Source organism: Eulemur rufifrons, chromosome 19 (assembly GCF_041146395.1).
Source record: "Eulemur rufifrons isolate Redbay chromosome 19, OSU_ERuf_1, whole genome shotgun sequence".
NCBI classification, from domain to species: Eukaryota; Metazoa; Chordata; class Mammalia; order Primates; family Lemuridae; genus Eulemur; species Eulemur rufifrons.
In genome coordinates, this window is record NC_091001.1 from 75537855 (window position 1) to 75682033 (window position 144179).

The following is a 144179-nucleotide window of genomic DNA, read 5'->3' on the forward strand; positions in this document are numbered from 1 at the left end:
TCTATCTATCCAGTGTCCTGAATCACTGAAAAAGCTGCTATCTTCCTGCTATAGATATACTTGTGATTTCTCCTTAAAGGAAGGGCTATCCCCTCAAATGACCACTGTTTCTGAACCAAAGTGAGTGCTCCATGGTGATTGACTAAAAGCGTCTCATTAAGAGTCAACACATCCCTGAATCACTTCCACTAATGTCATGTGAGTATCAGATACCTTTGTATCTCCCATAAGTTTTTGTATAGAGTTAATTCCAAGAAAACAACCATCCCCATCAGTGTTACTGAAGCTCTACATGATATTTGCTTTGTGCTCATAGCTTGCAAAGTCCCCAGGATAATACTCAAAATTTCCTTCTGCTGTGGCAGCCAAGCCAATTTCCCAAACAGTAAAGTATAAACAATGTTATTTTTTGATTAGACTTTCAAATGAGGTCAATCTCAAAACTTTAGCCAATAAAGCCAGTGTTTTTGAGGGGAAAAATAAATTCCAGTGAGTTTTGAAACCCCTCTCTCAATTCTTTTCCGGCAACCTCTAAGGCTTGAATCAGAATGGGTACAATGTACATTATCTGGGTGATGGTTACACTAAAAGCCTCAGACTTCAGAATTACACAATATATCCATGCAACAAACTTGCAAACTTGTACCCCTTAAATTTATACAAACAAACAAAAAGGAAATGATTGTTGTAGAACACCCAAAAACTGAAATTGTCTAAGAGTGCTTGGTGGGAATGACATATGGTGGGAAAGATTAGGATTAATAGTATATTTCCAGCATTAGCATGCACAATACAGATGGCCTTTCCGGTCTAGTGAGCATTTTTTTTTCAATCCCAGACAGGCTAAGTGTTCTACATAACTTGCTGATGATTACTCACCTTGGAAGGAAACAGCACTAAATCTTCCCCTTCACTGTTACCCACTAAATGTCTGCACAGGTGCATCTAGCAATAAAGTGGATGTATGTCCTATCTTTCTTATCATTCACTCAGTGATGCACTGGGTCATTGGGTTTATGTGACCAGTGTACAGTAGGCTCCACAAGAAAGAGGGGCTCTAAATGTCCTCTTTCTAAGGATTTTATCCACTTCAAATGAAGGTATGCGTGTTCTTCATTAACATCTTAACCATTAAAAGAGCATATTATCAATAGTGCACCTAGACTCAATTTTAAGGTCCCAATAAACAATTGTGAACTATACATCAAATTCTAAGATGTACACTTGCAAATAATAGAGGCCTTCTCCAGTCCAGGGGCTTCCCTAGCAGCACTCCTAGACAAGGCCTGACATACTATTCCTTCAGCTTCTATGAGAAAAGAGGAGCTTGTGATTCCTGACCATATTGCAAAGTGACTAGAAAACATGAATAGGGCTAGGATGAATCTTCAAAGTCACAAGCTGTGAGAACCTGTGCTAAATATATAGGGAGCTTGGGATCTGGATAAGATATTGTGTTTAACTTGAAAAACTAAAGGATGTTTAATCAAAGAGATAAATTCAAATAGTGGTCAAGGAAGGGATCCTGATATCAAAAATAAAAAACTATATATAAGGAATGGGCCTCATAAGACAAATAAAATTTTGAAGAGAATGCACAGGTGTAAACAAGCAAAAAGACATGAAGTCTGGGGGCAAAAAAGAAATTAATATAAAAATGGTCTGAATGCAGGAACCTGGACCTTGAACATGGAAGTATACTGGTGGTGGTTTGTGATGCTGAGTATCTGGAATAGGGATGCTGAGTGAAAGAAGCTACGCAGCTCTGACATATTCATTGCTCAGCTCCTGGGTTTTATTGTTTTCTTATTTACCTGGTGATTTATCAATTGACACTGATTATAGAGCTACTTTCTTTATTTCCTATGAAGGCCAGTTGTTTTAACACAGTGTTCTCAACTGATGGCATTTGGTTGTCACAAGAATGGAGCATCCTACTAGAATTTAGTGGGTAGAGGCCAGGGATGCTACTTAACAACCTATAATGCACAGGAAAGCCTTCTACAACAAAGTATTATCCATCCTAAAATGTCAACAGTGCTAAAGTGGAGAAACACTATCCTACAACAATAAATATGCTGATCTGTCTCTCTATGATCTTTATAGATATTTGAAAGCAGAAATAATAAATGGGAAAAAGTAGTTCCAATTATTGATAAGACATCAGAATTATATATGGTGGTGTTTAGAACCATGAATTTAAAGACTCTTCCTTAGACCTGCTGAATTAAAATTTTGGTGAATATATCTGTGTATTTTAGAGGACTAAACAGCTGCTTCTGTTAGGTACTCATGCTTGACAATAATTAAAGGTAATATCTCCATTCCTGGTCTAGTAGATAAAAAGAATTTTGTTTTCTTATTCACCTGGAGAGTCTTTATTGATCTCTTTATTAAATTCTGCCTCCAAGAATGCATGGACAAATAAAATAGAAAAATGTATTCTCCATCAAAATTTGGCATCTGTACACAGGAAATGAGGGATTAAAATAATGATTCAGATTATTTAAATAATAGATATCATAGGAATTGTTGACAGTTATAGAATGCTATTATAGTATAATAGGGTTTCATTCTATTTCCAAGGGGCTTACATTGATTGTAACAGAGATAAAATGTAAGAAATATATTTTCTCAACTTCTGTTAAAATTAAGCCTTATCTTTTCTGTCTCTGTTGCTTTTTTTAATTAAAATAGTACTCTAACTCAAGTAACTGAGTAAAAGTAACACAATACCTCCAGTATTTTTTGATAAACCTTTTTTAAAGACATAAATCCCATTGCTTTTCTCATTGTGATATATGTACTTATTTTTAAAAATAAGTAAGAAAATACATAAGACTATAAAGACAAAGTGAATAGTCACTAAATCACTTGATCTAGAGTAAATAATTGCAGCAATTAAAAAATCCTTCAATATTTCCTGTATGTGCAAAGAAATATATTAACAACATCTCATTAATTTAGAAAAGAATTCAAACAGCCTTCATCCTGGTCATTATAGAGTAGCAGATATTAAACTAATTTACTGCCAAAATCATTATAATGGATGAATAATTTAATAACTGTTAATGTAACTTAATCTGTATTCTAAATATTTTCAAAAGAGAAGTCAAGAGACAAGAAAGAAGGAAAGAAAGGAAAAAAAAATAAGGAAGGGAAGATATCCTACCCACAGATGACTTTATTGATGACCTCCTCCAAATATTAAACGGAGAAATAATACCAATGTTATAAAAATTTATTTAAAAAAATAAAAATGGGAGACCAATTTTCAATTCATTTTGTATGGCCAACAGAAATCTGATAGCAAAAGACCTAAGAAAGTAAAATTACAGCCAAATTTGCTCATAAACATATACATATAGTGATATAAAAATATGATAAAAACTATTACCAAATGAGATTTATTCCAAGAATGCAAGGTTGGTTTTATGTTTGGCAACCAGTAAAAGAAAATCACTGTCATATTAATAGAGGCATAAAGTTTATTGATACATTTTAACACTTGTAAATAAAACAACACACAGAAAAACTCCCAACTTTTAGCTTACTTAGAAAAGAACATCTACAATCTGAGTTATTTATTAAAAAGCCTACAACTAACATCATACTTAATGAAAAATTATTGAATGCTTTTCTTCTACCTTGGGCAAAAAACAAAGATGTTTACTATTATTGTTCTATTCAACATTTCACTAGAGGTATTGCCTAGTCCAATGAAGAAAAAAAAAAAGATCAAGACATATAAAAATTGAAAAGGAAAAAGTGGCACAATTATTTTCAGAATGTCATTATTACTTAAAAATTCTAGAAGATAAAAAAATTAGAATTAATAAGTGAATTCAGTAAAGTCAATGCACACAAAATTGATATGTGAAAAATTGTATCTTCATATACTAACAAATAAGCAAACTGCAAATTATATAAAATATTATCATTTTAAATTCTATCAAATAACATAATATACCTAGGATTTATAAAAGTAAACATGAGCAAGATATCTATACTGAAAACTCTAAGATATTGCTGTGATAAATTAAAGAAGACTTTAATAAATGCTCATGCCTGAGAAGACTGAATGTTAACATTGCTATTTTCCCTAAATTGATCTAATTGACCTAGAGATTTAATGAACACAAAATAATGTCCAAGCAAGATTTTGGAAATGGAAGGAGTATAGAAAACAATCTTTCAGAAAACAATCAAAATAGGAAGACTTATACAAACAGAATAAAGACATTTTAGGGAGTGACATTAGCAAGATGGCAGAATAGGAAGGTCTGTACTCTTCTTCACCCACAAACACACTGATTCAACAGCAAAACATGGATCAACACTCTGCAAAAAATCTAAAAACTTGTTGAGAGGCTCGGTGAGTACAAAATCAGCCAAAATAAAACTAGTAAAGAAAACAGAGATATCCCTTCCTCACATTCCTCATCCATGAAATAGTGCCATATTATTAGGGGGTAGCCCTAGTTCCAAGATTTTCCCTGCAGAATAATGAGTTGGACCATACATGTAGCATCCAAATTTTTGTGGGTTCTGCATAATGGACTGGCTTCTGTATCACCTGTCTCAAAGTGATGATGGGTCAGTTATATGCTAGCCCTTTGGAACCCTTGGAGGCATTCCAAATATCCATGGGAAACAGATCAATATGCTTTTCTTCAATCATTTTGTGAAATATTATACAGTCATTAGGAAAAATAGGCTCATGTGCCTGACATTGAAAAATCTGAAATCTAAGAAAAGCAAACTGTGTGATAAAACATGTACATTTATATAATTCTGTAAAATAACTATAATGTGTATTTATTTTTATGCAAGTCTAAATGCATAGTAAAAATGTCAGAATGTGTATACCAAGGATAACCATGGTAGAGTTACTCCTGGGAAATGAGCTAGGATAACACATTATGTGCCTCTGTGTGTGTGCATGTATGAGAATTCTTTAATCTATATTTTTCTGTATTGTTTGCTTGCTTTAATAGAAATGCATTTCTTTAATTTTTGTGTAATTGAAAATAAAATGATATAGATTTCAAAGAAAAGGAAACATACCTCAAAATAATAAAGACCATACATGACAAACATTCAGCAAACATCATACTGAATGGGGAAAATTGAGAGGAATCCCTGTAAGATTTGGAATAAGACAATGATGTCCACTTTTGCCACTCTTATTCAACACAGCACTGGAAGTCTTAGCCAGAGCAATCAGGCAAGAGAAAGAAATAAAAGACATCCACATAGGAAAAAAGCAAGTCAAATGATCTCTATTCACTACTGAAAAGTCTGGTGTTAGTTTAATGGATTTTCCATTATAAGTTACTTGGTACTTCAGTCTCACTGTCCATAGGATTTTCTCCTTTTCATTATATTTTGCTAGTCTGATGACTATATGCCTTGGTGATGTCATTTTTGCAATCAATCTCTGAGGTATTCTTTGATCTTTTTGTATCTGGATGTCTAAACCCCAAGATCAGGAAAGTTTTCCTTCATTATTCCTTCAAATAGGTTTTCCAAACATTTTTCTTTTTATTCTTCCTCCTCAAGGATACCTGTGATTCTTAAGTTTGAACATTTTACATAATCCCGTATTTCTTAAAGACTGTACTCATTTCTTTAAATTCTTTTTTCTTTGTCTTTGTTAATTTGAAAGACTTATCTACAAGTTCTGAAATTCTTTCTTCTGCTGGTCTAGTCTATTAGTCTATCATTAAACTTTCCACTGTTGCCCTGGCTAGAGTGCAGCGGCATCATGATAGCTTACTGCAACCTCAAACTCCTAGAGTCAAGCAATCCTCCTGCCTCAGCCTCCTGAGTAGCTGGAACTAGATTTCCATTTTTATTTAATACTCTTTAGCAAATTTTTCATTCATTTAACTTCATCGAAGTTATTATTATTATTATTATTTGGTTTCTTTGAGTTGGTTTTCCATTTTCTCTTGGATCTGGTTGAGCTTCATTACAATCCATATTTTAAATTCTCTATCTTTCATTTCAGTATTTTCATTTTGGCTGTGGTCCATTGCTAGAGAGCTGGTGGGATCCCTTGGGGGTGGTGGGCGGTGCTGTTATGCTCTGTTTTCATGCTGCCAGAGTTCTTGTGATGGTTCCTTCTCATCTGAAGAAACTGTCATTTCTTATTTTTTAATTTATGTTTAGATGGGATTTTTCTTTCTTCTTAAGGGTGTGACTATAGCATATGCTGGGTAAAGACCTTTGGCTTTTTTGTGGGTACTTTCAGGAGGGGCAGACTCTAAATGAATTCCTTGGTTATAGATAGCCTTAGTGTGGTGATTTTCTCAAATGCTAGTTATTTGTAGGCTGTGGTGATGGTATACTATGCATGTGGGCAAATTCCTTGCCTCCTGCCCAGAAGGGGAAATGGAGATCTCCAGAATCTTATCTTTTTCCCCAGCCCTGTGCACTTCTAACAGCATAGATTATATTAGGACATCCAGTTTACTCTCCAGGCCAATAGGTGGTGCTTGTGGGTAGGAGTCCACCAAACTTTGTAGAGTTGTATCATCCAATGTTGTAATGGGCTGTACAAGTTGACATCTCTGCCAGGAGGTGGTGCTTACAGGAGACAGCCAACTTCCAGTGGCGTTTGTGGCACCTATGTCTGGCCTTAGTCAATCAAGAGAAGCACTAAGATATCCAAGGGGAAGGGTGGGACCTTGGAACTCCCAGGAGCCCTTTCTTGTGCTCCCTCATCACTAAGGCAGATGGAGGCTTGTGGTTGGACAGGGCTGAGTTGGGCAAACCAGTGCCCAGGCACCCCAAAGGCAGGCATAAATGTTGTCCCAATGAAGGTTGGTTGGTTCCCAGGCTGCTAGGGGAAGCTTTCCTGGAGGAGTAAAGGCACCCCCACTATGCCAAAGAAACTTCTCTCGGGGGAGGGGCACTTCAGAATCCATAGTCCACCAGATGATAATGGAGTTCACTCGGCTCCCACTCCCCTGATCCAGTGAATCTCCCTCCTGTCCATCACTGGCAGCAGGCCAAACCAGCTAGGCCAGTCTAAAGGAAACTGTATTTAGGTAGGGAAGCTGTCCCAGGCTCTGAGCCTCCACTCCCAGTACAGAAAGCATGGCTTCCTTGGCCATTTCTTCGGAAGGAGGGGCACCCCACACATGTGCCACAACACTAACCCACACCACACTCTCCTTCCTCTCAGTTCTGCCCATAAGGGGTCCCTTACCACTCAAGATCAACTTGCAAATCTCCCCTTTGCCCCTTAATGGCATGACTGAGTCCTGGGGGTATGGGTCCAGGCCAGTGAACCTGTCCTCAGACCCCCTATGTTCAAGAGCTGACCATGATAGAGTCGGGCTGGTCCCGGGCTGCCCACAGAACACTCAAGCAGGTCACCTGCAATTACACTGCATTCTGGCCACCAGGAGGACCACATCTTTCACTATGGGAGCAGCAAGACCAGCAGACATGGGGCTCATGGTCCAAATACCCCTCAGTCCCACAGTGGTCCACAGCCGTACCAGCAAAACTTGACCTTGGGGCACAGGAGATCACCTGGGTTCCCGTCTCCCTCACTGGCCTGACAGTGGGACAGCAGCGACCCCAGAGCAGGGCTTAAAGCACTGAGGGAAGGGCTTCTGGATTGGTTATGGCCACAGGTGCCTGGAGTTCAGAGTACCTGAGCACCTGTGAGACTCCACATGAGTTAGAGCAGTAGAGCAGTGCCTCTGCATGATCTCCTGGCAGCTCCCAATGCCACTCTGGAAGCCTGCGGGGGTTGAGGAGCACTTCTGTACCCATAACTCGAATGTTTTGAGGTAGAAATGTGGAGCCCCAAGGGTCTCTTGCTTACTCCTTCCCTGGGTCCGGGTTCCAGGAATGCTCAAGACTCTCAGCAACCACAAAGGGGAAGTCTGGCTTCCTCCTTCATTCTCAGTGTCTCCTATTGTCTCTCTGTTATATTCCAGCATTCTTTCTCTGACAGTATATTCAAAGGATGGGTATTTAATGTATGTCCTGGAGAAGGGACGCATGCCAGCTGCCTCTAGCCAGCCATCTTGCCTCAGATCCTGTCTTTCTTTTAAATCTCAAACTATCTGATTTATTTATTTATTTATTTATTTTATTTGCATGGGCTTCCAACAGCATAACTTGTCCCTTTCATATTCTCTTTACTTTGTTTTCTGTTTCTAATATTGCTTTTTTTAAATGTAAGCTCTTGTTTTATGGTGTTTCTTTGACTTGCTTTCTCACCAGCCCTACTTTCTCCCCTAGATTTTGGAGTTTATAGAATCTGCTTTTGGAACTACTATAGTGATTGTCATATTTTTAAATAAATTACACATTTAAATTTATCAATTTCCAAATAATAAGGATTATACAGTGAATGAAGTCCCATAAAATATATATATGTAAATATCTGAATTTATACTTTTTCCACCTTCATTTACTACAGATATTTTGGTTTTTACTTTTGTTATAGATTGTGAGAATTTTCCTAGACCATTAATTAAAATTATTACATTGTACTATGTATAGTAATGAAAGTTACAATAATTATATTTACCAGAAATATTATAACAATTTTATGTTTATCTATATATAGTTACTACTAGACTTTTAAAATTAAAACTGTCTCATTTTAGTAGACAACTTGTTTCACTTCTAAAATGAGACTATCATATGAGTCTTTTACCCTTTTAAATTGTTTCCAGGAGCTAAATATGAGGTGCTTACATTCTGAGTGCTTGCATGTATAAAAATATCTTTTTCTGATGTTATTCATGGGGGTATTTTTTTTTTTTTTTTGTTGAGACAGAGTCTCACTTTGTTGCCCAGGCTAGAGTGAGTGCCGTGGCGTCAGCTTAGCTCACAGCAACCTCAGACTCAAGTGATCCTACTGCCTCAGCCTCCCGAGTAGCTGGGACTACAGGCATGCGCCACTATGCCCAGCTAATTTTTTCTACATAGATTTTTAGTTGTCCATATAATGTCTTTCTATTTTTAGTAGAGACGGGGTCTCGCTCTTGCTCAGGCTGGTCTCGAATTCCTGACCTCGAGCGATCCACCCGCCTCGGCCTCCCAGAGTGCTAGGATTACAGGCGCGAGCCACAGCGCCCGGCAGGGGGTATATTTTTTGAATGCATGCAGATTTGAAAATATTCTTGCTATGAAACAATAAGATTATGTGTTGTTGGGTCATGACCATTTTTAAACTAATTCTTTCTAAATTTTGATCCTTTGGTTTTTGAAATATAAAACTACAAGAAAACTAGTGACAATATTGTTTTTTATTAATCAAAACTCATACATATCTCCTCTCTAAATACCTAAAGAGTATTTTACCTAAGTTTTAAGTTTAAAAAATACTGAAAATTATACTTAACTTTGTTGCTATTAAGTGATTTTTTTTCAATATAAAACTTCAGATCTTCATTTACTGCCTATTTTCTATTATATTTTATAGCTTTATTCTATTTGTTTTTTTTTTATTTAGGAACACTCAGCTAGCTCTCATTCATATCTACTCTCTTATCTATTATATTATTGAAAGTATTGTCTTCTTCATTTTGTGTAAAAATTACAAAGCCTCTAACATCTTGGAATTACAAAATTTACTGCTATTGCGCTTTGTCCTTTCTTTCATTTTTTAAACTTGCTTTTGCTTTCAACCTTTATCTCTTTATTCTAGGGAATGTTAATCATTTTTTAAAATTCTTATATTTATATCCCACACAAAAAAAGTTTTTAAAAAATGAAGAAAGCTTATACTCATAAAATCTATTATTTGTGTTCAAATAGCAGTGTCTTTGTCAGATATATCCATCTGTATGGATTAGTTGAATAAACTATGATAGTTCCAGTTAAAGGAGAGTAAAAACTCAGTGTAAAAACTATGAGGAAGATAACTAAATATGAATATGAGCCTATTCTATGGTTATATGATTACAGGGGGTCCAGGAGAATGTATGAAACAGTGCTCATTATATGCCATATAATATAAAAAGTGGGAGAAGTAAATATATGTATCTTTGTACATATTCACCTATATTTTAAAAAATGGAAAATAAGAGAATAAGTCCACAACTTATTTAGGAAGAAAAGGTATGAGGAAGAAAATAGAAGGGATAGTGATGGGAATTAGAGTTCTCTTAATAAACTGTCTCCTAATAAACATGTTTTATGATGTTGAATTTGAAATTAAATAGTATTTTATTTAATAATAATAAATAACTAAAAGAAATTCCAAAAAGTTGAAAGCAAACTGAAATAAACATTTTAAATATACATCAATTAAAAGGCATAACAGAGAATTATTATTTCAAATAATCCTAACGTTCAATACATAAAATGTATATTCTGGATGAGATGCATGAAAAAGATTAAAACCATCCCAAATTGCACCCAGTACACTTACAATTCAAAATGTGATTGCTAAAACTATTTCCATTAAGGTAATTATGATTCCTTAGAGAAACAGCCACTTCCAGATAGAATGAAGTGTACTGAGTAAGCCTGAGACAGGTAGATGTGACATAAAGTACAGAGTGGCCATCAAATGCTAGTAAGGTAATGTCACAAGAAAACAAGAGCTAACTGAAAAGTCTTTCACTGATCAGAGTTGAACCATCTAATGAGGGCAATAGACCAAAACTTTTTAAACATATAAAAATACGAGTTCATAATGATAGCAAAATCTATTTATTAGTCAACTATGGGGGGTTTATAAAGCAGCACCATGTATTTTTTTCCTCAAAATTAATAGTCATGGGAAAGATGTTATGGAATAATTTCTGCAGCATTGGTACCAGCTCTTCTTTTTATGTCTGGTTTAAAATTTTGCTGGGAATTCATTTGGTCTAGGACCTTTTGTTGTTGCTGTTGTTGTGGTTGAAGGTTTCTTTTTTATTTTATTTTATTACTGCTTTAATCCCATTGCTCATTATTGGTCTGTTCAGGAATGTTATTTCCTCCTGATTGAGTCTTGGGAGGTTGTGTGTTTCCAGGAATTTGCATTGACTAGGGATTTTCACAGTATTAACAAATGATATTTTGTATTTTTGTGGTATCAGTTGTAATATGTCCTTTATCATTTCTGATTGAGATTATTTGGGTTCTTTCTCTTCTAATCCTGGTTAATCTAGCAAGAGGTTTATGTTGTTTATCTTTTCAAAGAACCAACTTTTTGTTTCATTGATCCTTTATATTATGTTTTTCTAATTCATTTAGTTAGGCTTTGACCATAGTTATTTCTTTTCTTCTGTTGGCTTTGGGTTTGGTTTGCTCTTCCTTTTCTAGTTCCTTGAGACATATCATTTGATTGTTGATTTGTAATCTTTCTGTCAAGAAGGAGGAAATCCTCCCCAACTCATTCATGATTCCACTATCACCTTGATACAAAAGCCAGGAAAGGAGACAACAAAAAAAGAAAACTACTGACCAATATCCCTTATGAAAATAGATGCAAAAATCCTCAGTAAATACTAGCTAGCCAAATTTAATAGCACATCAAAAAAAAAAAATCTACCACAATCAAGTGGGCTTCATCTCAGGGATGCAAGGATGGTTCAACATACCAAAATCAATAAATATAATTCACCAGCTAAACAAAGCAAAAACAAAGACCATATGATCATCTCAATAGATGGAGAAAAAACATTGTACAAAACTCAGCACTCTTTCATGATAAAAATCCTCAACAAACTAAGCACAAAAGGAACATGTCTCAAAATTATAAAAGCCATATGTGACAAACACATAGCCCACATCATACTGCATGGTGAAAAATTGAAAGCATTCCGATTAAGAACTGGAACTACACAAGGGTGCCAACTACCACTACTTCTATTCAACGTAGTGCTGGTAGTTTTAGCCAGAGCAATCAGGCAAGAGAAAGAAATAAAGAATACCCAAATTAGGAAACAGGAGTTCAAACTATTGCTTTTTGATGGTGATATGATCTTACATCTAGAATATGCCAAAGACTCCACCAAGAGCTCCCTGGAATTGATAAATAAATTCAGCAAAGTCTCAAGTTAAAAAATCAATGTACACAAATCAGTAGCATTCCTAGACATCAAAAATAGTCAAGCTGAGAGTCAAATCAAAGACTCAATACCATTGACAATAGCCATAAAGAAAATAAAACACCTAGGAATATATTTAACTGAGGAAGTAAAAGACTTCTACAAAGAGAACTATGAAACACTAAGAAAAGAATTTGCAGATAACACAAACAAATGCAAAAATATCTCATGCCCATGGTTCGGTAGAATCAGTATTGTTAAAATGTCTATACTGCCCTAAGTGATTTACAGGTTCAATGCAATCTCTATCATTTTACCAAAGTCATATTTCACAGATCTAGAAAAAATAATTCTATGCTTCATTTGGAACCAGAAAGGGCCTGAATACCCAATGGAATCTTAAGCAAAAAGAACACAGCTGGACACATCACATTACCAGACTTCAAACTATACTATAGGACTATAGTAACAAAGCCAGCATGGTATTGGCACAAAAATAGAGACATAGACCAATGGAACAGAAAAAAGAACCCAGATATAAAAAAAACATACACATATTGCTAACTGATATTTGACAAAACCAACAACAATATTCACTGGGGCAAAGAATCCCTATTCAATAAATGATTCTGGGAGAATTGTATGGCCATATGCAGAAGAATTAAACAGGATACATATCTCTCATGACTGACAAAAATTAATTTGAGATGAATAAAATACTTAAACGTAAGACATGGAGCCATAAGAATGCTAGAAGAAAATGTTGGAAAAACTCATCCAGATATCAGTCTAAAGGATTTATGAAGAAGACCCCAATGGCAATCACAGCAACAACAGAAATGTATAAATGAGACTTGATTAAATTAACATGCTCCTGCCCAACTCAGGAAATAATCAATAAATAGACAACCTACAGAATGGAAGAAAATGTTCACAAACTATGCATCCAATAAAGGGCTAATAACCAGAATCTACAAAGAGCTCAAGCAAGTCAGCAAGAAAAACACAAACGACCCCATTAAAAATTGGGCAAAAGGCATGAACATAAGCTTTTCAAAATAAGATAGACAAATGTCTAATAAATATATGAAAAGTGCTCAACATCACTAATCATCAGGGAAATGCATATTAAAACCACAATTAGATATCATCTTACCATAGTGACGATGGCTTTTATTAAAAAGTCCAAAAACAATAAATGCTGGTGTCGATGCAGAGAGAAAGGAAATGCTTATACACTGTTGGTGGGACTGCAAAATTAGTACAACCTTTATGGAAAACAGTATGGAGATACCTCAAAGAACTAAAAGTAGACCTACCATTTGATCCAGCAATTCCACTACTTGGTATTTACCCAAAGGAAAATAAGTCATTTTATCAAAAAGACACCTACACTTGAATGTTCATTGCAGCACAATTTGCAGTTGCAAAGATGTGGAATCAACCTAAATGCCCATAAATTCATGAGTGGATTAACAACATGTGGCATATGTATACTATGGAATAGTACTCAGCCACGAAGAAACATGAGTTAAGGCCTTTTGTAACAATTTGGATGGAACTGGAGACCATTATCCTAAGACGAATATCTAAAAAATGGAAAAACAAACATCACATGTACTCACTATTAAATTGTAGCTTCTCTAGGATCACACATGTGCACAGAGAGAAGTAAAACTCAGTGGAAATCAAGCAGGTGTGATTGAGGAGAGGGGATGGGCAACAAACCTACCTAACAGGTACTGTGAACACTATTTGGGTGACAGGAAGGCTTATAACCCTGATTCATGCATAACAAAAGCAATTAACATAACCCAAAACATTTGTACCTCCATAATATTTTGAAGTAATAATAATAAAAAGGACACCACAATAATGAAAGTAATAATTTTTTTTTTTTTTTTTTTTTTTTTTTTTTTTTTTGTTGAGACAGAGTCTCACTTTGTTGCCCAGGCTAGAGTGAGTGCCGTGGCGTCAGCTTAGCTCACAGCAACCTCAGACTCCTCGGCTTAAGCGATCCTACTGCCTCAGCCTCCCGAGTAGCTGGGACTACAGGCATGCGCCACTATGCCCGGCTAATTTTTTTTTTTTCTATATAGATTTTTAGTTGTCCATATAATGTCTTTCTATTTTTAGTAGAGACGGGGTCTCCCTCAGGCTGGTCTCGAACTCCTGACCTTGAGCAATCCACCCGCCTCGGCCTCCCAGAGTGCTAGGATTACAGGCGTGAGCCACCGCGCCCGGCCTGAAAGTAATAATAATTGCCATCTTTTACCTCATAGAATTGTGAAAATTCATATAACATATATGAACATATATAAAAAAATTTGTGTGTGTGTGTGTGTGTTTTAAAAAGATGTCCCTCATAAATATACTTTCCTGATATCATCTCATCCTCTGGTTGTAACTGTCTTATGTTTTGAATATGGCATCATGCTAATTCTAGTGGAAACATTGTAGTGCTGGGATAAATAATGGTGCCTTTATAGTAAGATGTTTTCTTTGAGTTAGAGTCTGAGTGATAGAGTGGTTTAACAAGGACTTTAGCAACAAATAGACCTGAGTTTCAATAACAGTCTCACCATTTAACAGCTATATATTCTTGGATATGTAATTTAAACTCCTAAGATTATTCCCATTTCCCTATCTGAAAAATGATCATAATATTGTTACCTTGCCTACTAAATTTTTCTAAGGAAATAGAAGAGATAGTATATGAAAAGTGAACAATATGATGTGTGTCTTAGAAAACTGCTCAATCAATATTAATTAATATTTTTTAAAATGAGAAATAATTAAGCATTTAATTATCCTCTTTTCTGATCAAGCTATTTCAGGGTATCCTGATATTTGATGAAGAAAAGTCATCTCTTGCCTCTTATTGAATAATTGCAGCTAACAGATGCAAATGGAATGATAAAATTAGAAAATTACTATTTTGAAACTCCTTATAAATAATAGATTGAGGCAATGATCATCAATGGATGCTAAAACCATCAGGTGAAAGGTTAATGGGAAACTTCATAATGGTTGGATCAGACTAAAAACATTTGAACCTACTAATTAACTTCTCAATGATAGGTACAAACAGACATTTTCAACATCCTGATATGATTCAAAAATAAATACATCACCTATAAAGAAATTTTGCCACTGCTAAAAGGCACATGAGTTCTATCAGTTGAAAAAATGAGGACGCAATCAGGAAATTCCATAGGTCAAATGACCCAGTTTAAAGTGACAGTTTTGTTTTTAATTAAAAGTATGTAAAAGATACGTCAAGCAAACCTATATGTGGACCTTGTCTGCAACCCAAATTAAACAAAGTATAAAAATACACTTTGAGATAATTGAATATGGGCTGTAATACATATTACTGAGGGATTATTATAAATTTGGTGACATGTGATCATGGGATTTTGACTATGATTTAAACACTCCTTATCCATTATATATACTGAATTATTTATGGGTAAAATGATATACCTGGAATTTGCATTTCAATACTCAAACACCAGCAAAAATAAAAGTGATAGAGGCAATAGGGATAAAACAGGACTGCCTGAATGAGGATAATTCTTGAAGCTTGATGATGGAAATGTGAGCATTCAGTATACTATTCCTTATTCTCATCTATATTCCACAATTTTTATTAAGTAGTTGAAATTGTCATTTTGTGTATTTAGCATTATTTCTGAAGGTATTATTTTGAAAAAGAAAAACAATTGCTTTTGTTTTATTTAATGAATTCTGAAACTGAGAATTTTATTTTCTGTAATGTTTTAGTTCTCAAAGGAGTTAGCTACTGACTTAAATTCCCTTTAAAAATGTTGTTTCTAGTTTGTCTAGGATAAATTAAATTGAAAACTTAAAGATTTCCCTAGAGAATAGAAACTTATTGAGGGAGGGAGGGAGAGAGAGTTATCATAGACTACTTTTCTTTTGTTAAGTAATTAGTATATGCTCCACAATGGAAAATATTCATTGGAAAATTTGCCTTGAGAAGTACATTTGTAAAAGAAATTGAATTATTATTAATCAACATACTTATTTACTCTTGATGAAAGGGTGAACATAAAAACAAAATAAAACAAAACAAAAACAATGTGATGACAACAGCCCAAGAATTAGCCTTTGTTTATACATCTACAATTAATGTTTTCTGTCTCTATTGAGTTCATTTAGTTCCTTCAATAATGTACTGAATCTTCTCAGATTTCAAGAACATTCTATCACGGAAGAAGAACCTGATGTGTTAAGTGTATACATGAAGAATTAAGTTAGTTTCTTGAAGATTAAATTCTGGACAATGTTACATAGGAATATCATAGCAATATGTATGGTTTTGTTTTGTGAGAGTATTTTAAGGAACCAAATATATGTTGGAAACTAAACATATAAAATAGTGAAATCAGAGCAAAAGATAGACTGCAATTGATTACTTTTTATACTTCTTTTAAAAACAAGACGTGATGAGAACTTGTATTTAAACACACTTAGGCAGTGCTACCTTCGGCAAAGTTCTCAGATTGAAGGTTCTTATACAAAGCTCTTGTTTACAGCTCTGCAAAAATTGACTTCATTTTCTTAGGAGAGTTACATACTCTCTGCCTCAGTTTACCCTCACATCAGTGATAATAATCCCCATACGTAAAATTCAAATACCACGTAAGAAAAATTAGAAAATCATTTTGGCCTTTTAGAATAAAGGTATTTGGTAAAATGCCAATTGTTTGTAAATCATTTCACAATTATTTATATGAATATTTGACATTAAACTTCTAAAAATATATATGCAAAAAAATTTCATTTATTCATGCTTTTTTTTTTTTTTTTTGAGACAGAGTCTCACTCTGTTGCCCAGGCTAGAGTGAGTGCCGTGGCGTCAGCCTAGCTCACAGCAACCTCAAACTCCTGAACTCAAGCGATCCTCCTGTCTCAGCCTCCCGAGTAGCTGGGATTACAGGCATGCTCCACCATGCCCGGCTAATTTTTTCTATATATATTTTTAGCTGTCCATATAATTTCTTTCTATTTTTAGTAGAGATGGGGTCTCGCTCTTGCTCAGGCTGGTCTCGAACTCCTGAGCTCAAACGATCCGCCCACCTCGGCCTCCCAGAGTGCTAGGATTACAGGCGTGAGCCACCGCGCCCGGCCTATTCATGCTTTGAGTTGAATTATATATGAACCCATCTCTTAGTCACCAGTGTAACGAAAGACTTTACTTCAAAAAATAATTAAATATATAACCAATTTGTATTTGACATATAACAAATACTGAATGAAAATTTAAGTACATCTGTATTTTCCTTGCTTGGTTTTTAGAGACTTATGACAAATAAGCTTACCAGGATTGAGGTGCTCACCAAATATTGTCTACATTAAGAAAGGTCAAATGGGAAAATAAGTTCGATGAGCAACAAAGTTTTAATAATATTTTATGAGATATACGTTATCAAACTTCTCTAAAACTTTCCATTTAGTGAGAGTGAGACCTTAATGAGCCATCCAAATGTAATGGCCCCTGTCTGTCAACCTAAATAATTAAGATCTGCTTAAAAAAATATAATGTTGTCATGTTCTGAGCATCTTCTAGAATTGACATACTTACTGTACTCTGAGATACTTTGGAAAGGACACTGTCAAGGATTTAAAATACCAGGGATAGCAACTACTGTTTACATGCCTTGATAATTCACTCAACTTCTTTGATCCTCTCTCAATTCCCTTTTTGATGAAATGGCAATTTACTAAACCTTCTTCATAGAGTTGTGAGGATTTTTGAGATGTATGTGGAAGTCCTTCAAAAATCATTATCCTAGTATACTGCAAGGAATGGTTATTGCATTTTCTATTGTAGTTTAGCAGTACTATTTTGAAGAATTTATTTTGGAAGCACATTTTTTCTGTATTATCAAAATAACATTTTTACTTTTTATGGGAATCCTGTGGCTAACTTTCTGAGATGAGTATCATAAAGAGGCCACGCTGTATTTATTGAACATGTTATAGCCTATTATAAGGAATAATGATAATTGTGTGTTTACTTAAAGATGCTTCATTTTTTTCTCAAAAAAATAGCTAATTAAAATGAATTAGAAGGAGTTACTTACAAATGAATTAAATAAAAGCATAATGCAGCTATTAAATCAATGCTTGTAGACAAATTTCTACTGGCCAGGGTAGGATATATGCATACTCTGCCTACATTTTTATTTTTCTTTTTTTTTTTTTTTTTTTTTTTTTTTGAGACAGAGTCTCACTTTGTTGCCCAGTCTAGAGTGAGTGCCGTGGCGTCAGCTTGGCTCACAGCAACCTCAGACTCCTGAGCTCAAGCGATCCTCCTGCCTCAGCCTCCCGAGTAGCTGGGACTACAGGCATGTGCCACCATGCCCGGCTAATTTTTTTTCTATATATATTTTTAGCTGTCCATATAATTTCTTTCTATTTTTTAGTAGAGATGGGGTCTCGCTCTTGCTCAGGCTGGTCTCGAACTCCTGAGCTCAAACGATCCGCCCACCTCGGCCTCCCAGAGTGCTAGGATTACAGGCGTGAGCCACCGCGCCCGGCCACATTTTTATTTTTCTAACAAATATGCACCAAGTGTAGCAAATTGTTAGAATTTTCCAGGGCAATAATAGAATAGAAATAATAATAGAATGATAACAAAAATTAGAATAATAGAATAATAACAGAAACATTGATTATATCATTCTCTATATTTTCTATACATTTAAAATATTAATTAAGAAATAAATTTAAACATTTGTACAGTGAGAATATACTTGATGTGAACAGAAAACCAACTGTCCTATGAAATAAAGATAATTTGTTATTACACATATCACGAATTCCAAAGACATCTTGATTCCAGAATTAAATTAACAAAGACATCAAGCACCTTTCTTTTCACCTTTCCTCTCTGTCATCCACAAGGCATTAGCTTACCATTAAGCTGACTCTTTTTATAGTTATGAGACGTTTATAGAAGTTATAGACATTATATTCAGAAATGTTGATATCTGCAGAAAGGAAAAGAAGTACTACTTTCTTCTAAACATCTCTCTCTCTCTCTGCCTCTCTTTAAAAAAGGAAACATAAGCTACTCCTCCCCGCCCCCAGCAAATATTGCTGATATCTTTTTGGTTAGACAAGGTCACATACCCATGTATAAACCAATCACTGGCAAATAGGGGACAACTCTGATTGGCTCAGGTTAGAGTTTGTCTCGGAGTTATGTGATCGAGAGACAGATTGCAACAATATCATGGCTCTGTCCACAAAGATCGTGACTATGGGTGACCAGTTTTGTCTGCCATAACATGAGCTATTGAAGATAATTAAAGTTTTATTTCCACTCAAGAAGTTAGAAAAATAACAAAATAAATTATTTAATTAAATAAAATGAATCATTTAATAAATAAAAATAATGAACTTGAAATCAAACAATATGGTATAGTTTAATAATATAAAGTAAAACTTTTTTGAAAAGTCTAACTCAATATGTAAACTTTTTGGCTGGCTGATCAAGAAATAAGTTGAAAAGGGAGAGATCACAGGAAAATATAGGGCACAGAAATACAGATTAAGAGATTGGAAAGAAGTCAGACACAAAAAAGTACATTATATAAGATTCTATTTATATAAAATCCTAAATGAGGCAAAATTAATCCTAAAAGAAGAAAAACTAAAACTATAATGAAGGAAGTAAGATTCCTTTGGAGTACATTATATAAGATTCCATTTACATAAAATCCTAAAAGAGGCAAAATTAATCCTAAAACAGGCAAAACTAAAACCATAATGAAAGAAGCCAGGTAACTGTGTTATCCTTTTGTAAAAAAGAGTGGAGGAAGTGATTGTGAGGCCAAACGGGGTGGGGGAAGGGGCTTCTGGGTCCCGGTAATATTCTAATTCTTTATAAAAATGATGGAAACATGGGTATACTCACTCTGTAAAAATTTATTGATTTGTGCATTCTTCTGTATATGTTTTATTTCAATTTAAGTTGAAAATTGAATGGATGTCCATATCTATGCCAGATGTAGGAGGAAATTATCAATGTTAAAACAACATAAATTCTGCCCAAGTGAATCTAACCATTCAATCATTCCTAACTTGCTTTCCAAGGATTTTTGGACCAATTTAAAATTTCAACATCTATGCATTAGACCATTTATCACCCTCTTTTAAACATTGGAATTTATCTTTTAAATTATTATTTCCTATTTGTTAAATTTAAAAAAGGCATTTCAATATTTAAATTTAATTTGGATTGTTGAAATTAGTTTCTTTCTCTTCTTGATAGAATAAATGAAACTTTTATAAAAATATAGATGTGTTGTTATAAAAACTTTAAAAAAATTTACCATCCAAATGTAATCACTTAAAGTTTTATGAATAATGTTCCAGGTATATCTCCTTGAGCATATATAACTATTATGTATTATAATTTTAATTAATAACATTTAACATGTAGTCATAATGTGATAGTAATAATGATAGAATTAACGATACATTTGCCAGGCCAAACAATATATGTGTTTTAAGAATTCTACATATATTAGGTCATTTATCTTCATGAAATCCAGATAATAAAGCCATTATTATTTTGTTTATTTTGTAAATGAGAAGCCTGATTCACAATTAGGTTAAATAACTCACCTAAGTTCACAGCTACTAAGTAAAGTAGCTGAGAAACAAATCCAGACCATTTGGCTTTGCAGTTTAAGTTCTCTCAACTACTGTGTAACACAGAGACAAATAGACAGTGAACAGATAGGGAGATCTGTAGATGATGGATAGACTGATGACACATATATACATACATTAAAAAGTAACGATATTACAAAATTATTTGTAAAAATTATAAAAACTTATGTCTAATGCTATATTTTATAATTAATATAAATGCTAACTTTTCTAAGACTTTAATAGAATAAACACCAATGGAAAATTGAGAGAATTGATTCATGAAATTTTATAAAAAAACATCTTTTGTTAAAATATTCTTGCATTTTGAAAATAATCACTTAAATTAATTTGGTCAGTTATTTTATTAGCTGTTGTGCATAATTTGATAGCATTCCATGTAGAATTTTTCCTGTCCCTATAAGTTCATTATGCAGTTCATAAGTGTGACTGCCCGTGTGTGCACTTTCTTTTGTAAGTTTTATAAATCATAATTCTTCACTTTTTCTCTTCATTTGACCCATGATTATGTGAGAGTTCATTGTAAATGTAGGTGAAAGGGCTTAGAAAATGTAGTAATTTTCATAGGCCCAGTGCTCTTTGCTTCATTGAAGGTTACAGAGTACACTTTTCTTCACTTTAGTTTGACCTAATGTCTGAGGCCATGCTTTTTCTTCGTGTTAAAGGGTGAAGAATTCTTGATGCAGTTCTCTGCATCTGTGTTAGTCAGAGATTTTACAGTTAGCTGCTTCTTGCCATGCTAGGCTGTGATTCTTCTTTGACCTGCATCTATTTTCAAAGAGGACTGTTTTCCCCTTCTAATGACACAGCTGTCCTGGTACTTCTGGTTTGTGAAATCGTCCTCTCTGCACCAAGATTTGTTTGCCCTCCTGTGGCGCCAGGGATCAAGGATCTACCTATGACAATGTCTTTTCTGCCTGTGGAATATATAGATAAGTAGAAGGAACTAGAAATGGCTTGTGTATATTCTGGTGTTTTAACCACATTTTATTTACTTACTGTCTCTGAGTTTTTCTATGTCTGTTTGTGCCAGCAACATACCAAACTGACAGTGTTTAATTGGTGACCTGTGACAGGTTTTGTCACCTGGGAATATTAATACAACAGCATCTGCTCTTGATTATTGCAAGTCATATGGGATCTGGATGAATATCATTGGTAGCCTAGGAATTTAAAAATTATTTCCAGGCCGGGCGCGGTGGTTCACGCCTGTAATCCTAGCACTCTGGGAGGCCAAGGCGGGTGGATCGCTCAAGGTCAGGAGTTCCAGAGACCAGCCTGAGCAAGAGCGAGACCCCATCGCTACTAAAAAAAAAAAAAAAAAATAGAAAGAAATTATCTGGCCAACTAAAATATACATAGCAAAAAAATTAGCCGGTCATGGTGGCGCATGCCTGTAGTCCCAGCTACTCGGGAGGCTGAGGTGGTAGGATTGCTTAAGCCCAGGAGTTTGAGGTTGCTGTGAGCTAGGCTGACGCCACGGCACTCACTCTAGCCTGGGCAACAAAGCGAGACTCTGTCTCCAAAAAAAAAAAAAAAAAAATTATTTCCTACTATTATACCCAAAACATGTTGATCAAATATTTTCTTAATTCTTCTACTTAAAATAAGAATTTATTTCTGTGTGATTTGCCTCATAATCTTTATGCTTCTTATTTTAATTAGAAAACATATATTTCATCAACATGATTTATTTTTTACAAAGGGAAATTCTTTTCTTTCACCTAATTTTTATTCTTCTGGTTATGGCATTTTCTTTGGCTTTTTCATTGACTTTTCTAAGTCAGTTTTTGCAGGAGGACCACATATAAACTTTTTCATTTATTAAAATAAAATGTACAAACAGTGAAATGCACAGATCTTAAGCATGCAATTGAAAAGTTGTAGTAATTATGTACATCTATCTGACCATCTTCCTAAGGATATAGATGATTTCTCTACCCATAGAATGCTCATGTGTTCCCCTTCCAATTACTCACCACCTCCCATGGACTACCAATGTCTTGATTTTTTATCTTGATTTTTTAAATAGGTGTTTTCCTATATGATATAAATAGAATCTTATAGTGCATAGGCTTTTACTTCTTTCACTCAACATGTTTTTGAGATTAATCCAGGTTGTGTATATCATTAATTCATTCTTTGTTATTGCCTGATAGAATTACATTTTGTGAATACTTTACATCCTTTTATCCATTCTTCTGTTGATGAACATAGTGGTTGTTCTAAATTGAATTTTTTCACTTTCTAATCATTTGCCACTAGTATATAAACAGGCATTGATTGTTTTATAATATTGACTTTCCTTCCACCTTGAGAAATTGCTAAATTCACCTATTAGTTCTTGTTTTTAAGATTCCTTAGAATTTTCTGGTTAAAAATTTATGTGATCTGCAAATAAGGAAATTTTATTCCTTTCTTTCTTACTTTTTGTCTTTTTATTTCTCTTGATAGCCTTGATTGCACTGGTTAGGACTTCAGATACAAAGTCAAATATAAATGATGTGAATGGACATGTTTGGCTTATTCCTGAAATGAGTGGAAGTCTGGGGAAAATATTTTATCATTAATTATGTTATTAGTTTTAGGTTTATTTTTATGCCCTTCTCTGGTTGAGAATGTGCCCTTGTATTTGCACTGAGCGTTTTTGTCACACATGAGTGCTAAATTTTTTTATGTGCTTGGTCTGCATCCACTGAGAAGATCGTTACGGTTTTCTATGATTGATTTTCCAATGTGAATCTAAACTTGCATTCCTGGAATAAATCCCACATGGTCACCATGCACTTATATATTGATGAATTTCGTTTTCTGATATTTTGCTAAGGATTTTTACATCCATATTCATGAGAGATGTTTGTCTGTGAATTATTTCTTATAATGTCAAGTCAGGTTTTGATGTCAGGGTTTTGCTGCCCTTATAAAAATATTTGAGTTCTTACTAATGCCCAGGGTGAAGTAGGCTTCAAATTTTAACCAATTACTAATATGAATCTTTATCTTCCCCAGTGTTCTCAAAATGTTAGGTAGATAATGAGGGATTCCAGGTCTCTTAGGGACAAAACTGCGTGCTGTTGTCCCCATCTTGGTCCTGCGGGGGAGGAAATACCCTACAAATCTGCCAATCAGAACTTGGTGCGCCAGCCAAGAATGAGCCCACAGGCCAAGGAGCATGGGTACCATAAAGTCCGGAAAGTGACCCAGAACCCACATGCGTAGTTAAGGCTCAGGTCATGTGACTCCCAACTGTCCAATCAAAGTGGTTTCATGGTGACCTCTGAACCATGAGGGAGGTCCCTATCCAGGCACTATAAAATAAGGCCCAGACCACAGCCAAGTTCTCTCTTTGCATCCTTCCTTTGGCTCTCACTTTGCTGAAATAATGCGTCTGGTAGTCATCCGTGGCATATGCACCATGCTCTGTAAAACTATGTCTTGCTCTTGCCCTGTAATCCTGTCTTTCTCTCCTCAATAAACCTCATTTTCGTTCTTGCCTAACCTCGGTGTGTCTGGTCATTCTTCGGCCATGAGCGCACCAAGAACCGACAGTTTTGAGACTCAAACCTGACAAAACCAGCATCCAATCTCTCTTATCTTAGTGGCCAAAATCATTGAAGAATTGTTCTACCATCAATTTTTCTACTACCACGTATGGACCTCTCATTCACTACCGTGTCCTTTGCAACCCATTTACTTTCACTAGCATGCTACTAAAATCTGTCATTGACTTTCTATAAATACGACGCCCTTATAATTAGTAAATGAGTTATTTCCCTATAAAATTCAGTACTGTTGATATTAGTTATTATATAGTTGGGGCTCAGAAAACAATACCCCAAAGTATGGTATGTCAGCATTCTGAGCACTTTGAAATAAAGAAAATTAAAAGGTTTTAGGAGCAGCCTGAGAACCAAGGATTTTCTGAGCTTCTCGTGTTTCTCCCCCCAAGCACAGGGTGGAACTTTCTCTGAAATTTCCTTATTTGAAGGTCTTCAAAAGGAACACAATTGCTTTTGATATCCTCCCTGAAATTTTATTAAACAGGGAGAATTAAATTTATACTGCAAGAATGAAGGCTGAGTAATGGCACCACATTTAGACAGACTTTGCCACAAGCTATTGTCTGTTCTTCAGTTTCCATTTAGTTTCCAAAGAGAGTAATTTACAAACTGTTGGCTGTTTTTGGAGGCCCATTCAATTCCCGTGAAAATCATTTGCTACCCCTCAAAATTGTCCACATTCCCCATCTCTCTCTCCCCTATGAAGAGGGTGATATTTAAACTTTAGCCATCTGGTCTCTCTTTGAGTCTCATATTTTGTATGGCTCCCATGTACACTTGTGTATTAATAAATTCGTGTGTTTTTTCTTCTGTTAATCTATTGTCAGTTTATGTCAGTGAACCTTGAGAGGGCAGAGGGAAGCTTTTCCTTGGCCTCGACAGAGTCATCCTATTTTTCTGCCTATTTCATTGATTCTTCTCAGTCTGTTTACTTTTCCTTAACCCTAGTCATCTCTTCTTTAATGTTCTTACTTTATATTCTCCTTTTGTACAATATCACTATTTCCTATGGTTATAGCCAAACAAATTATCCACAATATTCATTTCAAACTTGAGTTCCAGGAACATATTTCTGTTTTCAGGCCACTACAGTAGTCTCCCCTTATCCACAGAGAATATGTTCTAAGACTTCCAATGGATGCCTGAAACCACAGATAGTGCTGAACCCTATATATACGATGTTTTTTCCTATACATGCATACATAAAATAAAGTTTAATTTATAAATTAGGCATGGTAAGAAATTGACCAAAATAACTAGTAATAAAATAAAACAATTATAACAATATGTTGTAATAAAAGTTACGTGAATGTGATCTCTTTCTCTCACTCGCTCTCTTTCTCTCAAAACACCTTATTATACCATACTCACCTATTTTCAGACCATGGTTGACCTCAGGTAGCTGAAACCACAGGAAGAGAAACCACAGATATAGCAATGATGGATAAGAGGGGCCTATTGTACCATCAAAATATTTATGACTATTTCATGCCAAATACTTTTAAAGCTGAACACATCATAATACCTCCAAGTTTACTCCTTCTCTGAACTCTCAATATCTTGCAATGCAACAGTATCATGCTCATTACCTAAACTGAAAACCATAGATTTATTTATGACTCTGGTTTCTGATACTTGCTACAGATAGTCAGTTGATAGTGACCACCAATTCTAGCCCGGCAATTCTTGTCATATTCAGACTCTTCTCTAAGTGTCATTGTTTGGGTCTTTCTTGCAGCTTTCCCAGACTACTATATATAAATTGGCTTTTTAACTGGTCTCAGATGACATCCTCATCCAACCCATCTTAAACACTGCTATGAATTTTATCTTCTGAATGCATATGTCAGATCTCACTATTTTCTTTCTCAAAAAATGTATTTATCTTACCAAGTGAAAAATAATCCCACATCCTGAAGTTTTTATTCAAGAAAGTCTTATTTTAACCCTCTTTAATAATTTCAACATATTCTTTTTATGTTCTTGTCCAGTAAAAAAAACAAAATAACTTATTGTTTCTTGTATACTACATATATATTTATACATTTCTGTGCTAATTTTAATTTCCTAATCTGGATCTTTTCTCCTTCTTACCATATAAACTATAAGATAGTGGTTAATAATAAAAGCTTTGAAGCAAGTCTGTGTTGATTCAAATCTGTCTCCAATATTTTCCACCTCTGTGAGCTTAAAAGTTTCTCAACCTTTAGTGCAGTGTAAAATGAGGATTAAAATAATACCTACCTAACTTGGTTTTATTAGGATTCAGTGAGTTAATAAATAAAAAAATAAAATAAAAGAATACCTTGCAAACAGTAAACAGTATTTGCTATTACTGCTATAATGTAAATATATGTCCAGTTAAAAGAGCATCGCTTTAAAACAACTTATTTTGATCACATATTATGTTTCCTATCAGATTATACAATTTAAAGTGTAGAGTCCAAGATCGATTTTTTACTGTTATCCCAAAATACACCACAGATAATCTTGCTCATGGTAAAACTCTAATCAATATTTGCTGAATGAATGATTTAGTTTCCTCTGTCTTACTTTTCTTTTTAAATAGTCATTTGTACCCACTTTAAAGTGATGGATTAACTTAGCCATCTTGAACTTGATCTCAACCATTAAACTGTGTTCTTGACTAAGAAATAAAGAGAAATATTTTAAGGACATAATGTGTTTGAATGTGGGGAAATACTACATTTTAAAATTATTTAGTAATCAAAGTCACATCACATCTTTGTCCATCTTGAATCTCATGAAGAGATTTAAGTTAATGTCCTTGGTTCCCATTACGTCTTCACTCTTGTAATTTTACTGAAATTATGTAAAAATGTTATCATTTCTCTGTTGATCCTCAGTTAAAAGTGAAGATCTTCAAATTGTTTATAGATCTTTTACCTTAGTTAAAATGAATTATAAAATTTATTAGTTAATTTTAATTTATTAAGTTTATTTCGGTTAAAATAAATAAGTAAATTCATTTAGAATCAAAAGATGCCTTTCTATCCTATGATATGGAAAATAACAAGATTTAACGGAAAACTCAGTAGCTTTCTTAAGGGCTCCGGTTTGTTAGCTGGACATGGGAATGGCAAACTGGCATAACAATTCTCAGAGTGGTGGAGGAGCTTTTTGTGAGCACATGTGGGACTTTCCTTGTTGCTACCCCAAAGCACTGACAATTCTTCTCACAGGAGTCTAAGGTCCTGTGTGAACAATTGAGGCATACAAGTCAGAAATATGCATATTTCTGTTATTATTGTTAATATGATCTCATTAATACCTACACATTACTAATGACAGAGAAAATTGTTACACTACAGGTTCCTGTCTTTCATGCCATTTGGTACATCTATTACTTAATCATTTCCTTCTAAAATGTATTGAAATCAAGAGCTATAAATCAATGCTTAATCCAGAGCTCCTTTTTTTTTTTTTTACCGTACTAAACCATATGTGATCAATAGATGTCTTTTATTCTCCTATAATCATACATCGTGATGAATTCTTTCTCCATTCTTATGAGGACAGAATTACATTACATCTTTTAAAATGTTATCTGCTTACAATAATATTCCTTGGTATGTTTACTCTTTCAAATGAATATTTCAAGGCCGGGCGCGGTGGCTCACGCCTGTAATCTTAGCACTCTGGGAGGCCGAGGCGGGTGGATTGCTCAAGGTCAGGAGTTTGAGACCAGCCTGAGCGAGACCCCGTCTCTACTAAAAATAGAAAGACATTATATGGACACCTAAAAATCTATATAGAAAAAATTAGCCGGGCATAGTGGCGCATGCCTGTAGTCCCAGCTACTCGGGAGGCTGAGGCAGTAGGATCGCTTAAGCCCAGGAGTTTGAGGTTGCTGTGAGCTAGGCTGACGCCACGGCACTCACTCTAGCCTGGGCAACAAAGTGAGACTCTGTCTCAACAAAAAAAAAAAAAAAAAAAAAATGAATATTTCAATACTCTTCACCTACCAAATCTTGGGAATGTAGTCAATTATTATGGATACGTAGATGGCTTAAACTTTAAATTAAATGATCCATAAAAGAGCAAGTCTCAATTTTTTTCAATATTGGCAAGTTATTGTCTGCTGATGATATGTCAAAAATACCATGCTATGCCATTTTTACCTAGAACTTTGTCAGCATATATATATATATATATATAAATAGATATAGACTTATCTATCTATATATCTATATCTACATCTGCATTTATCTATCGTGTGTGTGTGTGTGTGTGTGTGTGTGCATGTGTGTTTGTATGTTATGTAAGGTGATTTAATATAACCTAAAACTGCTGGTGATTTTTGGTATGTTATCTCCAAGAGTATATAGTTTGGATACAAGCACTTGGTTAATTGACTATTTAAAGCCTTAGAGGATAAATTTACAATGGTGAGATTCAGAATAGGAATGCATTATAATTATTTGAAAATATACACAGCAACTTCAAAGATTAAGAGAGTTATAAATCTCTTGTATTTTGGATATAAATTATACTAACAAATAGTTTGACTGATCTGGGCATAATCTACCTTCCTGTCCATTTAGCTCCCAAATTCCATTCATGTTTCAATGTATGGTTTCTTGTCTAGGAGCAGGTAAATCTACCCTGCAAAAATGGGAAGATGTCTTACATTAGCCACATTTCTCAACTATTTTTTCAGTCTGAAAAACAAAATTGATTTGACAACACCCATGAAAGCATAATGATGGGTTACTGATTTTTATTTTTCACACATTTTTCCTAAAGCTTTCAGATTCAGATTTTATGTGAATCACTCTATATTTGTAAACCAAACATTTTTGGTTTCAGTGTTTCAGCTGCTCTAGCAAATGGTTCCAGGTCTTTGCTGAAGTCATCCGTGAATATAAGGAATGACATTTTGCTAGCAATGCACTTTATATCACAGTAACAAGCCTGAGTTTCTCTTTTGTGGAATGACCCTGAAATGGGTACAACAGGGCGTGATGGGGATCTATCAAGGTGAATGAATACTATTTTATTAGGTGAAGCAAAACATTTGCTCTGTCAACCTACCTTTTTGCTTCAGTGATAATGGGGACTTTTAGAAACTCAAATGGTCTCTCACATACCATACCTGATAAATTTCCATTTGTTACATCTACACACAGACACACTGCATTTTCTTTAGCTGGCTTTTCTTTCTACAGAAGTTTTTGAAATTCAAATTCTTCATTGAATTCTTCACACTATACCTGGACTGTTTCCCTTGTTAAGGTTGCCAATGCAGCTCTGAGTTTTAGTTCAACATAAAAACAATTGGTATTTATAAATGCAGATAAAACAATATAATGGACTCTTGTACAGACTTTTGCTCTAGGGTGTGGTTGCAGCCACTGTTTCTGGAACCTAATCTCAGTTTTAAATTTGATCATCGATATTAATTCCTGGCCACCAACCACACTCCCTTCCTTCTAATAATATTATTTATAATTTGCAGAATATCGTTTTGTTGGCTTACTCTTTAATGCTGGTATTCAATTGCTCTTTTTATCTCCAATGTTGTGATTTTATAATCATTTGTAGAATTTATTCTACATACACTGCGTGCTGCTTTCTATTCAACAAGCAGAAACATTTCATGTTTTATAAAACTCCATTTTATTTCAAAGGAGGCTGAATGAGTTTGTGTCATCGTAGCCTTGAAATGTTAACTCTTTCCAGTATAGAAAAGTGACCTATTTTGCCAGATAAGCCACTACCAAATCTAGTCAAGAAGCTATATGTGAAGCTTACAGTAGTGTTTAAGCTCAAGTGAATTCAAATAGGAAGAATAAATTAAAAGAATTCTTGCCACTCCTTTAGTCTGAAATACTATATAATCCTATATACTAATACCGGGTGTTCCTAAGAGCCAAAGATTTAGAATCTGATAATCCTAATTCACAATCCTTTCTTTATCACTCTCTCAACCATTATAACTTTAAGCATTATAATATATAAGTGAAATAATTATATATTTTATAATTTATATCAATTATATTATTGCTATATATGACAATATATCACATATGTATATCAGAATTATTACAGGTATACTTTGGAGATATTGTGGGTTCAGTTCCAGACCATCACAATAAAGTGAATATTTTAATAAATGACATGAATTTTATGGTTTCCCAGGGCATATGAAAGTTAAGTTTATGTTGTACTATAGTCTGTGTGTAATATTGTATATAAAAAAATGTGCACACCTTAATTAAAAATTATCTTATTGCTAAAACATATGAATGATTATCTGAGCCTTCAGCTAATTATAGTCTTTTTGCTGGTGGAGGGCTTTGCGTCAATGTTGATGATCAGGGTGGTGGTTGCTGAAGATTGAGGTGGCTGTGGAAGTTTCTTAAAATAAGACATAAATGAAGTTTGCTGCAATGATTGAATCTTCCTTTCATGAAAGATTTCTCCATACCATGTGTTGCTGTTTCATAGTATTTCACCCGTGGTAGAACTTCTTTGGAAATTGGAGTCAGTCCTGTCAAACCCTGCCACTGCTTTATCAACTAAGTTTATGCAATACTCTAAATCCTTTGTTCTCATTTCAACAAGGTTAACAGTATCTTCACTAGGACTAGATTCCATCTCAAGAAACCACTTTCTTTGTTCATCCACGAGAAGCAACTCCTCATCTGTGAAAATTTCAACATGAGATTGCAGCAGTTCAGGCACATCTTGAGGCCCCACTTTTAATTCTAGTTCTCTTGCTGTGTCTATCACATCTGCAGTTTCCTCCTCCACTGAAGTCTTGACTCTCTCAAAGCTATCCATGAGGGTTGGAATCAACTTCTTCCAAACTCCTGGTAATATTGTGACCTCTTCCTATGAATCATGAATGTTTTCAATGACATCTAGAATGGTGAATCCTTTCTAGAAGGTTTTCAATTGAGTTTGGCCCAAACAGAGGAATTATCATCCATAGAACCTACCGCCTTATAAGATGTATTTCTTATATAATAAAACTTAAAAGTTAAAATTATTCCTTGATCCATGGGCTGAAGAATAGATGTTGTTAGAAGTCATGAAAACAACAGTAATCTCCTTGTACATCTCCATAAGAGCTCTTGGGTGACTAGGTGCATTGTCAACAAGCAGTAATATTTTGAAAGGAATATTTTTTTTTTCCTGAGCAATAGGTTTGAACAGTGAGCTTAACATATTCAATAACCCATACTATAAACAGATGTGCTGTCATCTAGGCTTTGTTGTTTCATTTATAGAATACAAGCGGAATAGATTTAGCATAATTCTTAAGGGCCCTATGATTTTCAGAATGATAAATATTCATTGGCTTCAACTTAAAGTCTCCAGCTGCATTAGCCCCTAAAAAGAGAGTCAGATTGTCCTTTGAAGCTTTGAAGCCAGGCATTGACTTCTCCTTTCTAGCTATGAAAGTCCTAGATTACATCTTCTAACATAAGGATATTTCATCTACATTGAAAATCTCCTGTGTTGTGTGTCCATCTTCATCTATGATTTTAGCTTGATCTTCTGGATACCTTGCTATAGCTTCTCCATCAGCACTTGCCCCTTCACCTTGCATTTTTAGGTTATGGGGACAGTTTTTTTCCATAAACCTCATGAACCAATCTCTTCTAGCTTCAAACTTTTCTCCTGTAGCTTCCTCACCTCTCTCAGCCTTCACAGAATTGAAGACAGTAGGGATTAGGGATTGGATTGTTCTGGATTGGGCTTTGGCTTAGGGAACATTGAGGTTGGTTTGATATTCTCTATTCAGACCACTAAAACTTACTCCATATTAGCAATAAGGCTGTTTTGCTTTCTTATCATTTGTGTTCACCAGAGTAGCACTTCTAATTTCCTTGAAGAACTTTTCCTTTGCATTCACAACTTGGCTAACTAGTGCAAACGTCCGAGCTCTCAGCCTATCTCAGCGTTTAACATGCCTTTTCACTAAACTTTAATAATTTCTAGGTGTTTTTTTTTTTTTCAGACAGAGTCTCACTCTGTTGCCTGGGCTAGAGTGCCATGGTGTCAGCCTAGCTCACAGCAACCTCAAACTCCTGGGCTTAAGCAATCCTTCTGCCTCAGCCTCCCAAGTAGCTGGGACTACAGGCATGTGCCACCATGCCCGGCTAATTTATTTCTCTATATATTTTTAGCTGTCCAGATCATTTCTTTCTATTTTTAGTAAAGACAGGGTCTCGCTCTTGCTCAGGCTGGTCTCGATCTCCTGACCTCGAGCAATCCTCCCGCCTCGGCCTCCCAGAGTGCTAGGATTACAGGCGTGAGACACCGTGCCCGGCCAATAATTTCTAGTTTTTGATTTAAAGTGAGTGACATGCAACTTTTCCTTTTACTTGAACAATTAGAGAGGCCATTGTAGGGCCATTATTATTAATTGGCCTAATTTCAATATTTTTGTGCTTCAGGGAATAGGGAGGCTTGAAGGGAGGGCCAGTTGGTGAAGCAATCAGAACACATACAACATTTACCTATTGAGTTCACCAGGTTATATGAGTACAGTTCATGGTGTCTCAAAACAATTACAGTACTAACATCAAAGATCACTAATTACAGATAACCATAAGAGATATAATAATTTAAAAGTTTGATATGTTGTGAGAATTACCACAATATGACACAGAAACAGGAAGTGAGCACATGCTGGTGGAAAAATGGTATCCTTAGACTTGCTCTACTTAGGGTGGTGACAAACATTCAATTTGTGAAAAAACACAATTTCTGTGAAGCACAATAAAACAGGCACAGTAAAATGAGGTATGCCTATTTTTTCCTACACTGAATGAATATAATAAATATAAAGTATATTTCATAATTAGTTGAATGATTTATTTATTTAATATCCATGAATATTTAAATTTCTCCTGTTATTAGTAATTGTTTATTGAACATTTGTATACTTGAAAGTTTCAAATATGTGAAAAGGTAATTTCATAAGGACAGATCCCCTGAATAAGCATGGGAATGCATTTTCTGGCTCTTAATAAATATTGCAAAATTGTTCAACAAGGTGGTCTCAACAATTTAATCAGAAATGCATGTGTACTTTCTAGCTATGCATTTTGAAATGACTTTAGTTATCCCATAGTTGGAGAATGTTCATCAGCATGTCAAGTCTTTGAGATTCAAAGTCCTGTGATATTTCCATTTGATATTGCTGGTTGAATAAAATAAAAAAGAACTTAGCTTATCCAGAGGGCTTCTGTTTTTGGTCATCAGTTAGCACACACTTGATTAGAGATCTGAACACCTTCAGTATCCACGGGAGAAGTTCTTGACTTGGTCCTGCTTTATGTTCTTCATCTAATTTCAACATTTTTATATTGGGCTAGACTTAACATAGGCAATACATACATATACAGAAGTCTGTGGCAGGATGATTGAAACAGAAACAAATACATTCTTTAGGCTGGTTCCATGCTATACAAAGTGTAGTTCAAGGACATCACCTGGGATCTTGTTAAAAATGTAGACTCTCATGTCCTACTCCTACTATTAAGACCTACTGTGTTAGAAACTGCATTTTAATGTTACCCTTTGACTCATATGCCCATTAACTTTTGAGAATCAGTCATTTAGGTAATTATGAAGTCACACTGAAAAATACTTTTCTCTGTCCCTCATTGTTTAACAGTTGCTATCAGTTCTGCACATGACAGTCACAACCAAGTGCAGAGAGCAATCCCTTTTCTTTTCGTGTATCTGTGCTTTATTTAATTCTTTTTTTCTTTTTTTATTGATACATAATAATTGCACATATTCATGGAGTACATGTTATATTTTGATACAAGCATATAACATATAATGACCAAATCAGGGTAATTGGGACATGATTCATCTGAAACATTTATTATTGCTTTATGTTGGGAACATTTGAAAACTTCTAGCTATTATGAAATATAATAAATTATTGTTAACTATAGTTGCCCTATTGCACTATTGAACACTAGAACTTTTTCCTTCTATTTAGTAGTATTACCCATTAACCAACACCTCTTCATTACCCCTCCCCACCGCCCTTACCAACCTCTAGTAGCCACCATTCTATTCACTACCTCCATGAGATCAATTTTTTTTTAGGTCCTATATATGAGTGTGAAAATGCAATATTTGTCTTTCTGTGTCTGGTTTATTTCACTTAAAATAATGTCCTCCAGTTCCATCCATGTTTCTGCAAATGACAAAATTTCCTTCTTTTTCATGTCTAAATAATATTCCTTTGCATACATATACCACATCTTCTTTATCCATTCGTTCCTTGATAAACACTTAAGCTGATTTCACATTTTAGCCATTGTGAATAATGATGCAAGATTATTGTCATGTGTGACATTCTTATGATTTGACCTTTTAAATGTTCTGCCTCAGCCAATACTTTTTTTTAAGAGTCTCGCTCTATTGCCCAGGCTGGAGTGCAGTGGTAAAATCATAGCTCACTGTGTGATCCTCCTGCCTTAGTCTCGCCAGTAGGTAGGACTACAGGTATGTTCCCCTAAAGCTGGCTGATTATTTTATTTAATTTTAATTTTATATTATTGAGATGGGGTCTCACTAGTTGCCGAGGCTGGTCTTGAACTCCGGTGCTCAAGCTCTCTTCCCTCCAAGTCCTTCCAAAGCACTAGGATTATACACAAGAGCCACCATACCCAGTCTCAGCCAGTATTTTCAAAAATCTATTTGAGTTATCATCCTCTACTATTCCAAACAGATTACCTTTCTTATGTTAACAGCATTGCAAAATTTTGCTATTGTTCTCCACACAGAGTGTGTAGACATTTCCAGTCATTTACTCAGATTTTTGTTTTTTAATTTTCATGGGGACTTAATGGCAAAATACATAAAACAAGTGGTTTTACTGTTTTAACATGTGCATGTACCACAAAGAAATAGTCAGAGAAAATTCACTCAAGTGTGATTTCCAGGGAATAATGTGCTAAAATTCTCTCATTCATCCAACAAATATTTAATAAGCATCTACAATTTGCCAGATCTGAGTGATAGGAATTTCACAATGAAGACAAGGGGAAAAAAGTCTGTATTCTCAGGAGGCTTACACTGCAGAAACAGAGGATATATAATAGGGAAGTAAAGAAGTAACTACAAGAATTTCAAATATTGAGGATTACTATAGAGAAAATAAAAGAGGAAGAGGACAGTGAGCCAGAGGAGCAGAGAGGGTAGTGAAAGAGCCATGGCCCCACTGCTGTCTGGAACAACACTAGTTTACATGTAGAAAATTTTGGCTCTTTGGATCTTACTCTGGTGTCAATTTGGAATTTTTTTGTGTGGATATTTATGCTATTGTTCCCACTAAGTGTCAGTCCCATTACTCTTGGATCAAAGGCCAGGATTAAAATAATAGGGTTTTATAAGGAAATTCTTGCAATATCCAGGATGTAAGATACAATGAGAGTAAGACAAAGAGAAAGGAAAACCTGGTCGCTTTGTAAAATACAAATAAGGTCATATACTAAACCTTAGGTTTTCCTCATTATTTTAATATGACTTGTTTATCTTTATATTCTTGTTTAGAGTAAAATTCATCTTTTTAAGTCGAAGCCCAGAGAGGTTAAATAACCTGCTGTGGCTCACATATCACCTAAGTAAACCAACAAACAAAACACAGACTGCAATTCAAGCAAGGATTTGTGACTCTGCAGTGCAAACAGTTTCTTCCATATCTGACCTTTTTAACCATAGGTTGGTGCAAAGGTAATGCAGTTTTGGAACATGATTTTTAAATCTTTATAACTAGGCTCAAACATATCTTTATTAATCAAAATAGGAACCATTGCAATCAACACATTTTTTCCAATGAGAAATAAGTTTGTTTATTCTTGTAGCATAAAAATCCATGCTTCAAGATTCTACAAACCCTTGGAAAGCATTTTCTGTGTCCTTCTGGTCATGGAAGCATTTTCCCTACAAAAAGTTGTTGAGATACTTGAAGAAGTGGTAGTCAGTTGGCGAGAGGTCAGGTGAATATGGTAGATGAGGCAAAACTTCATAGCCCAATTCATTCAACCTTTGAAGTGTTGGCTGTGCTATGTGCAGTCAGGTCTTGTTGTGGAGAAGAATTGGGCCTTTTCTGTTGACCAATGCCGGCTGTAGGCACTACAGTTTTCAGTGCATCTCATCGATTTGTTGAGCATATTTCTCAGATGTAATGTTTTTGCCAAGATTCAGAAAGCTGTAGTGGATCAGACTGACAGCAGACCACCAAACAGTGATCATGACATTTTCTTGGTGCAAGTCTGGTTTGGAATGTGCTTTGGAGCTTCTTCTTGGTCAACCACTAAGCTGGTCATAGCCAGTTGTCCTATAAAATTCAGTTTTGTTGTTGCAGGTCACAATCCAATCAAGAAATCATTCGTTGTTTTTGTGCACAATAAGAGAAGATGACACTTCAAAATGACAATTTTTTTTTTTTTATTTTCGGTCAGCTCATGAGGCACCCACTTATTGAGCTTTTTTACCTTTCCAGTTTGCTTCAAATGCCGAACAAACATAGAATGGTCTACCTTGAGTTGTTCAGCAACTTCTGCTGTAGTTGTAAGAGGATCAGCTTCCATGATTGCTCTCAGTTGGTTGTTGTCAACTTCCAATGGCCGGCCACTGCACTCCTCACCTTCAAGGCTCTTGTCTCCTTTGCAAAATTTCTTGAACCACTACTGCACTGTACTTTCATTAGCAGTTCCTGGGCCAAATGTGTTGTTGATGTTGCAAGTTGTCTATACTGCTTTATGACCCATTTTGAACTCGAATAAGAAAATCACTTGAATTTACTTTTTGTCTAACATCATTTCCATAGGCTAAAAATAATAAAAACAGCAAGTAATAAGTCATTAGCAAAAAAAAAAAAAAACCCAAAAAACAAAAAACCAGGAAATGCACACCAAAATGATTTATAAGATAACCACATTTATTTAAGAATGTATTCCAATATCAAACAGCAAATTTCAACAATGCTAAAACTGCAATTACTTTTGCACCAAACTAATATGCAAAGAAATCAAGTAGAGAAAAGATGGAAAAGGTTCTATAAAAAAAATTTGCTTAGGAGAAGCAACATTTGAAAGTAAGAAAAACAATGGGACAAAGAGCACAAATCTAATGGAAACTTTTTAGGCATTAGGGATGCAAGGCTGTCCAAAACATCTAAAAGGGAGGCCTAAAAAATGCAAGGTTGTGCACATGGAGCTTCTTCCTGACTCATTACATCTTTACCCTGATGAGATAGGAAGCAAGCTCGGAAACAAGAGTAGACATAGCTATACCATGTATCACATATCACATACTATATACCAAATGCTATATAGCTATTCCAAATATGTGGCTAGGAGGATGAAACAAAGGGAGTTTCAGCTGGGAAAATATATTCATTCCTTTATATACTTGAGAAAAATCTAAAAAATATTTAATGTAGATGGTGAATATTCAAACATAATACCCAAAAATTGTACTGGAGAAGTACTGATAGCTCTTTATCTTTTCTCTCTTTTTCCCAACTTTCTTTCTTTGCTAATGCTAATGCTAATGATGATGATGGTGGTAATAATAAAATAATAAAACATAGAAAAATGTAAGAAAATGACAATATATAAAAGGATATTTATCTTGTGAAGTAAAATATTATAAAAATACTAAGAAGGAGTACAATTTGGATAGATGTAGATGTGTACATTTAATAAAATTTCAGAGAGTACAGAATATGAATCAGGAGATGAACAATTAGATTCTATGTCAAGAAACTGTGAGAACTGGAAGAAATAAAATTAATCTAAGGATAAAAACATAAATTACAAATGTAAAAACTTCGATATTATCAGTAATAGAAGAGTAAATGGATAACTGTGATAAAGGATAAATGAGAACTCTGAAAATGCAGAGTCAAAAATGCAGAAGCACACGTGATGACGGAAGTGAATAAATATGGAGGACAGAAAATACATATGCAACATGCTGATGCCTGATGATTGACAGTTCAAGAACAATATCACAGTATCTTTCCTTGGTTGAAGAAAAATGAGATTTATAGACTATAAAAGGCACCAAATTAAAATTCAAGACAGAGGAAAATTTAAAAAAACCTTAACATAGCCTGGTAAAATTACAAATTTTATGAGCTAAGAAAACAATTCTAAAAATGAAAAGACAAGGGAACATTAAACAAAAAATGAATCAAAAGTCACAACGAGTTGCAAATACAGAAAGAGAAATAAGACTGGTTTCAGCTTCCTCTACTGAAATTCTAAACTCCATAAGACAGTGGCACAAAGTAAACAGAGGGAAACAGGAGTTTTATGGCAGGGCTAATAAAGATTATGAGACAATAATGTTTTGTTCAGTCAACTTATTGTTAGTGCAGAAATGCACAGAGGAAAAAAAATAAAAACAGACTTACAAGGACCAGTGAAATAAACTTTTGGATTCTAGTCCTAGAAGAAAATAAAATGAAGGTATGATCAAACCATGAAGAGTCAAAATAAAGAAAAATAGAACTTCAGATTTAGAAAAATGTGATCAATAGATAGCACTGACCACAGAAATCTGTAAATGGAATTACTTCTAAATACATGGAAATAATATTACAAAATGGAATGCAAACTTCATTAATAATTCTTAAAATAGAGCATGCCAAAAATATCAAAATGATTTAATCATAAATCTGGGGATTTAAGAACTTATAAATTTAACCACGATAAATAACAACAAGTATTGAGAAGGTGAGAGGCAGGAGCAAATAAACATAAACAACTTTGCTAAAAATGTTTTTTATCTCACATGAGAGAAATTTAATTAATTTTTTATCACTTCTGTTTAAAACACAGAAGTTCTCATGCTTTGAGACGTGTATGCTCTCTATTTTTTAAGAAAAATTTCTAAAAACTTTTTTTTTTTTTTTCTTTAAACAATAGTAATTTCCTGGGCAGGATTTTTATTCATAAGAAAAGTAAGTTAAGCTTAATATAATATAATTTTTTAAAAAGATAAGGGATTTAAAGATGGCAGTGGATCAAATGCTATCAAAATTCATAAAGACATGAAAAATTAGATGTCACAAGCTTTAGGCATAGGGTCTTGATTAAAAGTAATAATATGAAACCCTTGAAAGCATTATATAGGAAAGCATAATATAGAAATAGTTTCTTGAGAAAAAGTTATTGTGGCAAAATGCCTGGTGAGCAAGGAATGTTAAAAACATGGTATTTAATTTTTTATAAAGACTATCCATGAAGAAAATAAGATGTATAGGCTACATGGAAATAGAGCCAAGCACAAAGTGCTCTACAGATTCTGTGCAATCCCTATTAAACTACCAATATCATTTTTCACAGATGTAGAGAAAATAATTATACACTTTGTATGGAATCAGAGAAGACCCTGTATAGCAAAAGCAATTTTAAGCAATAAAAACAAAATGGGAGGTATTAATTTGCCAGACTTCAAACTATACTACAAGGCTGTGGTTCTTAAAACAGCCTGGTACTGGCACAAGTGCAGGAACACAGACCAGTGGAACACAACAGAAAATCCAAATATAAAACCATCCTTATATAGACACCTAATCTTTGACAAAGCAGGCAAGAACATACTCTGGGGACAAGAATCCCTATTCAATAAATGGTGCTGGGAACATTCTAAAGTTTTTAATAGCTGATGACAACCTGTATGAAAACTTGTCTTTAAAAATGTACCTAAACACATAATACTTTATTTATATTACCAGTAGCTTGAACAAACCTTAAATGTAATGGTTATCACATTTTCAAATGATGATTCTGGAAGGTATTGAAATGCAAGAATCCATATGCTGTCTAGAGATGGAAACTTTTAAAAGCATAGATCACTTAGGAAAACATGTAATTTACAGAAAAAAGGCTGTAATTTTATCCAGAAGGTAAACTAACACATCTGAAATTCTCTCAGTACAAATACATAACTATTTTGGATAAAATACAACACAGAATATTTTTAAATAACTAGCCTAGCTTTAGAAAAAAGAAATGAAATATTTTAAGTGATACATAAAAACTTCTTGGCCGGTCGCGGTGGCTCACGCCTGTAATCCTAGCACTCTGGGAGGCCGAGGCGGGTGGATCGCTCGAGGTCAGGAGTTTGAGACCAGCCTGAGCAAGAGTGAGACCCCGTCTCTACTAAAAATAGAAAGAAATTATATGGACAACTAAAATATATATATACAAAAAATTAGCCGGGCATGGTGGTGCATGCCTGTAGTCCCAGCTACTCGGGAGGCTGAGGCAGTAGGATCGCTTAAGCCCAGGAGTTTGAGGTTGCTGTGAGCTAGACTGACGCCACGGCACTCACTCTAGCCTGGGCAACAGAGTGAGACTCTGTCTCAAAAAAAAAAAAAAAAAAAAAACTTCTTAATACTCACAACAACTTTATTCATAATGGCCCAAAGGTGGACACAATCCAAATGTCTATCAATAGGTGAATAGATTATTTAACTGTGGAACATTCATTGAATGGAATATTACTCAGCAATGAAAAAAGAATGAACTGTTGATCTATGTACCAACATGGATGAATCTCTAAAATAGTATACTGAGTGGAAAAAAGGCATAAAATATTATAGGTATGATTTCATTTATATGAAGTTATATAACAGGCAAAAATAAGCTAAAGTGATAAAAACAAAAACATTGGTTGCCTAGGATCTGGGAGATAGGCTATAAGGTGCCAGGAGAAAATTTATCAAGGTAATAAAATAGTTCCATATCTTAATCGGGGCATTGGTTATACCATTTAATTGTACATTAAAATCTGGGCATTGTATGATGTGTAAATACTAACTTGACAATCCCCTGGGTGATGTGATTCTCATAGGTATCTATGGTGAAATAAAATAAGACTAATCCCCTGCTCCCCACATCTCCTGCTATAGTCTTACCTAACTCTGTCCCTTTAAACTATTTGCACATCTCTGTTTCCATTTCCTCATATTTTGTCAATTTTAATGCCCAATCATTCTATCAAAATAATTACCACTAAGGTCACCCTCTGAATTTATATTCATAAAACTATCTGACACTGATGATTTTTTGTTCCATCATAAACGCTCCCTTCCCTTGATTTTTGGAACATATAAATTATGTGTTCATCCTTCTTTCTTTTTTTGTCTCTTCTCTCAGGCTTAGTCATCACCATTAGCCACATTAATGTTTAAATTGTTAAAGTCATGTTCTAGGTCCTTTTTTCTATTTACTTTCTACTTTCCCCCTAAATAATTTCATCTATGTCATGGCTGATCTATGTCATTAGGTATGTTACCAAAACTCAGAAAAATATGACCAGACTTAAGGTGGTATGAGAATATCATCAAGAGAGGGAGCAATTCAAAGCAAGGGCTGTAATAATTGGGGATTTTGAGATTCGGCAGCAATGGGATAGAGAATAAAGGGAGACAAAGAAAACTGGCAAGCACTTGTATGGTACCTTGTCAGTGTTGTGGCTATGGTGGTTGTAAATTTCGACTTGTCTTAAAAGGACAGGTCAGTTTAAACCCATGAGAGTTATCACCATAGAACTGGGATGAGTTTTTGCTTGATGGTATAGTAAAAACATGAAATAATTCCACCATGTATTAAAGTTACACTGAGTCATTTGTTATAGTTGAAATTATCTTTAGCAATACCATACTGAGCTTGGGATATTAAAACATACTTTTCTGAGGTTAGAGATCAGGGCTAACCAAATTTTGTTAGTTTTGTAAACTGGCTCGTCTTCTTACACAACTAGTTATCAGTCAGTACTCACATATTGAACTTGTTTTTCAGTATTCTGGTTTGCTTCCTGCTTTTCAGAGAGATTACAGTCCTATACCAGTGGGACTGACTGAAGCCAGGGCAGTAGGTCCATCACAAGTTTGACACATTCCATGCAACAGAGTTTGCCCTTTCCTTAGCAGATGTTTTAGCTGTCAGCTATTTCTCTAAAATGCAAATCTGATAATCTAACTCCTGTCCTTGGAGTTAGGCTCTATTTTTTAATGGTGCCATATTGCCTACATATTAAAATTAAAACTCTACACATTGAGTCAAAAGCAGTTCATAATTTGATCCTTACCTATATTAATCTTGTAGTTTTAGAGTCTGACCCCTTTACCAAAAATTCCCATTTCCTCTTGGGTCAGAAAATTTGTATCTCAGGTAGGTAAACTTCTCTATCTGGGCCTAGAGAGCTGGTCATGAATTAAGTATCTCCTCTGTACTCTGTTACAATCTATCTTTTCTGTTCCCAGTAACAATGACCATTCAGACTTCCATTACCAAATACCAATTTTGCTTTATTTGATGGTGACCCATCTAGAGTGTGAATCCTCCTTGTATCTCCAGAGGTGAGTTCTGTGCCTAATGCATATTAAATGCTTAACGAATGACTAAGTAATTGAAAAATAAATGAATGATAGAATAAATTAAAGAAATTGGCTCTGGGTCATTGGACTGGGTTACATAAAGAGATACGGCAGGCCAGGTACAGTGGCTCACGCCTGTAATCCTAGCACTCTGGGAGGCTGAGGCAGGAAGATCACTTGAGCTCAGGAGTTTGAGACCAGCCTGCGCAAGAGCGAGACCTCATCTCTACTAAAAATAGAACAATTATCAGGGTGTTGTGGCACATACCTGTAGTCCCAGCTACTCGGGAGGCTGAGGTAGGAGGATTGCTTGAGCCCAGGAGTTTGAGGTTGTTGTGAGCTAGGCTGACGCCATGGTACTCTAGCTTGGGCAACAGAGCAAGACTCTGTCTCAAAAAAAAAAAAAAAAAAGGGAGAGAGAGCAAACATATATTAAACTTAAAAATGACTTCCATTCAAGTATTTATTCTGTTTTATTAAACTCACTTATCATATGTTTGTTAATGAATAATAAATTACAAATTACTGTCACTTAAAATTTGTAAATAAATCTGTATACATTTGTAGGAGAAGAATCCTTGGCAAGCTTCTCCTATCTACGGGTGGGCTTCTTGCTGCGGCCTATTAGCATGAATTGGAAGTAGTACACTGTATCATTAGTGTAGAACTTTCAAATGTTGCAGATCTAGTTTGTGGGCCAGTTTTAAGTACTTAAATTTTCTTTAAACCAAAATAACAATGAATTTGAGATGAAAAATCTTTTTCCAAATATGACATATCTTTAGTATAAAGGCAGCATAATTAAAATTTTTTTCAGTATACTGTGTTATATAAAGAAATAGCTCATCTTATATATAACCAAGATATAGTACATCTCTCTCTCTCTCTCTCTTATACACACACAATAAGAAACACTTGTATTAGTAATTTAAAAAGGGATAAATTAGATTAGTTTATAATTTGTTTTTTAAATATTTTTCATCTATTCTAAGTCAACTTTATTCTATCTAATCCTACATAATGGATATTACACGTTTCTAACAGTCAATTTTTCTTTATACCCCACACAACTTAGTATATAATAGTTTAGTAATACCTTTATTCAGCAAAGATTTGTCAAGAGAGAAAAGCATTGGCTGTCCAATGGTTAAATGGCAGATGTAGTGCCTTTCTGAGGCAGTTTACCATCCAGTGGACACAATGGAAAAAAACTGGGTATGTATGTATGCTTTTTTCCTTAGTTTAGTTATCATACATTATGTTTTAATAAGTAAATAAGGTACCAATGTCAGACTAAAATGAGGTAATTATCTTGAAACTTTATTAGGCTTTGGTTTCCCAAATTTTTAAAATTTTGTTTTCTAGACATAGTAATTTCAATAAGGTCTGTATAGTATATTTTAAGCCTGTTTGTGTCTCTATTTTGGCTGTTTGGAATCTACAGTACATATACCATACCAACATACTAACCAATGAACAATAAAAAAAAAGCTGTGCCTTGAGAAAGCCAGAGAAAGGAGTCCAGGGCCACTAATTCCAGATCTGCAATCTCCAATAAACACAAATTTTCTAGTCTATAACTGAAATATTGTAGAATTTCAGGACAGCTAATCAGGTACTTTTCAAAAGCATTTAATTATTATTTTAATTTGTAATTAAGGGAGTTCAGAGACACTATTTTGGCTAACTTTAATATTCTTGTAAGGCAACCTCCTCATTAAAAGTTTTGGACTTTGGCCGGGCGTGGTGGCTCACGCCTGTAGTCCTAGCACTCTGGGAGGCCCAGGCGGGAGGATAGCTTGAGCTCAGCAGTTAGAGACCAGCCTGAGCAAGACTGAGACCTCTTCTCTATCTAAAAAAAAAAATAAAAAAATTGTTTTGGACTTAAAGGCCTCATCAACTTGGTTAATTTAATGTTGACTATGAAACATTATTTCCTCTTTCACTGCATCATCTGGGAAATTGATTGTTTTGTTAGTCTCTACTCTGCCTCATCTGTATTGTTCTAAAAGAGTATTAAATAGCCTTTTTTAGAGCTTGAAAATCAGAGAAACATAAGCTAATCTACTCCCCACTCACACATGCACACACTAGATACAGATATGAACAACCTGATGTTGGAACAAGAAGTTCAACATGCCTAAAATGCCTCTCTAGATTATTGTCAATACAAAACAGAAATTTAGCCCTGTATGAATACAATGCTTGTTAAAAATTGTTTACATCAAAGTCATTGTTATATACATAATACTTTATACATGCACACACATTGTATGGAGACATGAGTGGAGTTTATTATTATTATTATTGCATAGTGCTAATGTTTTCAAATCTTCATTAAGCTGATTTTATAATAAATGAACAAATTATGAGATAGATATCAGATGCAAATTTATAAATATCAGAAACCATCATTGTCATATAGTCCTTTGAGCACTTTAGCATTCATAATTGCTTAGTCTCTTTCCTCTAAGTGAAATATAAATCCTCAAAATTTTATCAGAGAACACCAGGTTAATAACCAGATCCTTCTTGAAACCATTCTGATTATTCCCAGTGGAAATGGGAGAGCCCTAATTTGACCACCTTTGGTTTCATTTGTAACTCTCTAACTCTCTATTGTCTTGATTAATTTTTTTTTCAGTCCATAAATCTATCTCAAAGCATTCTTTAGGTCAGTCATCCTCACTTAAAAAATAAACATCTCTAATCATCATGGAAATGCAAATCAAAACCACAATGAGATATCACTTGTCTCCAGTAAGAATGGCCTTTATCAGATAATAAATGCTGGTGTGGATGCGGAGAGATAGGAACACTCATACACTGCTGGTGGGACTGAAAACTAATGCAACCTCTGTGGAAAGCAATATGGAGATACCTTAAACAGATACAAGTAGACCTCCCATTTGATCCAGCAATCCCATTATTGGGCATCTACCCAAAAGAACAAAAGACATTCTATAAAAAAGACATGTGCACCTGCATGTTTATAGCAGCACAATTCACAATTGCAAAGATGTGGAAACAACCAAAGTGCCCATCAATACATGAGTGGATTAATAAAATGTGGTATATGTATAACATGGAGTACTACTCAGCTATAAGAAACAATGGTGGTATATAGCACCTCTTGTATTTTTCTGGATAGAGCTGGAACCCATTCTACTAAGTGAAGTATCCCAAGATTGGAAAAATAAGCACCACACGTACTCACCATCAAATTGGTTTCACTGATAACAGCTAAGAGCACATATAGGAATAACATGAATTGGGTGTCAGGCAGATGGTGGTGGGGGGGGTGGGAGGGCAGGGGCGGATGGGTGTATACATACAAAATGAGTGCAATGTGCAAAATGAGGATGGACATACTTGAAATTCTTCCTGGGTGGGGGGGCCAAGGACAATATTCATAACCTAAACTTTTGTACCCCCATAATATGCTGAAACAAAAAAAAAATTTGTAGAAGTATTTACACATGAGGTTAGGGATACTAAAATGAATAAAACACAATCTTTACTTCTATGAAACATACTGTTTTGAGGGGGAGATAGACATATAAACAAATAAATTTAAGGTATGCTATGTTTCTTAATATTGGGAGTTCAGACAAGCTTTTATTGAATGAAGTAACTTTTTGACTGAGTAGTGAGAATAGGTGTGGCTTCCCCAAGTGCACGGGTGGGTATGATCTCTCATAAGACTGAAACAGTGTGGTGTATTTTTGGAAAGTTGTGATGCTTGTTTATCCTAGAATGTGATGGAAAAGGAGGCGTTGATGCTGGAGAGTTCAGGGGTCCGTCCAAGAGTGCCTTGTGGACTTTACTGAGAATTTTAGCCAGTGCAAAACTGAATTAATACATGTCCTTGCCCCTTCTCCTATACTGCCTATCTTGGCTAATGGAATATCCTTCATTTTTTCATTCCCAGGAGAAATTTGAGAAATATCCAGATCCGTATCTTTCTCATATCATGACATTTAGGTGGGTAGTAACTTTTAAATACATATCTAAACCATACCCTCTCTCTTTCTCCTACATCACCATCCTCATTATCTTTTTCTTGGATTATTGCAATAGCCCTATATGTGTTTTATCTGCCTAGAATTCCACCTTCCCATCTATTCAGCATGATGCTTTATAAGTGATCTCTTAAAAAATAAAGTTTAATAATGTTGATGGCCTGCTTAATGGAACTTACTACCTCACTTACATGTGAAATGCTTTTTTCTTTTCTAATGCATTGTCACCTGCTGGAGGGCAGACATGATTAAGCATCTTTGGGTTCCCAAGAGCAGCTATACTGTAACACTAACTAATAGTAATATTTAATACATAATCAGTTAAATGAATAAATAAGTAAACATTCTTGAATTTTACTAATTCCTTCAAATTGTCCATCTTAAAAAAAAAAAAAAGTTAAAAAGCGTTTATTTCACTCTTCCCATTTCTTCCCAAACTCATACATTAATTTTAATCTTTGGGTTCTTTATCTTTACTTCTTTTTAGATATTTTTTGCTCCAAAGCAAAAAGATAAAAAGTTAATCAAATTCCTTGTGTCTTATTATCTTGATACTTAGTCTGCATAAATATCAACTTTCTAAATAATTAAATACACTATCTTGGGATCCTTTGTGATTGCATACATTATTCTACACCACATGTGGAGTATAGTTGTCCTTGCAACCATCAGTAATAATTAATTGATGCTCAGTAAAAATGTGTAGCCTATATGTATGATAACTTTTTCTTTTATTTGCTCTTTTCATAATCCTATATTTTAATTTTTCATTACAGTTCTATAGAATAATTAATTCAACATGTATATGCTATGTGAATATCAAGGCACTTCATAAGGTGCCACTAATGGCAAAAATAATTTTTATGCACACATTATTTTGAAAGTTTAACCTTATTTAGGAAGAGAAAATATATACAATCAAAAACTGAAGATTATATACATAATACCATAGAACTGTATGGGAGCGCTAATGACCAACAAAAGGAATAATGAACACACAGTTAGGTTACTTAGAGAGCAGACTGTGGTGGAATGGTGAATCATCTCTTTTGTGTTTCAAAAGAGAAGATTCAGCTTTCTTGTCATTGTTGAAAATTTATTATATAAGAATGAAACAGACCATCTCATACCAAGAACACACACACACACACACACACACACATGTGCATGCACACGCATACACAGTAATGAAATCTCTGTAACAGAAAACAACTTGGGCTTTCAGAGAGATGAAAGGCTCCAGATGAATATTGAGTTATGTATAGACAGTTTACCTTCCTTTCTGCTCTAGGATGTATGAACCCTACTGAGCATGAATGTGGTGGAAAAAATGCTATGTGTTTACCATATCCAGTTTCATATTCTTCTTTTCTGGACTTATGGAAAATTATACTTCCTATACCCTCTTGTTGTGTGCATGGCCATGTGGCTAGTTCTGGCTAAAGAAATATATGCAAAAATGATATGTGCTACTTTCAAGCTCCTGCACGATTTTTCAGTCAATCCCTTCCTTTATCTAAGTGCGGCCCCTCGACCAAATCCAAACTTCACAGAACGAATCCCTTGATTAAAAGGATTTGTTCTGTAAAATGTGGGGTCAATCAAAAGGCCTCACCCAAGGATCCAGAAGGCCACATGTGGCCCTAAGGCTGCAGGTTCCCCACCCCTCCTTGGCCTTGATAACTTTATGGAGGACAGCCGCCCTAGAAAGTTTCCTACCTACAACACATTTTATGAGAGCAAGAAATACCATATTGTTATGTGAAGCCACGAGAGTGGAGGTTCCCCTGACTGCTTTCTCCCTCTTGTCCTCCTCTTTCTTTTTACTGAAGCATTGCATTTCCTAATATGAATAATACACTACATTTCCCTGTAAGTTCCCTTTTCTTTATTTGAAATCTATCTTGTCTGTAAAATGTGTACCTTTTCTCTGTTAGAAGTCTCTTCTCCAAATCATTAGCACTGTAGAGTTAAAGCAATTTGAAATTGCAAAATTTTGTCTGAATTGAGAAAAAAAAAATTTTTTTTTTTGGCCTTAATACTCTCAGGGTCATTTGTTTTCTGCACACAATGTGCACATTCCTTATAAAGGCACTTTTTTCCACTCCTATTTTCATTTGAATATATGTTGAGAAATCACTGTGTATACATTTCTCTTTTTCCAGAGTATACCTATTTAGCAACACTGGAAATAACTATAGGCTTATCTGACAGGTTACCTATCACTGAATTTAAGTAATAAAGAGGCCAACTGGTCTTTTTTTTTATGGTGCAGATTTGTGGGCAAAAGCATATAACTGCTATGCCATCATCAGATTGATGACTGGTATTTTTGCTATTGGCTTAAATTAACTGTTATAATTAATGACATTCATGGTATTTAGCCTAAGGCTACTAAGTCTTCAAATAAAACAACAGCATACACCTAATGGAACACTTAGGGATCCAGACAGCAACTTGTTATTAGCAAGCTCACAAAATCAATTTCACAATAAAAAACAAAATGATCATTCATATTTTTCTAGCTTCTTAGCTTGGACAATCCATGCTGATATGAAGTTGTGACTTCATTTATCACCACTCACCACCCTTCAGCCACAGGCAAAAGAAATATTAAAATGTTTCTCCGAACTTGAAGTAACATCAAAATGCAAAGACCCAGAGAATTTTGGACTAAAGTAAGTCAGAAAATTTGTATCAGGAAATCTGAAAGACAGAATTTTTGTATTGTTTTCAAAAGTATTTATACAATGTATATTTCATCTACAGGGGATGTTGAGTGTGAGTCCATTTGCACACATTAATAGAATGAACACTTTAAAGGCAGTAGCTAATATGTGGAAATTTAGGTGCAAGCACCCGTGAAAGTATAATACCTGTCAAAAATCTTCTGAGTCATGTATAGAGTAAAAAGGGACATAGAAAATCAATACACTTCAAACACACACACCTTTTATTATGTTTTGCCTCTGATAGGGCCAATTTGGAAATGTAGTGAAGTTTGATGCATAGAGACGCGATTCAGATGATTATTTAACTATTTTGAATAAAATTTTCATGAATTCCTACAATGTAAAGGTCATTGTACAAACTTCAGCAGTCACAGAAATATATTAACAAAAGGTTACTAAAGATTATTGGACCACTTTTCATCTTTAATAGATGGAAATCTATTTTTCAACTCCCTGTTTTAATTTTAGAGAATGGTATTTGATGTCTCCTTAAAATAATTAGATAAATAGAATCTTCTGCTTCCCTCTGTTCTCCCTCACCCTCCAATTTTTGTAAGTTACATTGTTATTTATACATTGTCGAAGTTCATAAAATTCATTTTCTGTTTTACAACCTTCATTTCCAGAGATGTTTGGTAATTATTCTATTTTTAAATGTATTCAGTGTTTTCAGTCAGTACTTTTATGACAGGTTTTCCATTTCAGATTTTATTTTGTTTTGCTTTATCACTTCGTTGACTGGAGTTATTTATCAAGTTTGCTTTTTTCCCCTTCAAAAATGGCCCATAAATACTATATTCCCTGAGTTTCTGCATGCTTGAAAATAACGTATTTTGTATTGTTTTGTCCTGTTTTATTGTACTTGAAGGACAATTTGGCTATGTGTGAAATCTTGGCTCAGGTTTTTATTTTCCCTTAGAACTTTGTAGCTATTGCACCATTATATTTTGGCTTTTAATGTTGCTGTGGAGAAATCCAAGGAAAGACTGAACTTTTATTTTTCTGCTATAGGTACCTTGATTTTTCTGCCTAATTACCTGAAGAATGTTTTCTTTATATTTGAAGTTCAATGCATTAATCATGTAACACTGCCAATTGCCTGTTAACAACTTTTCTTTTCTGAAATATATCCTAATGTATTTTTAATTTTACCTTTATTTCTTCCTATTGTACCTCCTAATGGTAGATTCTGCTTCACTGTTAAGATTCTACTTCAAGGACAAAAATTATTTTGGATCATCTCTGTCTGATATTTAAAATTATCACTTCATTTTTGTTGCTTTGATCTTGTCATTTTATCCTGAATTCAGTATGATTTTCTCGAATCCCTCCTTCTGTTCATAATTTGATTTTAATCTACCCCTTTGTAGTCTCTTGATGTTTCTAAATTATTCATTGTTCTATAATGGGTGTTATTTTGTTTTTACTTTATTTCCTATCTCTACAGTATCACTTTTTGCAATATTTTATTTTCATATCATCTCATCTTTGAATTTTGTTTTAAATGATTCATGATATTTATTAAGTTTTCATGAGTAAAGGAAGATATTTTGTTCCTAGGGCCATATTTTTATCTGAGGTAGTTTCATTGTAATTTTTTAAAAATAGCTACTTATTTTGTTCTTGCAATATGTGTGCAAAAGTGTCATGCCCTTTTCTTTACTATTGATAATGCTAATGCTTGCAGCTCAGTCTAGGTTTTCACATTCCATAGGGTCAGTTAAATTTCCTTTACTTGGCAGTATAATCTATAATTGTTTTTTTCATTACATAGTGGATGGAGGATTTAGGTCTTTTATTCTAGTCTCTTCTTTGTGGCCTGATGACAGGTTGGTGGGTGACGCACAGGAGAATCATTCTCCTTGCACCAATTCAAATATTTTCCCCATTTTAGTAAAATTTTGGATCCCATATTTCTACCAGGAAGAATCAGTTTCTATTGCAGCCATCCTTCATTTTACTTATTTCTCCCCAGCACAGCTTTCGATTCTTACTTCTCACTACACATACCATCCTCCTGCCAGTAGAAAGACAAGATAGACATAATCCCTCCCTCCACTTCTCTCTAAATGAGAGTGTGTGTGAGGATTCTCAGGATTCATGTTCACCCACAAACTATTCTGAAGTGGGGTAAAGTTAAAGCCACACTGTGACAGAATCTTCTGCTTGGTTCCTTGCTTGCCGCTTCTTAAATTTGTCAGCATGAAGCCATCCCACTTTCTTCATGTGGTTGTTGGTGTCTGTCTGTCTGTTGTTGTATGTCTGCCTTTATTATGTTTGTCTAGACTTTATTCTCTCATTGTTACTCAGAAATCCCCATTTACTTATTTTTTCTCTTCATCTTTTATGAACCTATTTAACATTAGCCACTGCTAATCTTTGTTTTTTTTTTTTTTTGTCAGCAATGTGAAGGGAAAGAGAAAATAAAAACATAAGCATCAAGATCTAGTCCTGAATATGCTCCTCTCCTAATTTAGGGTTAAAGAAAATGGCTCAGGTGGTAAGAAGTGAAGAGAAAATGAAGAAGGTGGGAATAAATTTGGCATAGATACATTAGAACTTTCTGTACTGTACTGTCTTTTCTGTAAGGAATAACTGAGTTGGTGCTAAGGATTAAGAATGGTCTGCTAGTAAGAAGAGAGGATGGAAGAAAAAGAACCAAAGGAGTCTATGTTTGGACATGAATTGTTGGGATATTTAAAAAAAAGTCATACGAAGTATTCTTGTAAGGGGAAACAAGTATAGGTCATAAAAACTCAAGGCTTTACTAAAATAGGTGGATAGAGTTGGAAGAGAAAATATTACCATAATGAAAATATGTATCCAATTTATTAACAGGCTGGACTTTGGGTGTAGAAACAGAACATGTCTCTTTTTGTCACTTACATTGCATTCAAACATGCTTTATTAAAGATGTTCTTTGCCCTCAGCAGATCTCATGGTTTATAGTCATATTTAGTTATGGGAAAAGACAAATTTTAATCCTGAGACTCAATTTTAGTATTAAAGAATTCAGTCTAGCTTAAATGAAAAATTCAATCACACATTCAGTTTAAAGATTCTCCTCTCCCCTTTCTTTAGCCCTGACACAGAGTTTCGGGGCCTTTCAGTGGAGAAGATGAATGCATTCTCATTTTTACTCTTTCTTCACCTCTTTTTCCCCCTCCTCTGATTCTTCTAGGATGTGGTCAGCAGGAAGAGGAATTGTGACTATTTCTCAGAGCCTGACCAAGGCAGTCCACCTCATGCTTTGTTACTGCTGAGATCCTCCAAATATTATAGCCACCGTCTTGGGCATAGCCTTGTGAATATTGTGCAACATATTTTCCTTATCTGGAATATTTTTGTCCCAAGGGAAACTCACAGATCTTTTCCATGCCAAACATGGGTAGTGCAGGCTGCTGCCACTGCTGTTCTCTTCTGTGGGTCTTGCTACTATAAGCTGTTTGAGCTGGCTTCCTACCTTCTCAAGTTGCAGATAAAAGTAGGCATGAGTCTCCCTGTTTACACACTCCTTTAACTCTGTGTGACATCTATCAGATGTTCCTCCATTGTGTTCTTTTTAATTGTGTGTAGACAACTGCAGTTCATCAATCTTAGATCTGGGGAGTACAAGGCAATCTCTTCTTCTTTCAAACACTTCTATATTCATCTACATTTCCCTTTCTATATTTGACTTGCGAAGAGAAAATGGCACACTTTTCCAGTTTAAAGGAAGAATAAATATCATTACCACTCTGCACTGGGATTACTTCATTCATGACTTACCCACTAACAAACCCTAGTCTTCTTGTAGGTTTAGTTTTGCTACATTTTAGTAGATCCTAGAAGGTATATGTAGCAGTTCTCATTAATATGGAAAAAGTTTCTATTTACCACAGCGTTTTGGTAAATATATTCGTAGTGTTTTAGGATTTAATAGAAATTCTGAACTTCTAAGATAATGAATAAAGTCATACTCAAGATCTTCTAATATTCTAGCTGTTTAATATTATACTTTAGAAAATGAAGAAATAACATATTCAGGTTTTTTTCCTAGATAATAAAAATGGAAAATGTATGCTACATTGTTGCCCCAAATTTTAACTTAATGTATATTTTTTAATATTTTATTTAAAAATTCACAAATATTTTCTCAATCTGCATGAAAGTCTTCTTGAAGTAGTCAAAATCAATATATTTTTTCCTTTTAAAGGTGATGCTGCAGAAACTCAAAGAGGTTAACTTAGTCACACAGTAAGTGCTATGATTATGAATTATAACTTTAGTCTTCTGTTCTTTAATCTTTTTTAGTGCTGTTAAATGACCTTTATATAACCTAGAGAATTTAATGATTGATTTTGGTTTATGTAAGTAACATAACATAATGTTTTATTACTGCATTATTAATATGCTATTTTAGGTTATGAATTAAGTCTATCCTTACATCCTTGGGGCTCATTTTCTTACGATAGGGGAAGATGGGGAGTAGAAAAGAGTTAAAATGATTACATACAGTAAAAAATAGTTTACTTTTTTGGGAAAATTATTAGTTTTTTCTAATCAGATTATTGCAACATCAATAGACAACTATAGAGATCAAAGTCTGTAACAGGCAAATGTTTATTAGACAACATAATTAAAGATACTAAAATAATTTTACTAGTATTTCTAGTTATTTAAGTACTAGTTCAATTGTTGCTCAACATTTGAGAGCACTTACATATCTTCCGAGTTTTGTGTGATAGTGGTAAACTTCCATTCCTCTTTCTGACATTTTCATGTGGAAGGACATCAGTCAGTGTTCCATTCTTGGCTTTCCTGCCCTGGAGAGAAGGAGTGACTTATCTGATAGGTGAGTATGGGACAGGACACAGGTATGTTGAAATCAGTCTCTGCTTTCTCTTTTTTGGATATGACTGTAAAGCATAGGTATTTAAGTCTTTTGCCAGGTGGTAAAATAGCTATCTTTGCAACTGATGGTGATCAGAGAGGAGGCTATAGGTCTGAGATAAATTCAATTAAAGGGAGTATTAGGTATTGGTATATTGGGCTACAAACTTGGAAAATAAACAGGAGTGGAATTTGGATGCAAAATCATACTTTAAGTTTGAAGCCTTTGGTGTATCCAGGCATGCTTACTTTTACCTTGATAGTGTGCTGCAGCCTGTCAGAGCAACTGAAAACCTAAGGCAACATGATATTTTGACCCTCATGTGCCTCAGTAGCTCCTGGCGGCTTTCTCCATTTGGGAGTGTCTATTTATACACATTTGAAGCTAAGTATGCCATAGCCAGACACCAGGAAAGGTCTCAGCATGTAGGTAGACGGCGAGAGGCATGTAACCTACAGGTGGGGGAGTGGTGAGTGTCACAGTTACAGCATTCATCAGATACAAGTTACAATGGTCTGTCCTTGAATTACACAGGTGCAGAACGGCCTGGAGTTACAAAGAAAACTGAGACTGACTAAATCTAGTTAGGCACTAGGGGTAGAATGTTTCCTCTTTTTTTTTAGCTGAGTCTGTAAGCAGCTACTTTAAATTGCTTATCAGTAAAATATCCTTATGTGCCTGGTTGTCTGGGATGTTCCCCATTTATGTTGTTGGCCTCGTCTTCCACCTTCTTTAACACATGTTGCCTGGATGATAAATTATACAGTCACCCTCTCTATTGAACACTAAGGTATGAACTTTAAATTATTAATGAGAGGCCTAGGTATGCAATTATCAATAAGCTCCCCTAAATGCTGTTCCTTTTGAACAGCATTTAGGGAACTCTACAAGGAGAGGATAGTCACTTGGATTCATGTGGCTTACACACTGTGTCTTTACAAATTAATGTTCTATAATTGAAGTTTTCACATACACAAAAATAGAGACAACAGCAAAATAAAACTTCTCTGACTCAATTTCAACAATGATTGTTTTATTTAACCCCTCAACCCCAGCCTCACACTTTTTTAAAGTATTATAAAGCAACTCCTAAGAATCCAATTATGCCAAATAAAAATATATTAGTATTTCTAACACATGAAAGTGTTGGAAGAGTTTGACGAAGAAACATGTTTCTGAGCAGGCACTGAGAATAAGTTATTGGAGCATGTTTTCTTTCTCCTTTGGACCCTAATAGTCCTAGTAGAGAAATCCAGCAATAAAAAACAAATATAAAGATAACAAATTTTTTTAAACTTAACAAAAACACTATAAACACACACAATGTTAATTAATCATTAATTAATTATTTTAAAGAAATAGATGGCTACTTATGTACCATTTAATTATCTAATTATTAATTGCTAATAAAATTTCTTATTAGCACCAAATATACAGTTCACATTCAACTTTGCTCCCAAATTTTCCAAAAATTGTTCATTTTAATAAGGGTCCAACCAAGGTCACACATTGAATTGGATTGATATTCTCTGAGATCTCTTTTTATCTGGAGCAGTTCCCTCTTCCACTTTTTTTCTCCATTTATGTGTTGTAGAAACTGGGTCATCTCTCTAGTGTAATTTTTCACATCGTGTGTAAAATGTAATATTACTTAACATCTTCCCCTATCTCCCGAATATCTCCTAAGTTGGAGGAGGGGTGGATCTAAAGATACAGTTAGATTCAGGTACAAAACTTTTAATAAATTTAAATAGTTGTAAGTATTTCCATTTGCATACTTTTTGTAAAGATTGAAGCATAGGTTCAAGTGGTGTCAGCCTGACACCTCTATTTTAAAGATCCAGTCATCCGGTACCTCATGGATTAGCAGACATTGATTGCCATTACTTTGATTCACTACATTTCATTTGAATTGTATCATTCATTCCTCTTGAATTTGTTAGGTGTCATTCTTATACAAAAGGGAATTTTCTATCATCAGTTATTTGATTTGTTTAAAAATAGTCCTTATAGGGCAGTCCAGACAGATGTTTACTCCTTTACCTGTATTTACCTCAGCTGAGATCATGGCTAGCCTGCTTTACACTGTGGTTAACAAAAAGGAGGGCGGGAGATGATTCAAGTATGGGACTATTCAACTCAGCTGTGAAGGAGATCAGGAATTTAGTATGGATACTTTTGGCCAACTCAGAATTCATTGATCTCATATAGCCCACCATAGGAAAATTTACAGCACAAAATTTAGAGTTGTATTAGGAAAACAAATATACCAGAAAGGAAGAAAAAGAACAAGGAAAAAATACAGTTAAATCTAGCAACTGAAACTAGTTATACATATGATAAGGAAGAGAAAGCATAGGAAACAGATTGGTATGTTAAAAACTTATCCAAGTTTGCTAAGGGTACTTATCAAGACTCTCAAAAATATGGGAGAGACAGAGCATTTTTCTTTGGCTTAAACATTTTCCTAGCAAGAGACCATGGCAAGAACACAAATGCCACAAAGAGAGTACAGAAACCATGTTCCTAAACAAAACCACACTCAATGCAGCATTCAGTAGTAAAGAACTCAGAGTTCAAATCAAAACCAAAATAAGAATTTTGAATATCCACGAAGTCTTAGGACATGAACACAATTCTGCCAAGTTCTTTGCCATTTCATAACAGAGATAACATATACTCCAGTTTCTAATAAGATTTTCTCTTTTCATCTGAAATCTCATCAGAATAGCCTTTACTATCCATATTTCTACTAACATTCTGATCATGACCACTTAAATAATCTCTAAGAAAATTCAGACTTTCTCTATATTCTGTAGCTATTCTTTTCTTCTGAGCTCTTACCAGGACTACCCTTAATGCTCTATTCACAGCAATATAGGATTTTTTCTACATACTCTTAAAAAGTCTTCCAGCTTCTAATCATTACCCAGTTTCAAAGCTGCTCCCACATTTTCAGTTATTTGTTATAGCAGCAGCCCCACTTCTCAGTACCAATTTTCTGTCTTAGTTTTCTGCTGCTGTAATGGAATACCACAGACTGGCAATTTATAAATAATAAAAGTTTATTTGGTTCATGGTTCTGGAGGCTGAGAAGTCCAAGAGTACAGTGCCAGCATCTGGCCAGGGTTACCCCCAGAGGAAGGTAGAAGGCAGAAGGCAAAAGCAAACACTCAAAGCAGAGGAAATCAGGCTGAACTCATCCTTTTATCAGAGCTCATTCTAGCAATAACTAAACCACAGTAATGACATTAGTCTATTCATGAGGGCAGAGCCCTTATGACCTAATGACCAATTAAAAGCCCTATCTCCCAATATTGCTACAGTGGCAATTAAATTTGAACAGGAGCTTTGGAGGAGATATCCAAATGATAGCTATTGGCAACAAAATCAGTTTAAAAAGATTATAGGTACATCTTAAATATATACAAATTTATTGGTCAATTATACCTCAATAAAATGGAAAAGAGAAAATTTAAAGAAATAGGAATAACTTGAATTTCCTCTAATTCCTTAGACTAAATATACACATGGATTTTTTGCCTCACTGAGTTATATTCTAAAATTTAGCATATTGCTTTGTATTCAATTGTATTTGTAAAAAGTATTCTTTCAGAAGTGAATAACTGTTTTCCATTGTCATACCTCACTCTATAAAAATCAAGTTGTAAAGGAAAATTTCTTTTGTTAGAGAAGAAAATTTCCTTTCTTCCATTATCCCTCTTCCCTTCCTTCCTTTCTTCCTTTTTACATGAGTTTTAGATAGAATATTCAAGTTTTAGTATTTAGTTATTAGTACTATATTGAACAACATGATGTAATAGTTAAGATCATAGTTTTTTTGGTTAGGCGGTTGTGACTTTGAGCTTCCTGTGAAGATACCAGAAGTAGCAAGAGTAGAAGCAGCAAGAGGACTGCCAGGATTTAAATCCACTTAATCAGTTACTAATTGTATGACTTTGGGCTATTTACTAAAATTTCTGAGCCTCTTTTTTTTTTTTTTTTCTATTAAAAGGAATAAAAATAGTACCTTCTCCAATGTGTTTTTTCAAGATCTAAACATGTAATCCATGTAAACTGTTTGGTACAGTTTCTGGAAGGTACTAAATGCCTGACATGTGTTTGATGATAGTCAAGGTAATTGAAATAGTACCAGCCATAGAAGTTGTCACTGTAGTTAAAATTGTAGTCATACCGGTGGTAGCAGCAATAAATTTCTGCTACACCTCAGTGTTGTGTCAAATCACCTTGGTTGAGAGTCAATCGATTCCTTGGAATATAGTCCCCCATGGCAGAAAATTTGCTGAAAATGATCCCTGAGAACCTGAAATATCTGCACTGGTTTTATGCTGGTCTCTTTAAATCTGATATTCACAGTTTTGCTTTCTATTATTATTATCATTATTATTTAGACATTGGAGCACTTTAAATGCAAAAGGCCAAAAGTGGCCAGTATGAGGGAACAGATGGAGGTTGCAAGGCTGACAGACTGTGAGATGTGGGTGGGGACATGCACACACGAGGCTGGCTCTCCTCATGCCAGACTGCACAGTTGAAAGTCCAGGAGGATATGTGTCCTAGATGCTCCTTGATGCTAGTAGAACAGATTGCCTATCAGAAGAAACCTTCATTCATTGGCTCTGCCTGAGTAAATCTAGAGAAAGGAGCATGGATGATAAAAAGTGCAGTCAGAATCCATCGAAATTATAGCCCAGTAGCAATGCTAGGATATGGAGGATTTATATTAAGCCTCAATGAAGTGGAAATTTCTACCAGGAAAAAAATGTTAGAGATTTTAAAAGTTCTTCTGAAGCTCCTTTTATTTATTTATTTTTATTTTTTATTTTTTGGTGAAATAAGAACTCTGCCTATAAAAATTGCCTAAGGCAATTATCTTCATCCACCCAAAAAGTTAATTAGCATACATATTTTAAAGCTCTCTCCATATTTGGTCAGTACCATAAACTCCTTGAACCTTGGTAATCTGTTCCATAAAACAAGAATGGTAATAATTAGGCATAGGTTTATTTGGGATTCAAATGAATGGTGTTTGAAAAACATCTGGCCCTGAGCAGACCCTCCATGAATCTAAATACGTACTCTTCTTTTTCTATATGGTGACAGAGCCAAGGACTTTTTCACTGGTAAATTAAAAGAAGCAATTACATAATTTTGTCTTCAAGGTATTATCACTCATATTTCCAATTCTTGGCCCTCCAAGGCTGAACATAGCCCGATGTATAGTCTGTAAATATGGCACTACCAGCTCAGCTCATCTTTGTACAATTAGTTCAGGTGGTTAGACAGCAGTGTTACTATAATAACTCCAGGGCACAATTTTAATTTCAGTAAGTGTCACTTGGATTACAACAGAAAAACAAACAAAATTCTGTTTGGATGCCAATAGTACACCCCTAACCATTTTAAACCAGCTCATTATAATGTGTCAAAAGAAATAGTTCTGGTAACACAACAAAAGGAGCTGGACAGTTTATTGCTACAGGTAAAAGTAATCTCAAGTTAAGTGAATAACATCATAATTATGTGTCCAAGATGGCATTAGTATTTCTCCCCAGTCTGAACAAACCCAAACAGAAATTAGAGCTATCTTTAGAATAGGCAGGAATCCACTAACAGCAAATGAAGCCAGTCAAGCTATATATATAAAAAATAGTCAGAATGGAAAATGGTAGATGACATCAATGTATTTAGGACTACTTTGAAAATGTGTCCTAGAAAGTGTTGATTAGTGGATCGATATTTCCCAATTGTATGTCATAGGCCTGTGCTCTCAACTTGTTTTCATATCAGTAGTATGAATGTGGGTACATACAATTTGCTTACAAATGTGAAAGTAAAATGACACTAGCAGTGGTCCCTAACCTTTTTGGCAAATACACATGAAGCTTCCTTTGCTTTTCCAGGGCTGCTCACCTCCTGCTGTGCAGTTCCCACCCCCACTTCCTAAGTTTCATGGAAGACCATTTTTCCATGCAAGGGGAGAGGGGAGGCACAGCAGAGCTCTGCAGCTATAATGGGCAGATCATTAATATATCAGGCAGAATAATTTAAACCATTCAAAAGTATACAACAATGGACATATTTTTATTTTAAATAACTGAACTGAGAACATATACTTTCCAAAAACAAAATACGTCTCAAGACAGGATGGGTAAGATATGAATTAATCAGTGAGAAAGAGATGTACTGTGTGAGTTGTCTGCAAGGAAAATAAATAAAGGAATAATGCAAACTTGGGTTACGTTATTAAGAGAAGAGCACTGTGAACACAGGATTTTATTATAAGGTGAAATATGATGTGAGATAAGAATTTCCCTAGCTTTGTGGGAGAGTCAGACAAAATTTGAAATCCTGAATGGGTGACCCGTAGCAAGTTTAAACTTTTACACCTCTATTTTCTCGTATCTGAATTGTACAAAATAATATTAATTTATTTGTGAGGTGTTGGAGGTTAAATACGTCTGTATTTATAAAGTTTATAGCACACTACTTGCCATTTGATAAGAACTCAATAAATTACTATTGGCATTATTGTTACAAGTGTAGTTTTAATCCTACTTCATGTCTGGAGCCTTTTCTTTGCTTGTCACTTGCCTGTAAGAATTCAGATATCCTAAGGAGGGTAAGTAGGGACAATATTCCTACTTTTATCCCCTACAGTGGGTGTCATGTTATTCAAAATAATATTTCTCAAACAGCCTCTTTCCATTAAGTTGGTCATGATTAACTTTAAGTCCTCTTTAGACTCATTCTGAATTAGAGAAAGTGCTGCCCAGCTAATGTTTTCGCTTCCAGGATTTCGTTTATCTCCATTTACTCAGGAATCCCTGCCATATTCATCTGTCCAAAAACCATTTCTAAAATACCACTGCTGTGTTCCAAAACATACAATGGCAGCAACCCACTCTCAGAATAACACACAGCTCCTAGAGGTTATTTTGACACTGCTCCTTCAGGGTCTTCCATGTTATCCCAGCAGCCTAGACTGTCCCCACTCTCTTCCAGGAGTCTGCACTTCATCTCACTGACCCTGTAGTCCCTTTGCTCCAAGTGAGCACCTTTTTTCTACCATCACCATTTTTGTCTCTGCTGATGCTATGTCTACCAGTTTAAATTACTCTTAAATCTTTTCTTGTTACGCAAGCCTACATTGATTCCACTGTCCCATACCTATCAACCAACATTTAACAATGCAATTCTTGGTTATGCCAAGTTATTATTAAGTCTAGTTTTGGAAGTTTACTTGTTATACATATCCTAGTTTCCCTAGCTAGGTAATAAGAAACATATATGCCATCTTTTTTTTTTTTTTTTTTTTTAACTCATATCTGCAGTACACAGCAATATAAGATACTCGAATCCACAAAGCAGGTACATGGTAAGTGATATTAAACGAATTAACAAAGCTGCTAATTAATCAATTCCCTCAACATTGAATCCATACTATCTCCCAGGGTCATATAAATCCAAAAAGATATAAAATAATGCAGGTCTGTCAAGCACACCCCAGAGATAAGAATCAAACTATATGGCAGGGGAAAATTTTTCTCTTATCCCCAAAGATTTCTCATACCAATGCCATGCTAATGTTTTATTCACATGTATACTCCACATACAGAATTGCTTCTTTTTGTCGCTGTTGACTTCACCAAAGATGCCTGCTTTGCTAGAACAAAGGCCTGGGTCTCCCTATGATGCTCCATCATTACTCAGTATACCATGGAGCAGAGTCACAGCTAGCAATCGCCAGAATTTCCTATTTCAGCATGCAAACCTTTGTAAAGCTTGTTCTCAAAAATGAAGGAAAAAGTATCCACTGGACTTTCCTATATTCTTCCCTGAGGCTTACATTGAACAATGAGCCCAATACAGTGCTGTACATCATACAGCTGAGCTGGCAGAAGAATTCAAACCTTGCTAAGCACAAGAGTCGGGAGAGCTATTAGTATGTTTCTAAGTCCAGAGCTTAACATTCCGGATGAGACTAGTGCCACAGGTTTCTTTGGCATGTGATTTTTCTTGATTCTTTTCCATTCCGATGTGTGAAAGCATGAGGGAGGCTGAAGCAGCTGGAGAGGGAGGGAGAGCATGTCTAGAGTGATGACACATTTAAAAATATCATCCCAAGGAGCCCTGAGCTCTCTAGCTAGGGATTCTAAATGTAGCGATGCCTACAGGAGAGGTGCGCACCAGTTGGGCTCTCAGAAAGCTGCTCCGGCACCAGGTAAAGATGACTCACGGGGGGGTGGGGGTGGGGGAGTCAGGCTGCGTGTGATTTGCCTTTCAGCATTTTCTTACCCCTTCCCAGAAAGCCACACTCTCCTCAGAGAATAGAAGAGTAATTGCACATCAATACTGAATTCCTAACCTTAGATCATTGTTAATTCCCTCAAAAACACATTTTTGTTGCAAAAAAGCTTTCTAGGTAATAACTCTTATTGGCAAAGGAAAAATACAAAAAATATATAGTGGGTATTATTTTATCTCCTGCATATGTTGGTTTGAATATTTGGTGGGTTTTTTTTTTTTCTTTTTTCCCCACCTCATTATGTTGATTTTTTTTGTAAGAGAACCTAAAACTAGTGCTGCATTAAACATATTATTTACAGCAGAAACAAGAAGTTGGAGAGAATCATTAAGAAGGAAAAATCTTTACTTACTACACAATATGTGGGCTTTTTTCCAATAGAATACACACATGCAAATACATAATTTGAACACAATATTCCCGAAAACTTCATTTAAATGGAGCCTATTTAGGCCTATTGTTAAAGGTGAGTGTGAAGTTATCTATTATATTTCCTGCCCACTGCTATTTGTTGTACAGAGATTTATTTAATGGCTACATGTTCATAAGTTGATTCTCAACCAGGTCTATTTAAAAACCTCCAGTGATGAGCTAACTATAACAAACTTGCCATCTGTATCTCTTAGGAAGCAGGAGTTTTAAATTTAGTCAACTCTTGTTGCCATTCTATTTTTCAGTCCAATCTCTTCTGTAAATTCCTTTTTACCCATGCTTAATTCTGGAGGTAGGGAGGGCGAATAGACCAGGCTGATTTGTTAGCAAGAGTAGAAAACAGAAGAAATCTCTGGACTATGACTTCATTTAGTGGTGACGAGTTAGTATTCTAACCCCAGCTCCTGCTTTCATTTCCTGACCCCCCTTCAGAACAACATGTTGAGGTGCTACAACACCAGGGGGAGAGAAGTGTTGAAGGGAGAGTCACTCCTGGGAATCGGCAGCAGAAGGTGCATGATTTCATCAATCTCCTGCAGTCTGATTCATTCAGTGGTTTCTAATGCCTGAACTTGGTCATGAGGTATGCAGGGCAGGTAGCTAGGCCTTTGAAACTCACTTCCTTTCTTTCCTTTGAGTCTGAAGATGTTCGCCTTATCTTGATGTAATGAAAAATGTCTTCTCCTGATTTTTGTTTCCAATGCTTTTGAAATTTTTATTTATCCTTTTGTTTCTTTTCTTACCTCTTTTCTACTTTGGCTATTTTTATTCTTGTCCCCCCCTCAAAAAATATTTCAAGAAGAAAAATGAAATTAAAAAAATGCAAATCTTTTCTCCCTTACTTTTTCACAAAATTCATCTTTTTTAATTTGGTGCTTTTGATGTTACCATCAAAATCCAACTGTAGAACATTATCAATTTTTATTAATTCTCTCTACAACTCTATATATGCAGAGACACTTAAAATGATTTGAGAAAAACAAATGGGTAATAAACTTCAGTGAATTTTAGGATTTCTCATCTATTTATCAATTAAACTGAACAAGTCCCCCATAAATGTCAATTAGCTACAATGAAGAATTTTATTTTAGTAATATGTGTCATGCTTTTTTTCCTCCAAATTGTCATGCTTTACAAACTCCAGACTCAAAATAGTACTAAACACCAGAAAGAATTCTTTATTCCAAAAGAGGATCTATTAATTAAAACTAGGAAAACGGAGAGTCTGAGTTAAAAGTCTTGAGTTAAATCAGTACTTAAAACTATGTCCTGCCCAGGATAACTAGTAGAAAAATATTTAAATGCATATATTTAAAAGTTAACTATGAAGACAAATTAACCTGTGCCTGTTACTCATGAATGATATGAACTTAAAGAACAAAAGCAAATATAGATTATGACCCTTAGTTTTTAGTCGAATACACTTTGAAGTTCTAGACACTGAATTCTGCCATAGAAGTACTTTGACATTGTCCGATACATACCAATTCATAAATCTAATTACTTTGAATCATGGTTATTATAAATTGTCTTTTCACATACCTAGAGCTAACTTTCCAAACATTTTGCTTTCTTTCACCTATGTTTATATTTCATTGAAGTATAAAATATAGAAGCTGTCCTTTGGGACAGATCTAAACTGAAGACAAGCAGTTTGATAAAAAGTGACTTCAGCCAGGCACAATGGCACTTGTAGTCCCTGTTTCTTGGGAAGCTGAGGCAAGAGGATCACTTCAGCCCTGGAGTTTGAGACCAGCTGGGAAAACACAGGGAAACCCTGTGTCAAATATAATAGTTACTTCAGGGTGTTAAACGGAAGGGAATGGGAAAGAGCGGGCAAGGAGAGAGAGGGGAGTGTCTCAGACTGAGCACTCTTAGCACTCTTGAAGCCCCACCAGAGTCTTAATGTTATGCCCAGTGGAGCCTCAGGCATGGCCTGCCTCAGCCCCATTCTGAGTTCAGTTACATTTTCTTACCCAAGAATCTTTTTATACTCCAAGGACTCATCTTATTCTAGCTTTCACAGTTTAACTTACCTCTGATTCCTAGAACAATTACTCACTCTGGAGACAAGAAGAAAAGATACAGATGAGGAAATTTCTCTTCCCTTAGTTTTGATCAATTCTAAAGTTTGGACAATTGGTCCAATTCTCAAGTTTGGGCAATTGATCAAGTTTCACTCTGGTTGCTTGCTTTTGATCTTGGCAATATGAAATTACATTAAAAAAGAATAATAATCTATACAACTCTTATTAATATCTGTTAGCATTAAATAAGCAAACTTCTTTTCTCTTATGACCCTTAATGCTGAGGAACCAGGTATGAAATTATGGTTGTAAAAAAAGTAAAAAATATTTCCTTTTATACATTTTCTTGGAGTTTCCTTCTTTGGACATCCATCTATTTGGGATTAATGGATTTTCAAAAATCATTTTTAAAAGATATTCCTGGAAACATAAAGTATTAATGTCACTGTGCTTTAAACATATTGGGTTAATATTAAACATAACTTAAAAAATCTTTTCAGGTCCTCTAAACAATAGGGTAGTCTAGCAAAAAGAGAACTGGTTTTGGAATCAGGAGACTGATCTCCTTTATTGCCTTGATCATTAACCTTGGATAAATCACTTAATTTTCCTTCAGTGAGTCCTCACTTGTAAGCTGGTACTGATTGTTTTAAATCGTTGTGGTAAGAATAGACAGTGGCTGAATTTTTAATAAATGCTCATTTTCCTTGGTTTTCTACATCTTTCTCTACTGAGAAAGATTTTGTGCTTTCTCAGGAAAAGTAGAGGTTACTTCTCTCTTTAGGTTTAGGAGGGGACTTTATTAGTTTTATTCATCACTGTGACCCCAGGACCTAGAACACAGTGGACATTCAACAAATATGGGTTGAATGAATGAATTACTATGTTCTGGGACATACATTTTTCTTTAAGAATTCTGTCATCTAAGAGGCTCTTTCAATGCTATCAGCAGGAAAGAACTCTCTTCAGCTCTTGTGTTCCCATTTCATTACATCTGTGCCAGCATTTTTTTTATCTTTTTGATAATAGCCATTCTAACAGATGTAAGGTGATGACATCTCATTGTGATTTTAACCTGCATTTGCCTGATGATCAGTGATGTTAGGTATTTTTTCAAATACCTTTTGAACATTCATATGTCTTCGTTTGAAAAATGTCTACTCAATTTCTTTGGCCAGTTTTTAGTTGGGTTGTTTTCTTGCTGCTGAGTTTGAATTCTTTACATATTTTGTATCTTATCCTCTTGCCTCTTTTTAATCCCTCCTTCTCCCTCTTCCTGCACCCACTGTTATCTCTAGGCAACCACTGATAAGCTTTCTGTCAATACAGATTAGTTTGTAATTACTAGAATATTATATAAATGAAATCATATAATATGTTCTTTTTTGGCTGGATTCATTCACTCAGCATACTTCTTTTCAATTACAGCCATGTTGTAGCTTCTCTCTCTCTATCTCTCTCTCTCTCTCTACATATATATATATATTTTATATATATATGTATATATTTCTTTTTTGTTTTTGAGTAGCATTTCATTTCATGGATGTACTACAGTTTCACTTGTTAATAGACATTTAAATTGTTTCCAAGGTAATTATAAATAAAACTGTTATAAACATTTGCAAACAGATACTTTTGTAAACATAACTTTTCATTTCTGTGGGAAAAAAGCATCTAGATATGGAATATCTTGATCATATGGAATGTGTATGTTTACCTTTTTAAGGAGGTGCCAAACTATTTTCCAAATTGGTTGTTCCATTTTGCAGTCTAGGCAACAGTGTATGAGTTTCAGTTGTTTCACACTCTTGTCAAAAGTTGATATAGTCAGTCTCCCTAATTTTAGCCATTTTAATAGATGTGTAGTCATAGTAGTTTGTATCTCACACTGGTTGTCCTTTGCCTTGACCTAATGACTAATGTTGGTGAATGTCTTTTCAAGTGTTTATTTGCTATCAGTATGTGTCTTCTCTGGTAATGTGTCTGTTCAATCCTTGCCATGTCCTTTAATTGGGTTGTCAGTTTACTATCACTGAGTTTTGAGAGTTCCATACCTTTTGTGGATATTACTCCTTTACCACATGTATGCAGTGGAAATAGTTTTTCCCCCTCTGTGACTTTCCTTTTATTCTTTTAACTCTCAGAGTAAGTCTTAAATTTTATTGAAGAGCAATTTAGCAATTTGTTCTTTTATGAATCACACTTATGTTATGGTATCAAAAACATTTCTTATTTTAAGGTTGTAGAGGTTTTTTTATGTTTTCTTCTGGACATTTTGTAATTTTATGTTTCAAATTTAGCTCTATGTTCCAATGTAGTTAATTTTAATCAATAGTATGAGTTATTTTTATTTTTATGCCCGTGGATAAACAATTGATCTTGGAATTATTTTTTGAAAATAAAATTCAATCTCCACTGAATTGTTTTTGCATCTGTGTTATAAATCAGTCATCTATATATGTATGGATCTATTTCTAAACTGTATTCTGTTCTATTGATCTATTTGTCTATCTTTATGCCAATACTATGCTGATTTAAGACTTTTCCTTATCTATTCTATTGGTTTTACTGCTATAGATATAACCCTAAGTAATGATCTAGTGCTATTCAAAAAATTTTGACATGTTGTATTTTCATATTTAGTGAAAAATAGTTTATAATTTAAGTTTTGATTTTTGTCTTTGACATATAGGATATTTAAAAGTTTGTTATTTAGCTTGAAAATATCTAGAGATCTTCCAGACATTTTTCTCTTATTGATTTTTAATTATTTTATGTCATTTGAATCTTTTAAAATTTTTGTAGACTTTTTTTATGTTTAAGAAGATGTTCCTTATTGACAAATGTCATGTAGGCAGTTGAAAAGAATGTGAAGATACTCTGTATTCTATTCTCCTTGGGTGGCATCTTCTATAAATATAAAATAGCCATGTTATTTGAAAGCATTGATTAAATTGTCTACTATTAATATCTCACTGATTTTCTGTCTGCATGTACTATTGTATATTAAGAGAAGATTATTGAAATCTCTGCTTGCAATTTTGAGATGTTTATTTCTCTTGTCAATTCCAACACTTTTTGCTTCATATGTATTAAAGTTCTATTATTAGATACATAAATATTTAGAATTTTTATGCCTTTTTGGTGAATGGGCCATTTTATATTTGTGAAATGATATTCTCTATCCCTGGTAATATTTTTTCCCTAAAACCAAGTTTCTGACATTAATATAACTATTCAAATTTACTTTTGATTAGTTTAGCATGGTATATATTTTTACTTTTTTTTATTATTTTAGTTAAACTTTTTATTTTGAGGTAATTGTAAAATTCAAATTAAATGGTAGGAATTAATACAGTGATTCCATGTACCCTTTGATCATTTTCCACATACCCTTTAATCATTTTAATACTAATTAAATTTAATCTTAATGGCAACACCGTGCAAAACTGTAGAGTAATATCACAATTAGGATAGACATCAATGCAGTCAAGGTGCAGAACATTTCCATCAAAACCAGCATCCCAAGGCAGGAGGACAGTTTGAGGTCAGGAGTTGGAGACCAGCCAGAGCAAGAGTGAGATCCCCATGTCACTTATGTCTACCCACCCTTAAGATGCACAAGAAATCTTTTCTTGATATTAAGGCTCAATTATAAAAATTAAAGTATTTCCCAAATTTAGAATTCCAACACAAAATTCTTACCTTGAAACTTCCTACCAAATTTTTTAACCAAAAAAAAAAAAAAATCCAATTAATTAATCTTCAACTCAGGAATATAGCCTTGCATCACTGACCTGTCAAGATATGGGGTCTCAATATTAAGTTCTTCTCTATTGCAGAGAATTTACATGGTTTTCCAAAGACCATGTCTTGACAAATGTACTGACCTCTTTGAAGAAAGTTTGGTTTTTTGGAGAGAAATATCTTACAACTACTTGACAGAGTTTGCATGGTTTGACCTCCATTTGATTAATTCTGAATATATAAATTTAGTATATTCTATGATTCCAGACCTTTTTATTGTCATTATAGGTATGGCTGAAAAATACTGACCTATTTGGGGCAATTAAATAAGGATGTATCTTGGAAGTGTACAATATATGAGCATTCCAAAAGTACAGAAGAAATGCTTCTGCAGACTGAGAATGGAAAAACTGTGTCAATTTTTTCTGATGGACAATATTTTAAGACAATGTGGAATGTTTTTTAACATTACTTCTTTCTAATGAACTTACATTTTGAATATTAATTTATAACAATTTTCTTGCTAATAAAGGACAACAATCATAATTCCGGCATTGACAAAGATGACCTACTGATAGGAAAGGAAATAATAAAGCCTGAAATCAACAAAAAAACTGTGGTAATACATTTGAACATTTTCAATTAAAAACATTTTGGGGGTAAGCATGAGTTTGTCTCACTAGTTTAAATCAGTTTGCAGGATCGTAAAAATGCGCCAAACACTTTTTAAAACATAGGTGGTACAAGGAAGATTGGGATCCAGAGGGTATGTTGGTTGAAGGGAAAAATACAGTTAGATATTTGGAATAGCTGGGCATAAGAATAGGGCCTGGAAAAAAATGAATGATAGTTGAAGAGAGAGAGGAAAGAAGAGAATGAAAAACAAGAAGGTATAATAGATGAGAAGACAATTTTGAGGGCAAAAATTTTTTTCCTATCTTTCTTCTGAATCCTCCATAGCCTAATGCAGGACCGACTTAGCACAAAGTTAGTTTTCAGTAAATACTTGTGTATATATTAGTTGATACAAGATATTTCCAAAAATATTTTACATCAACTTGATCATTTTCTCTTTTTAGGGAAACTCTACAGGTAAATATATAAAATAACATACAGCAAACAAATGACAGGGGGTAGGCAGTAAAGAGCATCAATTGGGGAGTCCTGCTTACCAAACACAAAATTAACAAGATAAATTGTCAATCCTTTCTTTATGAAGGGTTACTATATATACATACATACATATATGTGTGTATGTGTGTGTGTATATGCATGCATGTGTTCGTGTGTGTGTAAATATAATCAAAGGATATAACCAGAGAAGCCAGCTGATTTTCACATTGGTACCCCAGGTTGGCTGTACCTTGATGTAGGTACCATGTAAAAGATTTTTATTCTAATGTAGGAAGGCTTAAAAATGTGATTCCTGACTTGTAAGTGAGCAGCCTCTGGGGATTGACTAACATTAACCAAAGTCACAAGAGACTCATCTATTACACCCTAAATAATTCTGATTTTATGATACACACAAATTTCAAGAAGTTCAGATATGTTTTCATCAGCACACCAAGATAGAAGGGAAGCAGAATTTCTATTTGAATATGGCAGAGTGTTTTTTTACGTTTTGATTGTAAAGTGTGTTATGAATGGGCTAGGAAACATCAATCTACATTAGGTCCTCTGATGATTGATGCCTATTACAAAGAAACATTGAATTGTAAGGCTTTATAATCATTTGCTCTACCTTCTGACTGATTTCTGAATCATTTTAGATTGGACTTGGAAAAAAAGTTCAATCACCTTACAGAATGCTTAAGCTCATAGAGAAGCTGTTCAGCATTACCGTTCAATATGCTATAGATTCATTTCCTCTTACTCAGTATTTTACCCAGCCATTATACATACTTACTACAGTGAGCTATTCTGGTGGTAGGAAGAAGGATGGTTAGCAAAACCTACACAAACACAGAAAACTGGAATAAACTGAGACTGGATAGAGAAATGCCTGATTTTTTTTCAATGGAATTGCCAATGCCAAGTAGTACAAGTTACTTTGTCTTTTATTGATAAATGACAAACTGACAACTACACGTTACTTTTTTCTTTCAGGTTACTTTCTCTAGTACCCTATATGGAAGAACTCTGTCTAAATGAGGAACTGCAATCTATTAATCATACCAACTTTTCACTACCCCTTGGCTATTGTGCCTTCATTTCCATCCTTATTCGGTTTAGTCTGTTATTATATCAATAATTGCATGAATACTCAAATTTCTTGTCAATCCATTCTTTTGTAATAATATGAATGGTGAAAAAAATCCACTGTATTTAATATACTCCTTGACCTACTCTGAGTCTGCACCTGGACAGCTGAATATAACTACAGAGAAACACACACCTACCTGCCCTATTTTTCCTCTTTTTTGGACAGCGAATTACATCTCTATCCTTATACCTTCAATATCTTCTCACCCATACTCACTTTTAATAATGACTTTACTTGCTTCCTATTTCAATGATAAAATAGAAGAAATTCAAAACACAACTTTCAGGTAGTATATTAATCAACTTACCTTCATCTTTACCCTTAGATTCTGCTTTACTTTATGCTACAACACATTAGCTTTCAGAACCTTTATCCAAAACCAATTCTTCCCTGGGTCATTAGAGTCTATCCCTTCATGTCTACTAAACAACCGTCTCCTTTCTCTTCTTCTCCTTTTGCCCCTGTCAACCAGCTTCTCCAATAGGCTCCATGGTGTCAGTAAACAGTTAGGATATTCTCCCAGTGTCTCAGGGCTAAACGTAAACTTGGAGTCCCTCTTGACTCATCTCTTCTCTCACACCTCATGTAATTCATCAGCACATCATAGATTCATAGTTCAAACAAAGCTCATACCTTAAATACTATCAAATTCAGGCCACTATAGTCGCGTGACTAGATTAAATTTGTTACCTCCAAACTGACCTCCTTACTTTCTTCCTTGGTTGCCTCAGTTTATTGTTAAATGTGTTGTCCGAATGATGATTTTCAACACAAATTAGGCCATGTTTCTCTTCTGTTCAAAACCCTCCAGAGCCTTCCCATCTCATTCAGCTCCAAAGCCAAATGACCGATCAATTTCACTCCTCCCATTCTAGTCTTCACTTGCCCTGGCCTCGCACACCCATGCTGCTTCTTGAACACATTAAGCACAAATCCACCTCTACATTTTTCCCACTGTCTGAATCATTTTCTTCTAGGTATGTCCTTGATTCCTTCAGGTTTGCAATGAAATGTCCCTTTTTTCAGTGTGACCTTCTATGACCACAACCATAATAATAAATATACTAAATAAATATTCTAAATAACCATTTCCTTCATCCTTGTTGCATTCCATTCTTACCTATTGTATCTCATTTTTTGTTTTGTCCATATAGCAATTAGAATTACCTAACTGGTTATTCTAACTCTGGCATTTACTAGCTGTGTGACTGGGCAAATTACTTAGCAGAATACCTCAGTTTCTATATTTAAAAAATGAAAATACTATTAGTAATTGCTTCATAGTATGGGCAAGAGGATTAATAATTTGATATATGTAACATTCTTAGACTAGTGACAGGTAAATAGATAAAGTTACCATTTTGTTATTATTATTGTTATTATACCATCACTATATTTAGTCATGTATCTTACCTACTTTATGGAATACTTCATGAGAATTGGAACTTTTTATTTCCACTATTTTATCCTAATACCTTAATCAGAATGTGGTACATAATAGTTGATTAATATCATATTATTTGAATGAAACATGACTCACATATTAGAAGATAGCCAGTGAGTTTTTGGTTTTGCCAGTCAAAATTAATCAGTCCTTTTTAAACATTAATCACCACCTAGAACTTTTATTTTTTACACAGTCTTCCCTATTAAGTTGATTGATCCTTAAAAAAAAGGCTTCTGCTATATTTATTTTTGTACTTTTTAAAACTTTTAACTCCATTACTATTGCTTTCTGGGGTTACTTTTAAATTCTGCTTTATATTTCTAAATACATTGGAAAACTAAGTCAGTTCTATCCAGGAGCCAAGTAATAAGAGTTTCTTCCTTATAATGCAATAAAGCAAGAAAGGCTTAACTAAATCATCAAAATATCAATATGCCAATTTTCTACCAGTCTATTTCTAAGGAACAATTCTTATTCATTATACTCTTGTGAATTATTAACCAACTTTCTGTAGGGGAGTATAACTTCAAGTACATCAATGGTTGCTAATAGATTGAAGTGCTTTTTAATAATGAATTCTAGACTATAAAGTCTAGGTAGATGAAAAAAACATTAAATTTTCTAATTCATGAAAATCTCTACTGATACATTCATTCAAATAAAATAACTTCCTCAAAATAGAAAATAAATTAATTTTAAGAAGAAATATTCTTCTGTAATGATTTCTGCAGTTTACAATTTAATAAAATTAGATATAAATTTGGGATAAAAGTTTCTAATAAAATTAGTGTAAACTTGTACTTATGTAAACCAAATGATCCACTTAAAAACTTACACAACAGATCCATTTTCTCTTCCAAGTATTTGAGATTTTACTTCTTAAGCTATTCAGAAAGGGTATTGTAATAAAAACCCAAAATCTGTGAGTTCATTAATTCTGTATATTTATTTGCCAGACACTACTAAAGGTATGAAAAGAGGATTGTAGCAAATGTCAAGTTGACAATTTTGACAGTCTTTCCTACGGGATATTTTAAGAGGAAAAATGCAGCAGGTGAACTACATATAGATATTAGTATTCTGGTATCATCTCAAACTATCTCTGTTTAACAACAATAACATGTAATTTCACATAGAAAGCAATTAAAATATAAAATAATACTTTTTTAGTCTTTGAGCTAGGAAATGAAATTACATTTGAGCTTTATGTGTTTGCACTTGAGGTCACTGTTCCTTGAGTAGTAGTGAGATCATTATAGAGCATGAATCATTGTGAGACACCAAAAATTTTCATGACAAGTTGGGGAAAACTATTTTCTATACAGGAGGAGTGACCAACAGAGTAACAGGGCAAGTCTGTAGATGGATATTTGTCATTTCACTTTTGACTGCCGCCATTTTGGAAAAACAACACTTATGTCTTTGATAAATGACAAAAACTTCCCTACTTATCCCTACTTTATTAACTTTTTAGAACTTCTGAAATGTTTTGAGCCACATTAAAGTTTATTATTATGCTATTAAGTGTGAAATGTCTGATTTCCTTAAGTACTAAGTTTGACAGTTGATATCATTTTCACTTTGACACTTCTTGATTTATGTTTATTGTGAAGGTACATCCTCAGTCTTGCAAATGCATGTTTTAGCTTGTGATTATCTTTCAAAAATAATTTTAGAGCCATTTTTGTGAAACCATGGATAAGTCAAAAATTTGTGTTATTTTCTAATATGAGTTCTGTCATGGAACCAATGCAGCATAGACACTTTGAAATATCAAAACAGTGTTTGGGAAGGATGTGGCTAATGAACACACCATACACCCACAGTTTGAAAAAGTCTGCTCTGTGATTTTAATCTTGAAAATGAGCCACATAGGTGACCTGAGACCAAGTTGAAAACTGTAGGAGAAGCGAATCCATCTCAAGGTATGCACAAATTAGCAGCAAGATTTGGTGTTACTATTTCAACAATACTGGTCAATTGGAAACAAAGTGGCAAGGTAAGAAGCTGTATAGATGTGTTCCACATGAATTAAACAAATGTCAGGGGAGAAATCATCTGGAAGCTTGCCTTTCTTTGCTGTCACAACATTAAGGCAAACCATTTCTACACCATATTGTTAAGTGTGATGAAACATGGATTCTTTTTGACAATTGCAAGCATTTGGCACAATGCTTGGATGAAGATTAAGTGCTGAAACACAATCCAAAACCGAATATTCATCAACAAAAGCTAATGGTGTCTGTATGGTGGTCCAGTGCTGGTATTATCCACTACAGCTTCATGAAACCTGGTCAATCCATTGCAGTAGATGTCTCCTACAACCAATTGGATGAAATGATGAGGATGCTTGTGATTAAGCAGCTACAATTGGTCAATAGAGACAGGCCAATCCTCTCACAAGACAATAAATGCTCAACTACGTGTTGCACAAAGAATACTGCTCAAACTACAGAAGCTGGACTTGGAAACTCCCTATCATCTTCCATATTCAGCAGACCTTGCACCAACTGACTATCGCTTCTTGCAGGTTTTGGACCACTTCCTGAAAGGAAAAATATTCAATTCTCAACAAGCTGTGGAAAACACCTTTTGCCATTTCATGGCCATTCACTCTGTAGACTTCTTTGCTGCTGGCATAAATAAGCTACTGTTAAGATGGAAAAACTGTGTCAATAGTTTCGGCACATACTTTGACTAATTGTACTCCTTCTTGTGTGAGATATAATAAACTACACTTTTGATTTGAAATTGCACATTTCATATTTAATGACCTGTGGCACTCGAAACACTGTAATATTCTAGAGTTCCACCTTCACATTCTAAATATAGAAAATTCTCTTTTTAGATAATTTGTGTTTACATGAGGCTTAATATTCAGACTGATTCAAGTGAAGTTTTTGCTTTTGTTTGAGGATGCTGATGTTTCATTCTGAATGAGAGGAATATGTAAAAAGAAGAAAACGAGAAGATGAGAAAGGACCTAGAATCTTATTGTTCTTTGTTATTCATATTCTTCCCTGAACAATTAGACATACATTATGCCTCTTTCTTTTCCTACAATTCTTATTTCTTATTCTTATTTCTCTTATTTCTTTTTCTTCTAACTTACCTCAGAACTCCAGTTAACCTTGTTGTAGAACAGGTTTTTGTAACAGAATTGGCCTCTAATTACATCACACAGTTAGTTCACTTGGCCCTCGTAATGAATTCAGGACAAGTGATAAATATGAAAAGTATTTATTTATTTACTATTTATTAAATATTTGCTTATTTTAATAAGGAAAAGCTAGCAATGCGATATACAAATATGTGCTGTTGCAAAGAACATTTTATCTATGTTTTGCATGCATAGTCTAGGTTCAAATGATTTTTTACATTGGAGTGAACAACTAATAATAATTACATTGACATGTTTTATGGCAATTAGCCTGTCTTGCTTGTGTTAACAACTATTGAAGTAATCTTCCTTCTTATAAATTATTAGTAATGTGTAGTATAATACATACTTCACTGTTTGATAATTTTATTATTCTGTAAATAGATTTCCATAAAATAAATCCTGGAAACAAATGCATGCAGCAACAAATTTCTAAATTTATTACTTCATTAAATTAAACATCAGTAGGGCTACTGAAGTAAAGCTAATATCAGGAGTCACTATATTGGATTGGCATTTCTAGATTTTTCTAATCATAAGAATTGATCTTAGAAATATCCTCAGCTGTCTAGTGTGGGTAATTATCAATATAGTCATTCCCTATAAAGTCTTTGATTTTAAAAAAATCTCATTTCTAATTACTAATGAAAAGTTGCAATAAAAATATTGAAACTCAAGAAATATCAAACAGGTCTTATGAAACTGGTGTTATTGCTATTTAGGAAATGATTCATATTTATTTATAAAAATCTTTCCTCTCACATTGTTGCACTTGAAGTCACAAGCTAGACATTAAAACCAATACAATTCATCATATTCAATTAAAGGCACTGGAGAACCATTCTTTATTTATAGTTTTAATTCATCTATTAAACATTATATACTGGCAAGTTTATAAATTTAAACATTGTTCAGCCATGAAATGTGTAAATATATAACAAAACTAGAAAATGATTACAGTTATTTGAGATTTATTATAGGTTTATTTGTTCATTTGTTTTTCCAGTTCATAATATTTATTGGGTAAAACTGGATGTTTTCTGTGATTCAGTTATTCATGTGTATATTTTACATTAGATGAATTTTATATATATGTTACCTTTTGCTGTTCTGTATAAGAAAATGAGCTTATGTATGCCTGAATCTGTTCCTGTATCATTAAAAAGGAACCTTAAAGAAAATATAAAATATTTGCATTGCATATTTTAACATATGCTTTTAACATATCCATTTTGCACAAATATGTGCAATGTGTATTTACCTGTAATATGCTTCAGTTTCAGTGTAAATTATCACTTAATTCCAAACTTCAAATGTTGTAACTTTCTTTATAACTGCTAGGACAACAATGCAGTGAGACCATGAATAAACATCAAAAAGTAAGCGTGATGAATGCTGTGAATTTGACTTTTTTTTTTTTCAATTTCAGTTCAATGTTAAGATGTTGATTGGAATGTTCTAAAGTCTATTTGCTTTAAAATTATTAATCATTTTTCTGCATGACAGCCTCCTAAAAACCCTATGGCATGTGGTTTTGAATTTCTCAGATTAAATCTATATAAGAAGTCCTAATGTTGCTGAGGCACAAAATCATCAAAACTTACAGATGTTTGAGAGTTTTCCAAGAGTGAGAATAAGGGAAATATCATGATAAAACATGAAAAAAATATGTAGAAAATACCATCGAGTTAGGAAAGTAATGGAAAACCCCCCAAATTAAATTAATAATACAATTAAAGATCCTGAACTATAACACAGCAGTTTTTTAAGTTACATATGGAAAACATGTCATTGTCCCATAACAGATTTGTGTTTCTAAAAGAATAGAAACATATTTAAGGAAAAATTTCTGCTAATGTAAACATTATTTTTGCAATCATACATCAACATTTTCTTCATAAAAGTCCATACTGTTTCAGAAAGACAGGACAGAGAGCATTGGATTTGAAAGACAAGGAGTCTGATTTGATTCTAAAGTCTACCTGAACAGCCTATTCAAAAGATCACTCTCAAAACTAATGTGTTATCTATCATTATATTCAAATAAGTACTTGAACCTGCTACACTACTTTAATGCTTTAAAAAATGATAGCATTAGTTATACAGTTTTTTCCAATAGAAATCTGAAAACTGAATGATGTGTATCCAAATACTTATCTATGCAGTTGAACTATTATTTTTGTTTTGAAGTTCAACAGTGTCTTAGTATCATAAGCAATACCCCTCTAACAGGCTTAGTAATTTTATAAAAATAAATTCTGCTGAACACTTTAATATTTTATTATCTAAAGTCAGATACTTAACTCTGATTACTAGCTTTTTAAATATCCAGTTATCATTTTTTACTTTTCATAAAAGGTCCATAGACAGAATAAAAGAGGAATCTTTGTATAGCTTCCTATGTTTTAATATTTCAAATCTCACTGTCCTTCATGGAATAACAAGGCTATTCTAAGCTTGACTCACTAGCATTTTCTGGCAAACCATTCAGATCATTTCATGGGAAAACTGACTTAACTGATATACTGAATACCACCTTTTACTGTTATTTGCTACTGAAAATATGAACTAGCTTTGTGGTCTAGAGCAAATCACTATGTCTCCATAACTCAATTTCCTCAACTATAAAATTTAAAATGATGAACAATGTATAACTCATAGGATTAAACACTACAATATTAGGCACATGGTAAATGTGCTATAGGTGTTTGCTCTCGGAAGCATTATTCCTACCCATCTATGGCTTTCAGTTAGTTATTTTATTCTACTAATGCTCTATCTAAATGAATAGACCTAGGAGGAATGTGGCATCTTCCTTCCATTTTTTATTTCCCTATTTTGGCCTAAATATTACCTCAGATAATATAATAATGGTATGTTATTGTAGATAACAGTACAATAGTGGGCTTCATTACTAAATTGAATTACTATTGATTATTCCATATTCAAGTAGGATGGTTATTTCTACCATAAAGAATATATGTGTGTCACTAGCCTCTGAGTGGAGGTTTTGTTCCAAATTCTTGGTGTTCATTGCAGAAAAGAATTTCAGGACACATCATGTAAGCCAAGCAGGTGAAAGCTTTACTGAAAGTGAAAGTACATTCTCAGGGGAGAGTGAGCAGGCTGTCCTGAGAGGTGGTCTTAGATCTTTTGTAGTTGTGCTAATTGAAGGGAGAAATATTCAAGGCCAAGGGTTTGGCTTTTACCAAAAATCTGTGTAGTAATTCCTAGAATTGGGTTCCTCACTATTTTTATACTTTATATGGTTGTTTTGGAATTATCATGGTGATTTCATGGGCAGAGAAATTTTAAAACCATAATGTAAATAATATTGTAGTTAGCCAAAATTCATCTGAGGTGGCAGAGATAACTGACAGGCCAGTCTGGACTGATTCTTTTATTTTTTATTTTTATTATTTTTGTTGAGACAGAGTCTCACTCTGTTTCCTGGGCTAGAGTGCTGTGGCATCAGCCTAGCTCACAGCAACCTCAAACTCCTGGGCTCAAGCAATCCTCCTGCCTCAGCCTCCCGAGTAGCTGGGACTACAGGCATGCACCACCATGCCCGGCTAATTTTTTATATATATTTTTTTAGTTGTCCAGATAATTTCTTTCTATTTTTAGTAGAGATGGGATCTTGCTCTTGCTCAGGCTGGTCTCAAACACCTGAGCTCAAATGATCCACCTGCCTTGGTCTCCCAGAGTGCTAGGATTACAGGCGTGAGCCACTGTGCCCAGCCTGGACTGGTTCTTATCTGTGGTTATCAGCCCCTCTATTTAACTTCTGCTTAAGAGTTGTTTATTTTAATACCTGCACCTGATCTTTAAGCCCCTGCATCCAGTCTCAAACCTGTGTCCAAGTCTCCTACTCTAACATATGGAAGAACAAGAAAAGCACTACTACAGAAATCAGTAAGTGGAATTCTAATCCCCAGTTTACTTTGTCACTTTGGCTAATCCAGTTAATTCTTTCTGTATCACCATTCTTCATCTATAAAACTGGCCCAGTATGTCTTCATTTATGTCAAAGGGTTGCTATGAGGATAAAAACAGGTATGTTTGCAAAATTTCTTTGAAAAATAGAAAACACTGTAATATGATAACCAGTATTAGTATCAGGAATTGGATGGAAAGCCTTTTGTTGTATATAAAGAGTAGAGAAATTATGTTAGTGAATATTAGTCTTTGAACTTGTAGAATTTCAAAACAACTTTATTTGCAAAATAAATGCCAGGGCAGATTCATTCTTATGATGGTTGAATCTTACGATTCATTATCCATTTTTAAAAACAAAATCTCATTTTTCTTAAAAAACCAGCTATTAATCATGAAGTTAATATCTTATGTTGATAAGAATATATCAACTTCTTTGAGGGCTTGGATCTATTAAGAGTTAATATGCCATCTCAGCCTATGGAAGGACATTTTGACTTATGGTGTTTCTTATTAAAGGGCATAAGATATCTGTATAACAATGTTCTTCTCTCATAGGTCAAGGACTAAGATAAAATAAATACATCACTCAAACAACACAAAACAACTAAAGGAAATAAATCTATTTTGAGAGAGATATTAGTCTTTAAGAAGCATTGTTTATAATACCACACTTGGGGCTTTTTAGTTTACATTTACTTTACCCTAATCTCCTTAGTATATATTCTCAATGGTTTTTCTTTATTTACTTTTTCTACTATCTTAATCTACTATATTAAAGGACAGAGGAGCTGATATATGCTTACAGAATTTTGTCTACTCTCTGTTGTTGGAAAAATCCCTTTAGAAGTTTGACAAAAACATGCCTTTCTTTATTGATTTCTTCTCTTCTCTTCCATTTGAAAAATATTGATTTTTGTGTGTGTGCATTTGCAACACAATTCTATTTTGTTTAATTCTCTATGAGTCAGCATTGCTGACAACAGAAGCTGAAACATCTAGAACTAGAAGGAATGCCTTTGACTGAGTAGTTGTCCTAGAGCCAGAGATGAGAATACAAAGAAACAAAATGGGACTTCTCAGGAAGCTCCATAAAATTCATGCAAGTAATCTTTGTTTTATAAACTAGAAATCAAAAATAGTCTGTTCAGACTAACATGGGATCTTGGAAATGCTTAGAAATTGTCAATATTTATCAAGTGTTTTACTTGATGTTTCACTGGAGTTTTCAATTATTGCCTGAAGAAAACCTTTTTTATCTTCTTAAAAAGACTGGCAAAGAAATAGTCAGTGTTGACCTAGGAAGAAAGGTTCTGTAATACATAACATTGTCTCCTCTCTAAGCTCTCTTATTGGGTCAAGAGTAGTCACCTGCTGTAAGAAAAATCAGCTTTCAGTGGACTGCTGACCTGTAACTAATGGAACAGAACAATAACAACAATAAAAGAGTGAGATTAATCAGTTTTTCCTTCTAGGAATTTGAAATAGGAAATTAACTGTGTCAGATAAAAGTGATATGGAAGAACCAGAGAAGTCATGGTCACCATGTAAAAGTATTATTGATACAGCAAAGATAAATAAACAGAGAATGTATACTGCTATGGGAAAGATGCAAGTATAAGCACACAAATTGGAGTTTCATTATATTCATGAAGAATAGTGGAATTAAGATTCATTCTTCTGGGTACTGAAATTCATGGAATATACTTAAATTCAGAACTTTCCTAAAACTCCAAACTTTGTCTTTAGATATCTCCAGATCCCTCCTCTTGAGGAGTTCACTTACTAATGAAATAAATATTTTTATTACCAGTTAATAGAAGTATGCCTAAACCCAATGGGTATGGAGAAAGGGAAAGAAGAGTGACTAACTCTCTGCCAGGAAGTCTGGAAAGACTTTAGTAGGAATAATCACTATTTTTCATTGAAGAGATCAAATTCACTGGATGCTGGAGAGTAGGTAGGAGAAAATTTAGTAACAAATTTTCCAAAACTTAAAAGTTGTCATTTGGCAAACTGATGTCCACTAATTTATTTTCTATATTACAGCCCAGGACAGAAATCAGGGAAAATGTAAATAGGTAAGTAGAATGTGTGTGTCAAAAATCAGAGAAAAGTTTAATTACACTACAATATGGATGTATTGGGTTGAAAAGTGTCCCCAAGCAAAATATGTCTATGTCCTCAGTCCTAGAAACTGTTAGTGTGACCTAATTTAGAAAAGGAGTCTTTGCTCGATGTACTTAAGGTTCTCAAGATGAGATCATCCTGAATTATCTGGCTGGGCTCTAAATCCAATGGCATGTGTCCTTAGATGCACAGAGGAGAAGCACAAGGAGAAGAGGAGAGATCATTGTGAAGACACGGGCAGAGATCAGAGCTATGCTGCCACAAGCCAAGAAACGCCTAGAGCACTAGAAGGTGAAAGAGGCAAGGAAGAACTCTCCCCCAGAGCCTTCAAAGGAAGCACAGCCATACTGACACCACGATTTCAGAATACTGGCCTCGAGAACTTGCAGACAAAATTCCTGTTGTTTAAAGCCACCAAGTTTGTGGTAATTTGTTGCAGGAGCCCTAGGAAACTAATACAATCGATGAAACCTGACAACATTCTAAGTGAAGGAAGCCAGTCACAAAAGACCACATATTGAATGATTCCATTTATATGAAATATCCAGAACAGGCAAATATATCAAGACAGGAAGTAGAGTAGTAGTTGCCTAAGACTGGGGGATTGGAAGGAAGTGGAGAGTGATTGCTAACGGGTAAGGGCTCCTTTTTGGGGGTGATGAAAATGGCCTAAAATTGATTGTGGTGATAGTTGTATAATTCTGTGAATATACTAAACATGCTGAATCACACAATTTAAATGAGTGAATTATATTTAAATTAGATTTCAATAAAACGGTTTTAAAAAGTTTAAGAAAGAAATAAACTTAATAAATGAGGTGAGGGGGTATTTATTGATATCTACATAAAACATTCAGTTCAAAAATACATTTAATTTTAAACATAATTTCAACAAACATCTGGAATTTTCAATTTATTGAAAATTGTAGAAAACTGCACTTTTGTTTGATATTGATGATGTTATTATTAATATGTCTTTCTAATTCTAACTTCAATGCTTTTTATAGCCTGGGCTTAAGATTTTTCACATTGTGTTTATCCATTTTTTAAAAACAAAGTTTTAAAAATTTTGTTTCATAAATTATTAATGCCATTGGTTTGAAACGTTTAACAAGCTTTTCTCTGAATTCAATTGTTCTTATAAACCACTTACAAGTGACATATGAATATAATGGATACATCTATTTACTGGATAGCCCATCTATCTTTCATGCTTTTTCAACTGAATCTCAACATTTCTCAAGTTTCCTTTGTGATTTTTAATTCTTACAACTAACAGCCACCTATATTATTTTTTAAAATTTAGGTATATTTTTTTAACATTAGTAATCACATTATATAAATATCAGATTGCCCTAGAAAAGAATTGTTAATATTTTACCTGTATTACTGCAAGTCATATGTGTATGTGTATGTGTGTGTGTATGAATAAATAGTCCTTCAAAATAATGGATTATCATTTTTTAAAAATGTACTCTTGAACAGTGTGAAGAGAGATTTTAAATGTCCTTATCTTGATTTAGCCATTCCATAATGTATATGTTATGAAAACATCATGTTGTATAACATAAATATATATAATCTTTTACTTGTCTATTTAAGAAAAGTAAAAAATAAAAAGTGGATTATATAATTAATGTTTAAATTCTGATTTTTTTTTTTTTTTGCCTAAAAGTATGTCTTATATACCTTTTCATATCAGTAAATATGGCTGTATGTCATTCTTTTTTAGGGAATATTAAAAAAATGTAGTCTATCTAGGTATATATAAATACAAGTATATTGTATATAACACAGAATGTTAGATCCTTCCTGTTTCATTCATAGTATAGTACTTAAGTAAGTGTGAAGCACACCTGAATTTCAGTAGTAACTAGATAAATCTATTTTGTACTTTTTAAAACCCCTCATCACTTAGAAGATAAAATGTTAAAGAAAGCAAAAGAGAAGAGGTTGGTAAAGATATTTATTTAGGGAGAAGTGCTGCTCTGCTGAGTCTCATTGCATTTCCTTCCTGTGGGCACAGCAATTCTTATCTTGGAGGCAATTTTGTTCCCCATGGAACATTTGGCAATGTTTGGAGATATTTTTGGTTGTTACAACTGAGGGTGTGCTTCTGGAATCTAGTAAGGAGAGACTAGGAGTACTGCTCCTATCCTGTATAATAGGATACTGTTGTATTATATTGTTGTATAATGTATTATACTGTTGTATCCTATTATACAACATAAAGGACAGGCCATGACAGCAAAGAATTAGTCAGCCAAAATGTCAATGATGCTGAGACTAAAAAGCCCCAATCTCACTTGAAATCAGTAGAAAGCTTTGAAATGTAGTCCATGTAACTGGGAAACACAGAGGATTGGATTGGTACCAGATCCGTGCCTAAGATAGCTAAAATAGACAGTGAACAGTGGACAGGGAAGGGGTAACTATCTGTAGTAATGGTATTACTACTTGGGGCTCTGAAAGTTTGTGAAATCAAGAGATGCATGATTTTCTTTACTGGGCACCAGATGTAAACTGTAGAAAAGAGGCCTCGAGGGGCCATTTTGGGTCTCCAGTTGGGCTATCAAAGGGGCAAGGAGCTCTTAGACAAGAAAGTCAGAGGTTGGAGATGTGTTATCAGATACCCAGGGCTTAAGAAATTAGCTTCAGGGCACCATCTATAATAATGATGCCTTTGCTTGGTCAAGGGAACATCCAAGTACCTGTGAAAACCCCGTGAGACAGAGTCAGTCTGCTAGCAGCTGACAAGAGAGAGAGAGGGAATTGAGAGGAGAAAACATCCCCTATCTCCACCTTTCCCACTACAGAATTCCATTCTAAATCAAGCTCCAGCTGGTGCTGTACATTCTAATTAGATTGACACTTTACTCTCAATCACAATATATGAGTAAGGCTTGGCATTTACCATGCACCAAAATATATGTAACCAATTCTGTATTTATTCACTATTGATGGATATTTAAGTAGCTTCCAGTTTCTTGTTACTGTAATAAATGGTACAATGAACATCAGATTTCTTTTCTTCCTTTCTTCCCTCCTCCCTCACACACACACACATTCTCTCTCTCTCTCTCTCTCTCTTTCTTTTGGAAATTAAAGATGAACATGATTCAGATAAAATGGAAAGGCATTAAAAGTATACCCCTGTCTTACATAACAATTAATATTTTTTAACAGTCTCATGTCACATCAGAAATCATGGAAGTAATCCTTTCCCCTATTTTGTTTGATTCTTTGTCATGAGATCAGGTTACAGAAGGGGCAGCCATCTTTATATTCGTATTTTACTTACTCATTTGCTAACAATAGGAGTAACAAATAATTAGAGAGAGAACTTGTTAAAAAATATTTTTTTACTGGGTTGCACAGAATTAACATTACATTCATGTTTCTAATTCTGAAAACAATCCATGCAGGGTGATATTATTATTAAGGGCCAGAGGAATTAATGGACTTGCTTGCCCGTGGCCTCACTGCTAGTATGTTATGGTGTCAAGATTTCAATCCAGATCAATCTTACTCCATACTGACTCCCTACATTTAGTTATTCTCTTTCATGGATTCTGAAATGAACTCATTTGAACACAAGCTCAATTTCCTAATAATAGATATATTTATATAGTACTTTCTTATATAATTCTCATGCCAACCCTATGAAATAAATAAAAGGTATTATCCTTACCCTACAGATAGAAAATTGAGGCAATAGAAATTAAATAATTTATTCAAGTTTACAAAGCCAATAAATAATTTAAAAATACATTTGAATCTAGGCAGTTTGACTCAATGCTTTTAGCATTGTGCTCTACTATCTCTTTATAGAGGAAAGTTTAAAATTTAGGCATAGTGACTATTTACTACAATCATTCATTGCCTTTCTTATATATCTAAAGATATTTTCTTAAGCAATCTTTTAAGAAGAGTCTATCTACTCCAGCTAAATCTATTCATTTTGCTTATGACATCATAAGCAAAAACTCATAATTATAATGATAAACCCAAATGTGATTGAATTCACAGATGGTTCAAACAGGTGAAGATGAGCTCAGGTGAGAAGGAAGAATGAAGATGATTATATCCTAAGGAACAATAATTTATTTTTTCAGCAGACTTAGCAGTTGAATTTTTTTTAAAAAAGAAAAGTAATTAGAAAGAACAGCTGGATGAACAGAATCATTTTCAACCAGCTGGTCAACAAAATTAAAATCTTAAAAAGTAAATGAATAATGAAAAATGAAAACATTGAGGGACGATTGTACAAGGGACATTTTAAAAAGAGACTAATGGAGTCTTTATTGCAAAATATCAATTTCATTTCAGAGGAAATTTAATAATTAATCTGGCAAATAAATCAATTAGAAGATATTCTGGGAGATGGAAGCCCAAACATATGTCTGATACTCTGTACTATTTTTAATCTAATTTCCTTTTCTGGGTGCAACATAGGTGGGCAGTTTGGAAGACAAGGTCTAGAGAGTTTTTGTTAATTTTAATAATCTGTCCGAAGCAACAAGGATAGACCATGTATCATACTTCCACCAACTTAGCCTGATCATAATTAGGAGACCAGTTCCAAAGAAAAACAACCTTCTCTGTGGAGAGCTTGCCTTTCAAGACCCATGTACATGGAAAAGGAGAGGTAGAATGAATTGAATCTCTCTTGTTTGGGAGGAGCCTTGATAAAGGTACACAGGTGAACTGAATATTTTCCTATCCCTCAGATCTAATAACATTAATTGCTGTCATGAAGAACACCAGCAAATTGGTTTCCCTGATCATCACCTAAATGCACATTTGGGAATAACACCAATTGGGTGTCGGGCAGATGTGGTGGGTGGAGGGAGGGGATGGTGTATATACCTACATAATGAGTGTGATGCGCACTGTATGGGGAATGGACACGCTTGAAGCTCTGACTGGGGTGGGGGGGCCATGGGCAATATACATAACCTAAACTTTTGTACCTCCATAATAAGCTGAAATAAAAAGAAAAGAAAAAGAACCCTGCATGCACAAAGGCTTCCATTGTTGTTTCATTAGCAAAGAGACATATTGGCATTGTATATAAAGAACTTTAAGAACTAAAAGCCACTTAATCTACCACAACTGGTAGAATTGCTGCTTGAAGGATTTTAAAAGCCTTACTGTTAAAGTGTTATTACATTCTTTGTGATACAGAGCCACAGGCTAGCAAAGGAATTTGAATATCACAAGAATGGAAAAACAAGCACCACATGTACTCACCATCAAATTGTTATTAATTGATCAACACATATGTGCACATATGGTAGTAACATTCATCAGGCGTTGGGCAGGTGGGAGGGGGTAAGAGGGGATGGATATATTCACACCTAATGGGTATGGTGCCCACTGTCTGGGGGATGGGCACGCTTGTAGCTCTGACTCAGGTGTGGCAAAGGCAACATATGTAACCTAAACTTTTGTAGCTCCGTAATATTCTGAAATTTAAAAAAATTATTAAAAAAACAAAACCCAAAATACCCTTAGGAGAATTCAGAAATCAGAGATTAAAAATAGGCACATAATCTAGAACAGCACACTTCTACAGAACTCAGGCTATCAGAAAAGGTGGATCTCAACTCACAACAAAACATACGAGAAAAAGGAAAAACGAAGTGCCAACACAAATCATATTTTCTGAAATCAAAATCCATGATTTCAGTGTTTAAAAGTCTGAGTCTTCTTGTCAAACAATTTTGTGGACTAAATGCCCAGAAAAATATTCCTGAAAGAGAACAACTAAAAGTGTTGTATAAATAAACACTTTAAAAATATTAAAGTTACAGCAGACTTGACAATAAAGTACAGAAAATCTTCAGAAACCAGAAATATTTCTTTTATAAAGAGCACAAATTCATCACCACAATGCTGCCTTTTTCCTTACAGATCCATTAAAACCAGATAAAAATATTTAAAAATTGTTTAATTATATTAAAAAGAGAGTATTGAAATTCTGTTAAAACAAAAGATCCTACAAAAAGTCTAAAAATCTTGAAACAAAATGAAACACCACTTCTGGAAATGAAAAATAAAGTTAAGTCCAAATAGAAACTTAAGAGACAGATAGAATGTCAGATTAAACATGCTTGAAGAGAAAATTATTCAACTAGATGATAAGTCTGAAGGCATTATTCCAGAGAGATAAAGAAATTAAAAATATGAAGTTGAATATAGGAAGATAGATCACTCTTTATACAAAAACAAACAAACAAACAAACAAACACAACCCAAAATCAATGGAAAGGGAGTTTTAGAGAGCCAGAACCACACAGTGAAATGGGGAGAGGTGTTATTTGAAGACATTTTGTCTGAGACCTAACCAGAATTGATGAAAGACATCATTCAAAAAATGATGTCATAAAGCCAATACATACAAAAAAAATCCCATTCGTGATGAATAAAAAAGAATGTTTTCCTCAGTGTTTCCTAGTTCTCTTTGTGAGATATTTTACCTCCTTTGTTAAGTGTATTCCTAGGTATTTTGTTTTCTTTGTAACTATTATGAATGGCATTGAGTCTTTAATTTCACTCTTAGTTCAATTGTTATTGGTATATAGAAATGCTACTGATTTGTATACATTGATTTTGTAACCTGAGACTTTGCCAAATTTAATTATCAATTCTGGGAATCTCTTGGTGGACACAAATAAATGGAAAAACATATCATGCTGTTGCTGTGATTGCCTTAGGGGCCTTCTTCATAAATTCTTTGCCTAGGCCAATGTCTGTAAGAGTCTTTCCTACGTTTTCTTCTAGAATTCTAATAGTTTCCGGCCTAAGATTTAAGTCTGTTATCCACCGTGATTTGATTTTTGTGAGAGGTGAAAGCTGTGTGTCCTGTTTTAGCCTTCTACATGTGGCTATCCAGTTTTCCCAGCACCATTTATTAAATAAGGAATCTTTTCCCCCAGAGTATGTTTTTGTCTGCTTTGTCAAAGATGAGATGGCTATATGAGGATGGTTTTATATTTGGATTTTCTGTTCTGTTCCACTGGTCTGTGTCCCTGCACTTGTGCCAATACCAAGCAATTTTTATAATCACAGCCTTGTAGTATAGTTTGAAGTCTGGCAAATTTATACCTCCCATTTTGTGTTTGTTACTTAAAATTGCTTTTGCTAAACGGGGTCTTCTCTGGTTCCATACAAAGCGTAAAATTATTTTTTCTATATCTGTGAAAAATGATGCTGGTAATTTAATAGGGATTGCATTGAATCTGTAGATAACTTTGGGCAGTATAGACATTTTAACATTGCTGATTCTACCTATTCATGAATGGATTAGCAAAATGTGGTATATGTATACCATGGAATATTACTCGGCTATTAGAAATAATGGTGATATGGCATCTCTTTGGTTCTCCTGGAGAGAGTTGGAACCCATTCTATTAAGTGAAGTATCCCAAGAATGGAAAAATAAGCACCACATGTACTCACCAGCAAACTGGTTTCCCTGAGTGCACATTTGGGAATAACACCAATTGGGTATCGGACAGAGGTGGGGTCTGGGGGGAAAGGATGGGTGTATACCTAGTTGATGAGTGCGATGCGCACTGCCTGGGGAATGGACACGCTTGAAGTTCTGACTGGGGGAGATGGGGGTAGGGGGAGGGGATGGGTGCATACCTACATGATGAGTGCAATGTGCACTGTCTAGGGAATGGACACACTTGAAGCTCAGACTCGGGAGGATGGGGAGGCATGGGCAATATATATAACCTGAACTTTTGTACCCCCATAATGAGCTGAAATAAAAATAAAAATAATAAAAACTACGAATAACCCTTAAAAAAAAACATATCATGCTCATGAATCGGTACATTAAACATGGTTAAAATGTCCATAGTACCCAAATTGATTTACAGATTCAATGAAATCCCCATCAAAATATCAACATCACATTTCACACTATCTAGAAAAAATAATTCTATGCTTTGTTTGCGATCTGAAAATAGACTGAATAGCCAATCTTAAGCAAAAATAACAAATCTGGAGGCATCACACTACCAGACTTCAAACTATATGACAGGGATATAGTAACCGAAACAGCATAGCATTGGCACAAAATCAGAGATATAAACCAATAGAACACAACAGAGAACTGAGTTATAAAACCATCCACATATAGCCAACTGATCTTTCACAAAGCAGAGAAAAATATACGCTGGGCAAAAGAAGCCCTATTCAATAAATGGTGCAGGGAGAATTGTATAGCCACATGCAGAAGAATAAAAAAGGACCCATATCTCTCACCACTCACAAAAATTAATTCAAGATGGATAAAAGACTTAAATGTAAGGCATTAAACCATAAAAATTCTAGTAAAAATGTATGGAAAACTCTTCTAGATATTGGTCTAAAGGATTTATGACTAAGATCCCAATGGCAATTACAGCAACAACAAAAATAAATAAATGAAACTTGATTAAATTAAAAAGCTTCCACACAGCTAAGAAAATAATCAAGAAAGCAAATAGACACCTTACAGAATGGGAGAAGATATTTGCAAGCTATACATCGGATAAAGGGCTAATAACCAGAATCCATAAAGAACTCAAGCAAATCAGCAAGAAAAAAATCAACAATCTTATAAAAAATCAGGCAAAAGACATGAATAGATGCTTGTCAAAAGAAGATAAACAAATGGCCAATAAACATATGTGAAAATGCTCAACATCACTAATCATCAGAGAAACGCAAATTAAAACCACAATGGGATATCACCTTAGCCCAGTTAGAATGGCTTTTATTAAAAAGTACAAAAACAATAATTGCTTAAATGGATGCGGAGAGAAAGGAATGCTTATACACTGTTGGTGGGACTGCAAATTAGTACAAACTCTATGGAAAACAGTATGGAGTCCACCAAGAACTAAAAGTAGACCTGCCATTCAACCCAGCAATCCCACTACTGTGTATGTACCCAAAGAAAAAGAAGTCATTTAATCAAAAAGACAGCTGCACTGGACCATTTATTGCAGCACAACTTACAATTGCAAAGATGTGGAATCAACCTAAGTGTCCATCAATTCATGAGTGGATTAATTATCTGAAGAATGGAAAAACAAACACCGCATGTACTCACTATTAAATTGGAACTAACTGATGAGTATACATGTGAACAGAAGGAAGTAAAACTCAGTGGAAATCAAGCAAGGGGGAGAAGGGAAGAAGAAATGGGAGAAAAACATACCTAACAGGTACAATGAACACTATATGGGTGATGGGCACACTTATGGCCCTGATTCAAACATTACAAAAGCAATCCATGTAACCAAAAATATGTGTACTCCCATAATATTTTGAAATTAAAAAAAGAATCCTTAGCACATAATAACATGGAACGTCAATAAAACATAATATTTACAACAAAGTAATAGTAATAAATCTGTTAAAATATGTGAAAGACCTTTCTGGGAATGTATTTAGAACATTATTAAAACATATAAGGGAAGTTTTAAATAAGTAGAGTGATATATAATATTTATGTCTTATTACTGCCAGTCTTCCATATCTGTGGGTTCTACAGCCATGTATTTGACCAATTGTGGATAGAAAATATTTGAAAAAAATAAAAAGAAAAAGAAATAAAACAATAAAAATTAATGCGATGATTTAAAATGTACAAGAGGATGAGCTTAGGTTATATGCAAATACTACATTTTTTATATAGGGGACTTCTGTGGATTTTGGTTATCCATGGGTGAGAATGGGGGTGAGGGAGAGGCCAGAACCAATCTCTTGTGGATACTGAGGGAAAACTTTATCTTAAAAGGCCAAAATTTTACTCAAATTGATTTATATTTCATGTAATTTCACTGAAAATCTGAAGTGAGTTTAGTGCAATTAACAAAATGAAACTAAAATTTATATGAAAAAAATTAAGATTTGTCCATACCATCATTAAGAATAGGCATGGAAATTTGTTCTCTTAGATACCACATTTATATAGAAGCCAAGGTAATAGATATCATGTACTGGAGTAGGCAAAGGGAACAAAAGGTGAAGTCCAAAAATAGATGCATGTGTATCCAGGTATTTGATATAAGACTGATATTTCCTTGCATACCAGTGATAATTCACAGATTTTTCAACATTGTCATGAGAATTTTGCATATTTCTATATAAGGAAAATAAAATTATATTTCTAAATGACATCATGCAAAAACATCAAATTCACTGCTATCAATAACCACCCAGTCATTGCCAGTGGGAATAAGGAGAAAGGGCATTCATGTATATTGCTTCAAGAATGTGAAATGTTATAGATTTTTAATGAAAATATTCTGACAGTTTTATATTTTAAAAAATATCCTTCAAACCAATAGTCCCATTCCTGGGGCTCTACTCCATCAAAATAAAATCACCTAATTCAGTACCTAAGAATATTTGTAGAAGTTGCTAAGTGCCACATTTTTATGGTGCAAATAAAATAAGTGTAAATCAATAGTGGAATTTTAGAAGAACATGAATTATCATAAAATTTCATTTAATCATTATGAAGAGTTAGTTATAACTATTCCAGTTGACTCAGAGAGATTCCTCTTATATTTGTTAGATGAGAAATCAAAAACACATTGAAGTATAAAAACTTGTGATCTCAGTTCTATAAAAAAAAAAAAACAATATGAATTCTAAAAATGTTAAAGTATGTTTAAAATTTGATATAAAGAAATTAAAGTGTAGCAAGATATCACAAAACTCCTTAATGTTGGCCATTGGAAATGGGAAATGTGAAAATAGAAAAACAGAAGGGAAACAAAAAGTTAAGTAAGAAAAGGAAGAAAAACTTTTTAAAAATTGTGCTCACTTTTGTAATTATTACCACTTATGTAAAAATGGTATATAAGTGCATATATCTATGCATAGATAGTGTTACGCCAGATATCACTAACATATTTTCATTGGTTGTCTTTCAGTGCAAGTGTTCAGGTGATTGTCCTAATATTATTTTGTATCTTTTTATGATTATCATATATTAATATAAGCAGGAAAAAGGGTATCTTCATGTTTGAAGAAATAAGAATTATGCTACTAAAAGGATATGTACTGCCAGAAAGATCAGACATATAAAAAGTTTGAAATATTTGATTATATGCATTAAAGAAATCTTGGCCCCAGATTCTAGTCTTGCCATGCAATTAGTAAATGAAAGAGAAACTCATCTCTTGGATTAAAATCCCAATGGGAGATTATAAATCATACTTCTGACATTCAAAAGGTACAGATTTGATGAGAGTAAATGATTTTATCTGGAGAATTTTCCAAAAGTAGTGGTTACTGCTTTAAAATAATAAGAAAAGTGGGAAGAAGTTTGAATTGGAAGTAACAGAAAACTGAGTCTAGATTATATTTCTGAAAGTTAAACAAAATGTATTACTATTTAAAAGAATTACATATCTCAATTAATCTTTTTAAAAATAATAAGCATTCAACTAGTGAGAAGAAATACAATCAATTTATTTTGCCTAATATTCTAATGGCCTAATTTAATTATGGGAATGCTTAGGAACATTCTACACTTCAAAAAACTGTTACATCAAAACTTCTTTCCCTTCCAACTGAAAAAACATCTGTATCGTAAATCATTTTTTCTCAAAAAGCTTGATAAGTCTAGTAGCATATTAAGGAAATATTACTGTGAATTTCTCCAAGGAAAATTATATACTGGTACCTTCTTCATAGGAAAATTTTTCATGATTGATTTAAAAATGTATTCGCTTTAGTGTGTGTTAACTTAATTTCATTATTTCCATTTAACATAGGCCAGTTTAATATTGTTACTTATCAGTATTGTCTCTTGAAAAGAGGTAGTTGGCATAGTCTGTTTTGGGAATCATCTACTCTTGTTGTACTTTGGATTAATGTAAAAACAAGTATTTTCTCTATATAACCCCGATATTTGCCCACAGAATGATAATAAGCTTACTGATAGTGTTGCATGGTAACCATGGTTCTCGTCACTAAGAGCTTCTCCTTTTTGGTATTCAATTCCTTGCATCACTCTTGAATATGAGTTGTTAATGTAGGCTCTCAATATTGATTTCTTCCTATCTGAATGAAAAAAACTTACCCTTTCACATTTGTATCCTGGTCTGTACCTGCTCTCACCTTGTTAGTTTGTACTGATGGAGAGAAGAAAAAAAAATTGGCTTTGAGAGAAATTTTCCATTATTTAGAAAAAGTATACTGTTCTTATTTTCAATTTTGCTCAAAATTGGGTAAAGAGGTGTTGTGGCAGCTGTGGAAATTTAGCCCAAATGGATCATTTATATTGGCAAACATATGTACCATAAGCTATAAAGACAGCAGCTTGCGAACCAATTAAATAGTGAAATTCTGCTTCAATGTTTGCTAAAACATCAAAGGCAATAATTCTTTTACCTGACATTGAAGAATGAATTGAAACTTCCAGGTTTAGGGAAGGAGGTACAGTATCATGTATTGTAGGTATAATGATAATGCTATGTCATCAAGACAATGATGATCTAGTTTGGTGACTTGTGAGACAAGTAGTGTGACTATAGCTAAAAAATAATTTATTGTGTATTTCAAAATAGCTAGAAGATTTGTAATGTTCCCAACATAAAGAAATGATAAATTTTTGAGGTGATGAATATGCTAAATACCTTGATTTGATCTTTACACACTGTATGCATGTATCAGAATATCACATGGACCCCTTAAATATGTATAATTATTATTTATCAAGAAAAAATAAATAAATAATAGTGAGCCTATATATTTATAATAGAGATAACTTAAAAGTTATGTAAGAGAAATAAAACTTAGGTTTGTCCAATCATTTCTAAGCTGGAATGGAATAAAAGCACAGATGATCATAATTTTTATTTTCTATGTAAATCTTTGGCCTCAGCTATTTTGGAAATTAGATATCCATTGTCTTCAAAGATGAATTCTTAAAGATTTGAATCCTTGATGTACAAAGCTGAGTAAAAGGAAGGAATATGAAGAGATTAATATAGTGTCCAAGGAACCTTCAGAAAAGAAAAAGATCGAAGCCCCAATCCTTTCAAAGTGAATCAAATCTCACTAACGTGTTGAGATGGTTCCAGCTGTGTTGTACTAGTAGAAAGGGCCACTACTGATCCCAAATGGAGACTCTTTATAAAGGAAAGTGTCTGGGCTGGTGACTCCCATACAACACCAGAGTTTGAATATTAGAGGAAAAATGCTAGTTCCAGAACACTTTCTGTCACAGGCTGCAAGTTCTCTCTTAGTTCAGAAATGCTGGTATAGTGGTCCTTTGGCAGGGGCCCACTGGTGGAGAATAAAGTGTAAATGGAAAGAGTTCTAAACTTGGGAACTCAAGGATGATGCAACAAAGAGAACTGTGCAAGCATGCACACAACATGGAAGTGAGTAAGAAGATATTCTCCTGTGTGTGAATAACAAATAAAGCAATTACAAGAAGAAATTAGGGAACTTTTTGGTATGAAAGACTCCATGCATTCCTCTATTTCTCTCTCTCTTTCTCACATTAAAACTATGACTGGCTTCTGCTCTGAGGACTGAGTAAGCAAACCCTGAGGATCCATGTACTACTATGCTACAGGGAAAGGGAGCACAGTTGAGGATGAAAAAGGGGAATCTTGGATCATCTGCTAATAAATTCATGGAGTGTTGAGTAGTTAAGTTTTAAAATAGCAAATAAAACAGTATATGTGTTCCATACTGATGAAAAGCATCTCATGTTCTGATTATTTTTCCTAAAGAAATAGCAAAAAAAAAAAAAAAATGTATGTGGAAAAAAATTGATACCCAACAAGATTAAATATTTTAAAGTTACTTAAAAGATTAAGTTGCATTTATTTAAGAATTTTGATATATAATACAACTTTTCCCCACAATGCCAGATGAATTTAATTTTACAGTATTCCACTGAAATAAAAAATTCTGAAGCACTACCAGATTTAAGCTCTTTCTTTAGCAAGGCCCATGTGTCACTTGCAGTAGGTGTCAAATTGATCCAACTTCCTGATATAGCACTAGTACTTAGTCCAGGTTCAATCCATATTGCAAAGTTATAAAATCACTTCATCTTAGATGTTTATTTTTATAGTGCCCTTAAAATTATGATCTTTCTGCTAATGCCCTACTCAAAATCAGAAGCTACTGGGTAAGTGTAATTGGTGTTTTAACCAAATGCATAGTAGAATTATTGGAACACAGTTGAAAATATGGATCATGGGTTCTAATATATAAATAAAATCACCCATCTGTTTTTTAAAAAGTAAAGGATAAAAGGAAAAAGTTTCAGAAAGCATGGCAAATATGAAGTATCATGCTCCCACTTGCTCTTTTTGAACAAATGGCAACCACTGTTAATTGAAATTACTTTTCCCTGATGAGCCTCAGGTTTATTTCCAAGTCAATGCTCCAGGCAGCCACAGTCTATCAATCAGAATTGGAATTAAAGGTAAAAATAACTTCCAATCCCTAGATTAGGGAGATGAAAGAGTATGCAAATAGGTTATTTAACAATGTTCTTCTGATTATAAACATATTACATATTTGTTGAGCCACCTTAGAAAATAGAACCTTAAAATATATTAAAAATAAAAGGTTATTGAAACATTCAGATTTAAGAATGATTAATATTTAACATTAGCTAAACATTCAGATTTTTATAATTTTTGTTTTTATATATAAAATATGTGTGTTTCATAAAATTGAGACAATACTGTTTGACTCATCTTCATCTTTCTTTTTTCAGTTAACAATAAAAGCTGTTTTGAAACAGTCCTCACCAAATATGCTTCAAAATAATCATCTTTGATGGTGACACATACTTTCCATTGCATAGATGCAATATATTTGAATTCCACTCTCTCTTTCTCAGCCCTTCATAATGCTTTAAATTTTTTCCTTAATAACAATGACAAACTCCTTATAAATAAATGTGTGTTTTATTTTAGCAAGATTTGGTGGTAATGGTGAGATAGAACATTATTACACTTTTGTATATTTGCTCTGGCAAAGATTCTGACAGATGTTTCAGAATGTGGCGATGTAATGATAAAGACCACGGGAGATTGAAACAAACAGTAGGACAAATCCAGGCTGGCAGGCGGCATGGTGTGAACAGACTGCACCCACGAGAACTAGGACTGTTTGCCTCAGACCTGGTGCTTCTTCCCCAGAAAAGCCAGTGTGGAAATAGGGCTTTACATTGTTTTCAACTCAGGTTTGTCAGTGTGGAGTCCCAGGCAGAGAGCATGAAACCTATGTCAGGGCATCAATCTGTGACGATAATATCTTTAAAATATTTATCCCTTTTCATTATGAAAAATGTGCAAATTTTCTGTAGTATTTTAAAATTCCCTGTATTTTCTCTCTCTCTCTCTCCCATTTGTTGTAATCATTTATATGCAAGAAGAAAGAAAAAAGAAGAAAGTATTGATTTGCTTTGAGATAGAGACTGGGGAGGACACAATGTGATTTTAAAAAATAGATTATTAAGATCACAACATAACACAGTAGTGAGTGTAAGAAAGCGAACTGAGGTGATTTTATGAGGACTGACCGACTTCACAAAACTGTTGACCAAAATACAGTTTTAATTTATGGAATAAATATTAATAGATCATCTAATCAATGACATGCCAAATATTTGGTATGTAAATTCACTTGCCTATTTTTTGACCATTGGTAGACTGGAGGCTCCATTCCCATGAATTTTCTGGGGTCCTTTCTAATGCACAAATAAGTAAGGTGGAAGAATCTGTAACTGAGAAACTCTACAGAGATGCGTTTTCTTAAATAAAGGATTTTATGTTTTCATCTTCCTTTGATCAGGACAAGTGTTCATGATTTGGAAGTAGATGTTAGTAAATGCCTTATGGCATTGTAAGAACTAAATCCAGCCATAAAGAGTGAGAATTTATGATCACTAGATGGCCCTTATCAAAATGATGCTCTCGTGTATCATGCCACATCTTCTAAGGGCTGGTTTATAATATTTGAATTATAAGCAATTGAAACATACTCATTGACATACAGAAAATGCTGAATATCATCATTAATAATTTGATTTTGTTATCAAGGCATAACAAATTAAATGCATTTTTCTCTGACTAAATTCAATGTTGTTTTTGAAATAAGAATTTCAAGCCAAAATTATATATTGTAATGGTATAAAAATATTATCATGTTTCAGATTTAATCATAGCCTTCTAAGATTTCAAAAGATGGAGCAAGAACTCAGGGTTGTGCACAAAACCATTCATTAAGACATGGGGGAAAATGCCATAAATTCTCTTTATATTAAGTTATCCCTTTTGTATTACATATTATAGCAAGCTTTATGATGATTATAATATATTAGCACAATAGTACATTTCTATAACTTAAAAAAAAAACTTTATTTTTTTAGATATAGAAATAGATATATGGGGTATGTCCTATTTTAAAAAAAGAAGAAGAAAATAATAGAAGCCTGTGTACAAGCTGAAAAGTTTGGAGACTACTGATCTAAAGCATATTTTAGTAATTCTTCCGGCAAAAAACTTACCATGTCTCAAGACAGAATAGTTCATCTTTAGGTAACTCTTTTGAAAGTTTTCTGGTATTTGTGGTTAAAATAAGTCCACCAATAATGCCTCCCCATTGGTTTCACTTCTGCTACTTTACATGAAATAAACCTATCCTGACTTTTATATCAGAGCCAGTTACTTGTATGCAGCTATCAAATTTGATTCTATTCATTTAAATACCTGTTTATTGAGTCTCTCTTATGCCACTCAATGCTGGGGATATAATCTCTACCCATGTGTAATTTACAGTGTATTTGGGGAGACATGCAATTACAGGAATTATTTCATTGCAGTGGTGTAAGATCCAGGAGGCGGAGGGCCAAAGCAATGGGTGCACTATCTAATCTGCAGAGAGGGTAGTGATCTAAAGAAGCATTTCTGAAAATAAAGGGATCTTCAAAATAAGCCTTTTGATTGGGACCCAGCAGTAAGGAGAGCCTGCAAGAGAGAGGATAAAGTATGAGTGAATCCATGGAGGAAATTGATTATGAAATGGACTAATGTTTTGCAAAATAACCACATCATAGAGGCATCTAAGACATTGTGGTAAAATTTGGCCTCAAAATATTCATCTCCTGGTAGATGCAGCAATACAAGCCCTTTTGGAAGAAGTCAGGGATCATGTCTCTGAGACTGTCTACTCTAGTTGATCAAGCCAGCTGTGTGCTAAGAACAGCAACAATCTCAGGCAATGGATGATAACAGTCCCCTCTAAAAGTAGTCTTCTGTGCTGTAGGCCAAAAAGCTCCAATTTCTCTAACTCATCCTTGCAGCAATTGGTTTCAAAATCCTTCATGAACTTGATTAGTCTATGCAAAACAGATTCCAGTTTGCCTGTAACTACAGAACAGTTTATAAAATTTAATTTTTGGTTTGTATCCACTTGCTTCCAAAAAGGGTTTAAAATGGCTAAAATAGAATATGTTAAAATATGTTGAGGAAGAAAATAAGACAATAGGAAAAGGGAGTGAATAATAAAATTTAAGTCAATAATTAGGTTAAATTTGTAAAACACATGCTATTTGGTCTTGTATAATTGCCAGAATCAGGCTATAAATGTGGTTTTACTCTTTTCTAAAATAGTGTATGTGTTTGTGAGTGTATGTTTATTTGTGTATATGTGCATGCAGGCATCCATGTGTCTGAAGTCTTGATTTAGAAAAAGAGAATAGTCATAAAGCTGTAAAGCTCCAGTTTTTTGTGACTCTGTTTGAGAGGTGTATGGAACTGTTTAAAAGCTTTAATGTCATGGCCTTTTGTGATGGATCTATCTTGTGTGGTTTCTGTTCACAGAAGGTTTACTGAAAGGCAGCCCAAGTGAATGATACATTAAGGTTGTCAAAGATCACAGTAATCACTCCAAAATCCATTTCCAAGCACCTAAACCTGTGAAGTTTATGGAGATTCAAGGGCCCCTAGCTCTTCAGTGTCCTTCTCTGCAGCTAATCATACTAAGCTATATTTTTTAAATGACAGTCCTGATCCCTCACCCTGGCCAAGTCAATGACTCTAGATAAGAACACTTCAGGCATTGCATATGGAACAGCTAATCTCACAGTTCTCCCATCTGTAGTCAGCACTCCTGGATGACTTCAATCACAGCAAGTGGACTCCTAAAATAAGACCCTGTCTTGAACAGCTCAAATCATTTGATGAGCTTGAGTTAGAGCCACAATGAACTAAAGTAAATAAATAAAATAAGTTGATTTCAAAAAATAAATACATGAAGTAGTGGGGGAAAGACCAATTCTGCTTTGATATTTGCTCTTGACTTATTTCTTGATAGAAAAGAAAAAGGGACATAACTATACAATTTCAATTATTACCTAAAAGAAAGAAAATTTGTTTTTGAATCTGTGTCTAAAAGTTTTATGCCACAGAATTCCTCAGTGACTATATACTTTCTCCTATACACTGTAAGAATATATAAACGAACTTAGGTGACTCACCAGGGCACACAGAATACCTTTGATAGATGCTTGTTTACTCACAATGGTATGGCCCTTCCAAAGGAATATAATTCCTGAAGAAATGCACTTGGTATGTACTTCCTATAAAAATCTCCAGTTTACAGAATAAAGACAGTAATAATGTTTCTTATGGATAGTATTTATTGAAAACTCTTTCAAAAAGAATTTTGCATTTAGATTTTGGAGATAAGCATCAAAGTCAGCCATCCCTACCCTCCTCTGAGACAGTGTGGGATCCAGGTTCCTGGGGGCTCCACAATCCAATTCACTACCTGGGACACCTGAGCACTTCTCCTGAGGGATGGTGATGGGGCATGAACATCTTACCACTTCCATCTCAACTGTCACCTACTGGCCTAGAGGCTGACCCACACAGCCCATTGCAACCACTGTCAATACAAGTGCACAGCATTTGGGAACTCGAAGAGCTCACCGCTATTGTTACTCCTATCACCCACACCACCCCGGCTATCCAGGAGCTGGAGAACTCACTCACCCACCCAGTACACTGCTGCTACAATCAACATCCCAAGACAGCCATCCGGAGGACCAAGAATTGGCCTGCCTGGAACCACCAACACAGCTGCCAGCATATGCTGCCCCAGGTGACAAGGAGAGACGTGCTTAGCTCACCCCAGCTACCACTAAAACCTGAAAATGGACCCATCTGGTTTTCCGGTCCCCAGCACAAGTTCACCACAACCTCCACCCATAACTGCACCCTACACAACAAGGAAACCACAGATATCACTAACATTTAGAGCCAAATAAAATCACGCATAGTCTTTACTACTTTACACATCTATATTTCTTGTTTTTTTTTTTTTGTTTTTTTTTTTTGAGACAGAGTCTCGCTCTGTTGTCTGGGCTAGAGTGCCATAGCATCAGCCTAGCTCAGCAACCTCAAACTCCTGGGTTCAAGCAATCCTTCTGCCTCAGTCTCCCAAGTAGCTGGGACTACAGGCATGTGCCACCATGCCCGGCTAATTTTTTCTATATATTTTTAGTTGTCTGGCTAATTTCTTTCTATATTTTTAGTAGAGACGGGATCTCGCTCTTGCTCAGGCTGGTCTCAAACTCCTGACCTTGAGTGATCCTCCCGCCTCGGCCTCCCAGAGTGCTAGGATTACAGATGTGAGCCACTGTGCCCGGCCAACTTTACACATCCGGAAGCAAAGCCAAAGGGCCTTACCCAACCAACATCATAGTCACATCTTCAAGGGAAAAGCCATCGTCCTTCTCTGCCAACAAAAGTAAATTCAAAAATAAGAAAAAGCAACTGTGATACGTGATGCACAAACATTAATGTAAAGACACAGAAAACACAAAAAAGCAAGGTAATATGACACCCTCAAGGGAACACAATAATTTTCAGCAGTAGATCCTAACCAAAAAGAAATCCCCTAAATCCCAGATAAAGAATTCAAACTATTGATTTTAAAGAAGCTCGACGAGATGTAAGAGAAAATTGAAAACCCAATACAAAGAATTCAAGAAATCAATTAAGGATATGAATAAGAAATTTACCAAGGAGAGAGAGATCTTAAAAGAAAATCTGGAACTGAAAAATTCATTGGAAAAAAATACAAAATATATTTGAAAGCTTCAAATATAGACTAGACCAAGCAGAAGAGTTTCAGAACTTGAAGTTTTTTTTTTAAAACAATCTATTCAGACAAAAATTTTAAAACGTAACGAAAAAGAATGAACAAAGCCTTCAAAACATTTAGTACTACATAGAGATTTTTTTTTTTTTTAATTTGCAATATCTACCTCTCTTTCTTTGGAACTCTCCTTGTTCTATTTCTGTACTGTTTTCCCACTTTCTACTTATTCCCATCAGCTCAGCCCTTTTTTGTTCTTTCCTTACTGATACAAGAGAAGTACGTTTGGTTATTAACACCTAAGTATAAATTAGTTATTATGAAATCCTTCTCAGGGAAACAGTAACTTCAGATAATAATTTCAGATGTATAGCTGAGAGAGATTTTAGGGAAGAAATATTAGGGAAGAACAGAGTATATCAAATTTTACTGCTGATATTAAGATTCACTGAGAATCATTCTGCTGGATGCTTTTGTAAATATTTTCCAAATACTAATTCATTTAAACTTTTCAGAAGCCCTATGAGGTACACCCTATTATCATGCTCATATTACAGATGATATACAGAGGTTAAATAATTTTTCCCATTTAGGTTTTAAATAATGTTTGCCTATCTATGCCCAAGTTCTTCAAACTAGGATTTGAGCTCAGCCTAGCTTCAAAAGTGACATTTTTTTTCATTGTTATACTGCCTATATAAAGATCATAAAAGAAAACTTGTATGTATAAGACAAGATTAGAAAATAATTATTTTTTCCAATTATAAATATTTATAAGCTAATTTAAATCATCTCTGTAACAAGGTAGTCTTTAAACAAATATATATGAAAAAATAAGTATAAATGCATGTAAAGCAAATTTATATAAAATAACATGTTCATTGTACATGATTTCAAACTGCACAGATGTTTAAAGGAAAAAATTAAAATTTACAAGCAATTTCAATAACCATAGAAAGCCACTGTTAACATTTTGGTGATTTTCTTTCCAATTTTTTTATTTATGTACATATAAATATGTATTTTCTTTTGCTTGCTATGTCCATTCTGACATGCTGATAATATTAGTTCCATGTTATTATTCATATTTTGCCCTTACATATTGGCTCAAACTTCTCAAAACTCATTTTTTTTTTCTGTAGGACCTGCTCAAGTAAATAAGAATGCTTTCTTCACAGAGTGATATAATTAGCAATGACCCATAGTCTTCTTTTCCTGTTGTCACTGATTTAAGAGAGACATTTTCTGAGCCCTCTCCCCTACAAATAGCCAAGTTCTAGAAATGGATGTTGTATCTTAGTTATCTTTGAATCCTATTTAGCAGCAGAGCACAATAGGCCCTCAGCTAGTGTGGGTTGAATTAAACGCAAAGAGTATAGTGAAGACTGAAGAATAATAGATCTTAAGTCTTCAAAATATTAACAAACATTTGACTAAAACTTAGTTGGAAGAGTTCCAAATAGCTGTGCTGGCAAAATGTATTTAGAATCAACTGGGATAGTACAATTTTTGTAAATTTTTAGGCTGAGCCTGTGGAGCCTAGTTAGGATTGTTAACATCATATGACAGTGTAGTGCACTTGTTATTATGTATGTCCATTGATATTTACACAATATTCTTGGGTGAACTCTCTAAGCTTATAATAATAACATCCGTTGTTATTGCTTTTATGCCTCACTGAATTAAATATATTTGAATTATTTTTAAGTATTTAATAACTTAATGGGCTTATGGAATTTGGGATCAGGTTATAATCTATTTTGTATGTCCCTACATGCAAAAAGGTTTTCTCCTTGCCTTTTTGAATCTGTGAAATGTCATGCCACCAATGTCATGTTACCTTAGGGAATATTTCACACTATTGTTTCTACACTTATCCATTAAAAAATAAATTTCCCAAGTGGTATATTTTAAGCATTATTAGTGGGAGCTGGGCAAGTCAGCATTGGTGTACACGGTGTTCAGGAATAATAACCCAATCCAGTTCCTCACCAGTACATAATCCTCCTCTCTCTCCTCTAAAATCAGCCAAGAAAGGGAGGAGTGAAGTGATGTAATATTTTTCTCTGTGTTCTCAGATAGTTTATCTCAGATATTACTTTTAATATAGTGGGAAAGGAAAAATGTAGCAAAACTCTTCAATATGGACCAGAAAATAAGCTTTAATAAAGTGCTTTTTAAAAGTAATTTTTAGAGAACTGCCCTCTTAAAGTAGATTTATATTAAACATTAACAATTTTAAGAACTATAATTTTTAAATCATTCACTATATTATTGCTAACCATGGGTTTCATCAGGTTCATGTTGAGAGAAAATCCTTGATGACTATTATAAAAATTAATTTTATACAGAAGATATTTTCTAGTTCTGTTACTCTATGAAATGTTCAAAAGTACATTTTGGTATAAAATTCTCATATATTTTTGAGTGTCATCTAAAATATTTTTTAAACTGTTAGAAATTTACCTTTAGCTAGTAAAAGATAGGCACGATTACTTTGACACCATAGTTTAAAATTATTAAGTAATTTGAAAATTAATCCTTCTAGAAGTTACATATTTAACTAGAGAAATATACAATTATAAAATTGTATTTTACCTTCTGACTTTGAGGGAAAAACGTCCCTTTATAATATGGGAACAATAATAAATGATTAATAAAATGAGTGTGCTCGATTTTGTGATCTCTTGAATTCCTGTCCAGGCCTGAAAGCTACAGTTATAAATTGGTGAGTCTGAGAAATACTGCAGAAGTTTCAATACATTTATTTTTAGTATTCTGTCCATTTTTAAAGACCAAGCTTCAAATTATTGTTAGCCACGTTAAAGGGTATTGTTAATGTTTTTTTTTTTTCTCTAATTAGTTTGGCTAATACAATGCATTAAAATATAGTTCAATAAACAACCTGCATTTATAAATCACATTTGCTCATCTGACTAAATGGTTCCCATGGTCCCCGCAGCTACATGGTCCCTGAGTGGCTGAACATAATTTACAAAGAAAAAGACAAAAAGCCTTTTAAATTTTACCTCATCATCTAGAGCTGGTGATGAGAGAGAAATATAGAGGTTTCACAACCCTTAAGAAGCTATAAACCATCGTGCCCGCTTTAGCATTTATCAATTTTTAACCACTGCTACAAGCTTCCAGCAATCAATTATTCCCTGGCTTAGTGAGTGACTCAAAGCTATACCAGATAAACCAGAAATCAATTTTACTGCCTTGTGGCTGGTTTGTAAATATGTTTCTTCTCACCACATTTAAAATAAACAAGACTAGGATTTGACTGGTTCTGTGACATTGTTTTTATAGCACACAAAAAAGGAAAACATTTTAAACAGGAGGGAAGGATACTTTAGATTTATACAGCCTAATTCTGTTTTCCTTTTCTCGAATTAATAGTGAAAATTGAGACAGGGAAGGTTTTTTGTTTTTTTGTTTTTTCCTTTTCTGTCTTGCACAAAACTGGTTTGTCATTGATAAAAGCCTTATTTATTTCAGCTAAGCTACCATCTTCCTCATCTCATTTCTGCTGGACTGCTGTCAGACACTGCAAAGAGGGATATAAGGTAGGCACTGCCATTTAGCATTGTCCTCTCTGCTGCAGCCTCTGCACCCAGTAAGAGTCTTCTGGAAATGTTAGCTTGAGTCAAATATGTGCATCATAAATGTCTCACTTATTTCCTCTTACATTTTTCACTCCAATTTTAATTTGTCTATACTTTCCATTCTTGGCCCTATTGTCTCTAATTTATAATGTTTCCATGCAATTCAATCACCAGAACACACCATTATATTTCAGAAAACCTTTAGATCAGTCAGGAGAGTAAAGGATATAGATTAGAGTGATAAACTAAAGGGGATGTTGAAAATGTGTTTTTTTAAAAGAAAAGTATTGATTTTATTTTTAATGATTAATTTTGAAAATGTATAAATATTGCCTCAAGCATTTTCAACATATTTTGTGAAATCACTATTGTTGTATGTGTGGGCTCTATGTTAACCAAAGTAGGAGTATAAAATTGTGATTTATCATGGTCATAAAGTGGTGTAAAGGACATTGGAAACTAAGAAAGGGAGAGGGTGGGAGGAGTTAAGGGATAAAAACTTACCCGTCAGGTACAATGTACACTATTCTGGCGACAGGCACACTAGAAGCCCTGACTTCAGCACTATACAATTCATCCACATAACAAGAACACTTGTACCGCCTAATATTTTGAAATAAAATTATTTTTAAAAATTGTGATTTCTATACATATTATATTTGAAGGTGACTAGTTTGCTTTTGAAAAGAATGCTTCCTTTAAAAAGTTATGAGTTGAACCTTAATGTATACAATTTTAAAAAATCCTTTAGAGGGTTAGAGGATACCAGGAAGGAAGGCAGACCCTGACAAGAGAATCTGTCTGTACTGCAAACGAACAGAGCAAAGGGATAAGGTGCTGATTAAGGCACTTAAGGTAACGTTGGAAATGAGTAGAGTTGGTAAGATTAAAGATAAAGTAAATTGTACATACTCACTGTACTCTAGTTAATAAAGGTATTTCCCACTGAGGCACAGGTTGCAATTCTGATACCACTATTCAAGTATACTGGAATTGAACAATTAAGTAAACGGATGACAGATGTCGTGAGCCAGGTTCTTACTATAAGAGCACGAGGTAACAGATAAGCAAGGCAGGAGACTACGATGATCTTGTAATAATGGAGAGGAGTTGGAGAAATCAGTATGAACTCATTTACCTTAACATGGATAAAATGTTTACATATAGAAATATTTATAAATATGTGTATGTATACATGTATACAGATTATTATAAACGCATATATGTCTTTTTGGGTCAACCTAAATATACTAAAAAAAAAAAAAACACCCAAATAATTCACTTGCTACCAATAATATAATAGATATATAAATTGTTTGAATTTATAAAACAGAATAGTATATACCAATAAAAATAAATGAACTATGGCATGCAACATTATGAATCTCACAAATATAAACAATTGTAGCCAGATATAAGAATACATTTTGTACAATTCCATTAATGTAAAATTTAAAGAGATGAAAGCAAAATTATGATGTTAAGAGTGAGGAAAATGGCTACTCTTGTTAAAAAATATGGATTACAAGGGAATATGAAAGGGTTTCTGTGGTTCTGATCATGTTTTATATTTTTATTTGGGTTCTAGTTATATATGTGTGTTCCCTTTTTCAAATTTATCAGCTTGTGTCTTTATATTTGGAACACTTTTGTGGGCATATGTTATAATTCAGTAATTTTTTTTAAATGGATGTACAATATAGTTTGAAGGAGTTGCTGGGGGCTAAGTTTGTGACAATTTAAGCACTAAAATACTAATGATGGTAAAGAATTATAAAACATTGCATAATAATAAGTAAAAATGATGGTGTGATACTCAAAGTAGGGTGGTATTCTTCATTATCAGATAATGCCAACTAATAAGCATAGAAAGCAGAAAAGAAGTAGAAAATCACCATTTTTCAATAACCAATGTAATTACAGATTGAGATTTGGATATTTAAACAAAGAGATAAATTTTACTGTGGAACAGGATATTCAAATGGTCTCAAATTACCTTTTACAGATTACTTATTAATTATAAAACAGAAAATGTAACTTTATAGTAGAGCATTCTGGCAGACACCACCTCAACCAACGGATTGATAATAAGGGAAAAAGTTGACATTATGTCCTTCTTGATGTGATACATTTAAAACTGTTATTACCTATTTTGGCCTAAAATTGTTTAGCATGAATCCAATAATGAGGAAACAATTGAATTAATCTATGGTTGGTGACAGTCTACAAAATAACTGAACTTGACACTTCATATATATCATTGTCATAAAAGCTTTTTTTAAAAAAGTAGGAAAGATAGAGAAAGTTACAGGGTGGGGAAAATCAATACAATGATTAACGTAATATTTTTCCTCTTCATCTGTATGGTATTAAACAAAATAAGCATAATATTTTCTGACATCTACCCCCTGTGTCTTATCCACTCAGGATCCCTGTTGTCAGGTCTATTTTACTTAAAAATAATGTAGAAAGAAGAGTATATATATCAAACACAACATTCACAGCAATATATGGGAGAAGAGGATACAAACAAATTGGAACTCGTTACATAAGTCAACAGAACCAATCATTCCCTTATTATATTAAACATGGAAATTTGGGGTGAAGAGTAAAAAATGCAGCTAAAAGTTTTTACTTGAAGTTCATAATTTAAAAGTGATTTTTTTTCCTCTTCCATGTGAATGGTCAGGGCAGAAGAGGTTGCTTCCAATAGCAAATAACTCTACCTCTTTATGCTTTTCTATTCCTAGAAAATTATAAGACAGTAATTAGCGTTTCCCATTTGCTTCAGGACCATGTTTTTAAAATAAACATTTGGTTCTTAAAGAAGACCTGCTATAACAAGAGTTTTGAACAACCATTTTGTTATGGTTCTGAATGCAATTTCTTTTCATCTATTTTTCACATGAGAGGGGTAATCGATGGTCTGATGTTTCCTTGTGCATTGAAATTATAGTGTGAAGTGAATTGCATCCTTTGCTAGTTAGCATTTATATTGAGCCAATCTCAGACTGATCATTTGTATGCAATCATTTGCATGGTTTGTTTTTTGGCTCACTCTTCCATCCCTGAAAGGTCAGCAAGTATTACTGTCCTGCCTTGACAGTGGAGGTCACTAAAGTAAACTGAGAGTAAGAAAGACTTGCACATGATCAGCAAAAGCCATCAGGGTCAGCAACTCCAACACAGGGAGCATAATTAGCATGCTCCTGCCCACATCTTATGGTACAGACTCTTAACCCTTTAGCCATCTCCCTTGCTTTTTATTATTCCCAATATTCAAATCAATTCAACTCTGTAAGACTTCATTGAAAATTTGCTTAGTGCCAACAATGTCCAACTTATCTGAGTGATGTAAATTGCTCAGGACATGGTGCACAGAATCTCAATTATTATATAAATGGAAGAATAAATGAATGCATCTACAGGCATGTAATTAGATGCATAATCCATTTTCAAAGAGTTATGTGATCTAGGGGAAGAGGAAAAGAATATGAAAAATGTGAGAGACAATGAATACAAGCTCTAAAGGAATTTATCTGTTAGACTACAAGATCCATGGACATAGAGAGGATACGTGTTTTACTTGCCATTTTATCTCCAGTGCCCAGCACAATCTCTGGCACATTTTAAGACTCCAATAAATATTTATTGAAAGAATAGTTGCTATAAGCAAAGGTAGCAAGGTACTACCGTCTATACAATTACTGCCTGAATTCAAAACACAGAAGTCACCATTACATGTTCAGTTAGGAAACACTTTTAGAGCTAGATCTTAAAGTAGGTGTAGAACATGTCTAATTTTATATTACAGATTGAGCATCCCTAAGCAGAAAATCTAAACTCTGAAATACTCTAAAATCAAAAGCTTTTTGAGCACCTGCGTGATGCCATAAGTGGAAAATTCCACACGTGACCTCATATATTGGGTCACAATCAAAACAGTCAAAACTTTGTTTTATGGACAAAATTATTTAAATAATGTATAAAATTACTTTCAGGCTATGTTTCATATAAAGTATATATGAAACAAAAGTGAATTTCATGTTTAGACTTGAGTCCCATCCCCAAGATTTCTCATTATGGAATATGCAAATATTTCAAAATCCAAAATATCCAAAGTCTGAAAACTTCTGGTCCCAAGAATTTCAGATAAGAGATAATCAAACTGTATTATTTTTATTACAATATATATTGGTATAGCCATGTAACTGGTTCCTCTACTTATACCCTATCCTCAAGACAATTTTCAAAACAGAAGCCATTAAAAATGTAAGTGAAATTATGCCATTCTGCTAAATATCTGTCCCTGCCTTCCCATGTCATACTGAACATTAAGTTAAAGTTCTTACAGTGGTTTTCAAATCCTTCATCCTTTGTCTCTAGCAATTCTTCAAACTCCTTTCCCACTTAACATACTTTGCTTCAGCTGTTGTCTCTCCATGCTGTGTTTGTTTTTAAAATAAATATACATATATATATATTATTTCAGAATATTATGAGGGTACAAATGTTTAGGTTACATGTATTGTCTTTGCCCCGTCCTGGGCCCATCACCTGGATGGTGCGCACTGCGCCCATTTGGTGTGAATATACCCATCCCCTCCTCCCCGCTCCCACCTGTCCAATGCCCTATGAATGTTACTACCATATGTGCACATAAGTGTTGATCAACTAATACCAGTTTTATGGTGAGTACATGTGGTGCTTGTTTTTCCATTCTTGTGATACTTCACTTAGTAGAATGGATGGCAGACAAACTGCTGCATCAGGGCTTTGAAATGGTTATTGCCTGGGCCTGATAACCAAGTTATTCTCTCCCTCATTCCCTCCTAATTAAGCTCAAATATCAGCAAGAGCTTCCCTAACCATCCTGTGTAAAATATGGAAATTTCCCTTACTGGGCCATTCCCAATTCCTCTTACCTTGCTTTACTTCTCTCTGCAGAAATGGTCATCACTTATAAAATGTTTACCTCATTTGCTTGTTCATTCTCTCCATTCCCTGCTAGAATGCAAACTCCATGTGGAGAGAGATTTATTTGCCTTTTTTGTTTCAGAGTTATATACTTAGTATCTCAAATATTTGTGGCACATACTGTGCACTCAATAAATATGAAAATGAACGAACAGAAGTGTATCAGAAAGTCAAGTAAAAGCCAAACGAATAATGGGGGAGATAGAGAAAGACATAGAGTCTACGTCTATGTCATTTATGTTAATTATGTCTTAGAGACATAATTGAAGTAGGAATATCTTATAAAAAAATCACATTCAGAGTGAAGAAAACAAATTAAAATGATATTTTACCAAATGAGTCAGAATTCATCTATAAATAAGCATTGTGTTAAAATCATTATCTATGTTCACAGCATAGGTTAGGGGGGTGACGATGTATCATCTCCTGTCTTAAAAGCCCACCTCATGTCAAGGCATATGTTAAGTCTCTAATACTTAAAAAGACATTGGAGACTATATCCTTCTATAAGCAGTAAAGAATAGAGGATGAAACAGGAAGGAAAACAGTAATACAAGGAACCATAAAACGGGTATATGATAGACCTTAGGAGATAGCATCATACAAAGATAAAAAATGAAGCTATATTAAATCAAAATCTTCTATGTTCAGTCTTTACAAATTATGTTACTTATCATTTCATTACAAATTTCTAAAAACAAATAGGAAGGCATCAATATTTATTATTTTTAGAACAACCTTTATAAATGAAATTCGTAGAATGCCTTATTTTTCATGTATCTCTACTAATTTATAACACTTTTTAAAAATCTGTCAAAAGGAGTTTCAAAACCTCCACTGTTGTGTATTTGCAATTGGTTTCACTGAGTTTATACTAATTGCACTTCTCTACTGAAATTGTTTCTATTAAAGATGTGGCTGAATATACTATGATATACTAAAAAGATAGAATGATCGTATAGTTCAATAAATTTTAATACATCTCTTATTCTATATAAGATTCCCTTTCTAGAACAACATTTTTTAAACTACTGAGATTTATGCATTAGTTCTGGTAAGAGCTTTTCCAGATTATTGTGCTCTATAGTTATACCACTCTGTATCTGTTATGGGTTTAGCCTGCACGAAAAGTCTTAGTTGAATAGGATTGCTCCATGCATTGCAGCATCTAGCACCCTTAGCCTCCAGTCACTAATTTGAAAAGCACAAAGATCCACATGGATATACAAAATGCTCCATAATTGTGAAGCACTATTAGAGAATGGACTAGAAGGCACGAGACTGAAGGAAGTTAAAAGTCTATTGCAATAATGCACACAATAAACATGGAGAGCTGTATTTACATAATGGGCACATTAAGAGGAAGAAGTCTTATAAGTAGTCTTGAATTTCTTGATACTTACCACACACTTGTTTTGCAATGTAGAGACTTGTGTTATCACCCTATTAGAACATAAGATTTTTGGGAACAAGGGTTTTGTCTCATAGGCCCTTGTCCTTCCACAGTACCTGCCTAGTACACTGTTCGTGAGGTGTCATGTACTAAGTGCTTTCCTTCTTTTTATTATCCTATTTTTTCACCTTAAATTCACTCTTCCTTGAGTCTTCCGGATAATCACTACTGATTATTATCTCCTCATGCTCCGTACTCTGTCTTCTTCCCTTATCAATCTGCTGCATCTTCTCTCTCCTTCAAATCAGCACTAATCAAATTGCCAGATTCCCAAATCCTGGGGTCTGTCCTTGTCTTCCCTAATCTGCTTGCAGAACTTGACAGTGTCACATTTTTAATTGCTTTATTTTTCTAAAATTTTTCTCTTCTCGTGTTCTCTGTGACACCTTACCTTGATACTATGTAGATTATCAAACAGATCTAAAAGATTCTACGTTATTTCCTTTCTCTTTTTCATATCTCCCAAACTTGCATGTAGATACAATCCCAAGATTCAGATTGTATCTCTCTTCTTGTCACTTCTACACAGGTTTTCTCATACTTCCTCCCCTTTTCTTCTTTTCTACTACATTTCTTTCCCACTCCATTTCTTTCCCTTCTCTCCCCTCCGCCTTTTTTCCCTTTCCTTTCTTTTTGTTCTCTCTCTTTCCTTCTGCCCTTGCCCCTTCTTTTCCCTCCCCTGCTCTTCTGTTGTCTCTCTAAACTATTTCCCTAATCTCCTTCAAATAATCACTTCTATTGAGTTAGATTCCCTAATATTTATATCTGTATCTTACCCCCATAACTACTGAGCATTTATACCTCCTTAACCATTGACACATCTACAGCCCTGAAGGAGGCCTGAACCTCACTGCCCTCACCCACTTCTCTTAGTAGCCTGATCAGTGCCTCATCATTAGCAAAATGCTCCAAAATAAATTCAGAATCCTTGCTCTCCTCTGATGGAAATGGCATCTATGACATGTTTATTCTACTTTTTACTTCCTCCCTTCATTCGTCTTTCTTAATTTGACCTTATCTCTTCATGCTTGGTGTATTATAATAAATTCTGAATTAATTTGCCTGTCTTCCAGAGATGCCTAATCCAAAATCATTTTGCCTTCAACTACTAAAATAGATTAGAAAATTTTCCCATATAGAATTATTCAAGGTTCTATTAAAAAATGAAAGCCAAATTCGTACTATGATGTTTAAGTCTTTTTTTTTTTTTTTACATGCAATTACTGTATCATTGTAGTTCACATTAGGTGAAATGTCATCACATTACCTGCGTGATCCCCAGGCTGTGCCTATTGCATAGCCCACTGATACGGATGGTCCAGTAAGACTCCTAGAATCTAGTCAGTCTGTTGTCAAGCTTTTGCTGCAAATGGAGGCCAATTAAGAAAAGACAAAGTTGTGAAAGTAGGGGATTTTTTTTTTTTTATCTTCTCCCTAACCAATTTCTCCATGCTTTTAGTTCTCTCTGATGAATCACAGACCAAAGAACTAAGCCTATTTTTAATAAGGAATGTGGCTGTTCTCCTTGAGGGAGAGCTTCTCTGGAAGCATCCCTCAGTATTTGTCATTAATTTCATACAACCGTCTATGTTTTATGAAATGGAAAGTCAGTCTTTCATGGAATTTTTCTTGCTCATTGATAGAAACATCAAAGGGCAGCATGCTAAAAGGGGAACCAAATAGGTATGAAGATCTCATTATCTACTAGGTTAAAAATTTATTTCCTGTTAATCTTATATCTTGAATCATTTTCATATTATGACTTAAATTGCTCAAACTAGATATCAGAAAAGGTAAGACAGAGGCTAAGACATTCCATTTCTGGCAAAACAAATACAATGCCAGTAATATAAAGCATACTGTTTGAGAGCAACACAAAACATATTCCATTATCAAGTTCCCACATTGAAATTAAAGTAAAACAAAAATCTCCCTTTCTTAACTAGAAAATTTAAAAAAAATTAACTATTTCTTCGAATTTTCTTAAGCTGCTGAGTTCCATCATTCAGGTAATGATGTATTCTTTGTTTTCTTAAAGAGGTAGAACTTGGACAATCTTCTATTAGAACAGAAATAACTCCTTCAGCATCTCCAAAGTTGTCATTCATTATTTTAAGCAAAAAAGAATATATTAGCATCCAATAAAGATCAGAATAAAGATCTGCTATTACTATTACCAGGCAAAGATCATAGCAGCATTGCATTATCTATTGCAATAATTCTTATCCAGGACGATGTTAAAAAGCAGACTGACCCAGTAGCTTTGGGGTGGGGCCTGGATTCAACATTTCTAACAGGCTTGCAGGTGATGCCAGTGCTGCTGGCTTATGCAACACACTTCAAGTAAAAAAAGCCTATTGAAGGCAGTGAGGTGAAGATGGAGGCAAGGTGTGCTTATGAAATAAGAGCTGAAAAGAATAAAAAGGACAAAAAAATCTGGGGCTTCAGCTTTACCAAGTTGCTGGTTAATCTGTTCCATCTGGTTCATGATATGTGAATATAAAATCAGTTAAGGAAAATGTTTCATCAGAAAATGAATTATACTACTCTATTTTCCACGTATTTGGAGGCAGTCCACATACAGTATATGTTTTACCTCCTTTACTAGAGAAGGTCACTTGCTATCCCATGATTTTGATAATTTGTGGTGCTGATCCTTCCAATCTCTATATGGTTCCCGAGACATTTCTTTTCTCCTTCACATGTATCATACAGGATACATTAATTATCATAATTTATTTTTCTACTTTGGCCTCTGCATTCCTGGCACCACAATATTGAAGGGGGAATTATCCACAACGAATAATAGCTAAGCAATGACAGACACAAATATCAAAGTCCTATTTATTATGATCTGAGCTAGTCCCCCAAATCGAAATTCACTTCTGTCTGGTTAAACAGGTGTCAATGAGTAAGCAGTGTCTCCAGCCACCCCTAAGGTCAAATTCAAAACACAACACTTATGACCAGCCAGCCTGAAGTCCAAAGTCATGTGAAAAACTTACTATTTTAAACTTTTTGTATGAGGAAAGAGGAAGCAGTATGAAAGACCCTGAGAAGGATCGCTGCTCTTATCTCTTTGGCAGAGGATTCTGGAGAAAGCATCATGCTATGTACAGACTCTGTTAGTGCACTGTGACCCTGCACACTAGTAAATGTTGCCTAATGGGTTTCCTAAAATCAGAAAAATACTTAAGAAAATTCTCGCAGAAGGTAGTGATTATGCAGAAGGTAGTGATTGTGCAGAAGAGGAGTAGGGAACCGGCCAACTTCTGGATTTAACCCCCTCTCTCCCAAACTCTGGGTAACTTCACTAACGAAAATAGAAAAGACACCAAATGAAAGAGACTAAAGGAATAAAGTATATTAACTTAGGTCCATGAAATCATTATCGTTTATGTTACATCCTCAGAATGTTTTTGTTATCGCATCACTTTGCATTTTAGAGGTTATGCATATATTCTGTGGTTTGTCAAAAATAACCTCATGATATTCAATTTCTTCTGTGTTTAGATATAAAGTCCTTTTTTGTCCCATATAATGACATAGCATCATGACTCAGAAAAGAAGCTGTAAGCAAATGACCTGGAGGTCATATTTTGAAGTGGAGTGTAGTACGTGCACAATGGTTCCAAGTGGGTATTTTAAATGTTGCAACAGAGCTGTACAAATAGAGTAGCCTACATAAATTGCACACTTATGAGTCAACAGCTCCATATGTCATTTAATAAGAACCTGTAAATAGCATTAAAAAGAGGAGGATACTTTTATAGGTCATTATAAGAATCTCAGTTATCTAGTACATTTTAAATTTTACAATATGTTCTGTCATTCATAAACAGAGTTGTTTGATATGTACATCATATTTATTTACCTGATCAATTGAGATGCTAGGTAAGCAAAATCAAAATTTTTCAGCATTTATATAATAATTTTTAAGCTGGAACTAACTCGAGGGGTAAATTAGCCCTATAATGTCATTTTAGAAATGAAAACATTAAAACCAAAAGAGATAAAATAATTTGACTGATGTACAGTTATCCTTCCCTCAGCGTCCATGGGGGATTGGTTCCAGGATCCCAATAGATATCAAAATCTGTGAGTACTCAAGTCCCTTATAACATGACATAGTGCTTGCATATAACCTATGCACATCCTTCCATACCCTTTAAATTATCTCTAGATTACTCATATCTACCACACTGTAAATATGATGTAAATAATTGTTATATTGTATTTTTTAATTTGTTTTATTTTTAATTTATTGCTGTATTTTCTTTTCTTTTCTTCTTCTTTTTTTTTTTTTTTTTAATATTTCCAGTCCCAGTTTCCTGAATCCATGGATACGGAACACATAGATATAGAAGGACAATTGTACTTTTAAGTTAAAATAATATGTCCTTGATTTTTAAACATCTCTTTTTTCAATTTATTGCTAACTAGATTCTCTAATTTTTATTCAGCAAACTAAAAATGCACCATAAGCTTGTTCATATGTACTAGCCCCTCATGAGTCATTATTTCTTTGTGAATCCTTTCCATTCACATAAACAGTCTGACCATTAAGATGGTAGTTCGAAAATGAATCAATACTGACATTCAGGCTCTTCAGAATCTGTGAGATGAGATTCGTACACACATGGACTCATAAAGGCAGAATCCTTTTATGGACTCAATAAAAGAATAATCCAGGTGGAAAACTGTGTTCTGGAATATATGCCTCTCTGAAGCACTCTTCATATCACTCTCCTATGACCAGTAAACCAAACTGATAATAACTTGAACTTTGACCACAGTCCCTTAAGACTGGGCTACATGAAGAGCTAATGCCTTCCATTCTCTCTCCTCTAATGAATCCCCACATCTATCTCCAGAGACAATGTTTCATCTGCCATGTCTGGAAGATGGTTGAGCAAAGGAGAGCTATGAGATTACCCAGAGGAACAAAATAATCAATTTAAGATGATTGCTCACTATTTAGAAAATGTATTTGTGGGTGTTAGGAGAGCTTTTCTGGGCAAGCATTGTAGTAGAAATGAGTCCTTGGATGATTCTGTATTCCTTCAAATGGATGTCCCCTTAACTGTAATCAGTGTTTATTTTTTTATGTGCAGCTAAAAAAATTATATATGTGTGTGTGTGTGTATACATACACACACACACATAACTCTCTTCCTAGAACACAGAAATGTGCATTTATTTTTTGACTTAAACAGGGAGCGTCTCCTAGGCTTCCTGTTTTATATCCTGTTTCATAAAAGATTTGATCATAGGAGTATAATCACACACACAGGCATACAGACACACAATGAAACATGCATATATACACAATGCCACACAAGCACACACATTACTCAAAAACAGAAGACAATGTTACCCAAATAGCCAGACTGGCTGTCTTCCTGAATTATAGCTGGCAACATAAATCCTTTAAGCTCCATTAGCTTTGGTTGTGGCAATGAGATAGAGATACTGCTCACAAATTTAAATGAAGAAGCAATACCTAACATAGTGATTGTATTAAATATTATGTGCTCATTAACTCATTTTTCTCTTCTAAATTCTCTAATGCTTTCCTGCTTTTACTGTCTCCCACCATTCCTATTAATTATTTTTTGCAGTTGAAGAACATTGCTGTGTAACTAGGAGGTATAACCTGAGGACATTCTCCTGCCTGTCTAAAGAAAGCCAATAGGTTGGCACTACTTTGTGTTGAACACATTTGTGGGCCTTGTCGTTGGCTTTTCAGATGCACAAATTTAATTTTTCTCAGTGTGTCCAGATATTTTCAGACTCACTCTAATCAATTATAATAAGTAATGTAGAAATGGATTCTAAAGATTAGTTCATAATGAGAATTAATGGCTGCTTATGTGAAATAGTATCATAGTCCATACATATAGAAATTGTATGGGGAATCTTAATGTAATTCAAATTTTGCTTGATATGCCCTGAAATCTAAACCACAGGAATTATATTAATGATTAATGGTTTCAAATAGGATAGCTCAAGGCAGCCATCTCCCGATAGGTACAAACCTTCTAAATGGACCAATTCTTCAGATCAGCTGATTGATGTACTCTCTTCATATGGGATGTGTTAAAAATTTCTTGCAGTTCATTCTCATTCTGTTTAAAAATATTCTTTTTTCTGATTAGAGTGATATTGATTATATTTAAGTTTTCTTAGTCACAATCACATTCTAATCATGCCTCCTTGATATTCATCCCGGTTTTATCTTGATTTCATTTCATATCTTCCTCAGGCTCTTCAATCACACATTTAGAAAACATCTCTTGTGACTGTCATGATGATAAATCATTAATTCTTTCTTAATTGCTTTTTTTAGTGGGTAACCTTGAAGTTTAGTTTCAACCTTTACTGCATTGTTACTATCTGTTTAGTTTTTACCTAGCTATAAGGTTTTACCCCTGGGTACTGAGAGGAAAACATGATCTTACCTCTCCCTCTAGTCTAAGATCCTCTGTCAATGAGACCATGTGCAGCAAGGTAGCAGCTCTGTGACACTAAGACACAAAGGCGCTATGGCACTAAGACAGCACGATTTTCTCCTCTCCTGCCAAGATGATGAAATAGGAGTATACCCACTTTCTTAATAGCCATTTGGGGCTACTATTTATAATTAGTCCAAAGCGTCTGATCACATTTACCTTTCGGCTGATCCAATCTTTTAAGGAAATTTACTCTCTGTTTTCTATTGAAGTGTCCTTTCTTCCTTTCCTGATTTTGTCCAGTATCTCAGCAAATGTATATACTGAGGACTTACTATGCACCAGATCTTGTGTTAGGCATAAGAAATTGAAACAGGGTGAAAAACTACCCTGGCTATGTGGATCACACAGTTTACTGAAGGAGACTAAGAAACAGATAAGCAATGAGAATACATTCTGATAAATGCTGCTACAAGAATTATGGCAGGGTCTTAGAGAGAACATAGGAAAAGCTCCCAATCTTGAATAAAGAGTAGCTACATTTTCTGGGTTTCCTTAAACCACTCTCAATTTCAACGATTCTCTAGAAGGACTCGTAGAAGTCAGTAAAACCATTAAACTTATGTTTAAATTTTTAACACAGCAAAAGGATACAGGTGAAAATCAGCAGTGGGAAGAGATGCACAGTTTAGGGCCCAGGAGAATTTCAAGTTCAAGTTTCTGATTATCCTTTCCTAGTGGAGTTGTGTGGACAGGGATTACTGCTCCCAGCAACAATATATGTCAACATGCCCACAGTATCATTAACTAGGGAAGCTCACCTAAGCCTTGGTGCTCAAGGGTTTTATGGAGAAGAGGGAAACAGGTGTGATAATGTAGACATGCATAACTACCCATGTGGCTGGTCTTCAGTCTCCAGCCTCTCCAGAGATCACATTGCTACTGCATGGCATAAGGTCCCCACCAGAAATCACATTATTAGTAAAGACTATCTGGCAGGACCCAAGGCTACCAGGTAATTATAGGCAGTCTTATCAGACAGGGCATTTCAAGGGCTTAGAGGTGACCTCCCAGGAGCTGGACAGGCACTGAACTTTTCTTTGGGCAAAGTCAATTCTGTACTGTACAACATTGCCATGTATTCAGAGAGAACAGATTCTTCCCGGACTAGTTCCTGTGGCTTTATGTTCAATACTACTTCTGTCTGGAATCTCTGAAAGCCCTACTTATGCTTTAACCAAAAAATAAAAACTCGTATCTCTCTGTCCAAAATGTTTTTTTGTTTGTTTATTTCTCCACAGCTGACATTTTCTTCAAGTACAGCATCTCCTAGGATGTTTAAATGATCAATCTGACCAAACCATCTGTATTCAGCTGTTAACAGATACTTATTGTTAAAAGGAGATTTATTTTTAAAGTTCTTACAAACAAACTGAAAGACACTCAGTTTTTAACCAGAGGATACTGCTGAAAAAAATTTAAACTATCATAGAAGCATGGCTAAGCATTTAAAAATACAAAATCAGCAATGCTCAGTAATAGGTCTAGATTGGAAGAGGTGACTTTCTAGGCATTTTATGCTCTTGCAGCTACTCACAGCAAGGGGAAAACTTTGAAAATGTCTTCCTTCTCATCACGCCTCCTACCACTTGGGCTCTGCTCTAATCCATGTGGATAGAGCTTCTCGACTTACTAACTTCAGATAAACAGTCAAAAGTATTTGGGGTGAAACATCAGAATAGATTATCAGAAGCCACATATTAAGAAGAAATGACCCTAAAAGTTCACTGGATTTCATGTAACCATTAGAAAAAGTCAACAAATCTACAAGGGTCTTATATTCCATATTGAGAAGCCCAACTACACATAGGTGGGATAATCTGAGAGGTAGGACATGGTGGTTTCCAAAGCCCGATTAGAGGAGAAGTCTGCCAGCTTGTCTTAAGAACACTTGTTGCTCAAGAACCATGGCTTTAATAAGTGAGCCAAATTCAAATCCTTCTTTAATCAAGCCCTGGTAAGCTGTTCTCTGATTCTTTCTCCTATCTTCTTTGCCTCTCTTCAAAAAACTTACCATGAAAATTATATCCACAGGGAGAAAGCTACTAGAAATGATTGCTTGTGGTGGCAGCAGAGCTTAAAGCTAGTTTTCCTACTGACAGATGCAGCATTAACTTGGGTCACACTGGATTTAAAATAAACACAACACCTAGGTATGTAGAATCACATACAAACTGTACAAAATAGGAAAATTTCTTTTCTTCGTGCTTTTAGGAAAAAAGTCGAAGTGGTCACTTGAGACTGGGAGCTTTTGTAATTTTTCTGTGTGATTAAACTTAAAGTGATGTGTCACTAGGCCAACGAGCTTAAGGGCAAATGAGAAATTCAGTGTGCATTGTTACAGAACAGAGCTAAATCCCATCTATAGCAAAGTGGCTTGGGAACTTGCTAATGGAAGAAGCTTGGCCAGCTGCAAATAGCTCATAAAATACAGAATAAACTCTTTTGAAGTTCACAAAGACTGAGTAGTTTTCAATTACTTTTCTGTATATAAATCACATTTAGTTGCAATAGCAAAAGAGTAGGAAAAAATTAAAATGAGAAGCAATTGCATTAATAAGGACATTAGGGGATCCCACAAAGACAAAAATCAGATCTGATTCTTTGACTTCAAGCTAGCATTTGGTAGAGATGCTTGTTAATCTGCAGAACAAGCAATAATGAAAGGAAGAAGGGGAGGGAAGAATAAGGAGAGGGAGGAAGGAAGAAAGGGAACAGAAAAAGAAGGAAAGAAAACAGAAAAAAGAGGAAAGAAAGGAAGAATTTTTTCTTTTCTCTTTCAGTATCACCTCTTCTCCCTTTTGGAACTCTGAATTCTAAGTAAATTGAATCACTTGCAGTTTAACAAACTTGTGATGATCTTTCTTTCTGTTGGGTTCCTGCTCAAGCCATTCCCTTTGCCTAGGATGCTGCCGCCCTTACCCTATACCCCAGATATCACCTATTCCTCCTTTAAAACCTGGATGAATTGCCTCTCTCCCTGAGAAATCCTCCTTAGTACACCACAAGATTGACTTATAGATCATGAAATTCAGTAACCAAAGACAAACCTTTAACATAGCACTCATTTTCATATATTTTACTTAATTATCTACTTTTATGCCTTACTCAGTTAACTGGGTAGGGGTATCGCCATATATGTTCACCTAGCACAGTGCCTGGTGATCAAAAATGATTTTGATGATAAACATCATCATTATGTAGAGGCAAAGGGAAAGCTTCCCTTTGCCCTCTGAAGTTTCACTGAAAACATCAACTGACAAAAGGAGAGTAATAGAAGAAATGGCATACAGATTTATTAACATGCACATCGGAATGAACCACAGAGTGGTTACCCCATATCCCAACAGGGCCTACATATTTAGGTAGCCTTATTTCAGAGTTGGGGGAAAGATAGGAATATAGGTAATTTTGTTAAGGGGCAATAAATGATTACTAGGGAGAATGAATGAATCAAGGAACAGAGATAAACTTATAAATGGTTCTCTTTGGAAACTGAATGAGCCTAAGAGACAGACATTATCTTGTGAAAGAGACTGTTCAGGTGTGGTTAAATTCTTGGTCTCCTTTTCTGCAATAGATAATGATAGGACAGGGAGGGAAAGGAAAAACAATTGTTATCCTTGGTAAAATAAAATCCTTCTCCAACTTGGAAACTCCTCCACCCACTCACCAACCTAATTATAAGCTCTGCTCCTTGACCCTCAATCCTCCTCTTCTTTCCTATTGAGGTTCTGCCAAGACAGAACTATGTCAACCTAAAAATAACCAAAAGGGTCCGAGTCTTGTTTCAAGAGAATTTATTCAAGCACTAAGTTTGAAGATAGCCAGCTGCCAGGAAGTATGGATTCCAAAGAAAAGAAGTCAGAGTTTCTAAGTGAAAAAGTTTAGGACCATTTACATAGACAAAGTTTAGAGAAGATTAAAAGTATTTCAACATTTTTCTATAGAAGGCTTAATGCATAGTTACAATGATCTGATTAGCTGAGGTGGTCTTTTTCTTCTGGGAAAGGTATACACAACATTCCACAGTGAAGATGTAACAGTCATAGGGTCTTTTGCATCATCTGAGTCTGAGTTAGGTTTAGGGCAATAAAGGAAGTAATTAGTCTGTAACAAAGATCAGTCATTAGAAGGGGAGGAGGTCTGGTCTCTGGTCTCTCTAGTCATTTGCAGAACGAGAACAATAAGGAAGACAGTTAATCTATAAAATAAAAAGCAGAAGTTGCAAACATGCTATATGACTTAACTTCTCCCATTTAGAGGGTCTTGAAATTTTATTTTCTTTTAAAAATGGCACCGCATGCTTAATGCATTGGATATAAAACCATTTAAAATGTGGAAAGCTTTATGTTTAAAAAACATCAACATTACCAGAGAAGAGCTTCTCAAAATATCTCATGTTCCTCAAAATTTAAATTGCAGCCCTTTTTAAAAAGTGACATTTTTGAGAGGTGAGGTGCTCTTGCTTAAAACGTTACATTCTGGGACATATGTAAGGAGGGAAGAAAAACTAACATGCATTTTGTACCTACCATACGCCAGGCATTAATTTCTGTACTTAAAAAAAAAATCTCAGTGAATGCTCACAATCATTTTGTTATAAGGATATTATAAATCCATTTAGAGGTAAAAAGACACAGATTCCTGAAACAAAATGCTGGTGTTCACATGGAGACTAGGGGTGTAGTATAATTTGTTCCCTCAACTATGGGTAATGGTAAAAGTTTAGGTTGGGCAGCATCAACTCTGGTCATTTCATCCTAAAAGGGGAAAAAAATAACTTCAAAATATTACTGAATTTTACAGGGTAAATAAACATGTTTTAAATAATGGATTTGTAAGAAAGAAGTTCTGCAATAAGGTAAAAAGCAAACATGACATAAAAGTTCCAAATAAAATCTCTGCTGAACAAATAAACACCACAGTGTATTACTTTCTATTCTTCAAAATAGAAGTAGAAGTCATTTCTATTAGTGAATATAAATAATAATATAATTGAAAATTAAAGAGTCATTTTCTATTCCTGAAAATCTAACATAATCTGAAAACGCAGTTCAGTGGCTCTTTTCATCATGTGGCTCTGTAAAGAATCTAGTACTTAAAAGTCTATTTCTTGATATTAGATGTTACATCCAAAGTTTTCAACTGGATTGCAGTGGGATATGTACATTAAAGTGTAGTAAAAGCTTTAATACGTGATGTTCCACATGTCCTTCAGTAAAGTTTCCAAAGGCTAATCACATCACCTACAAATTATTTACCAAGTTATAATCATTGCTTTTGTGCCTAATTAGGAGTTAGAAGAACAGGGTGTCAAAATGGCCTTAGAGTTGTATCTGCATTTTGGTTGTGAGCTTCATTGCTAAATAAAAACTGTAGAACTATCTGCCCCTTACAGAAACTGTACAAAGCCACTTAAATATCAAAACCGGACTGTTTTTCATATAGATCCTGAAATTTCTTCTCTACAAAACCTTTCACCCTCAACTGAAAAGTTTGACATGTTAATTCTACTATAAATGTTTACATCCACATATTTTACCTAACCCTGTGTTCTCAGATCACTTCCATTTTTTGGGGATACTTCTATATTCTCCTTACACCAAAAATTAGTACCACAGATTTGTAATCTCCCCCTTCTTAGTGATTTTTCATAGTTACTGTGGTTAAATTTCTCAGTTAAATTTATACTCATTTGTTTTTTCTACTTCTGAATGGGCCATTTAGAATTAAATGCTGCATAAATCCCTGCACTTGAGAGTATACTTTTGGAGGATCTAAATCATAGAAATACGACACCCTACTCAGTTAATCAGTGCAACATGTCTGTGTCTCTATGGAGATGGATTGAGTGGGTGTACATTCAGCCGCAGACTGCTGAGTATCATTTGACTCTGGCACTATCCATGTGTCTTTATCTAAGTTATGTACTGTTCATGGATGAGATCTTTTCATCCTCATCCAGTCCAGCTTTCATCATTCTCCTTTTCAAATTCCCTTCAGTGCTTGACTTATGGTTTTCTCGTAGAAATAGTTGTAATGTGGTAGTGTAATATTTTTGTATGTTCAAGTTATTTTTACCCACAGATTTTTTAACATCTTCACTTGCAGTTTATCTTTACTTAAATGGCTGTATCAACCTGTACTTCCCAACATAATTGTCTAACTAATTTTAATCTATTATTCAAGGCCAACCTCAAATCCCTTTTTATCCTCTTACAACCTAACCCACAGCCATTTCACCTTATTCTGAAATTGTAAATGGTCTCTTTATCTTCCTTGCATTAAAAATTGGTTTTCCTCTATACATAATTTCTAATTATATTGCAATGCATAATAACCATAAGTTTATATAATGATCTCCATAGCTATTTTGAGAACTTTAACATCATAATCACTGAAATAAGTTAAATTTTTATCTCTATTGTCTTTCTTATCCACCACATCCCCACCGTTTAATTGCAAATTCTTGGAAGAAGTTGTGTTTTCCCATAAGATATAGAGCAATGATTTATTATTAGTAAAATCAGTACATTTTCTTTCTTTCTTTTTTTTTTGACTGTTAACCATTCATTCAAAAGCAGTGAATATTTATCACATCAATTAGTTTCTCCTATTCTAAGTTGTATAGGTAGAAGAACTGAAATAGGATGGGAAATTTTTGGAGAGTGAGGGGAAAAAATCTTCTGTCAGCACATTTGAACTGCACTTGAGGAAGATTATAACACAGGTATGACAGGGGAGGACCCAAATGCTGAAATTGACTCAATGTTTCCATTCCCTTAATCATTTCAGTACCATTCAACTAATACTGAGTAAGTGTGTACCATGTTAATTGCATTGCTTTAGGCATTTTGAGGATATAGAATTAGTCTATGATTCAAGCTGCCAGCCCTTCTCTACTGACAAGGGGAGATAAGACAATAATTTATATAAGTATAAATCAAAAATATATTACAGAATGTACTCTGGTAGGATTAAAATTGAATAGCTGATATATTTCAGGGATTTTTTTCCTTTTTATATTCCACAAGAAAGATTTTAATTCTAACTGGAGAAAAGTTTTGTGGGAGACAATACCATTTATACTGAATTTCAGAGAATGAGTAAAATATTGAAAGACATGAACGAAGTTAAGGTCTTCTAAGTCAGATGCGGAAACTCTTGAACAAAGATGTTGCTATGCTCTATTTCCAGAAAAATAAGTGAGAAACCACTTCTATCTTTAGTGGTCATTGCTGTCAAATGGTTCTAAAAGCTTCCTAACCTTTGTCAAATGTATCACTCATCACTATCACCAATGATGCAGAAACTGACTCCTGCTCTATAGTATTAAAAAGACCATGGTCTGCAGAGCCTTTTACGGGAGGCCAAAAGGAGAAATCAAAAGTAAAAAACCACTATTCAATCTTCCCTCTAATTCCACTTGTTCCCTGTATCTGATAAATGATTTATAAAGCTAGGGAGCATTTGATCTGAAAATATTAAGACGTAGAAGATTAAATTGAAACATAAAACTTTCTAAAGAATAAGAACATATGTTCCTTATTTGAAATAAAATAATTAATAAAGATGCTTAAATACCAATATAGGGAAAGTTTTAATTGAAGGCATTTCTAAGGCATGTACAGAGAGATCATATTAACAGTCAACATTTATCCTGCCAAGGAGCAAAACATTATTGACTGCATGTTATAATGAAGATTGGTCTCTACTATTTATACTATTAAGAATATACAATTCTATGCTGGAAAAGGTTTCTGAATTAATTTAGTTTCATTGTCTCATTTCATCGTGGTTAAATAAATTTCATAATATTAGTGAGAATCATTCTGTCAATGACAGAATAAATACTAGAGTTAAGGGATTTTATCCCTGACACTGGTATCCTTCCTAATAGCCCCAAGCAACTTGTATTTCATCACCTCCCATCTCCAATAACCTTGGAAAGAAAATTTCTAAAGAACTTAATTTTCCTGATAGTAATCCTTTGGTTAGTTCATATGAGTAACTGAACAATTACTGCTTTCAACATCTTTTTGGGGGCAAAATATAACAAAGATATTGGTGGCTATGGGCTATACGTTTGAGTCCTCCCAAAAGTCATATATCAAAACCCTAAACCCCAAAAGTGCTAGTATTTGCAGATGAGGCTTTTGGAAGTTAATTAGGTCATGAAGGTAGAGTCCTCATGATGGGATCAGTGCCCTAATAAGAAAAGACACAAGAGAGCCTGCTTCTCTCTTAGTCTCTGTCACATGAGGATACAATGAGAAAATTCCCATCTGCTACCAAGAAGTGAGAAACACCAGATCTGCCAGCACCTTGATTCTCCACTTGGCAGTCTCCAAACTATGAAAAGTAAAAGTTTATTGCTTAAGCCACCAAGTCTATGATAATTTGTTATATTAGCTCACACTGACTAAGACATTGACCAAATGCTGTCCAACTTTGAAGTCTCAGAAAAGAATATCTTCCCCAAAATTAAAAAAAAAAAATTCATACAGTATCACTAGAACAATATTCTGTACCCAAAGACCTCTCAGAAGGTAGCCTTTGTAAAACATAATTGGCAGATTTGGTTTAATATGCAATGTTGGGTTTATCACTTATTGATGTATAACTCCAAAAAAAAGATATTCCTTCAAAAAATGTTTGGAGCTATTTGATAAAACACACAAAAATGAGTAAAGAAATAGCTCATATGAATAGTTTAATATGTACCTGATATTGTGTTAGCCCTTTGACATAGATATATTAACTGTGATACTAGAAAATTCATATTTGATTATAACTAAACCTGTGTGAAAACTAGTGAAGAGCATCTGACTCCAAATAAGACAACTGAGGAGCTGGCTTAAGTGCAACAATATATACTCCTATTTTCAGCTTCTTTTAGACATATCTTAGGCATTTTGCAAAATGTGCATGGTCAAAAGAGAGTTGAAAGGTAGAGATAGTGACAGAGGCCAGAAAACAAAGGAAAAAAAAAAAAAAGAGAGAGAGAAAGAGAATCAGAAAAGCAAGCTTTGGAAGAAATGATAGCACAGTGGTTTAGCGCTTGGACCCTTTGGTCAGATGTTTGGATTCCCAGCTCCACCATATGCAGGCTTTTTGACCTTGAATATGTTACTTTACCTTTCTGTGAGTTCATTTGCTCATATAGAAAATTGAGGAACTAATTATACACCACTACAGTTGATGTGAAGACTAAATAAGTTAACTATGCATAAATCACTTAATACAGTGGCTGGTATGTATTAATAATAAGTGCTCAATAAATGTTAGACGTTCTCACCAGACATACACATTGACAAGTAGGAGAATAAAGTCCAAGACAAAGATAGTGAATAACCTCTGAGACAAGCAGGTCAAAGGAAGAAGAGAATACAAATTGCATACAGGTGGAGCGTAATAATTTGGGGTCTGTGAACAAATAATGTGTGGCTATTCAGGAAGAAAAGGGGTTGAGTTTGCAGAAGCCTAGTGGCAAAGTGTGGGGCCTGAGCTCATTTTTCGTATGCCAGTCATTTCAGGAGCTGGAAAAAGGTAGGGCCTTTGTCTTAAGTAAAGATTCTTGAGGCACTGGGTTAGTTAGCAATAGAGAAATAACTTAAAGACAGCATTACTGAAGGTGGAAAAAACAGACTAGGACTTGATCAGAGCAAAAGAGAGAAGCCATAACTTCTCTGTCCTGAAGGAAAAGCAGGAATGGTGAAAAGAATGATTGGTGCTGGGTTATCTGTACTATAAGGTAGATTTCAAGTGTCCTAGCTTCCTGGTGGCCTAGTGGCCAGGGTTCAAGTGTCCTAAGGACAAATCTCACCACTAGGCCATGGGCATATAAAAATTAGCTCTTAATTATGGAACTACATGTTGGGAAGCAAGCAACTCTGGCTTGGGACCTATAGCACCAAACGCAGGAACATAAGCATACACGTGCTGTTAAATATGCTGTAGGGAATTGAGTGATTATTCGAGTTTTAGTTCCAGAAATCTATTCATCTTTTTTGTTGTTAGAAAATTGAAATGCCAAAATATAACAACATCATTGTATTGGAATCTGAAAGCCTGGCCAAGTAGCCACCGAAAATGCCTTTTATTTTATACATGAAAGTCCTGAAAAGTCATATTTTTATGTAACAACACTCTGTATCAAATGCACATCTAAAGGTTTCAACAGAAAGCATACATATTCAGATTCTTGTGATAGTATTTTAATAGTATTAACAGTGTTAATTATTTTGTTAATTATAAAAATATTTAAAATTATAAGAAAAAATTAAATGTATATTATATAATCCTCCTTCATATTGTTTTTTGTTCAATTAGTTGAATTCTTCCCACTTTTTAAAAAGCAAATGTTGATAATAAAAAATAAGTAGGCCAGGTGTGGTGGCTCACACTTGTAATCCTAACACTCTGGGAGGCCGAGGTGGGAGGAACACTTGAGCTCAAGAGTTCAAGACCAGCCTGAGCAACAGTGAGACCTCATCTCTACTAAAGATAGTAAAAATTAGCTGTGTGTAGTGGCACATGCCTATCGTCCCAGCTACTCGAGAGGCTGAGGCAAGAGCATCGCTTGAGCCCAGGAGTTTGAGTTTGCTGTGAGCTAGGCTGATGCCACACCCCTCTAGCCTTGGCATCAGAGTGACAATCAGTCTCAAAAAAAAAAAAAAAAAAAAGAAAACCGTGAGAATAAAAAATAAAACAAAACAAATGTCAAGCTTCATCATTTGTGATAGAAAGTAATTATCTCTTTCCAAATGAAAAATGTAAATTAGATCAAACCATTTTTTATTTCATTGAGATTATCTCATACTATAATGAAAAGGACATCTTCAAATATAATCAATTTTAAATCATATAAATCATCCTGAATTATTTAGACAAATGGTACCTAAATAATTCTAAGTGGCTTGGGCAGGATTTCCAGAGATAATAATCTATATTTCACTTTGAGAGAATGCTGGGGTAAATGAGTTTGCCTAACATGAAAAAGCAACAACAACTACCACAGAAACATCATTTACTAAACATTTTCTGTGTGTCACATACTGTTCTAATCCACATTTATGAAACAGATTCTATAGTTACTACCATTTTAGAAAGAAGAAATCGAGGCACATTTATCTCGGTAAATTCTCCAGGAACATAGAGCTGGTAGTATCAGGGTCAGAATTTGTTCAGAGATCATCTGCATCTAAAGCCTAAACTATTAACCACTATACTATAGGAGTTTGGGAGGAGGATTTTGATGTGGCATGGTAAGAGAGATACAGGGAAAAACAGATGAAATAATACAAGGAAAATATATAGAGATGCTTTTAACACGGAAAAAAAAATGTTTAGCTAAACCTGAAATCTTAACTAGTTTGTGCTATGGTGGGAAAATCTAGTGGAAACCATGAATTTAGTGGTTAAGGGACAAGAAAGTCTCTGTTGACCACATCGTTAGAATGTTAACCACATGCAAGCACATGAAACATAAACTCACAGATTGTCATATGATAGCACTCTCTTTAAAATTTCCTGGAGATATTTTACAGGTCAAGTTCTAATATAAAAGCAAACAGAAAACTTTCTAAGGATAGCATTTGGAAAAAAAATAAATCTATTAACAATTACTTATAGAAAACTTACTATATGTCAAGCTCTGTGTCAAGCATGTGAGTTAGGGATATATGTGATTGGTTTTTCCTCCTGGGCATTCGTATACATGATGCAGTAGGTGTAATAATAGTAACAAAATTTTAACACCCGTAAAGTGTAAAACACACTGTATTATCAACAAAGATAAAATCTGTGGCACAGGTTACCTGGACACCTGAAGGAACTCAGGTAACATAGATTTAGCTTTAAGACGATTGCTGTTTTCCACATCTCACTCTAATAAATGTGCCTTCTTAACTTTTCTTAGCTCAAGCTAATAGTAAAACGCATATATATTTTCTATATATTTGCCAAAAATGACAAAGAAATTATTCTAGATGGTAGAGGGGTAGCTTTCTGAAAAATTTTAGATAGCCATCGATTATCCAGAAAATTTATTTCTTCACCAATCACTGAGGATCACTTTACAAAAAATATGCACACACAATCATATATGAATGCTTACTTATTATTGTGTATGTACCATATCAAAAGTATGCGAAAAATAGATGACAAGTGTTCAAATATTAACATATTTAACACCACAAATATACTAGTCACATGTTATTTTTCCACTTTATGGATAAGTAAACGGAAGCTTTATACCACTTGGCCAAAGTCACACAGTTATCAGACAGTCAAGCCAGGATTCAACTGTTATCCTAAATTAATATGACATACTGATGTTGTCATAATACACACAAACAGCAGGTTTTTTGCTCACTTTTTTGAGCATTGTGATATCATAAGAATCATATAATGGCTCTCTGAAACTCTTAATTTCATTTTTGGAAGTAATTTGCTGATCAATGTGGTCATCTGTAATAGCATCAAACACTTATATTCTTCTACAAGTTTTTGTTCCCCAATCTTAATATTTTTCCATGACATATATTCAATTATTTCTCAACCTGAACTAAGTTGGGTATTGTTTAACCATTATGTCATAGAGTACAATAAGCCAAAACTCAACAGGAAATGAAATTAAACATAGTGTGTTAAATGGATGTTTGTGTTAACTGCACAGCAAAATGAAGACTTAGACTAATAATATAATATATGGACTTCCTGTAGTAAAGTTAACATGTAATTCAAAGGAAACACTGGTATGCCATTATGACTTCAGTCAATGTTAAAAATAGGGAATATTTGAATTTAAACATGGCTATTGAATTAGCTTTTGAAAGAAACCTCTGCATGGAATTTGCTGTCTTTGATTTAAATCTAGAATAATGTAAACAGTGCTTAAAGTCAAAATCCCATGTATTACATTTAAAATGATACCTGCTACACAATATGCAAAATTATTATACTCAGTTTTTAAATAGCACCATGTTTGGTGGTGTGGAACATGAACAAAGATATTGAAAACCCTTTCTTTAAAAAGGTTACTTTATGAGTTGGTCTAATGAGCCAAGTTTCTGGTCAATAGGAAAGACACCCCCAAAATGAGTTCAATCTATTAAATTTATAGGAAATAAGTAGGGAATTTTACATTCATCCAAATTTAGCCTACTCTAACTTTTAGCACTAGGCTCTGCTATTGAGCCCTTTTGGGAAAAACATATTTGCTGGAACCCTATAAAAGTAGGAAAATATGTGAAATGTTCATCTAATTGTTTCATAGTTAAGTTTTTTAGGGTATATATGTTTTTTTGAATAATTTAAGAAAAAAAGTTAAAATTCAGGGGCAATAGTGGTAAAAATTCCAAAGTACTGTGGGAAAACTAACCTAATCTCTTAGTATATGAGCTCTTTACTGACTGTTTTTTCAATACAGTATAAGGTTGCAACTTAGAGTTCTAGTAACCACCTCAACTTCTGGGTTCAAGTGTAACCAACAGAAAAGAGGAAAAATATAGACAAGCTAAAAGAATCTCATTTTTTGTGTTGCAAATTTCTTTCAAAAATGTCTGAACTCCTGGAAGTTCTCAGTCAAAGGTAACTACCTATTCAGAATATAAGAAAGTGGGATACAATGAGGTGTTGATATAATAACTCTTAGAAGAGAATCAATTGATTCTCTTTTTCTGCTTCCTGGTTTGAGTGAAATTAGTTGTTCAGCTAACGGATTCCATGTTCACAGTCATGTTATAAAAATGATGACTCTTAGAGAAGGAGCCTGATTTACTGTAAATCTAGTCCGAGCCTTCAATCTCCCACTGCAGATAACAAGACCAAGTCCTAGGCAGGGACTAAGTGAGTGATCCAGGTTCTGTAGGGCATAACGTTTATACCATGTGAAGGGTGCTCATTAAATAAAATATACAAATAATAAATACAAAATTAGGAACAAATGTACTTTCTTTTAGAATTAAAGAAAATGATTGAAATAAAATTTGGAAGCTGACTAATACCACCATTAACACAAGATAAATTGTACTACCAACCTATTGCCAAGGGCCCTCCCTGGATAGTGAAAGGTTCTGTGCAAGAGAGAAGCCCAAAGTTTACGGCTCACGCATCAAAGAAAATCTGTCTCTCTGAGGACTGTCAACTTCTTGAGGAGAGTTATTCTATCTACATGGTAAAAAAGATGGGAAAACTACATCCTAACAGCACAATTTAGATTTATATCTTGTCAAAAAAGAAAAATTCCCTCTGGTTTGCAAACCAAATTTCATAGTAGGAAAACCTCAGATAGAGAATTGAGGATTTAGTAAACAGGTCAGGGCAGCTTCTTAATAATTTAAATACATCTTTAAATGCCAAATTTCAAGAATTGCAGTGTTCTTCAATTTTCACGGAAAACTAAAATGCTTCACACCACTTCTTTTGAAACAATGTTTTTGTTTTTCTGGTGGGTGTACTTTTTATTGCCAGGTTACACACAACTCTGTTTTCTTAATGTTTCTGCATAATGCATAAATCAAACAGCTGTACTTGATGCATATTTATGGAGGATTTTTTTTTTAATTCTCTGATCTCAAGAGGCATAACAAAAGAAAGTATCTAGGTCTTTGAAATGCATTGGTTTCATGAGTAAGTTTAGGACAAGACTGTTAGTAGCGTCTGTGTTTTCTTTATAGTTTCACCAGTTAACTTTTATCATGCTAAATCAACATTCCTCCCAAGGCTCCAAATAAAAACATGATTCTACAAAGCTGCAAGCAAGTAGACACACTTGCTTTAAAACGTTTTTAAATTATTTCACTTATTCAGAAATGAATTATGAAGTTATTCGCTATCAACCACCAGAAATAAAGAATTGTTCATAAAAGACATGAAAGAAAAATTATGTGTACAAAGACAGTTGGAATAATAGAAAACCTAGCGGGAAACAATTTAAGAACAATTACAAACAAATATGTTAACCAGTAAAAATTGATATCACATTACTTGCATGAATAGATTCTGAAGGAACAAATTTTGTAGAGAGAGAAAAGACAAATATGAGTGAAGTCAAGGAGTTTGAGATCAGCCTTCACAAGAAAAAGACCCTGTCTCCACCAAAAAATAGAAAAAATTAGCTAGGCATGATGGCCCATGACTGTAGTCCAGCTACTTGGGAGGCTGAGGCAGGAGGATCATTGAGTGGAGGCATTTGAAGTTATGGTGAGCTGTGATGATTCTACTGCACTCTACCCAGGATGAAAGTAAGACTCTGTCTAAAAAAAAAAAAAAAAAAAAAGAAAGACAAATATCATGTGTTTCATTTTATACAAAATCCTCGAGTTTCTCCTGATTAAATCTTTTTTCCCTTTTAATTAGGTATGAACCAAAATACCAAGCATTAAAAATCTTTTTAAAAAAACTTTTGCTGATAATTTCATGAAAAGTATAGTTCTAGTGCTAGCAAACAGTATTTGTGGTGTTTGTGTGTGTATATATGTGTGTGTGTGTGTATAGGCTCAAACTAAAAATAAACCAGAAGAACTTCAGTTACAATTTACTCAAATTATACTTTTAATGGACACTTTAGACCTCCTGGGTAATAGAAACTATTACTGAACTATTTCATTTAATCAGCAGAAAACAAGTCAATAAACGTGGGATTTTATAAAATCTTCAGCCCTGTTTTGCAGCTACTGTAAATAATGCAGTTACTGAGATAATAAATAAGAGCCAGGAGTGAGAGAATGCAAGAAAGAAACTGTGGCAAGTGAGAAAAAATTTATTTTCAACATAAATTGTAAATGAGACAGTTAATCATAGAATCAAAAAGCTGGAATGGAATATAAGAGGCAATTCTTTGCCTGAGTTTTTCCCAAAAGGAAGTTTTAAAATTTCTTTTTCCAGTTCTTTGAAATCTTTGCCTTTACTCCAGGATGGATGGGCTTTTAAAACCACAGGGGTGGCTGTAAGCAGGGATCTCCTCAGGTAGGGAGGGATATAACATCCATTAGCTCCCATTAAAACAATCCTTCATGCGTTTACTCTTTACCCAGCACTTTGCTAGATATTTAGAAGACTGGAAAAGAAATAGAATTTATCTTTTGTGCCCTTGTGGAGTTTAAGGTCTTATCATGAGAATATAGTCAGCAAAGAAAAAGAAAAAAATAATTACAAAACTATGTATTAAAATTGAGTCTCTTTGTTGCAAGAAAACACTGAGTGTGCCGATGTCGGAATGAGGTGAAATCCATGAAAGACTTCCTTAAAAATTCCTTTTCCACTTGAACTGATAGCCACGTGACCCAGTATGAAGAAAAACAGTATATCAAGAATAGTTTCCAATTTTATTTCCTGTATCACATTTGATTTTACAAATTACACCTTTTTTATATTAATAATTTCCTGTGTATTTTTCTTGCATCCCCAATTAAGTGCCTACTCATTGAAAAGGAATCCATTCTTACAATTCCTTTACATGATGTCAATTCCATGAACAAAGCTAAGCACTACTTAAGAAATCAATAATTGCATATTGATTGACCAATTAACTAAAAATTCTTTTTGCAAAAAGATGATTTAATTTTTAATTAAAGGCTAATAAACTAAATTTCATGGAGATGTTATTTTATGCAAGACTCATATAAGATTATAAAATAGTATAAAATATCTCTGAACACAGTAATAAATGTTATATAATGGTTTAATAGTAAAATAGAAAATCGTGATCTGAATAAATTCACATTTACTCTTAATAACTGATGTGTTGCCATTGTGCACCTTGTCAGGTAGTAGAGGACTGGACCCCAAACATTATAAAAAATATGAGAACAGAAGAAGAAATTAATCTTGCCACATGGTGATTAAGGATATTTCCCCAGGCATCCATTAGACATAGCCTGACTATAGCCATAAGTAGTTGGAAAGCATCATAGAAGAGGTTTAAGGCCCCCATACAGTACGTGGAGGCTTGAATCAGATAAACCATTATAATATTATTTAATTTTCAATGTCACTGTAGTCTATAAAACAGAAGTTATAGTATTTTTAAATTTTTGTTTATTCCAACATAACTTGTAGACACAGTGAGTGTGCATTTACAGTTCTGCATTATGGGGAAACGATCCAGGAAACAGGCTGAGAATTCAGGTCATAGTCAAAGCAAGTATGAACTATATGGAGATGTCAAATATCAAGTGAGAAATAAATCTGAGGATGGGGAAGGTGCTATAGAGCATAGGTCAGGCAAAGCAAAATTTGGGAAGATATCATTATAGATATCTGGTAATTGTTGGTTTACTTGATGTCTGTGTCCTGGGGACAGTGGTTCCTCAAAAGAGATGCACGCACTCTATTGGCTTCTCAAAATTTCTTATTGTGATGCTGAGAGAACATTTCAGAATTTTAAAATTTTATTCATTTTTATGTTAAAAAGGAAATATTGGTGTTACTATTAATAATATATAATATAAGGATTCCCCCACCAGTGGCCAACTTAGTCTATATATCAAATATTATAAATTTTTTAATGAGGCATGTGCAGTGCATAGTGGAGGTCCCACAATGCAGAAATTTTCATAAAGAGACCATCACTGCTTCACCAGCTTTCAACACACTGTGACTTCGAACAATTTAAATTTGCCATAAGTTTATTTTTTTATGGTTTATATTATTCAGTTTACCTAATCTAGCTTCCACTACAAGGAACAATGTAGATATTTTTAAAAGATATCTAAAATAAATGTCAGATTGATGATAATACTAATACAAACAAGAGCAAAAAGTAAGAAGTTGGCAAAGCCTGCAGTACTACCACTACAAACTTCTTGCTTTAAAGACTACTAGGTTTTTTGATAAATATTTACGCCATATATAATTTCAAATCCTTTTATTTTCAGTCTTTCTGCACTCTTATATTAAAAATGTGGCTCTTATTAGCAGCACATAATTTCTCTCTTTTTTTTTTTCTGTTCTCAATTCCATTAAATTTTGTCTTTAACAATGAGTATTTGTTACATTTCAATCTAATGAAATTACTGATATATTTGGGTTTAAATCCAGCAAGTTGCTATTTATTTTCTAATCATTCCGTTTGCTCTCTATTTCCTTTATTTTCTCCTTTTTGTCTTAATTTTGATTAATTGGTTATTGCTACTGTCATCTGTTTCTCCTTTAAGAGTTTGTTAGTCGATATCTTTATTTCTCCTTTAAATTAACAGAGAGATTATAACATGCTTCCTTAATTTTTTATAGACTACCTTAGATTAGTAGAGTTGCATTTTCCTGGACAATGCTAAACATTCCCACATTTTATCTTTACCACTTGACACACATTAATTACTTATGTTGTTATATATCCCAATATTTCATATGTTTAAAAATCCATTAAACTTTAGATTTGCCCTAATATTTGCTCTTTCTGTGCATTTGTGTGTTTCTTGTAAAATGATGATTCTATTTGTGGATATATTTTTCTGCCTGTATACCCTCAAGTTTTGTTTTTATTTTTTTAGCACAGATTTCTTGCCTCTGAGTTCTTTGATTTTTGTTTGTGTTGGAAACCTTTCCATTTGCCTTCACTTTGAAAGATGGTTTTGGCTGGTTATAAAATTATATTTTCACAATTATTTCTTTCAGTGCTTTCAAAAAAGTAATTCCATTGACTTTGGCTTCTAAAATGTCTGCTGAGAAGTAAGATTTCAGTCTTATTATTGTTTCTTTGAAGTTCATATGTCTTTTCCCCCCACAGTGGATTTGAAAATTTTTTATTTATAGTAATTTCTCAACTAGTATTCCTACAAATATTACTACTATACTATTCTCCCTGCTTCTGAATCTATACTGATATACAACTATAAGATTTATTCACCACGTTCCACATTTATTACTTTTTTCTGCTTTATCCATTCCAGTTGTTCTATTTTTTAATTACAAAATTTCCAGTTGATTTTTTTCATATACATATATTTCAGTTTTCTAGTAAAATTCTTTCTCATTTCCTCCATTTCTTCAAATCTACTAACCCAATATTTGGATCTCCCATTTGTTTCTGTTTTCTTTTTTTTTCCTCTTGATTCATTTCAGTTTCTATAATTTCCATTTGGTAAGTTTTACTGAAAGCAAATATTATTTATAGAAATTACAGATGCTAGTGCTGATATTATTTTCATCCAAAAAGAAGCTAATATTTTTTGGATAGAATCACTGTCCTGGAATATTATGTCAATTTGAACAATTTATTTTTGAGCTTTGTTAGGGATGGCTTTCTTCAGGTTTGCCCTAATTACTCTGAGCTGTGATTCTTTTCCCTGGGCATGGTCCATATTCCTATAACTCTTACTTCTCTAAAGCATCTCTTATTCTTGAAGTTGCAGCCTTTGTGTGTTCTCAGCTAAAATCCTGTTATGTTATCCAAGGGCCTCTACTTTGTCAGGTCTGGGATTCCACTGCACAGCACCAGGAGACTGCAGACTTCTCTGCTCAGTTCTTTAGCTGTCCAGCTACTACTTTTTCCTTAGTTTCAGGGGTTTCATCTGAGCTCTGTTAAGTTTAGGGGTCTGTAAATGTTCTGAAATTAAACTCCATACATGGACTCATATCTTTGTGCTTTTTACTTCTTAAAAATAGAATTACCATATGATCCAGCAATCCCACTTTTGGGTATATATCCAAAGGAAATGAAATCAGTGTATCTAAGAGGTATCTGCACTCCCTTGTTCACTGCAGAATTATTCACAATAGCCAAGATATGGAATCAATCTAATTGTTCATCAACAGGTGAATGGGTAAGAAAATGTGGTATATATACATAATGGAAAACTATTCAGCACTAACCAAAAAAAAAAAAAAAAGCCAACTCATAGAAGCAGAACAGAATGGTGGTTACCAGGGACTGGGAGTCAGGGGTCATTAGGGAGATGTTCTTCAAAGAATTTACACAATTTCAATTAGGTAGGAGGAATGAGTTCAGCGTGGCTATTGTACAGCATGATGATTATAATTAATAGTCAAAAATTTCTAGAACACCAAATTTTAAATGTCTTTCTCATAAAAAAGATAACTATGTAAAGTAATGGATATATTATCTTAGTCATTTCACAGTGTATACGTATATCAAAACATCATGTTGTATGCCATAAATATATAATTTTATTTGTTAAACATAAAATAATAAATTAAAATGCATGCAAAAAAAGAAGAAAATGTGGTCTATACATGCAAGGGAATATTATTAAGCTTCAAAAAAAGAAGAAAATCCTTCCATGTGTGACAACATGGGCGAACCTGCAGGGTTCATCATGTTAAGTGAAATAATGCAAACAAAGAAAGGCAAATACTGTTTGGTCTCCATTGTATCTATAATCTAAAAAAAAGTCAAACTCATAGTAATAGAGAGTAGAATAGTGTTTATTAGAGGCTTAGTGTTTACTCAGTGTTTGTGCAGCCTATAGTTTCTATTTTATGTTCTAATATTCCAGTACTAATAATGTTATGCTAACATTAATTTTTTGATTAGTTTTTAATACCCTCTCAACCTTTGTTTTATTATATTTTAGATATGTCCCTAGTAAGAAGCAAGCAAATATTTTGAATGATATTCTCTACCGATAAGAGAATTTAATATACTTACATTTTCTGAGATCTCTGACATGTTTGGAGTTAGTTATATAACCTTATTTTGTAACATCAGTTTAACATAATTTTCCTTGGCTCTGTTATGTTTCTTTTCTTCACCCTGTTGAATTTAATGTTTTCTTTATTTAATTTACCCTCTATTAGTTTAAACACTGAGTATTTGATTTCTATTCTTTAGTAAATATTTATGTGTACTTTATGACTCACAAAATATCCTTTGTGTACATTCCCAGCTTCCCTTGTAGTTATACTGGAGCCATTTGACACCAACAGTTGGTGGGCAATGAGGAGAGGTGAGTAGTTTTTTTTCAAGATGAAGTAATTAAAAGGGATTAAAAGCCAGTGTATCTCTTTTTTGCTGCTGCAATATCCTTGCAGGACACATTTGCCAGACAACATAGATTCAAGACGGAAGAGAGCTGCCTGACTCCATTAGACTTTGCATAAGTTAGAAATAAATTCTTATTGTTTAGCCACTGATATCCCTGGGTTTGTCTGCAGCAGCACTTAAGTGATTCTGACTAAAACAAATAACTTTATATTTTGCCAGCAAATCTAAATGCAATTGTCATCTCTGTCCTTTTTCCTAATACTAAAAGAACCTTGGAATTTTTCCTAAAAGCCTTCTTGGATATATCATGTTTTATTATGTTACCAAAAGTTTATTTCTAACATATTATGATATCTCATATTAGTTATTTAATATTAAATGATTAATAATTAAATTATTATATAAATTCTATAATCTGTACTCACCATTACTATGTTTGTATCAGTCCTACCTGCTGGTTTTACTTTTCTTCTTGCTAATTAAATATTTTAGTAGTTCTTTCAGCAATATTTAGTGAATTTTAAACTCTCAGTCCTTATATATGTAAGTGTCTTTGTTAAACTGAATGAGTGTTTATGCTAGTTTGGGAATTAGGTCTTCTGGGTGGGGGGGTTTGTTTGTCCTTGTGTGTGTGTGTGTGTGTGTGTGTGTGTGTTTAATTTTTTCTCTCTTGCACATGTTCTCTGAGTTGTAGAGGTTTTTGAATAGGACAGGTTTGGGGTTTCCTTGGCCAGAGTGCCATAGAATTCACTAGATTCAGATCATTTTATGACTGATTTTCAGCTCAGCTTGCTTCATTATTTTGGTATTGCAGATATTTGGCCGAGTACCCATTCATAGCATTGTCCATGGATTGTGATTTCCAAATCAGTCTATTCCACTCATATATCAGGGCAACTTGATGCTTTTATGCTAAATCATCAAGCTAGTGTGTGGAGCCTTTTACAGCTCTTAGTTTTAGGCAAGGATTATAGTCCCAGGTGTCCTCTGAATATGAGGCCAAAAGCCCTGGACCCTGTCAAAACACCAGCCTTTAAGGTGTATATCTTTTTTCCTGTGGGCCACTCCAACTTCCTCTTTTTTGTTAATAGCATCTGAAAATTTCCCTTGCAAGGACTTTTGCTCTAACATGGCCAGTTCATTGTTTGATTGTCTTATTTCTTTATTTTTTTTTTAATCTGGTATATGTGTTTAAAATAGGATGGGGGATTCATCATAAGAAACTGAATATCACCATACTTAATATCTCTAGTATCATTTCTCAAAGGTAAAAGAAAATGAGTTGAACAAATTTCTTAAAATTTACTTCCAGCCTTAGTATTTTGATATTGTGTTGTTTCTTCTATTACAGGCCTCTCCAGTGTCCTGAAATTGAGGACATCCTTAATTACTTTCTAATGATAATTAAACAAGCCTTTATTCCACCTCTCTCTAACTTTCTATGTATAAGCAATGCAATTAACACTAGGTTATTTTCAAATAAAATTTCATTAAAGGATAAGTTGCCAACTCTGCAAGCAAATTTTAAGAGCAGCTCTTGAAAGACTTGATACACAAGACTGAGAACTACAGCACACATGTCGCTTCACTGTTCTTCATGAGTCCACTTATTCTTATAAGTTTTTCATTTGTTCCAAGTTCCTAGACAGGTGACAGCAAACTTAGCAGTGAGTCAAACAAGAAGCTTTTCAAGGCTTATGTTCTTTCTGGCGGAGGATAGAACTAGCTGTGGCCTGTTTGGTCCTCCATCAGTTTTATTTTTATTACTAACTATATATCCCTGAGGACCTGGAAAGAGTAAAGATTAGGCCATCAAAGCTAGCTCTGAGCCAGCAGGATGACCCTACGATCTTTTTTTTGTACTTAGTTTGAACAATAAAAGAAACTGGATTCCACTCTCCCTGAGCTCTGGCTTAACAAGACATTCTTTAGCTCAGGGGAATGGTTCCTGCTTCTGTGTTTGCCCTGAGTCTTTAGTTCTCTCCCTAACTATAGAATATCCTCTCGTATAGGAATCTGTCTACCTACCTTTTCCTCCCAACTTAGGAAAAATGGCTATTATTTAAAAGATAGATAAATAAATAGATAGATGTCTGCTTTATTATAAGACACTTGACACACATATAACTATGCTAGATAAAATCTGAAGAAACTGAGTGTAATAATGTTAGTTCATGTCTTTCTAGTTCCAAAGCTTCAATTAAAAAATAACTAATCCTGATTAATTTCATGTTTACTAATATAAACTGTTCATTTTATTCTTTTTCCAATTCCTTTAATTTCTTTTTCAGGTTCAGAGATAACACTAGTAACTGATTATAGATAGCTCACAAGAGTTGAAAACTTATTAGCAAATTGTCTCTCCTTTACACTAACTCTGTAAGCCTTAAAGTTTTGTCCATCATTATATTTCTTCTTTATGCATTCTTACATTCTTTCCTATATATTGTTGCTTACACTCCTATTTTCCTTTCTTTTCCAGACAGAAATACAAACACAAACTCCAGAAAATAACCTCATGGAAGAGGCTGCCAAAATCACTGTCAGAATTCCATAGTACTTTAAAGTTCAATAGCTTTGTTAGTTCCTCTGCTGGAGGCAGTCTGAAATAGGTAGACAAAAATTTGAGTTTGCAATGAACAGTGTGTCACAGTGAGAAGTGAAAAGCCATTTTGTTTTAGGCAAAAGGGAGTTAGCTCTGAAATGTTGAAAGACTCACTTACCAGAATCTCAATTTCTAGCAAACAGCATGCTGCAGGTCTACATAAAACACTTAGAATTCAATGTTTCGTCTTCAAACATATGTGCGCAGTTAAAACCTACTGCTCCTCTCTAGTGTGGAATATTAGTGGGGGGAAAAGTAACTTTCCTCTGGCATGAGGAAGGAAATGATGCAGTTGATGGAAAGGAAACTTTCATAGGCTGAGAATTCTAAGAAACAATAAGTGTCAGAAGACTTAAAAATTATTTTTATTTAGAACAAATCCCTGTGGCATTCATCCAACTACTTCAATGTATATGTCTAGATTAATTTAACTATCATCCTCTAGGATGTATGTATTTCAATGAGGTCACATGACAATAACCATAGACCAATTATATAGGGCATGGCTAACATATAAAATTGTGTGCTATTAGATGTCCTACTCAAACCCCACTCATGTACAAAATTTTTTTTTTGTAGAAATGTTTTCAGCTTCTTCTGACAGAGTTCATTATTTCCTTCACTTGTTACCATAATAATTTTAACTGATGTTTATTAGTGTTTTATCACTTTCTATATGTATATGCATATACATAGATATAAAAAAGATGTATTTGTATAAAATTTTAAAAGTTAGTGCTGTTATTCTTTACAAATTAAAAGCAGCAGTCCTCGTACTATACCTCTGCTTTCTGTATCTCTATTCCTTCAAGTCAACCACTTAAATTGTAGTGGAATGTTTTGGAGTATAATCTAATAATTTTAAATAACATGATCACGTAGATATTTACTGAATTTAAATTTCAAGTATCATCATCATCTTCCTAAAATGAAACATTAGAATTTAATCACCATGTTCTCTAACTCATTGAACACAAATGCTTTTCCTTGCCCTATTAGAATCTACTATATTATAATATTGGTTATAACATAAATCAGTAATTTTAATATTTTGACATATAATTTTAGCTACAATTGAATGATGTAAAGTATTTTGATTAAATTTCTTTTCTTGAATAATATTTTGTCTTTTCTGGAATTAATAACTACTTTTTAAAATGTACTTAGCTCTTCACATGCTTCCTACAGGAAAGATCAATCTCTCTCAATATATTCGGACATATCAGATAGTCTGCCAGTTCCTTTTCTTTTCAAAGATATTCTTCTCATGCCTTCTTCCTGATATAATTTAAACCAGTTTTTTTCAGCTTTGGATGTAATTATCTTCCTGAAATCTCCTAATGCTCTTCTCCTGGGGATTACCTTATCACTTTCTGGTGTTGGGACAGTCATTCTGTTTTCTTCCTCCTCCTCCTCCTTCTTCTGCTAAGGTATATATACCCTCCTATAATTCTTGAGAAACAATACATGGTAATTTTTTTTTTGAAAAGGTATAAATCTGATTTTTTCTCCAAATTTTATATTGAAATGATAATTGTGATGGGAATAAATTTCTCGTTTGAAAATGTGAAGACATTATTTTGTTGCTGTCTAGTATCCAGTATTATTTGTTTTTAAGAAATTCAGTGCTGTTCTAATTTCTGAACCTTTGCAAGTTATTTAATTTTTCCCTCTGTAAGCTTTTAGAATCCTCTATTTGTGCCTGGTATTCTGGTATTTAGTGATTATGTATGTATCTGATTTGCATGTTCTCCACTGTGATGAATGCTTGAGGGGCTGGTAATATGTATCTACAAACTTAAGTCTTTTCAATTTTGAGAATTTTTAAAATTATTTCTTTGCAGAATATTCCACTCTGTTTCTTTAGCTATTCCTTTGTTCTTTATTCTCTTACTATTTGGATGGTGTACCTCCTGGGCCAATCTTCTAGGTTTCCTATGATTGTTCTCTTATTTTTCAACTTATATGTTGTGTGCATATGTTCCAATTAGGGGGCGCTTTCCTCATTTTAAACACTTGATGTTTTTCTTTTCTATTTTTTTATGGTATCTTACCTTTAATTTCAAAGAGATTTTAAAATAGAAATGTATTACTTATAGAAATATGTTACTTAAGTATGCATAT